The sequence below is a fragment of the Schistocerca piceifrons genome, chromosome X (assembly GCF_021461385.2).
Source record: "Schistocerca piceifrons isolate TAMUIC-IGC-003096 chromosome X, iqSchPice1.1, whole genome shotgun sequence".
Lineage (NCBI taxonomy): Eukaryota > Metazoa > Arthropoda > Insecta > Orthoptera > Acrididae > Schistocerca > Schistocerca piceifrons.
Window position 1 is genome coordinate 950,459,849 of NC_060149.1, and position 139,929 is coordinate 950,599,777.

The following is a 139,929-nucleotide window of genomic DNA, read 5'->3' on the forward strand; positions in this document are numbered from 1 at the left end:
CAAAGAAAGCCAGACAAATATTGGTGTTAGTTAAATGTTAACAAATAAAAGTCCTAAAGAAATGAAATCTAGTCGTGTTAAATAATAGTTTTGGTCATATGAATAATAGCTATAAGTTTAATATTTTTTTGTATCCTTGTTGAAACATGTGTGTGTTTTCTTTAAATAATTACTGAACTATAGTGGTAAATTCCATAAGTAACAGAAAGTGGGATTAATAGTACTTACTGCCAAATGACCCAAGTAAATGGAAATTAAGTGGTTGTCTTTCAGTTACATAGTAAGTGAAAGCAGTTATTTATTCAGTGTCGAAAATTGACTTCATCTTTTTGTGTGGACACTGGGCTGGCGGCCGTTTTATTAAGCGAAACAGTTTATTGTTATAACAGGCTTTGTCTGATAAAAGGTTTCCAAAAGTAATTATTCTCACTGCTTTTCCCACAAACTGTACGATTCAGAGAAAAATAGTTCGATAATTTACCATTAGGTTGAACACGGTTAAAATCAGTCTCCGAGAGTCGATGGTTTGGAGTGTGCCTGTCACTACTTACTACACAGTTCTGACATTCCGAATCGCGGATCTTCCATCTTTACAGTGGTAGAACTTAAACGTTCTGGTACCGTATTGACGAGAACGCGAAAGAACCGTTGCACAGTACACATGAAAAGAGAACTTTCATGGTTTCTCTTCAAAATGACATACGTATGATATCTGTACAATGTTTTGTTCTTGTGCAGGGTGTATACGCGGACAAGGAAAAAAAATTCCCGGATTTTTCACGGATAAAAATACACTTTCTCCATGTTAATTGATAGTATATTTTCCCTTATCAATCCTTTGAATGGTTATGGTTTTATACATGGGCATAGAATTTCCTGGCACAATAGAAAACGAAACTCAGGGAAAAAGACAAGATTTGGAAATATCTTTCATGTGCAGCAACATGCATGCTGCGTATTTTCGTATTGCAAAAGTATACATTGGAATTCCACCAAACACCATATGTTACTTCCCAAATCACTGAAATCAAGATTGCGATGCGCTTTTGTAAGCCAGTCATAGCTCATGTCACGTGATCTCGCCAGCCGATATTCAGAGCATAGGACACGTGATGTAGTCAGCCAGCAGCAACATCACTGTTAAGTAGCACGAACACACAAACAGGGAAAGTTAATAGTTTAAATTAATATATATGGTGTTGCTACAAGAAAAGCAAAGCTGTCACATAATATTGGTCTCTAAGGTTAATATGCTGCAAGAGAAGTTAAGCTTTCGCATATAATGTTGATCTTTTTTGTGTGTGTTGCACTTTGAGATACATCACACAAATGTGCCAGTAAAATTTACAATAATGAGATAAATGTCTGATCTTCAGGGTTCCAAATTCTTCTAAATGACTCATCATCAAAGAGTTGATTTTTAAATGAGTCAAACGCTCTTTAATTTAATAAATTCATGGCACATTCTTGCACATAGTTCAACTTATGTAGAAGGATATTTACTTTGAAAGTAATGCTTTTGAAACCACTAGTCGCAATGTTTTCCCACGACCTGTCAGAAATAGGTTTGTTTCAGCAGTTGCCAGACAGCGCAAATAACAGGCGACACAGCTATCATAACATAGGAAGCTCGTATGTGCGTACGTGTTAAACACTGAAAGATCATACATTATGTCATAAAAGAAACAAGACATTAGAAGATACTCCATGAGCATCGGAATTTCGTGAACCATATTAAAATGTGCACATTTAAAGTGCACACTCATATGTCCAGATTTCCAATGAAGTAGACCTCAACCTGATATTAAGCTTTTCAGTGTGGCTTTCGCGATGTAAATTTTCTTGGAGCACCAGTACTGTACTATATCATATTTGGTTCTTAATTATGGCATAATGCCATATGTGCTAGGGGGGGAAAAAATGCAGCGAACAGTTGAAACCAGCTAGCACTGTGGAATTAAACATCTCGTTTCAAATACATTGACTGCCACTGCAGAAAAGGTTAATAAAAGCCAAATTTCTTTAGCAAACAGACAAAAATAACTTCATTGTTCCACAAGGTGATTAATGCTTGACTGTCAGAAAGGTAGAAATAAAATAAAATCTGAAACTAATGCCATATTTTAGCCTTCCATAATTATGTGAATGTATTTTAATTCACTTGATAGCTCCCGGCCACAGAGTACATGAAGGGGAAACAGCAAAATCACTAAATGTAGACACGGATCATGTGGAGACTACCCACTACAACTCTACTCTGACTGCTCTGCGCATCAGCCCGAGATCTACGATATTTGCGTACCGGATCAATACTAAAAAAATCGAATTTTCAAAAATATGTTCATCTTGTAGCGCACATCTTTCTGAAAAGTCTGAAGCATAAAACATGTGTGTTCGAGGAAATGTAAGACATATTATTTGGTCTTAAGTATGCCAAAGTGCAGTGCCATGCCTCTTGACAAATCATTCTTCTAACGCATGTCACTGTATTTCACTCTGTGGAATTGAAACGTGTATATTTTGTAATGGATGCCATCAAACTATATTCAGGACAGTGGAAATTGAAATGTCCTGTGGGGCCTCGCCTGTTCCCAGTCAACCAGTTTGACAGCCTGCCCCTTTTCAAAAAACAAAATCTCACAATTAATAGCGGATGGGATTTTTTGTAATCAGGAGAACAAGAACTCTTCAGAAAATCTGAACTACTTATTGCCTATTGGCTAATAACTTGCTGTTTTGTGTGACATAAAATTAAATATAGGATACATAAAACCAATAAAGACAAGAGATAATCAAGAAATGACGCAATTCTTCATTCCTTAGCTCCTAGCATTTTTTCTCTCTAATCTCACTACAGCTTTACATGGTGTGCTTTCCTTTCTGGGAAAGGATCTACGGTATTACCTCATCAAAGTTCGTGAAACATTTTGCTACATGAAAAATCAAAATGTCATTATCTAATACTCAAAAAGCTGCTAACAGAAATAATACCCAAGACAGGTGTGGTTTCTCGATCTGATTACATCTATTTTGTCGCTGTCTGCTAGATAAAACAAAATAGGCCTTTCTAATATGTCAGCAGTTTTGTAACACACACCAGATAAACAAGACTGTTTTGGCACCATTGACCATTTTTATAACACTACAGAATATAATTCATGAAGTACCAATATCAAATGCCTATTAGGCCTACTACAAACAAAAAAACTTAATGTTAGGAAATAGTTTCACTTTCATTCATATGCACCAGTTTCTCAAGCATGAGACCAAAAAGTAGTATTACGAAATTTTTATATAAATTTGGGATCATCTTATTCTCCCATAATTTGTCCCCGTTTCTTCTCCTTCCTCGTTCCACAAACAATCTTGTCACCACCAATTCTGTAGCTATTCATGCCATTGTCAAAATTTGTTCGCTGATTAACTTCACTAACCCTGCCAGAATCACACACTAGGTTATCCCACAATTATTTTCCGGTTAGGCGTTTTACGTTTTTGTGCAACACGTTTTCCATGTTACTTCCAGAATAGAACTTAAGTGGCTGCTAGACGAGAACTGTGCTACTGGTCCTTACTAGTGTAGCGATATGGCCAAAAATTTTCTGTCAAAATTTCATTTCCTTTGATAGATAGAGAAGATAATACATAATCTTTCTCACCTGCTATTCCTGACAGTTGTTTATTTCCACTCTGGTAGTCTGAATCTATGGATTTCGCTAGTAATTATAGCAACACTGATCTTTCACAAACCCAATCAACCACATAATCAGACAGCAATTGGCATTCATCCGTTTGGCTTTAGTCCGCTCAGATCGTATAGCCCTGTCCCATCTACGGGAAGTTTATTTCTAGATGCGATGAGACATCACATACACTATGCATGCATTCAAAAATCTACTTATGATTCAGTCAGAAATAATCTTAAAATGTGTTCAAAAATGTTCAAAATCCAATAGGGATGCGTTTCAAAATCATATGAATAATCAATAGACAAACATGCGCTGCATGCTAGGCGCTTTGCGATACAAGTTTTTTTCCTCAAGAATATGAATTTGGCACCCCCTTTTCCCGGTAGCATCTAGCTGCTTGATGCGACTGCTTGCACAGCCAACATCCACATTCCTGTAGCCAGAATTAGGAGAATCTACTACTCAAAAGCAACTCAACTGCGCATGCGCATGAGCCCGCTCGTAACTGCTAAAACGAATCTAATGTAAACAGTTGTGACTTCACGCTCATCGGAGGCAATATGTTGTTATGAAGCATTTCATAGTCTTCCTAAAGCCTTTGACACATTTTCCATTTGGCAGACACTAGCACGAGCACTGTGTGTCGTCGTTGTATATGGCGCATTTCCTTTGCAATTTAAGTAATTTTCGTTCTTTTTCTCTCGTTTATCTTTTATTGTCGAAGTATTATTCTGCAGTAGTGGGGTACAGTAATATCCTTTGTTAGAGTATCGGTTCTTACCAGTCAAAATTACAAAAAATTAACTGAAAACAATGAAAAATACCTAGAATTCTAAAAAAAACCGGTTGTCCCGGGTCGTATACACCTTTTTTATGTACGCTCGTTACAGTGGCAGTCCCCAACAAAACCAGTTACAGAGGAAAAGCTTGCAGCATTTTTTGCAAGGATTGATGATATTTTCAATCATCTTGTCAAATGCAAATTCTTCACCATGCTCCAGCTACTATCAGATTCATGTAGCTATTAAAGATGGGGAAAAAGACAGCTTTTGTTGTACCCTGTGGGCATTATGAATATCAAAGAAAGACCTTCCCCCACCACCTCCCCCCCAAACACCTGCCTCTCCCCCTCCACAAAATTTTAACATTTTGCTGATTTACTTTTAGGAGGTTTAAAGCCAACCACGTGACTAGTATACCTGGATAACACAGTTGTCTTTTCAAATTCAGTGAGAGAACATGCAAAGTAACTAAAAAACATACTAACCCATTTTAGTGATGCTAATATAAATTTGAAATTCAAAAACTGCGATTTTGCACTATCATAATTGCACTATCCAGGCCATATAATTTTAGCAGATTGTCAAGACCAGAACCACAATTAAAAAATGCAGTGAATGATTTTCCAGCATCGAGGAACATTAAAGAATTGCAACTGATTTCTCAGGTTAATAAATTACTATCGCCGTTTTGTGGAGAACTATCCGGTCACCACAAAATGGCTTGCAAAATTACTAACGAAGGGAGTTGCTCCTGTCTGGACAATGGATAGCAGGAGGGCCATGCTAAAACTGACAGACATTCTTAACAAGTGCACCTGTTTTGGGTTATCGGCATTTTGCTCTACCTTTAATCTTGTTGTGTGATGCTAGCAATGTCTCAGCTGGTTGTATTTTGAGTCAGATACAAAATGGTGAAGAAAAACCAATTGGTTATGCTTCACGTCAACTGTAGCAGCTGTGCAAAATTACACCACCACACAAAATGAACTTCTGATTCTTGTTTTTGGCACCCATTACTGTCAGTGTTACCTATAGGCATGACAGTTCACAGTAATTGCAGATTGTGTTGCTTTACAGTGCCTTTTGAGTTTAAAGGATCCCAGCAGTGGACTTGTTAGATTGGCCTTAAAACTCTGTGAATATGACTACATAACCAGACTTAAGCCTGGAAAGTTAAATCAGAATCCAGGCGCCTTGAGTACAAAAATTAAGATCCTGCAAGTAGATGATGTGCTTACTGAGGAATTAAAGAAGGCACAAGAATCCCGAGACTACTGGCAAGTATATACTGCGACAAAGTCATGAGTGTATACAGACACATCATAATGGGGAAAGTTTCACAAATAAATTAGGATATTATGTTCAAAATTGTCTTTTTGCAGAGAGTGCAAGAACAAAAACCAAATGTACCTCTTCAAACTATATCTGAGGTAGCTGGACCTTTCAAAGTCTTAGCACTCTATATTGCAGGACCATTTGCCTTAACAGTAAAAAGTAACATACATTTTATCTGTCGCTGACCGTTTCTCTCATCATCTTATTGTGTGACCCACTGCAGACATGGCCGCTGAGATCGTTGTGAGAGCACTGGTAACTTATTTTGCACTATAATCTAGAAGTCCAGAGGCCATTATAGCAGACTGAGGTACAAACGTTATGGCCAATCTTATCATACAGTTATCTTGACTGTTTAAAATAAAGAAGTTCAGAGCTACGTCTTTTCATTCTAAGAGTAATGGATGGGTTGAACACATTCATAAAACAGTACCTAGAATCTTATCTTATAACATGATTAGCTTTCCTTCAGACTGGGATTGTCTATTACCATATGTGATTACCGTCATACAACACCAGAATACATGAAACCACAGTGTCGATTCCCTTTGAGGTTGTTTATCACCACAAAATCCATTCATGTTTCAAGACTTATAAGCTGTCACCCGAAATGAATTCCAACAAAGTGAAGTACCTGGCTAAAAGATTAACATTTATTTTGAAGAGAATTCAGCAGAACAATGCAGCTGAACATGGAGACAGCTCCATAGTTGAAAGGATGCTAGGATGCTGATATACCCATTAGGAGATCATGGGATGTTACAAACTGCCATGAAATTGGGCAGAACTAAGAAATTTACATGACCATGCACTAGACCATTACAGATTGTTCAGCAGAACAATGCAGCTGAACATGGAGACAGCTCCATAGTTGAAAGGATGCTACGATGCTGATATACCCATTAGGAGATCATGGGATGTTATGACAAACTGCCATGAAATTGGGCAGAACTAAGAAATTTACATGACTGTACTTCACATTGCCTGTCAACGTTGAATTACAAATCAGAAGATTATAGCTCAGTTTGATCGCTTGACCAAGTATAAAGATATACCTATAGCATCTACTGTAGTGGATCCAGCAAATCTCAGAAATGTTTAGAACAGATTTTGGTATAATTTACATTCTGTTACCCCATCAATTTACAGTCTAGGGATTATGCTGTACCCTGTTTACATAGAAAACATCAACCCAGTCACATATGTAGTCTGATACCCATATCACCATACTTTTGATAATAAACATTGGTGCAGTATTAAGTCGAATTGTTTTTATAAATCAGGAAAGATTCCATCTACCTTATTCCCTCAATCTTTGTCTTTGAGGATGGTATGTGGAGTAAAACAAATAAATAAATACAAAAAAGTGTAGGGGGGTGTTGTGTGATGGAGGTTTTCAGAATTCGTGCTTGTTGGTTTGGAGGAGGTCATTCTGCTTGAAATAACTGTAAATATTTGTAGAGGTGTTATACCTCAACAGCATCTGAGTGTTGGTCCATAGGTTCAAGCGATTGCCACAGTATATCTCTTTTTTATCTTTAAAACCAGTTTTAATATAATATTTGAGTTTCCTTTAATACCTGTAGTATTTTTAATTTTCTTATTTGCTACAAAGGCTACACTTGTATTTACTTCCACTCTTTTCATCTGTAATAAAACATACGGCCTGATTTTAATTCCATTTGGTCTGGATTTTTTTCAACGCTTCTATAACCTTTCTACATATTATTTGGTCTTCATTAGCTCCTCTTGCAACTCCACTAACCTAGATCGTGATCCCAGAGTTCTGCAGTTTATTGTCACTGTTTCAGAAGTTGTAGAAACATTTGTGTTTCTAAGGCCCAAGTGATCAAATGCAGAAGTAGCTGTATGTGCCCTGTGGTCTGAGGCTATTGCCCGAGTTTCCTAAGTACAATTTTACATATTCAGCATTACCCATTCTGTATAAGAGTACAACTCTTGATTCTTTAGATACTTTGGAAAGTTGAGGCGAAATTGATGTAAGATAGCACTTATACTGTGCATGCTTTTAGTGATGACACAGCATAACGCTCAAATCTTAACGACTTTTTTTCCATTTACGGACTTCTCTTTTACTTTCTGCTCTGTTGTGGTTAATATAAAATTAGTACCAGACCTAAAATTTTGACAGAGTTAAGTCTCTTCTTGGAAAGTTTTGTGTTGAAACTTCAATGCAAGCGAGAAAAAGTTTATTTTCTACCAGTTATAAATTTTCTCTAGATTATTTATTAATGTACCATAAACCTTGTTATAATGTTGTATTTTTTATCTTATCTTGTGTCCTGTCTTACATTTGTAACTTATTTTACATTTATACTCCTCTACTTCATTGTGTGCAGTAGTCTGTTACAATACCTTACTTATTGATAGTAGTAGTTCCTTTTACCCTATTACTAATTGTTTCACCTCTCCATTCATTTGTTATTTCAAAATAACTTCTTTCTTTTATAATCCCATGTTAAGGGTTTCAGAGTCTTACATGCTTACAGATTTGTTTTGTTACATTACTGATTAACAGAAAATTACTTCTGAAATGTTCACTTTCTATACAGAATGATTCATATTTTGTATACATGGTTTGAGTTACACTAAAACAAACAGAGTAGTGTCAGAAATTTGACCCCATGTTACTTCTACAGTAATTGAAAAAAGGTAGATGAAATATCTCATTTATAAAATTTACTCTGTGAGCTATTGATTGATACTGTTTTTGGAGATAGCAATATTATGTAGATCAAAATATGGAGTGACATATGTACCAGGCACATCAATGCTGCCCCTAATGCATTGTGTGCGTGCTGTGGTGCCAGTTATGAAAATGAAGTAGTGAGGCATGCCATTATTGAGAAATAGCATCTCATATGAAATGGCAGTCAATTAGATACATTGTCATGATGGTTTTTCACTCTAGTAGGCAACCTGATAAGAAAACTATGAATAATTATGCTGGAAAAATCAAAATGGTTATTATACAGGGTGTTACAAAAAGGTACGGCCAAACTTTCAGGAAATATTCCTCACACACAAAGGAAGAAAATATGTTATGTGGACATGTGTCCGGAAACGCTTAATTTCCATGTTAGAGCTCATTTTATTACTTCTCTTCAAATCACATTAATCATGGAATGGAAACACACAGCAACAGAACGTACCAGCGTGACTTCAAACACTGTGTTACAGGAATGTTCAAAATGTCCTCCATTAGCGTGAAAGCGAGGCGACACAGAACTGTCTGATATTGCAGTCAATATTTGTTGATAATGTCTGCTCTTGGCACTTATGTGAGTCTGTATTTGGGGTTACAAAATCAAGTCTCTTTAGCAAGTAAGCTTAGATTCAAATTATTACTATCAGCTAGTTGCATTGATCAGTGGTTGCCACCTAAGTTGATCATTAACAGATACTAGGTGGTCAATTCACATTTCAAAATGAATTGATATCGTTGATTGGCATAGCACATATACAATGAATTAATTAATTCCTTCGAATGACACAGGCTTCAGTTAACGCAGCATGATGTTTTGTCTGTTGAAAATTATTTCCTTTAATATTAATGTGGAATACTACTACATCATCATCATCATCTTTATTGTTATTCTTATTGTCCAGGGATAAGCCATACTTGGTTCACTTCTTGTGATGCTTGGTTCGAAATCGTAGGACACTACAGTTTTTCCTTAACTTAGTTTTTAATAACACAGTTTTTTTTTAAATATGATTCACTACTATGAATGGACACACTTGTTTTTGGGCATGATGCAGTATGAAACTGACCAACTGAGCTATATACAAAATGACAATTTCAGGGCCTACCCTCCAAATAAATTTCTTGGCCAACCACTGTCTCATCTGTCCATAGTCCTTTAACTGTTGTTGTTGAGTACTGTCTTCATGTTCTGCTGGTCACCAGGTACTTTTGACGAGTTTAAGCACAGCTTGTGGGTTTTCCTTGAGCGCTATTGATGAGTTAACTTAAGCCATCCTGCTGCCCCCTGACCACTAATGACAAGTATAAATGTGCAACTTCACAGGCAGCTGTGTACTGTTCATGAATTTAAGTGCACAATAGAGCTTTGAACCTATTTTTTAGCGGTTTCTCACAGTTCTGGCTACTAAGTTGGTAATAGTAGTGTACTGTGTCTACTACGATATTATTTCACTGCATTCAATTTTACTTCATCTTACTGTTCATCAAGATTAGAATAAAAATGTTTGGGATTACGGAAATGTCCAATTCCACCCGTATGCTTTGACCAATGACGTCACCAATATGGCGGACACGACCATTCACAATGTCTCCAATATGGCGCCTATGAGGTCATTGTGTAAACACGATTACAAAATCCATAAATATAATCAAACTCACGGGACCAGTGCGGGAAATTGGGGGTTTTTGGGTGGGGACAAACTAAACACACACACACACACACACACACACACACACACACACGACAACATAAAACCAATCAAAATTTCCCCAATTCCACAACATGCACAATATTCACAGCAATCTGTCACTTCCCTTCATCTACATAGCTCAACCACAATTACCGATACCACAAAAGAAAAATTGACATCTAGAAAAATTGCAACACTGCGACTACACATACCATCAAAAATGGGAATCGGACACTTCACTTGACCTATATAGGTCAACAGCAGCTCACAATACCAAAACACGTAGCTATAACGAGTCATTGGAATTGGACACTTCCCTTGACCTATATAACTCAAATACAACTGACAATACCAAAAAAATTGAAATAAAGTACTTCCCATAAGATACATAAATCAACTACAAGTGCTGATAACAAAACACCAACCACCAACACATGCAGTAAATAACACTGACCCAACAACACACAAATACCCCACCAATCATCATAACATGCAAACAATAGATCCAAAAAAATGGCTACTTACCACAAAAAAGTTCCAGCGCTACACACTAGGTCAGCAACCCCAATCCCCCCACCTCCACCAAACAAACAAACAAAAACACATCCAAAACAAACCAGCCCCCCCCCCCTCCCTCAACCTTAACCCAACTTAACTTAGAAGACATATCCATACCAAACAAAAGAAGCCACAAATTAAATTAAATGACTTACCATTCAACAAACAGCAAATGACACCACAATAACATAAACACAACACAAACTTAATTCTTAACTCACTGAAACCAATTTCTGTTCTTCTATAACAGTCATGACCGATAAATGCACACTTCAAGCAGTGATAACCAAATGAACCCAATACACCACATAATACACGGACCATACACACACCACTTGAGGACACCTCCAACTGCAACAAGACGACAGCTACAAACACAACACACTCATAAACTAAACTCCGCACCGTCATGATGTCACACACCACAACATGCTTACGTCACGGATCAAAGCCGACAGGTTGGATTGGATGCCTCTGTTGATCCAAATGTTTTTATCTTCAGCCCTTCTATTGAATATGTTGTTGTTGTTATTCCCTTCTATTGAGGATGAAATTATGAAGATATGAAGCATGACAGTGGGGATGAATTATTCGATGTTGATACAAGTGGTAACTTCTCCACAGATTCTGACCATGACAGTCTTGAAGTCATGTACCTCAACAAGTATAACATGTAGTCTTGTGTCAACAAGATGTAATTGATAGTCTGTCCGAGGAAGAAAGGGTGGTGACAAATTTGACTAGAAAAAAAATCATTTTAGTCCACTTAATCACGCATTTGAAGACTTGTCCTTAGGACACAGCAATCAGCCAGGGAATGATCCAAGCTCTCTGTCATTCTTCATGTTATTTTTCAGAGAAGATACTGTACTGACTAATACACAAACAGGGGGTTTGGAGTCCCTTGATGTCTCTTTTACACGTGTGAAGTGCACAGGAGTGAAAGTACCGCATACACTGCATCAGACAGACAAAAATTATAAATGATCCTCTGTTTATGGTATTGAAATATTCATAAATCAATAAAGATATTTCATACACTTGGATTTACATTTCTTTGAAGATTTTATTGCACAATTGGGCATAAAACAGATCATTTTCTTTCATTTCATGAACTGATGGTTTTAAAGTTTCCTTGAGGTGTACGAGTCTCAGCTTTATCTTTAATAATTGTAGAAGCTGAAGAAATTAATTAAAATTTCTATCACAGCCATGACTTGAACCTTTTTTCAACTTTATTCAATTGACTGTATACATACAAATAGAGCACATTAATAAGAAATGACACAGTATATTTAGTTTCAGATTTTCTTTTTAAAAATTTCTCCTTTATTACATTTTTGTTGACTATCTTTTCAGTGTTGGGAGTTCATTTTGGTTTTACATTTAGGATATTTTTCCATGTGTGTGTGTTTTTGTAATGCTTTCAGTCTTTTTATGAAGTTTTTGAGTTAGGTTTGTTGACTTCTTTCCTCATTGATGATTAATGGCAGCAAATAAACAGTTTTATGTTACTAGTGTAGGTCGGCTCTGTGACAGAGAGCTGTGACATCTCTCCCCCGCCCCCCTGCCCGCACATCTAGTACAGAAAAGGCTGCTCCAGGTACCCCATCCCCACCGCACCTCAAGGTGGCACTCTGGAGCCAGTTGACTGTGGCCAACAAAGCTTCCAGCTGCATTTGGACTGTGGCTAACTCCTCCTGCATCCGCACACAACAGACACAGTCCCTATCCATCTAGCTAATATGTGATTTACTATAAGAAACTTAAGGAAACCTACTGCCACACTAGGTTAACAACTACACTCTAGGTGGCAGAAAGGACACTCAACAATGAAAAACAATAAATATTTATGGTAGAAGCTAGATCTGGTGCTTATTTTGCTGCTAGGGCTATCAAGTGGATACTACAGGAAAAAACAGTGACCTACAGTATACTGCTAGGGGCTATATAGTGAATGTTATTTATAAATGTTAAACAGTAACCAGCGGTAAACTACACCTACTGGTTGTCCCTCGCATTTACAGTGTAAACAAACGTTTACGTACACGCTAAAATGACCTAAACTATAAAAACGGCTACATTCAATGTATCGAGTCGAAATGACACAAATAAACGTAAATACTGAGTATTGTACACTGACAGATGCAGGTACAAAACAAAACCTTTAGCTAAAAATAAGAGTTCAGAATGAAAAGCACAAATATGAGTTCTACTTTATAGGACCCCATAGGCTCACAGTACACGATCACTAATGCCCACAACAAGCTAAGGAAAATAAGCAGACGGCGAGGAGAGTATTAGATTTCTGCTAACTAAACCGTATGTAAGAATGGCTCAGAAGTTTTATTGTAACATTGATTTACTCAGACATTTTAGTGTAACACCAATTTACCACGTATTTTGCGTCTACTTAACTGTTAACGCTAGTCAAACATATGCAAGTGGCGTTAGAGTTCACCGTCAGTATCACTTTTCCTAATAAAACGTATAAAAACTGCTACCTTCAATGTAACGAGCCTAAATGACACTAATAAGCGTGAATACTAAGCATCCAACACTAACTTAAACTGATTAACCCTCGTATTTATAATGTAAACAAACGTTCACGTACACGTGAAAAATGACCTAATAAAATGTATAAAAACTGCTATGTTCAATGTATTGAGTCTAAATGACACTAATAAACGTAAATACTGAGTACTGTGCACTACTTAATTGATGATCCCGCACATTTAACAATGTAATTTAAGAATGTAAACAAACGTTTGCGTACACGCGAAGCTGTCCTTCGCTTTTCCTATTCAAACGCAAATAAAAACTGAAACCTTCAATTTATCAAGTCTATTTCACGCTAATGCACGCAAATACTATAGAAAATACAGAAAAAACTGTTAATTACATATCTCGTAACACTCACTGAAAAAGACGTAAAATTCTGCTGTTGGCCACACGAGCGACAAGATCCACGCTGGTTTTGAATGCATCTGCTGGTTCTGCGATACTGTCACCCTTCGTGTACTGTGTAGTCAGAAGCATCCTCGTGGTGTTGTGGAAATTTGTGTGTGATATTCTCCAGGTAATTTATAAGCGTTTATAAACTGCAATGTGTTTCGGAAGTAAATTAACATGGTACTTAATTTCTATCACAGTAACAGTTGAGTTTGATGAGTGTACTAGTTCACGAATATCTTGTGATGACTCTGCTGTTTGAGGCTGCTGTCTTTTTTATGTTTTAATTTTTAATGGGTACATAAGGATGAGATTTTATTCTGTATTTAATTGTGATCACATCACCTATAGTGTGCTTGGTGACGGTGTGTGAATGTTGTAATTTTTCAGGTTATGTTCGTAACAACTAAATACCTGAGTTGTTAGTGCTTGTTTTTGGCCTGACCGTTAAAATCGCTACGTGTATCTTCGTAAAAGAAACGGCTGAGTGTGTGACGTGCTGTCAGGAGCAGTTTGTCTACGAAGTAATCTCCTCATATACTTCGGGGCTAACGAGAAAAGGTGGACAGTGAAATTCAAAGGTTGTCCATGTTAGTACGGTTATTTTGACTTACTTAGCAGTAATAATGATTGTGATGATAATTTTCTGTGATGTGATGTAGACATAAAGCGGCTCCAGATCTTAGGGCTAACGTAAGCATTTTTTAAAGTGCCCACAGTTACATCATTTCATGGTTTGAGTATGTTCGCATGAAAGGAAATGCTGCAATTCTGTTGCATTTTGTTAGTTTTCACTGTTCTTTGATTATTCGTGTCGTTAGTATTCGTGTAATCATATGTAAATACCAGTTGGTTGTAGTGTGTGGGTTTTAATGGAGTTCTGTATAAGAGTACTGCAACATCATTTACGAACTGGCAAGATACAAGGTACAGATTAACTATAATCTGCCTAACGTAAAGCATTACATGTCATCAGATCTCAATAGATCATTCATCATATTTACAGTTAGTATGAAGTCGTTTCAGTAAATCAGTTTTGTTAGAAAATGCTAACCAATGTTTAATCTTGATGGTAATCAAGAATGAGAATTTCCACATTGCAATGTGCACTCTACAGTGCAGGTATTGGTTTCCTTTAATAGCAGGTAAAGATTCTAAAATGATGACGCTTCCTGTAAATTGGGCATACATCCGTGAATGAATACAGATGAAGTAAGTTTCAAGGTAATGCCTACGTTGAAAATGCATATTCACTGATAAACAATCCGTAAATCCGGATTTTCTTCATGTCCCTATCACACTGAAATTAACACAATGAACCAAGTATAGAATGAAATATTTGATGTTATTAAGTAATATCGCTGCAATCTATTGACTGCTGTGATTGTTTGTAATACTGAAGTTAATGCATGCACACAAAATTACACATCTTCCATAATTGTCACAACAGGATGGTATCCATGAGCCAGTGTTACAAAGAAGCAGTAGCAAATTTAAATGCTCTGTTTCCATTGCGTGTTATTTTATGATTGTTCTCACTCTTCATGACCTGCAAAATGTGAATAAGTTTATATCAATGAACACACTTCTCCTCAGCCACTTTGCATCTGTTTCGTGTGTAATCACCCATTTACTGCACGCAATATATGAGTGACAATACTGCCTTTGAGCTATACCTCATGGTAAAAACAGAAACTGAGTGGGCCAAAAACTTTTCTTATCTGATTGCTTTTTCTTTTCAGACTGTAGAACTGAAGCGATGGACCAGGAGCCAACTAAGTGGATAAAAAAAGATGAAACTGATGAAGTACAAACTGAGTTACACTTCATAGTAAGTGGCTTACTTGTATTTCTTAACAGGGTTTCATTAATTTCCGTGTGCAGTGTGATGCGTGAATACATACAATTGATGTCATACAGCTGGAAACATGAATAATTCGGCACAGTGCATTGAAATAAGCCTTGTATTAAACCTCACATAGAATTGAGCAAGAGTTTCAATTTAATGGTTAGTAAACATGCAAAACTTTTTTAATGCACAACCCAATTATGCTGATAAACTGGTTGCCATAAAGTGGGTATATTCTGCTCTGATACACTTCTTTTGAATGACAACCTTAATGTGCAACTTAAGAATGATTATGACCGTAGTGAACCTTAGCAGTGCCATTAAATTTGTAAATGGTATGGCTGCAGTTAATGCATTATTGCAGTGTATCGTTGTATGGAATGAGAATTGTAATTTATTTACTGATAATGTAAAATAAATTATTTATAAATAATTTTGAAGTGACACTTGCATGGTCACTAATCTGAGAAGTACATTTTGTTTACTTTGAATATGTGAACCATATGTAAGTAGAACTCTCAGCAGTAAAGTTAAATTTCAGGCAAATATCACATGGAAGCATAAATTGTTACACAGCAGAATGAATTTGTATGTTGGCAGCAAAGTTTTGATGAAGCCATGGGGTTACACATTAAATATTGACAGGTTTGTTCATAACCACTTTCTGCATTTGCTGCACATTGTTACTCATATTGTTTGTGAAACTGTCACAATGTTACAGTTACTGGTGTAAATAATCTTACATATACATGTCACTTGAAATCTGACGTAGTGCAACTGGTTGTAGGGTATTCACCTATCAGCAGCAAACAAATTCACTTGGTGCCACTAGTATTATTATCCTGCAAATGAGAATTGAGCAAACTGACACAATCACGCAAACTACTTGTGAACTATCTGTGCTGAAAAAATCTGCTTCAACATACATCTTGACTGCAACTGCAGAAGTACTGGGATAGCATTAATGCAGCATTTGCATTTGAATATATGCGAGTACTTCATTATAGATTATACAAACTATGTGAACAGCTTGCAATTCATTTGACAAGCATTATCACAACAGTAATCCTAAACAATCACTGTGAGGAAATGATAGGAAAATAAATATACTAAATTTTATTAAATACAGTAAAAGAGTGGTTAGACCCAACACAGTTCAGGCTTTGGCTTTGAACCCTGATGTAATGATGGTTTGGCATTCAGGATGATATGTATGCACAAGACACATCATGTAAATGAAAAGCAGTTTGAAGATCCATTGACTTTGGACCTAAACTGGAGAACTATTCAAAGGCTACAAGGTTAAAATGTGGTTCTAGACCCACTCCCCCCTTGTAACATTGGTTGTAGTGGGAGTCTGATTCATAGTGCATCTCAAGGCTTAGCCTATGTTCAAAAGTGGCAGTGTGGCTGTGAGCTGACAAAGTCTAGAAATGTGAAAGCCAAGTAAAGGATATGGTAACAAATTGATCAGTAGCACAGCCTAATGTTAACCAAAACATCCAAATGGTGCCCATAATGTAACTTTTTACCTACAAGAAGTCTTCTCATACTCTGTGTGCTGTGTTAGTTGATGAACTGAACTTCCCTATGAACTTAACATTGTATCAGTTGAAAGCCACTTTCTTTGCCAAATTAATTAAATGTTAATTTTTAATTGGTGTATATTTTGGGCATGAGCACATGCTGGAAAGTAATGACACAAAATTTCTATTCGGAAATTATTGAAGCATTTTAATTAAAACAAACTTAATATTTAACATATTTATTCTTCATGTTTCTATATTTATTTCTAACATAGTCACCGTGGCACTGAACACCTTTCTCCCAGTGAGACACCAGGTTGTTGGTGTCGTCACTGTAGAATGCTTGACTTCGTTGGCAGACCCACAGCCTCACCTACGCTTACACTAATTCATCACTATCAAAGTTGAGTCCCTGAAGGTGTTCTTTAAGTTTTGCAAACAGTTGAAAATTCATTGGCTCAAACCGGGTCAGTATGGAGGATGATCAATAATAATGAATCAAAGGTGTCAGACTGTTGCAGGTGCAAAAAAAAAAAGTTGTGTATGGTCTGGCATTGTCATGCTGAAGGAGAGGGTGCTCCACATGTGGATGAACTATTTGAATTGGTGCTCTGTTGTCTGAGGATTTTCTCACATGCTGACACAGTTAAATAACACACACACACACACCCTGCAGTTCAGAACTGTTCATCAGGAGGGTGCTGCATACTGTGTCAGCAAAGTGGTAACATCAACAGTGTCATATGCATGACAACTGATATTAAGAACAGAATCAAAATTTTGGAGGCATTATTTTCTGGCACACCCTTGTAATAAATTGATGCATTTTACAGTTGCCTCAAATGTTGCAGAATGGTTCCCTTGGCATTGTCCAGCATCCACTTGGAAGTCATAATACTAAATCCATATACACAGCAGCCAAAACATTATGATCACTGATCTACTGTCAGTATAAACTCATCCAGGCAATAGCATCTCACCTTGTCTTCTAGTCAGACACACACACGTTGCATGGAGTATCAGTGAGCATCTTGTCTTGTTGTAAAATAGGAAATGCGCACAATCTGAGTTTGACCAAGAGCAGATTTTGATGGCCTGAAGGCTTGGTATGAACGTTTTGGAAGCTGCACAGCTTGCCAGGTGTTGAAGTAGTACTATGCCAGTTGTCTTCAACACATGGCAAAACAAAGGTGAGACCATGGCCAGACGTTATGGGGTTGGGCAAGTACTCCTCATCACAGATGGTAGACATCATAGGCTAGGCAGACTGGTAAAACAAGACAGGCAACAAACTGTGGTGTAACTAACATCAGACATTAATGCTGGGCAGAGTACAATTGTGTCTGAATGCACAATGCTCCAAACACTCCTAATGATGAGTCTGTGCCGCTGATGACCCACGCCATGACATCGACAACAACTGAAATAGGTATGTAACTATTGGCGCTGGATGTTGGCACAATGGCCTAGCACTGTGTGGTCTGATGAATCCCAATACCTTCATCGTGCCTTTGGGAGGGTGCATTTCCGTCACCCACAAGGGGAACAGCCTCTTGACTCCTGTACTGTAGGGGCCTCCATTATACTCTGGGAAACAACCACAAGGGCACCCATGGGTCCAGTGGAGCTTGTGTGAGGCACTGTGTCACAAAAGAAGTATTGTAAACTGGTTGCAAAGCACATCCACCCCTTCTATTGTTGTTGTGCTCTTCAGTGGCAAGACTGGATTGATGCAGCTCTCCATGCCACTCTATCCTGTGCAAGCTTCTTCATCCCCGAGTAACTACTGCAACCCACATCCTCCTGAATCTGTTTAGTGTATTCATGGCTTGGTCTCCCTCTGATTTTCACCCTCCACCCTTCCCTCCAATACTAAATCGATGATCCCTTGATGGCTCAGAACCTGTCCTACCAACCAGTCCCTTCTTCTATAGGGTGGCGCAACGAAATGTGTTACCATTTTGTTTTTGAATATAAACTTTATTGTCAATACAATCTGAAAGGAACATATGCTATAATGAAGAGCCGTCCATGGAGATTTGTTCTAACTCAGTACATGCTCAATATGCCCACCATTTTGTTTCCCAACTTTCTTCAAAGGAACGCTGAAGTTAATGAGTACCCTACAGCACATGTCTTCCCTAATTTCACTGAAAGCTTAAAGAATAAGTCTTCTGAGCTCCATTAAATCACGTGGACATTTCAGGAAATTTTTTTCCTTTAGGTACCCCCAAAGAAAAGAGTCACATGGATTGAGGTCTGGACTATTGGGGGGCCAATTTTGTCCATCATTGAAGCAACCTGGAAACCTGAGTGAAATGATCCGCATGTCGAAATGCTTGTGTAAAAACTCCAACACAGTGTTTGCAGTATGTGGCCTTGCTCCATCTTGCATGAATCACTGTGTGTTGAAGGGCAAGGCAGTAGCAAGAAGCTGTGGAATGAATCTATTGCGAAGCATGCTCAAATAACGTTCGCTGTTCAGTTTCTTCAAAGAAAAAGGGTCCAGTAAGTCCGTGACTGGAAATTGCTGCCCACACTGTAATCCTCAGAGCATAATGTCATTCATGAAGCACTTTTGGGTTTTCAGTGGCCCAAAAGTGTACATTTTGTTTGTTAACCACACCATCTAAATGAAAATGCGCCTCATCTGAAAACCAAACGTTGTTGAGAGTTTCTTCCCTATCCTCCACCCACTGAGCAAACAGTAGTCTCTGCTGCTTGTGTTCTTCAGTGAGCTTCTGTGCACAGGTCATCTTGTATGGGTACATGTGGAGGCCACTTTTAAGAATGCATTGAATGGAGCGACTGGGTAATCCCAGTTGCACTGCTGCCTTTCTGCACAATTTCCTGGGACTTCTCTGTACAGCAACTCGTACTGCTTAAATATTCTCTGGCGAACAAACAGGCTTAGTCCGAGGTCGCTTCGATTCCAATACTGTTCCTTCCTGTACAAATTTATCGTACAACCCATGAATGGTCTTCTTGCAAGGGACCCATCGTGTGTTAAACTGTTGTCGAAAACGCCTCTGAGTCACAACAAGGCTTTTCGTTTCATGAAAAAGTAGCACAATTGCCGATCGTTGCTGTGTTGTCAGTCTTCCACTGTCAGTCATTGCTGGTTACTAGTCTCCTAGTGGCAGTATCATGAATTACATGTCATTTCGTAACTCATTTGTTTTTCCAAGCTCTGCTGGTACTGCTGTAGAGATCCCAGCGGAGTATCTAATGTGTGGTGTAAATTGTAAAAGAAACAATTGGTAACACATTTTGTATGCCACCCAATAGTTAAGTTGTGCCACAAATTCCTCTTCTTCCCAATTCTATTCAGTATCTCCTCATTAGTCACATAATCTACCCATCTAATCTTCAGCATTCTTCTGTAGCACCACATTTCGAAAGCTTCTGTTCTCTTCTTGTCTAAACTATTTATCGTCCATGTTTCACTTGCATACATGGTTACACTCAATGCAAATACTTTCTGAAAAGACTTCCTGACACTTAAATGTATGCTCAATGTGAACAAATTTCTCTTCTTCAGAAATGCTGTCCTTGGCACTGCCAGACTACATTTTATATTCTCTCTACTTCAACCTTCGTCAGTTATTTTGCTCCCCAAATAGCAGAACTTATCTATTACCTTAATTGTCTTATTTCATAATGTAAATCTGTCATCATCACCCAACTTAATTCGACTACATTCCATTATTCTTGTTTTGCTTTTGTTGATGTTCGTCTTATATCCCTCTTTGAATGTGCTATCCATTCTGTTCAACTGATCTTCCAGGCCCTTTACTGTCGCTGATGGAATTAAAATGTCATTGGCTAACCTCAAAGTTTTTATTTCTCCTCCCTGGATTTTAATTCCTACTCAAAATTTTTCATTTGTTCCCTTTATTGCTTGCTCAATATGCAGACTGAGTGACACCAGGGATAGGCTAAAACCCTGTCTCACTCCCTTCCCAACCACTGCTTCCCTTTTGCTCCTCCCCTTTTATAACTGCCATCTGGTTTCTGTACAAATTGTAAATAGCCTTTCACTCCCTGCATTTGACGACTGCCACCTTCAGAATTGAAAGAGAGTATGCCAGTCAACATTGTCGAAAGCTTCTTTAAGTTTACAAATACTAGAAATGTAGGTTTGCCTTTCCTTCATCTATCATCTAAGATAAATCATAGGGTCGGTATTGCCTCACGTGTTCCAACGTTTCTACGGAATCGAAACTAATCTTCCCTGAGGTCAGCACCTACCAGTTTTTCCATTCGACTGTACAGAATTCATGTTAGTATTCTACAGTCATGACTTATTAAACTGATAGATAGGTAATTTTCATGCCGTTCAACATTTGCTTTCTTTGGAATTGCAATTATTATATTCTTCTTGAAGTCTGGAGGTATTTTGCCTGTCTCACACATTTTTCTGACCAGATGGCAGAGTTTTTTCAAGGCTGGCTGTCCCAAGGCTATCAGTAGTTTTAATGGAGGTTGCCTCATCCCAGGGCCTTGTTTCAACTTATGTCCTTCAGCACTGTCAAATTCTTCACGCAATATCGTATCTCCCATTTCATCGTCATCTACGTTCTCTTCCATTTTCAAAATATTGCCCGCAAGTGCATCGCCCTTGTATAGACCCTCTATAGGTCTCTTCAGTATTCCAGTAGGCAGTGTTTGTCTTACCCCTAGTATGCCTCTACATCCTTAAATTTGTCCTGTTACCATCCCTGCTGAGCCATTTTGCACTTCCTGTCGATCTCATTTTTGAGATGTTTGTATTCCTTTCAGCCTGCTTCATTTACCGCATTTTTATATTTTCACCATTCATCTATTTAATTCAGTATCTCCGCTGTTACCCAAGGATTTCTACTAGCCTCGTCTTTTTACCTACTTGATCCTCTCCTACTTTCACTAGTAATCTCTCAAAGCTACCCTTTCTCTTCTGCTGTATCTCTTACCCATGTCCTTGTCAATGGTTCCCTAGTGCTTTCTGAAACACTCTACAATCTCTGATCCTTTCACTTTATCCAGATCCCATCTCTTACAATTCCTACCTTTTTGCAGTTCTTTCAGGTCTGGATAGATATCTGCTTATTACACATTACAACCTTCTCCAAATGTCGGCGGTATCTTTCAGTCAGCAGACAAGATTGGCCTGTATGCTTTTGTGCTGCATGTGTCCCTTCATGCTTCCACTTCACTATCTCATCAGAAACAGTGGATGTAGGAATGTTCTGGAGTGTGGAAAGCTCGCATACAGACATGTGACACCAATGACACCCTATCACCTGACCACATTCAAAGTCAATGAGCTCCGCGGAGTGCCCCATTTTGCTCTCTCACGATGTATAATGACTACTGAGGTCTCTGATATGGAGTAGGTGGCAGCACAATGCACCAAATATGAAAAAGTAAGTTTTTGGGGGTGGCCCGAAGCTGTGCAAAATTCTACCAGATGGCTTCCTCTTTCATTCCTTATCCACATTCCATATTCACCTGCTCCTTTTCCTTCTCTTCCTTTTCCTACTATTGAATTCCAATCTCCTATGTCTATTAAATTTTCGTCTTCCTTCGTTATCTGAATAATTTCTTTTATCTCATCATACATTTCTTTAATCTCTTCATCATCTGGGGACCTAGTTGGCATATGAACTTGTACTACTGTGGCAGGTGTGGGCTTTGTGTCTATCTTGGCTGCAATACTGCATTCACTATGCTGTTCATAGTAGCTTACCCGCACTCCTGTTTTTTATTCATTTTTAAACCTACTCCTCCATTACCCCTATATGAGTTTGTATTTATAATCCCCTATTCATCTGACCAGAAGTCTTTTTCCTCATGCCATCAAACTTAACCAATTCCCACCATATTTATCTTTACACTATCCATTTCCCTTTTTAAATTTTCTAACCTGCCTGCCTGATTAAAGGGTCTGACATTCCATGTTCCAATTTGTAGAACATAAGTTTTCTGTCTCCTGATAATGATGTCATCCTGGAGATCTGAATGGGGGACTATTTGACTTCCGGAATGTTTTACCCAAGAGGACACCATCATCATTTAATGGACAGTAAATTTGCATCCCCTCGTGAAAAATTACGGCTATAGTTTCCCCTTGCTTTCATCCGTTTACAGTACCAGCACAGCAAGGCTGTTTTGGTTAATGTTACAAGACCAGATCAGTCATTCATCCTGACTGTCGCCCCTGCAACTACTGAAAAGACTGCTGCCCCTCTTAAGGGACCACACGTTTGTCTGGCCCCACAACAGATACCCCTCCATTGGGGTTGCACCTATGGAACGACTATCTGTATTGCTGAGGCACGCAAGCCTCGCTACCACTGCCACGGTCCATGGTTCATGTTAGGTCCACTCCTTCGTGACGATCATGTTTCCCATTGAGTAAACGTTTAAGTGTCAGAAAGTCTTTTCTGAAAGTATTTGCATTGAGTGTGTTATTTTTCATGAAAACAATGCACCATTTCACAAGGCCATGAGTGTGATCGAGTGGTTTCAGGAACACAGTGGTGAGTTCCAATTGATGTGTTGGCCACCCAACTCGCCAGCCCTCAACCTGGTTGAACAGATCTGGGATGTGATTTAACATAACGTCAGAGATCATCTCCCCTTCCAGAATTTATGGGAATGAAGTGGCCTGATTGTATAAATATGGTTCCAACTTCCTCCAGTGATCTATGAAGGCCTCATTGCTTCTGTGCCACTATGTCTCCCTACTGTTGTCTGTGCCAGAGGTGTACATACCAGCTTTTAGATGAGTGATGATAATCTTGGGCTGATCAGCCTATGGCAGTTACCATTATTGAAAGAAGGTTGTATTATTGTAATGATTGTGATGGTATAATGATACTGCCACATAAAGTTCGGCTAACCAGTACATGCTGCCCACGAGCCCTGCATGACTCACCCTCCAGTCCAGCTTCAAGACACCGACTGCCTGTGAGATCCACTGCTGTTCCTCTACACCCATTCTTGCTCCACATTGCCCACTGGTGCCACGAGCTCTGAGCTGTGAGAAGTGACATCTGCCTGGCACATGGGGCTCGAATTCGAAGAGGGAGCCCACCATGGTTCAGCCTCCTCCACCAAACCAAAATCCCCCGCCCCCACCATTAAGGAGCCCTTTACATATGCCTCTCCTTGATATGAGTAATGTGCATGTCCATAAATTCAGAACCAGGAGGTTTGCCGAACTCACCACCCTGACAATCTAACAGGGTCCCAACAACTGAGGAGCTAGCTTGCTATCGAACCCTAACTCCCCCTTTTCAGCAATATTAGGGTTTCGGACTAACACTGTGTCCCCAGCCTTTCCAATGAACCATTTAGCCCTTGACTAACAGATGGATAACCTGTGACAGGCAATTTTGGTATTATGTCTAGCCTGGCTCCAGTTGTGCTGTGTTACTGCTAGGGTGACTTGTTCTTGAAGCAAATCATTGATTGACTACAGGTTGACAAGAGGAAAATTGACTGGATGTGCTAACATAAGGGATACTGGAGCAGTCTCCAGGGACTTGGGTTGTGCAGTGTTAAAGATAAAATTGAGCCACGTTGTCTGAGCCTTGTTGTGAAAGATAAGCACAGCCTTCAACTTGCAGTTCACCTGGTCAGCAAAGTATGCTGGTAAAAGGATTTGTGGTCACATCTTTAATTCCATTGTCAAAGCAGAACCTCACAAATAGCTGGGAAACAGAAGCTATCAAGCATCCTCGGTGGCCTGGAAACAGAAAAAATTCATAACAAATGCTGGCCAGCTGCCAGGAATGTCATTTCTCTGCTCGGAATGTGTCAAAAAAACGAGAAAAGTCATCCATGATAACTAGTAGGTGCCTAATACACACACACACTTGATGAAGTGGACCTATATAATCCATACAAATTTAATCCATCAGGCATTCCTAACAGGTAGGCTCTAAAAGCCACTTGAGGGAATTCCAGTTGGGCTCAGCTCCCTTACGGCTCTCACACTCCTCCACCAACCTCTGGACAGCCTTATTCAGGGAGGACCAGGTGACATGTTGAGTGATCTTGACCCCACCAACCTCCAGGCTTGCTTATACAGGGGGGACCAGGTGATGTGTCGTCTGATCTTGACAACAGTTTTATAAATGCCTAAGAGGGTATTATGGAAATAATGAGCCAAAACCTAACTAAGAGCTTGATTGTCAGTCTCTAAACAAAATTCCTGGTGTTCAAAATAAAATCTGAATTTCTTAAGGGCAAACATAACCGCCAAGGCTTCCCATTCATACATAGAATATTTCATCTCCGCAGGTGAAAGTTCCCAAGGTGCATTGCTATAGGGCATCTACATGCAACACGTCCCCTGCCATTCTGTTCCTGTAGGAGGACAGCTACCACTTTCTACTCCAGAAGAATTAGGTGTCTGTCTGCAAGAAGAACATGACCTCAAAATTTGGTATGTCTAATACTAGTGGGTTACTAAGCACCACCTTAATGGCTTCAGAAGATTCTGGATGACTTTCATCCCATGTGAAATTTCTTAAATCGTTAAGGCACCCCACTAATTTAATAAAATTCGGCACAGACTTTGGAAAAAATTTGTCATGCCAGGTCTTGCATCTGAGTCTATTGCATAGATATGAGGCATGTACCAAGGAGTTGGGAACTGGGGCACGCTAGAGATGGACAAGTATATTTCATATGTTGGGTGGGTGGTGGAATATCACTGTGGGAGGGATGGGGAGGATATTTGTCATTTCAGTTTTGACTGTCTCCCGACCTGTCCTAAAATATCCTCACTATTGTCTTCCCCAACCCTCCCATAATGATATCTTGTTGCCCACCAGTACTAGACAATACTCTTATCCATCACTACTCCTCTCTTGCTCCTAGCCCCTTGCCTCAAGGCTTATATTCCTGCAACAGACCCAGAAGCCATATCTACTCCAGTCCTATCACTGGCATCTCCTATTTGATCAAAGACAGAGCCACCTGTGAAAACAGCCATACGATCTACCAAATAAGCGGTAACATTTGTGACACATTCTATGTCGGCATGACCACTAACAAACTATCTGTTTGCATGAAAAAGCTACTTTGTAAAAGTGGAGAAAGGGATAATGTGACCAATTTTAGACCTATTTCTATGCCAACAGTGTTTGCTTAAGTTATTGAAAAGGCTGTGTATGTAAGGATAATTGATCATTTTATTTCACATAATTTGCTATCGAATGTCCAGATCAGTTTTAGAAGTGGTTTAACAACTGAAAATGCTATATTCTCTTTTCTCTGTGAGATACTGGATGGATTAAACAAATGGTTTCGAGCACTAGCCATCTTTTTTTAATCAACTAAGGTGTTCAGTTGTGTTGATCACAAAATATTGATACAGAAGTTAGACCATTACAGAATACAGGTAGTAGCTCACAGTTGGTTCACTTCTTCCCCAACCCCTACCCCACTATCCCTCCCACTCCTCAACCTGTGCTGCCTCCTTTTACCTGTCACTCACTTCAGCAGTTGTTGCTCATGTCAAACACAGTCACAGTCGGGCCTTAATAGCCACAGACAGTAGCCGTGTGTGTGTGTGTGTGTGTGTGTGTGTGTGTGTGTGTGTGAGAGAGAGAGAGAGAGAGAGAGAGAGAGAGAGAGAGAGAGAGAGAGTTCTACTTCTGAGGAAGGACTTTGTCGGAGATTGTGCATACTTCCAGTGTCCTATTCATTGTGCCGGCCCACAACTCGATGACTCTCTACGTTACGAGTAGAAATCTATCCTCTATATTATTGTTCTTACATCCTGGACCTTCCATTGATCAATCAATAATATTTGTAACTATACAAGCTCTCAGGTAATGTAGTTACCATTAACAAAAAGTTATATCAAATGAGTATGTGAAGCAACTACCAGACCACATTAAATGAAACAACTCTACATATACACTTGACAGCACAGAAAGTTCCCCACCCCTCAGAATTCTAAGCCTTGTCATATGCATGATTTGACAACACAGGATGCAGACACTGTAAGATGTAGACATTGTCTTTCACTTGAGTTGTTAGAGTGTTGTACCACTCGTGGTCTAGTGGTAAATGTCATGCAATGTAGATGCAAAGTTGTATGCTCCAGTCTATTCATTCCTTTATTTTTTAACTGCAGTTTGACTGCCTGCTAAAAGTATGAAGCTGATGAAACCTCAAAGGTAATCTGCTTCACTTTCTAACCACACAGTAATAACAAAAGAGCCTTTGGCTGCATCAAGATCACAACAGTTTATGCTTAAATGTTTCCTCACCCTACATAACCACTGCAACCCAGCTGCTCCCCACCAGGCATCTGACACTGGTTGTAGTCCGAACAGATGAATGTGGTGCATCTGCGTTTGTAGTAAATTTATGCTCTCACACTGATAAGCATGAAATTATTTATTAGCATAGTTGGATTTTCTGCAGTAAATAACTTTAGTAAACCAAGTGAACATGGAGCTACACAAAAGGTATGAGTGTATTTATCAACTGTCATTTTCTAATTTAAAATTCTAGTATTTGACTTGCAGTTATGAATTGGATTTTTCATAATTTGATCTTTTTAACATTGTTTATGCATTATAAACTAAGTAGCACGAGGAAGATATCTAATATATGTGACATACTGTTTGCTGTGGGTTTAACAGAGGGGTAAATGCACCTTGAAGCATTTGTGTGAAGTGTGGAACGATATTAGGAAAACCACATCAGAAATGCATTTTCTTGTTTCTTTCATTCTGGCATGAATGAATTTCCACATTCATGAAGTTTCAATAATTGACATATGTGATGAACTGTTACCATTTAACTTTCGTACAACATTTGCATTCAACTGCCAAAGTTAAGAAGTCAATAGCAGAAGTACGACATGCCACAATTAACAGCAACAAAAATCAAACTGGTGTCTATTACCGCATTTTCGTTTCAGTGTCATCAGTTCACTCATAGAGCTTCCCTATGCCATGGCTATCAACAATGAGAAGATGCTGTTATAAAAGACATGGCAAATATGGAGGCTCCTTCATCTGTCAGTTAACCCCAAAATGAAAAATATGTCTGAAGTGTTAGACCCTTGCATCTATTTCATAACACTTAAACAATATTCATAAGATTCAACTACACACAATCCAGTTCATAACTACTCATCAAATATTGGAAGTTCAAATAAGAAAATGACAACTGATAAATATATTCACAATAACCTACACATGTGTAACTGCACGGTGTCCACCCCATTTATCAAAGTTATTTCATACGGAGAATCAAACTACACAAAGAAACAATTTAAATGCGAGAGCAGCATGGTGCCAAAAATACGTCGCAATGAGCTCAACTGGTCAGATGGTGGCTGGCATCAAGAGACCAGTGGCAGACAGCTGGTTGCTGCTCTATGGAAAGAAAACTCTCGACTATAATCTATTCCGATCTTGATGCAGCCATGAGCTCTTGCACAGAAGATTAGAAAGTGAAGCAAATTATCCCTGAGTTTCTATCAGACTAATACATTAAGTACACAGCCGAAATGTGGTTAAAAAATAAAAGAATGAGAGGACTTAAACTCTCAACTATGCCTCTACATTGCGCGACATTTACTACCAGATACAACACTGTAACAGTTCGAGTGGAAGACAACATTTCCTCCAGACACATACACATACTATAGTGTTGCCAGATTGTGTAGACGGCCAGACTTAGAATTCTTAGAGGACAACTAATTTTTGTGCAGTCAAATGTAAACAATAGGTTTATCTGGGCTTGCCCAACTTATACAATACAGTATTATATTTACAGACTGCAAGAATGAAAGACGCAAGCAAGATATAGACAACATTTTAAAAACCCAATATGTCTGATAATGTTAGTAATCTTCCAAGGTGTTGAGATGCCTCAGATCACCAGTTATTTTGGCAACAGAGAATGTTGCTGTCTTCAGCTGATTTCTGTGGGATGGACTGTTACACGACTGAGTTCACTGGGTAAAAATTTAGTTGTCTATTGTGTTGAAACTAAATGAAACAGCACGCATCTGCAGGATATGTGCAACAAGGAGTGGGAACCAACTGCTGACTGAAAACTACCTCAGTATGAAAGCCATCTTGAAATACAAACTGTGGTTGGTTAAGTATCCCATAATGAAGGAAAGAAAAAAAAGTTCTTGTCCTGGCATAGAGTTGACAATGATATGAAGAAAAGTTTGTTTTAGTTATGCTCAATAAAATTTGTGTGAATAGTTCTATGTTCTAGATTTGACCAATTTCTTTTTACATGGTGAGTTAATTGTGAGCACGTTTTACCATGCATTCATACCATTGATTCACCTCAATAGGTAATTAATTCCCTACCTTCAGTGTGGATGTACACTTACATTCAACCTCCAGTGTGAATATAAAATCAAGGAGAAAGTATGACATGGACAGGGACTGCTGATAGGTGCCACTGGGGGGCTGTGGGAGTCTGCTGGGGAGCACGATGAGATAGTCTGCGTTTTTGCAATAAACACTGTGTCCAGGTGGCATTGTGGTTAATGTGACTGCCTAGTAACCAGAAGATCACGGGTTTGAGTCCCTCTACAGCACACATTTTCACTCATCGCTGCTGACTCTGTGTAAAGTCTCGATGCAGCTAATATCATTAGTCCCTTCCCTTTCTCTGCCTTCCTCTCCCTCCAACTACAATTGCTGTCATAGCTGCGGATTCAGTGTGGTGTGTGTTCTTCCAGAAATGTCCAAAACAATAGACACCATGCTCATATAATAACTGAAAGTACTTCCTCAGGCTTCACTACTTCAGAAAAACCAGAAGAAGAAGAAAATGAACGTTATATTTTTAGGTAATGCCTGCTGAAATGGTTATCAGGGGGATGACACACAATCCCCATGTGTGACATTTTCTTTATTTTACACTGACAGTACCATATTAAGTGGTGTTGGCCATTATGACATATTTTTTGTTTTAGGAGATTTCCTTCTGGCGGCACACAGTCCACCTGGTTTCACTTTGAATGATCTTCTGTTTATGTGGTTTGTTCTTCTTCAGTATTCTAGTGCGACAGTACTTAATCTTAACATCTACATTTGACAAACCATTGGCCATACTTGCATAACCAGTTGATATTATCATTCACAGGCTCAGTAGTTGTAGCTGACAAGCTATGGAAGAAATACATTTATGCAGATGCTTCAGCTGTTGATCTGCACCTCCCCCAACATGGTGTGGTTGTCCACAACAAAGTCTCCATAACTATTGTTGCCCTCCCCAACCACGCCATCTGCACAGCAGCTATGGTCTAGGTTATTTTGTGTGCACTGAGCAAGACTTCAGGAAGTATTGTAAGCTATTAGAACAAAGGTGACTGACTTGTTTATCCAATGAACCTTCAGTACCTTCAAAACCACCATAAGGGTGACTCTTCAAATTATGGACCAATTTCATACACTTTCCTGCTTAAGGAAGCACCAGGATCATTGTGAAATGTAGAAGAGACCATTCTCACCTAAGGGAAGAATGCAGTTTTCAACATGTGATTTGATCACATAGTGTAAATATTTGAACAAACTATCTGTTGAGGATATAAATCATACATAAGCTTCAGCATATACACATGTAAGAAATAAGCATTTCAATCTAGGCTCAATGCTTCAATGAGGAGTATTCAAAGGAACATTAATTGCTGTGTATCAAATGAAAAGTATACAAACAGCTTTAAGGTATTACAAACAATGTCTGAAATTTATTTAATCATCCTGTGAGATGCAGTAGTCTTCTTACACTGTCAAAATGTAAGCTTATGACAAAGCAAGCTGGGATCATCTTACTTCCTCTTGATTTGTTATCTGCCTCCTTAAATTCATTTTTTTTTTAAATTTTTGACCAATTACCATCAAAATATGTAAATGTAATTTGCAATTTCATAAAAGAGAAAGGTTGGCCCTCAGTTTTAAAGAATATAGCACCAGATCTAAATTTGTGCTCCGTTTTATGTATGTAATTGATTTTCTAATTTATTTTGACAATTTATTGTTAATATCTTTTGTTATAGGATGAAATCAGTAATTGTTTTGTGGCTTAGATTCTATTGCTGACTTACAAACATATATAAATTCTGTACTAATTATACACATTTGGAAAAAGAATCACTAGGATTCTTGAAGTATTTATTTGGCTCTATTTGAAAATATATTAACAAATCCAGCCCTTCATTAATTCCAAAGTAATTAACAGGTTTGTAAAAAGTATTGTTTCTATATCTATATCTGTTAATTTCATCATTTAAACAAATAATTCGGCTTAACCCCTTTGTAGAACAAACTGTTAAAAAGAACCAATTTTTCAATGTATTCAGTTAATTTAATGATTTATTTTTTAATTGTAACTTCTGCAACTTAAACACTGAACAATGTGTAGTTTCAGTGCCTATTACTGAGATGATGTATAAAGGCCCAATTTTTGGTCCCGAGACAATCAGTCCACGGGCGATTTTCAGACGAGAAACCTGTGCTGGTTAGGTCAACAACAATGCATCAACGTAACTGTGAAATATGTGTAATAGGTCATGTGTTAAAACAATGACAGTGTTTATTCAATATGTAGCATATTATTCTGCAATAACTGTGTGATCAGGTTTTTACTGCTCATAGGTGTTCAACAGTAAACTACGGTAGCAGTATGCTGATGTTTGCCTGAATACTATTAATGAGGTTCATCAAAAGTTAAACAATAGTGCACTGGCCATATTAACTGTGTTTATTGGTAGGTTGTGAACAGTGAAAGTAAAGAACTAGGAATGCAACTGTACACCTGTTGGCTACATTATTTACAGTAGTCAGTGTTGAAATTCCACTCCCCATTTTTCAGTCAGTAACACAATGCAATATGTTGACACCAAGGACCATGAACAAACAAATAAAGCAGGTGAACATCACGTATGGTTCCCTTCTGGGTGATGATTATCATAATTGGGCACAAAAAACTAGGACTCACGAACTATGAACACTATCTCAAGAACAGTTTACAATACAGTGATTATAACGAAGGAAGTGCAACAGCAAATCAGCGAATGGGTTTCATGGCCACAGTATGACAGCAGCCAATCAGCTAGTGGGTTCTATGGAAGCAGCCATTGAGTACAGGAGCAGCAAATCAGCACACACATAGACGCAGCTGTGCAGACGATGAATCGAGATGATGATTACTGCTGCTGCAACTCCAGCAGCAGCAGCAGCAGCAGCAGCCGCAGAAGACGAGTGAATAAGAATAAGGTAATTTCATAAAAAAGTCATTTTATATTAAATTATGAATGGCCTTAACGAACGAGACAGTGTGATGAGAGAGAAGGGACAATGGGGAACTGGTTCTGTAAATGACATGCACGTAACTTTGAATGATGGGGACAAAAGCCCTATTGTAGATGAAACGATAAAAGCGTCATGTACACTGTATGGTGATGGAAGTGAAATGGATGAAAACAGTACTGAAGTGGATGAAATCATTAAGGTAAAGGGGGAGTAGTGAAAGTCAGTGAGGGCAACAGGTTAGGGCAGACAAAAATTGGAATGAATGTTAAAAGAAATTATGAGTAGTATGTGTACGAAAGAAGACATTATTAAGGTGGAAAAGAAAACTCATAGCATTAGAACTGACATGGTTAGCTTCAAGGATGAATTGGAGAAATAAATTAAAAAGGAGATTAAGGTAGTCAGCTCTAATCTTTCAGAATTAAATAAGAGGGTTGAGGCAGTAGCTAACGGTTGTGATGAAAAGATAAAGAAAGTAGCACATAACACTAATGAGAAATTAACATTAATGAGTAGTAAATGTGTAGAAGACAGAAAGAAGCTTTGTGATGACTATAGTAGGAGGGTGCAGGCTTCCAAAAAACAGCGTAAAGATGAAATCAAAGCAGCCAGGAAATTTTGTGCTGAAAACAGGGTTAACCTTGAACCAAATCAATCAGATTAAAAATGATTTAGAAACAATTAACTTTACAGGGCTGCTGCCCTTTATGCTGTCAATGCCATGTTGGGACCGGTACAGTAGTTTCTGTTCCGTGGAGAACCAACCGTACCTGCACATAGGCTATTATTATGATGGAATCACCACTTCAAAAGGCATTCCAAAGCTGCTGCCAGCTTCCCTCTGTGGAGTAAACCATCTACCATTCCTGTCTGCACCTAGAGAATATGTTGCATGGCTAAATATGGTTTTCTGTTAGAAAGTGTTTGTGCATTGTGTATCTGAGGTGGGACAGGTAGGTAAATTCACATATCCAGGTAAATTATTGGTGTACTGGCTAATAAAACAAAGTATGCAAGCTGTGGGGGCAGTGTGAAACTTTTTTAAGCACTGTATTTGAAAAATATTATTCATTTTGTTCCACTTCTAGAATCTTAGGTTTTGTGGATTTTTGCCTGTACATTAATGGGTGTGGATGCGTTCAGTGGAGGCAAGTGTGTCGTGTATGATTTTTCTCAATACATATGTCCTACTGATGTTGCAGTATATCTCCAATGTTCTGGATGCATCAAATGAAGTTTAAAAGACAGCTAACTCCTGCTGCTGGTATGCCTCTTCATGTAAATGTCAGAGTTACTATTATTATTCAATACAGAAAGGAAGATTACCAGCTTAGCAATTTGCTGAAAATGAGTTCATTAAAGGGAATATTACAATTAACATCCTGTTAACGACAAATTAATTAGAGAAGGGAAGCAGCCCCAGATTGGAGAAGGAAATTGGACGGATAGCTGACTCCATAAAAATTAATACATTTCATACTGTGCTCGAGCACAGGCAATAAAAAACAGTGAGCAAACATGATGTGTGTACTTGTTGCCTCAGGGTCTCCTGCGAAACTGAGGTGCTTGAGTAAGCTACATCACACTGCTTTGTTGCGTGCTTGTTGTCAAGCCAGTTTATGAAGTACACATCCCTCTTCATTTTTATATAACTTTGTTTTGAATGCACTGTACAAGAATATTGAATACCTTGAAAATTATCGAGTTCAGCCATTCATTCACATGTAATATTCCAACAGCTCCATCACCGATGAGAGCCTTCAGGGGTGTAAAACGAGTAAGTGAGAAGTGCCACTGAACTACTAACAACCATTTTCATCTACTACTAATATGCTCACATTAATCATTATTCAAGGGGATCAGTTCTACATCATTTTATTTTTATAAATATACAGAGAAGCAACTACTTGAAAAAAGCCAATGCTCTGCTACTTAAACTGCTCTGCCACTATTTTGATTTAATACTTCATGCTAAATGGGCATTTAATTTTACACAGGACACTGTCATCTAAACTTATTCTGATAAATTCATATACTTCCTTCCTGTGCAGTGCCCTTTATGCTGTCAATGCCACGTTGGGACCGGTACAGTAGTTTCTGTTCCGTGGAGAACCAACCGTACCTGCACATAGGCTATTATTATGATGGAATCACCACTTCAAAAGGCATTCCAAAGCTGCTGCCAGCTTCCCTCTGTGGAGTAAACCATCTACCATTCCTGTCTGCTCCTAGAGAATATGTTGCATGGCTAAATATGGTTTTCTGTTAGAAAGTGTTTGTGCGTTGTGTATCTGAGGTGGGACAGGTAGGTAAATTCACATATCCAGGTAAATTATTGGTGTACTGGCTAATAAAACATTTTTTACTTTAATTTTGAATATTTGGGGATTTCCAGATTGCTCCTAATGTCGGCTGGCAGATGTTAAAAGGGTGTTGCACCTGAATATAAAACAGTTTCCTTAACCCTAAGCTTCAATGCATATTCTCTATGTAAATTATTTATATTGTGATTGTTATGGTTGCAAACTTTGCAATTAATGCTAAATTCTCTCTTGTCCATTTGAGCAGCTCAGAGGTCAGCATATCTTGCTGCTATGTGGAAGACCCAGGTCCAATTCGTGGTAATGCCTTTTTTTTTAAAGGGCGAAGCTACTCCACACCCACACTGACATGGTGACCATCACCAAAGTTCTACCATCACCTCCGTTTGCTTCGTTACAATTGAGAAGTGCACAGGATGTGGGGTCATGATGTTGTCCGTAGGATTACCCACTAATACAGGCACTTTGAGGCGATAGAAGTGGTCGAGAAGTGAGCAGAAGATAGCAGTTTTAAGGGCAGAGGGAGAAAAGTGCCAAGGCAAGCACCAAAGGAAAAGAACTTCTGCAATAGTCTGGACAGATAGTAAGAGCAGTAGCAGTTTCTTTCTGTCTGCAAGGGTGAGGTTGTCGTTAGTTTTGGGTATCGTGCGATGCTCGATACCATTGTCACAGCTTAAAACATTCTTTACGAGTGTCAGTCCTATTGAGGAGGGGTACTCTTGGGCTGTGCACCTGAGTGTCTCCTGGGCCACCTGCAGCATCTGTACTTGTAACATGCCAAGGTCGTTATACGAGTGGTCAATTGGCCATAAAGAGGTTTGGTTGGATATGTTTATGTTTAGTGTGCAATACTGCTTTCCCGTATTGCCAGTTGGTCAGCTAGATATTTGCAGCTGGCAATGCCATTTAGTTTTGCTGTAATGCAGGAATTCACCAGTGTTTATTTTGTCTGTGAGCTTGTGCTGTGCTGTCCACAGGTGATTAATTGTCCCTAGATTGAAGTGTTTTTCAGCAGTTGTGTTTTCACCCGTGGTTGTGGTCGTAGTTTCCCAGGTTAAGAATGAAGTGAATGTCAGAGTGTCTCAAGTTCCTGTACAGTCGTGTGGTGAGTTTTTTGAATATCTGTGTGTGAGTCTCAAGGCAGTATTCTCTGTGAAGGTCGACAGTGTGTGTGGACTGTGGTGCACTTCGTTCTGTATCACCTGTAGGCGGCACAGGCGGTCAGAGCCACGTAACCCCAGACTGCAGCTGCATGTATCATCATGGGTCTAATCAGTATCATGTACACGGACCTCGATACCCTCCTATTCAGTGTGCTTTACCTGTTGAGCTTAGAGTAACACTGTTTGAGCCTTGCATTTGCTCAGTTGGCCTGGCACTGAAGTATTTGACTTTCACACTGAAACGTATTGGGCGTGTGTGTAGTGTTATTTGTCTGCAGTCTTAATGTGGGGTCCTGCCCACTCATCTCGTATAGGGTGCCTAAAGGATGCTGCATTCTCAAAATGCTATACAACAATTCAAGCAAACAACATTAATAGTTTTTATTACAAATAAGAAGCTTGACAATGCTTAACCTGGAATTTACAATGGTGTCGCAAGCAATAGGCGACATGCAGTATAAATCCGAGTCCTTTGATATATACAATGTTCGTGCAAGTTTGACACACAGTTTGTGGATCACTAATAACTGTTATTGTAGCATTCTGCGCTAGGCCTGTCCGTATACTTTCCTAATCCTGTCCAAATACTGAGAAGCCGAGGCTGGCAGGAGCGGCACTTATATTCTCTTTGTCTAGGGGCCTGCTCCCGTCGTGGTGTGGTCCTTGCCAGTGGGCTATTGGCTGACGGTGCGTTCACTGCCTTCTTTGCCCTTGCGATCTTAATTTTCATTCCAGAGCTAGTGGGTATGCCAGAACACTTAATGTTTGTGCAGTTGTTATGGTTTGTCAGTGAACAGAACTGCTTCACACTTGTCAGCATTTGCTTTAACACACTGTCGTTCCAGCTAGGCAGTTTTGTTTGCAGTTGCGAACTATGCCTGATGGTTTCCAGTCTTGCACTAGGATGGTAGTGTCATCTGCGTAGATGGTTGCCATTGTGTTTTGTTCAGTTGGAAAGTCATTGACGTAGAGATTAAACAAGAGGGGCCCTTGGATGCTGCCTTGGGGTACTCCCACTTGTATACTGTGTTGTATTGACTGTTTGTCCTGAACGTCGGTGTTGAAGCTTCTGTGGGTGAGATATGAGTGTGTAAGATGTATGAGCTCGTCGGAGAGACTAGCAGTGCAGAGTTTGCGAATGAGACGATTGTGCCGTAGATGACTGAAGACCAGGAACAGCGCTCCTGTAGCTTTGTTGGTGTTGGGGGTGTGTGTAATATGTTCTACTACACAGAGGAGTTGTTGTGTTGTGGAGTGGTGATTGCTGAATCCAAATTGCTCCAGTCTCAGCGAGTCATTGGTGTTGCAGTGCATAGTAAGATGTTTGAGAATCATCTTCTCAACAATCTTATTCAGGGAGCTCAGCAGGCTGATGGCTCCGTAATTTTGTGGTAGGGAGTGGTATTTCCCTGGCTTCCTGAACATCAGGACAGGGAAGTGTTGATGTTGTAGAATGGTATTCGTCATATGTGTGAGATGCTCTATAGCTTTATTCGTGAACTCCTGGGTGACACGGTTTTGAAAGTGATTGGGACCAGGAGCTTTTCTAGCTGTTTTGTGCTTAATAACCTGTGTAATTTCATGTGTAGCAGTATGTATTGTTACATTGCACTTGGGCTGGGTTACAAGCCATGTAACCTCCTGGTCCATTTCAAGTAGCAGTGCTGGATTGGAAGGAGCCAGATTCAGTGTGAATGATGTTGCTAGTGTTCTGGTCATCAGCTCATGCTTCTCCTCCATGGAGTATGCTGGTCTGTAAGGTATTTGTAAACTTGGTGTGTAGTATTTCTTCTTGGTGGAGTGGACAGCTATTTGCCACACTCCAGGTCATGTGGTGTGCAGCCCTGTGAGTGTATTGTCCCAGTTTGTGGTTTTAAAAGTTTTAATTTAGCCTGTATGATCCCCTGGAGCCTGCTAATATGCTGTTTGTACAGCCAGTATCTCCCGAGATGATCTCTCATTGACATCGGCCCCTGTATTTCTGGGAGCAGGGCCATTGAGCATTCTTGTGGTATAAGTACTGTAATGGTACCTGCTATTGCATCCTCAACTGCGGTGGTAAGGGCTTTGACAGCGTCAACAAGTTTCCTGCTTTGTGTAATTTTGGGAATATGTGGGATACGACTTTTCAAGCATTTCCTTGAACAATGCCCAATTCACACGCTTGTAGCTCAGTATCCTGTGAGATTCATCATACTGCTGTGTTTCTTCCGAGTAAAGTATTACAGGTGTTTGGTGAGGCCAAATCATGTAACTAAAGGATGTTCTGAAATTCCCGTTTTTTTCCATGCAGTTGCTTCTTGTGATAATCAGAGGCTGATTTTGACTAGTTAGAAATACTGCCACCTCCCCAATGAAATGTTGGTTGTGGTCAGATTTATATGTAGCGTAGCTAGAGGTATGGGTTGCTCCAGAGTGGTTAATTTTGTTTTACCTTGTACGGAAGCAACAAAGAGCGTCCAGTGGAGTTAAATACCCTTGGCAGCAGAAATAAGTTTCACATGAAGTACACACAGCTTATCCTGTCTCAAACGCTTGACAGCTACACAGCGAATATTATTCAAATGTAGATGGCAGCTGTACCTTGAAAGTAAGCGTACCTCGTGAGTATATCAGCAGTACATCTTCTGACATGCTTGATGTGAATGTGAACATAGAATAATAGTTAAAAACAACTATAGAATTGGCCGGCAGAATCACCATTTGAGGTTCCGTAAACGTCCCCATTGGTTGTTTTCATGTCAGGTCTCCAGGTGGAACACATTGTCATCTGGTTACAATACTACGGCTGTGAGCCGTCGCACTATCTGCCGGAACACAAATATCCATCGACCGTGGGTCCACCGCGCGTGCGCGAACACAACTGCCCTCTAGCGACAGGCACAACAGCGCACAGGTGGTGAAAGCTCGTGGGAACAATAGATATAAAAAACTGACAGTTTCTGATGACCGAAACAGGGACCATTGTGTTTCTTAACATCAAACAGAACAAGGTTCTAATTGTTAGTTAAAGGGTACCTCTTATCTCAATTCAGAGTATTGTTAGATAGCCGCATTCCAATGGCTTCTTCCACTACACAGTCCCAATACAGCGACGCAAGGTCAACCACTTGTCTCATCGTACAACATTTCATCTTTTTCAGTAAGACAATGTTCAGACACTCAGATTTTTCTGGCTGAATTAAATGTGCATGCCGATCGTGCTTCACGCAACGATACTGGAGCGTACGAATAGTTCGCCCAATATAGGCTTTCCCGCAATTGCAGGGAATTGTGTAGATCCCGGGCTTTCTCGAACCAAAGTTATCCTTCACTAAGCCCAGTTGAGCTGTGGTCTCAGGCGGTGGACGGAAAATACTTTTAATATCAAACTTCTTTAAAATTTTTCCTGTTTCTGAAGATATGCTCCCCGAAAAATGTAGGAATTCCGCAGATTTGCTTGTATCTTCTGTTAGTTCCCGCGAATGTCCAGTCTCCAGTTCTTGCGTCAAACTGTCTGCATCTCAGATAGTGTAAACCCTTTTCACCAATGTACGTAGGACCCCGTTGCGTTGGTAGGATTGATGACTGCCTGATGGATAAAGATATCTGTTCGTATGCGTGTGCTTCAGATAAACTGTCCTAATGTCCCATCACCCCTCCTGTGGACCAAGACACCTAAAAACGGATGTTCGCCGTCCTCTTCGACTTCCCTCATGAACTCAATATTGGGATGCACACAATTAAAATGATACAGAAAACGATCCAGAACATCCCTCCCAAATGGTCATCCCATAAACGTATGGTCGACGTATCTCCAGGAACAAGTTGGTTTAAAGAACCACGTTGCAATGTCCTCAATCTTCCACAAATTGGCGACCACGGGGGACAATGGACTCCCAATAGCCACTCAGTTTGTTTAAAACTTTTGACATTAAGTAAAAAAATACATCAACGTCAACACATGGCGACAAAGCTTGTTGTTTCTTTGTCCAATTTTTCACAAATTAACTGCAAAGAATCCTCAAGAGGAACTTTGGGAAACAAGAGACGCAACATCAAAACTAAAGAGCCAATTCTTGGGATTGAGACTCAGAAGTCATATGTTGAATAAAAACCAGAGAATTGGAAATAAGATTATAGCAATTTCCGACAGGGGGACTGAGAATGGACGCTAGATACTTAGCCAACTTATAAGTAGGAGTGCCCAAATTTCTAACAAAAAGCCGAAGAGAAAGTCCTTCCTGTCTACCTTAGGCAAACCGTATAATCTCGGCTGGACTGCAGAACCAGGTCGACGTTTTTCCCAGAACTTCATCACATAATGAAGTCTCTTTTAATGACTGGAAGAGTCTTGAGAGTCTTGGGTTTTATACGGTGAGTTGGATAGTTCTGCAATCTTTGGTTTGCCGAGTGTGCAAGAGAGAGATCAATTTTAAGCACATAACTGTCCCGCGAAAGAAGAACCGTTGAACTGGCCTTGTCTGCTGGAGGAATTACTAAATCTTCTCTGAAGGACCGGATTGCGGCTCTTTAAAGTGAGATGTTACGTCGCGAAGGTGGCACCTGACGCAGCTGAGACACCTCTTACCTAACCTCATCAGCTAGATGGTCGGGAAACCTGGACACGACTTGTTCAACGGCGGAAATGTATTCCGTAATTGGAACTTCACTGGGTGTATGGGTAAAATTGAATTCCTGTTCCAATACCGCAGGCTAGCATCGTTCACTCTTTCGTTGTGAGACTGATCACATGTCGACGGGTGTTATCACTGTAGACTGCGAAGAAAACTGTTGAATTTTCGAAGATTTCCTACTGACGGCGTTTGCATACACCCAGTCTGATATTGCCCAGGACGAACTGTCGACCCAATTCCAGTATGCAGCTGAAGCAGCGCTGAAACTGCCAAATGCAGATAAAATAAATCTTTGGATATGAAATCCAGTTGTGCGCATATAAAACTATTGTGCTCCCTTAGTAAGGCAAAACCAGCACGCTTCTAAATGGTGTTGGCCATTCTTGTCTCAATGTAATCAACAATTCTGGCAAATTTAAGTATTAAAACTTCATTCCAGCATCTCAGCCGAAAAGCGAGGTCGCTCAGTAATTTCCCCTTCTTACGAAGTTCATGAAATACCCTTGAAAGTTGAAACGTCCCCTCACCGTAGAGGATCTTCATGTGATTCCGTAATCTCTGCCGGCGTAATAATTGGTTGTATTCATGTCGGGGCTCCAGATTCAAAACATCATCTGATCTGACTGGAGAGCCGACATGAATACCCATAATCACGTATCAATGGCCAATGATGCAAACAAAATGGTCTTCGTCTCTTCGGTTTGGAGTGATCATGTGTACATGCGTGAACTCGAGTACACAAGCATGTGACTAGAAGTGAGACGGGGTCATACAGCGTATAAATTCTCAACCATGTAGTTGAGAAAGATCCAAACACCATTTCAACCTCAATATTCACAATTTTCCATCGCGTTTAGCCTAGGATTATTGTTTGCCCTCAGATGAACCAAAAGTAAAGAAACACATAGTATAGGATGTTATGTTGTCCATACCGCAAATGAAATAAATCTTTGGATATGAAATCCAGTTGTCTGCTGTTAAAGTCTCAGCAAGCCTTAACAGGTAAGTTCAGACATATTGTTACGGTCACGATGTCCAGAAACGAAAGGGCTGTTCTTAAAATTTCAGACAGTTGTCAGACAGGTATACACGGTGCTAAGTCGGAACTGTCCATTATCGCAACTAATTTCCAGCTGTATGAGGGGGCGAAAGAAGCAACACAAGGTACTTTGTTTCAGCAGTGTTCCGAAACGACAGGCAAATGATGTATTTATTATAACGAATGAAACATTGCACAAATAACTGACAGGACACTCAATATTTAGTCTATCACGAATTACATGCAGGACACATCCAGAAATTAGTGAGAATTCTTACATGGATGAAGTTTATCGCAGACGCTCATGGTGGGGAGGGAGGGGGGGGGGGGGTTAGTGGCAAGTGCAACTCCTTGCTGTCCGTCCCCTGACGTCCCCCTCCTCCCTCCCCCCCCCCCCCCCCCCACTTCTGTAACCTATGACTAAGTATAAATCTATGAAGTGCGACACTATGAATTAAATTTCAAAATAGGATATAAAAAAGTTTGCTCTCGAGCTCACATGCGATTGCACAGATTAGAAATGGAATTCCTGAAAAACCACCCATGCTTTCTGAAAACCGGGGAAAGTGTTTTAACGATATAGCTATGCTACTATCTGGGGAAAATCGAACGCATTTCTCGCAGTTACAGTGGAAAATTTACTCACAGAACATCCAGTAATATGCAGGCAGCACTGTGTGGTGGAAAAATTTCATAATTCACACAGTACTTACATGAAACTAAGTTTATTACTGTCTGCCAGCACTGAATCAGAAAAAAAGATGGTTCAGCACTAATCTTGATAACCGCAGAGAATACATGCAACTATCTAAATACGTTCCTGAGCTGTCCAGAATGCTGTGTTCCAATAACAGGTACATGGCTGTCCGGACCTCACTGCTGCTCCGTCCCGACACACGACGACCCGGAAATACTAGCGGTCGCTCTAAAGATAGTACGACAGTCCTCTTATCGATAAGCGCCGCTGGTGCCACTCACGGGCAGGCAAGCCAGCAACTTAGTGACGCCAGTAAATCTAATAAGAAACGGGACGGCAGTACCGCAAAGACAAGATGTTAAGCAATAAACGGCACTAACACGAGCCGCGCACGGCTCAATCAGGGTATGGTATAATGCAGGACAATATAATTACATGGTTTTCAGTGTATGTAGTATTGCGATCTTCGATTTGTTTCCTTAATTTATACCACTTTATAACGTAATAACGTAGTCCCAAAACATGTTCTGGTTATTATATCACACATTTAACAACTGACGCGTAACATTGTCAGTACTGATTCATGAACGAGTTGTACGTTGCTTGACAATACATATACAAGCTTAGAATTTAGGACCTTAGCCACAGTCTTCCCACGTGGTATTGCTTCAGTTTATCCTGGTGTACAGCTGTGTATCCAAAGTACTGTCTGTTTTTTTAATTCGTCTGTCTTTCGACTGGTTTGGAGTCCTACATCGCTTCCTATCTTCTGCACTACTTTTCATCTCTACAGGGTGTCCCCGAAATGTTGCGACAAAATTCGAGGAGTTGTAGAGGGTGTCTTGAGGAATAAATGGAGGATAGGAATACGTGTCCAGAAATTTCATCCAACGAAGCTACAGAACGTCGAAGTCATAGAAGCCTATGTCTGCCACTAGGGCACCCCTTTGGCAGCAAAATCACGTTGTACACTGACGAAATGTAAGAGGAACGCCTCGCAATGTTATTTCTTATTCAGTGATCGCAACTGATTGCCATGATCGCCATTGGAGAGGATGGAGCTAGCTGCTGCGTAGACAGGCCTTGTCTCCAATGAATGCGATGTTCTGTTGCCTTGGTGGATGACTGTTTCGGACACGGGTTTCCATCTGTAGTTTATTTTTCTCCTGTATTTTAGAGGGTTCCAGGAGAAAAATAAACTGCGGGTGGATACTCGTGTCGGAAACCGCCACCAACCGAAGCACCAGAGCATCATATTCATAGGAAACAAAGCCGTTCTAAGCAGCAGCTAGCTCCACCTTCTCCACTGAAGGTCGTGGTAATCAGTCGATCAGTGAATAAACAAACAACATTGAGAGACTTTCTGCCTACCGTCCTTCAGCGTGCAAAGTCACGTTTGCTGCCGGCGCCTATAACATCGGCGCGCTCTAGCGTTGTTGAACGACGTTTCCCAACACGGGTTTCTACCTGCAACGTATTCCTCAAGATACCATCTACAACCCCTCGAAGTCTGTTTCAACGTATCTAGAACACCAAGTTTATAATTTCTTTGTACTAGGACGCATGTTCTAGTATCTGTCTACACCCACATTACTTTTTTTCCATTTCTAATTCCTTCCAGCGCAAAATTAATTTTAGCGGCCTGCGTGGCAAATGTTCCATTAACGTGACCATTCTACTGGTAAGGCTTTCCCATAGATTTAATATAGGGCCTATTTATTTTTTCAAAATGGTTCAAATGGCTCTGAGCACTATGCGACTTAACATCTGAGGTCATCAGTCCCCTAGAACTTAGAACTACTTAAACCTAACTAACCTAAGGACATCACACACATCCATGCCCGAGGCAGGATTCGAACCTGCGACCGTAGCGGTCGCGCGGTTCCCAACTGTAGCGCCTAGAACTGCTCGGCCACTGTGGCCGGCTGTTTTTTCAGTACCTCCTTGTTTCGTATCCCGTCTCTCTACTTTACTACCTTCTTCGATAGTACCTCATCTGATAGGATCAAAATCTCCCCAATTTCTGATCGTTTGAAGTGGCGTAGTGATGAAGGTAAGGGTCTCGTACTGGGGAGGACGGTGGATTCAAATACTCGCCCCACACTGAGATCAGATTTTCGTGGCTTCCCTGAACCACTTCAGGTCACTGCATGGATAGATCCTTTGAAAAGTATACGCCGATTTCCCTTCACATCCTTCACACATCTCAGTTTATGCACAGTCTCTAGTTACGATGACGCTGAAAGGAAGCCAAATCTTCCATCCTTCTAATTTATACTTCTCAAATTTTCGCTTTGTATATATTTCAGTTCCACACAATGATATGCTCCAGAACTTTCTTCAGGTATGCCACATCCACTTGATGAATCCACCCCTGCAAGAGCTGTCATCTGCAGAGAGGAGTGAGAGTGTTTGTCATACCAGGAACATAAGAATACAACCCTGTGAAAATGGCTGTTGTCATCTTGGAAGACGGGAGGGTCCAAAGCATATCCATATCAAAGTGTAGAGGGGTAATGCTTAATTACAGATAATGTAGAGATGAACATCGTGGTTTATTTTCATGGCAATGAATGGTCGCAAGTCACGGTGCAAAAACTGCCCCAAAACATCACAGAACCACCTCCGGCCTGATCCACAACTTCCACTCTTCAGTGTGGCATCATTGCACTCCAGTCAACTACTGCCCAGGTACTGTGTTGTTTGTCCAATTAAAGACGTCCAACTCTACATGCCGCTGAGAGCAATGACCTTTTGCGAAGTACCTCGTTCCGAAAGTCCATGGCATGCAGTTCCAATCGCAACATTGGTTCGCTGGAAACTTGTTGCATTCTTTCAGTCCTGGATCCTTGCGGTGGGAGAGGGGAGAAAGTAAGAAACTGAGAGCCCCCCCCCCCCCCCCCCCAATTAGAATCCTACTGTGGATCCGTGTCTGCATTGAATGACTGCAGCAATTTCTGTCGGTTTGGAAAAATATTGTCATTGGCAAGGTGTGACATCCGTCACTAGTCACTGTCGGTTAGGGTGTTTTAACAACGGCTGCTCTTAACATGTGTTACATGACTGTGAGTGGTCCACCATTCCTTGTAGACAATCCACAATGATACACCAATCAACCTCTTCATCTCAGAAGAACAATGTCCTCAATTATTTGGTGCATATATTCCAATCTCTGTTTTCACCTACAGTTTTTACCTTCTACAGCTCCCTCTAGTACCATCCAAGTTACTGCCTAATGTCTTAACACATGTACATGTCCTATTACCTCGTCAACCTATCTTAAAGCGCAAATTTCGTATAATTGAGTGGCACATACACAGACTTTCATTGTAAAGAGGCACTGTCCTGAGTTAGGTCAGCAGTGGAGTGTCACACAACCGTCTGGTATCAGTTCTACGCGACTTAGAGCGATCCAAAGCATTCGCTGTGAGCAGCAATTCCTTGTCATGTTTGAAACTGATTGTATCTGGTAATGTATGACAATTGTCTCTGGTCCATGTCAGCTAAAGTCTTCTTACTAGCGTTGCTCCTACGCCGTATTACATGGCTGCGAGAGATCTACCATTACTGTCTTGATACATCAACAAATCGGTGGACTGCACTCACGATCTGATCACAGGAGAGTCCAAACACGATAACTACTAACTGCAATCCTGTCACTTCTCCATGTAGAGCCTTCTTACTGCGGTGTTCCTTATAACCGACTGGCACATAAACTATCTCATCAAAAGTATCTGGACACCGCTATGTGATGCGGAATTGGCGACTATATGTCACGAGAGGTAGACTCGACAGGGTAACTGGAGGTGGGAGCCATTGTCTTATTAGCAGAGAAACAGTAACAGTAAAATGGGTTGTTCACGAGGGCTCGGTGATCTCGAACATAGTGACTGGATGTCACCGGAGTAACAAATCCATCAGGGTCATTTCAGACGTTCTAAAGCTGCCCAAGTCGACTGCTAGCGATGTGAGTGTGCAGTGGAAGAGGGGAGGAAACACCACAGCTAAACCTAGATGAAGCAGACATCATGCACTGATGGACAGGACCTCCAACCCTAGCAGACGGTGGTTGTAAGAAACCGCACGAAATGAGTGGAAGGGATCACTCGTGTGTTCCAAAGTACTACCAGTAGTCCAGCTAGCACAATGAATGAGAGTTAAATGGAATGGAGTACGACGGTCGTGCAGCTTCTGTCAAGCCACAAATTTCTGTAATTAGTGCTAAGCAAAACATGGGGTGCTGTAAAGAATGATGCCATTGGGCAGTGTATCACTGGAAAGGGGTGATTTGAAGTGAGGAATCACGCTACATACTTTGGAAATCCAATGAAAGGGTTTGTAGAATGCCTGCCATCATGCGTAATTCCAACACAGAAGTACAGAAGAGATGATGTTACAATATGGGGCTGTTTATCGTGCTTAGGGTGTCGTTCCCTCATTGCACTTAGGAAAACGCTATATGCAGAAGTATATGAAGACATTTTGTGGAACTTTAGGCTGCATTCAGCACAGGAAGTTTTCGGAGACTATAATTGTTTCAGCATGACAGTAAACCCTGTTGCGCAGCAGTATCTGTGAGGTAATGGTTTGTGAATAACATTATTCCTGAAATGGACTATGCTGCCCAGTGTCCCGACCTGAACCCAATGGAACTCATTTGGGAAGTGTTAAAAGATCGACTTCGCTCCGGAATCCAACATCACTACCACATCTGGTTTCAGCACTTGAAGAAGAACAGACTGTCATTCCCTCACTGACATTCATGCACCTCACTGGAAATGTCCCCAGCAGAATTCCAGCTATCATAAATTAAAGGGTGGTCATATCCCATGAGTAATAAAGGGACACACACACACACACACACACACAGCCAACAGCCGACCCACCGCCCTTCGCATGATCTCCGTCACAATTTCACCCAACCCCTCCCTCCCCCAATCACTCCACCCAAAAAATTATGTTATGTGTAGCGCTGCCCTGCCAGCCGACCGAGAGAAGTTCATCTTTTGTTCCTGTAGTTGCTCAGTAAAGTAGGTCGTAAAGTGTGTAGGCTGCACAGGAAATTGGTCGGTCGGTTGGTGTGTGTGCGCAGTGCCCTTTATGTCCATTACTAGATGCTGGACACTTTTGATCAGAAGGTGTACCCACCACTTGGCCGGCATGACATACTTCAGAGCGGTGGAGGGTAATGTGACAGCCTGGCAGAAGTCCTGCACAGGTTGTTGTTGTTGTTGTCTCCAGTCCTGAGACTGGTTTGATGCAGCTCTCCATGTTACTCTATCCTGTACAAGCTTCTTCATCTCCCAATACCTACTGCAACCTACATCCTTCTGAATCTGCTTAGTGTATTCATCTCTTGGTCTCCCTCTATGATTTTTACCCTCCACGCTGCCCTCCAATGCTAGATTGGTGATCCCTCGATGCCTCAGAACATGTCCAACCGATCCCTTCTTCTAGTCAAGTTGTGCCACAAACTCCTCTTCTCCCCAATTCTATTCAATACCTCCTCATTAGTTATGTGATCTACCCATCTAATCTTCAGCATTTTTCTGTAGCACCACATTTCGAAAGCTTCTATTCTCTTCTTGTCTAAACTATTTATCGTCCACGTTTCCCTTCCACACATGGCTACACTCCATACAAATACTTTCAGAAACGACTTCCTGACATTTAAATCTATACTCGATGTTAACAAATTTCTCTTCTTGAGAAATGCTTTCCTTACCATTGCCAGTCTACATTTTATATCCTCTGTACTTCGACCATCATCAGTTATTTTGCTCCCCAAATAGCAAAACTCCTTTACTACTTTAAGTGTCTCATTTCCTAATCCAATTCCCTCAGCATCACCCGACTTAATTCGACTACATTCCATTATCCTCGTTTTGCTTTTGTTGATGTTCATCTTATACCCTCCTTTCAAGACACTGCCCATTCCGTTCAACTGCTCTTCCAGGTCCTTTGCTGTCTCTGACAGAATTACAACGTTATCGGCGAACCTCAAAGTTTTTATTTCTTCTCCATGGATTTTAATACCTACTCCAAACTTTTGTTTCCTTTATTGCTTGCTCTATATACAGAGTGAATAACATCGGGGATAGGCTACAACCCTGTTTCACTCACTTCCCAACCACTGCTTCTCTTTCATACCCCTCGACTCTTATAACTGCCATCTGGTTTCTGTACAAATTGTAAATAGCCTTTCGCTCCCTGTATTTTACCCCTTCCCCCTTCAGAGCTCCAAAGCGACGAGTTGAGTTTTTTTGAGGGGGTGGCTGATATTTTGTCCTGTGAGATTGTCTGTACTGACGGGTGCCGGCGATGTGCCCGCAGGGCCCGACGTGGGAGTGGAGCGGCGAGCTGCCGCAGGTGGCGCAGACGATCCTGCACCAACACGCGATCCAGGGCGATGTGACGGAGCTGCAGCTGGCCGCCGTGCGCTGGACGTCCTACTGCCGGCAGGCGCTGTCTTCGCCACTGGACACTCGCATCCTGCTGCGCCTGCTGCAGGACCTGGACGCGCGCTGGCCACACGAGACGCTGTCCCGCGAGGAGGTAAGCGCTAAGCGGCCCGCGTGCGCCCGCATAGCTCGCCGGATACCGGAGGCCCATTTTCACTATCATATTCACACGTTGTCTCATTCGGCTCTGCTATTCCGATCAACTATCGGTTTTCCGAGCGTCAGTTGTTATACACCATGGTCGGCCAGGTCGTGCAAAATTTCACTTTTGCACAATGTGCTGCTTCCAAGCGCTCCAAGGTTCGGCCTGTCTCGTCACTGTTTGGTACGTCTCGGCTTTGCTCGGTCCCTCTCGGTATAGCGCCACATTTCGTACAGTAGAGCGATGTGACACTTCCTTCCAGCATTTGATGAGGCTTCTTTTGATCAACACGGCTTTCTTCAGCTCGCCAGGGTCTTGGTGTAAGCACTGTTTATCCTTCGCTATTTGTTCGTGGTATAAAGGAAGTTGGTCCAGTGGTTATTCGCACAAAAACAGGCAGTCTAGTGATTTATCGTCACAAGATGTGGATGGGAACGAGAACAGAAGGTTGAAATTCTCCATATCCATTATGCAGTCGCAGTAATATATGAGTAGCAGAAATTTCCTATGGAACATTACACACCACGCAGATAGAATTTAAAGATTTAGTTGACAGGCTGGCCGGGGTGGTCGAGCGGTTCTAGGCACTACAGTCTGGAACCGCGCGACCGCTATGGTCACAGGTTCGAATCCTGCCTCGGGCATGGATGTGTGTGATGTCCTTAGGTTAGTTAGGTTTAAGTAGTTCTAAGTTCTAGGGGACTGATGGCCTCAGAAGTTAAGTCCCATAGTGCTCACAGCCATTTGAACCATTTTTTTAGTTGACGAGGAAAGAACCAGAAATTACAAAGATTAGCAGACGAGATTCTGTGTTCTGTACATCAAAAAGCACTTTGTTTTAAATTAGCAGACGTAGCTGACGTGATGACATTGATGGTTCAAGTAGCAAATTTTCGGAAGTAGCATACATTACTACGCCGTCAGGTATAACTGTTTCAGTGAAACTGTACGAAGAGTATGGAGACCAATCCATTTCGCAGAAAAAGTTCCAGGACAGGCTTTTTTTATTTCTGAGCTTGCAATACCAAAAGGGAACAAATGTTGCTTTCATGTTAACGTGTGTGTCCTCGAAATGACCTTGCACGTGTTTCCGTGAAACTCACTATGTGGCAAGGCTGTGCTTAGCAACACCCTGTCTGGATTCTTGGCGCATTAGTTTTGGTGACACAGTCGATGCTGATTGTGAGCAAAGAGTGAACATTAAGTTCTGTGTCAAGCTGGGAAAACCCTAGTGAAATGTGGACGATGATTAAGCAACTGCAGCGAGGCCCTTTCAAGAATGCAACTGAAAGAAAAGCTCCATCAAGATATCACATACATACGACGGTCTGTGACAAATGAGCTTACAAGCATAGAAGTTGAAAATTTCCCTGCTTTCTTTCAAGACCTCCAGAAACGTTGGTAACTGTGTAAAAATGCCCAAGAGGGCTACTCCGATGGGAGCTAGGATCATTACTTGGTAAGTACAATTTTCTATATTTTTTTTTATCTGTCCTGTAACATTTCTGACAAAGGGAGTGCATCCAGGATGAGTCATGCACGACGTAATACCCTTTTTATTTCGTGAATGATTTTAGATACCGAAGCTAGGTTTTGGGCCAATGATAGCACGCTAAGGGACACGTAATTTGGTGTGTAATACAGAATCTTCGCTTTTGTATCGATCGTGATAATGAAGCAAGTATAATTTTTTAAAGAGAATGATATACTTTCTTAACGGCATCCGAAAGCGCATGAGAAGACGACTGCAGTGATACAATGCTTGTTAATTTTGTAGTAGAAACTCTTTGCAAAAGAATGAGAGAAATATTCTAAAACTGAGTCGTCCGGAATCAGATATTACGTTGTAAACATGGTCATGCCAGTCTACGTCATTGTATTAAGCTTTTCGACTGTTTACTTCTCTGTGCCCCAGAACTAACAAAACCGTGTTGTCTGTTGACAGATCATTTATGCTTCATAATTTCTTGCATGCTGACATGCACACCAATGTGGAAAAGTTAGACATGCTATTATGAGACGAATGTCAAGAAAATTCTGTGAAAATGGTAATGAAAAACTGCTCGAAGAAACTGTAGTTGTTCCAACAAAAACCTGGAAAAGTACGTACAATTGAAACAGCTTTCCTTAGTCCCAACTGATACGCCAGAAACTAGCATATGCCATAGTCCCACAAAAAAAATCGTAGGTGTTTCTAGGTCGTATACAAAATGAGGTTTTATTTTAGTAGCGAAGGCGTGCCTTGCTGCATCGGCATATAACGGCTGAGTCTGGTCTGAGAGCTTGGTGTTATTTCACAGCAATGGCCTACTCTCGCCGCATTGCTTTCCAGTTTTAGTGCATTTCTGGGATTCTCTTTCGAAAGGCTTCAGTGTCAGTAATAAAAGCGCTATATCATCGTAATTGCCTTTCCAAGACCTACTGAATCTAGTTATGAAAAGTATACGTTTCCATTTAAAAAAATCATACTTGTATCAACATCTCGGTTGATGCCTGATATCAGGGCATTATCCATACAAAACAATGCCCCTCAGCGTACTATCAATTGCACGAAACCTCGTTTCGATATCTGTAACCGTTCAGGAAATAAAAGGGGTGTCAGGTCTTTTGTAACTGAACTATATTATTTCAAAGTACGTTGGTTAAGTCAAGGGGCACGCCCGAAACGATTTTTCAAATTGAAACACGCTATTGTTAAATTTATGAAAGAAAAATGAAAGGAGGAAAGAAAACTGGAACACCCAGGATGGGCTAAAGACTTTGCATTTTACGTGGATTTGACTGCACACTGCCCACAGTAAGATATTGCAAGGTGAGAAATAATCTATTTATGATATGACGGGGATATGTTTAAAAAAATAGCATTGTGCAGGTGATAAATTATGAAAAAAACACCGTCCATTTCCCTAAACTCACTGGTGTTAAAGAAAACGTGAATTTGAACAAACTTCTGTCTCGTTAAAAGAATTACAGAAATAGTTTTCCAAACATTTGAGCGCACTGCCAGTTCTATATTTCCTTGTGATCTCTTTTAGAGACCGTTTTGCATTTCATTTTAAAGCGCCCCTGGGCAACTGCAGATGGAGCTTATCGATCTGCAACATATTTCCCGTTTATAAGCCAAATCCTTCTGTGTTGAAACTGTCCCGAAGCTCGACATTCCACGTCCATATAATGAGATTGCAAACGTGATAACAATGTTTCGATCAACATAAATGCATGAAAGACTGCTTTCAATTATGAAACTAAATAAGTCACGATTACGTGGCAGCCTGTGATGTAATGTAGAGCTGAATATAACACTAAATACGCAACGAACATTTTATGAAGGTTTGAAACCCGCAATTCAATGGTGTGTTCCTGTGAAAACCGTGTGCCAGTGCTGAAGAGTATCAAACATTAGTATCATCAGTGGACTTGAGTATCGACAAAGCATTCTACCACAGACGTGGTATGGAAACGAATAAGAGCATTGGAGACTTACGTTGAATCCATTCAATTGCCTCAGAATGCTGACAGCGTGAGCTTGGTTCAACCACTGAAACATGTGAATTATGAGAGGAACAAATGCCTGGGCCATAAATGATGAACCTCCTCACCACAGTATCAATGGTTCCACTATGCACAAGCCTCAGCACACCATGTTCCAGCAAAAGGATGAACACTTTTATTGACTTTGGTAAACAAGTGAAACTGTAGCACATTCATGGACAGTTCAACTTAACAGCAGCATTAACAAACTCAAGTGCGCCTGCACCATATTTCATGTGAGGTGAGCGCTCTGGACGATGCCGCAATAGCAGCAGTTAAATTCCAATAATCAAACTACAGACTCTGAATTCAAATGCGCCTGTTGATGCAACCTTTATTTATTCATTTATTATTTTGTAAATAGCGGTAGTAATAATGTGTAAAGTGTATATTAAACAAAATTAGATACATACATTATGTAATGGCATGTTCTGAGAGTACATGAGGTAAACTTGGGCACAAATGAAGGTCTCAGTACAATGGCAGGCCAAGAGTTTTAAAGTACAGAAAAGTTAAATAGTGTTAATGCACCACCACTGCATACTGACATCCAGCGACCAGTGATATGGATCACTCCAGTATACAATAAATGGGGAGGGGTAAGGGGTGGCAAGGGAGGGGGGGGTGGGGGGTTGCAATTGTGTAGGTTCTTTAAATGACCTACACATATCAATAAATAGTCGCACCATCCCCGCGTGGCAGAGATATCATAGGGAGGTATGACTACATCTACGTTGACAGAAAATTAAAAACCAAAACTATCGATTTTTATGTACCTCTTTATATATATATGTCTGCTTGTGTCTGTATATGTGCGGATGGATATGTGTGTGTGCGAGTGTATACCTGTCTCTTTTTCCCCCTAAGGTAAGTCTTTCCGCTCCCGGGATTGGAATGACTCCTTACCCTCTCCCTTAAAACCGACATCCTTTTGTCTTTCCCTCTCCTTCCCTCTTTCCTGATGAAGCAACTGTGGGTTGCAAAAGCTTGAATTTTGTGTGTGTGTTTGTTAGTGTGTCTATCAACATACCAACACTTTTGTTTGGTAAGTTACATCATCTTTGTTTATATATATATATATATCTCGGTGTCTTGTTGGTCTTTTGAGCTGGTGCAATAAAGACGTATGTAATTGCACTCTCCCAGTATTCTTTTAATTAAAAGTTACAATATGCAGAAGACACAAGTTTTCATTCTCGTACCTAGCTACACCTTATTTTCTACTTCCCAATGTGACAAGGGCTTGCATTTTTAAATGGACCTTTTTGGAGATGAAGCCAACCTGAAGAGAGAATAGCCGCCGCAGCCATGTTGTTGTACATCGTTGGGGAGAAAAGGTAAATACCACGCCGTGCACCCAAACTAACAGGAATTAACATTTATTCAATGCCACAATGTTCTTAACATGTACGCATCTATACCTGTGCGCATTTATGGACAAGTTTTGCTGCGGCTAAATGATAATTACTTCAGATCTGGACAATTCACATCATCTCTCCCCCCAACCACTATAATTATCAAGAATTGTGATAAGTAATTCTTTTTTACACACAGTGATTTACATTCAACTACAGTAAAACACACACACACACACACACAACACACACACACACAAAATATAAATTTACATTTTTTTTTTTTTTTAATTCTATGTAGTAGAAGCAGTTGTCAATCAAGTATAGCAATTTTGGTTTCTGCTTGAAGTTAATCTGGTTGTTACTACATTTTTTACTAATAATATTGTTCAGTTTTTACTAAAATGATAAACACTGTAACCAATTTTGATGATCGTATCGTTAGACGATCATTTTTTTGAGAAAAATTGTACTTAAAAAGTTTTCACAAAGCCGTATCAGCTGTTTTCACCTTCTGCCATCACACAGGTTATAGCTGTGGAGCAACATACACAACATCGTCAGCTCATGTCTCGTGTAGACAACTAATGGAAAGAAATTACTAGCCAAAAAAATATGTACTCGCATCTCAAAGAAGAGTGAAGAAAAAAGTATAAGTGACAAACAAACGGAGATTAAGAAGTGCTTTAGACAAGTTACAAGCTGTGCCATCTGCCAAACAGTGTGGTTTAAACCGATTAGGTGAGAAACAAACAATCAAGTCATTAGCCAAACGAAAATTACGAAATGGTTTAAACCGAAGAGGTCAGATGTGGATGAAGCAAAACTTATACAAGCTCCAGAAGTTAACTCACCTACTGATTGCCACCAGAAAACAGAAGCCATACACAAAAAAGGTACTGAAAATTTTTAGGGTAAGTGCTGTATTAGAAATGCCATTAGATAAAGAATCAGAAACCATTTCCACTAAAGTTACTAAATACCCAGAGTTTGCTATACTACACCATAATGTTCAGTCACTCACAAATAAAATTTCCATGTTGGAAGCACTACTCCAGTATGCACTAAATGTAGATACAATTTGCATTACTGAACACTGGCTATGAAATGCCGAAGTAAAATTAACCTCAATCTCAGGATATAGATTAGCAGGTCATTTTAGCCGAGAGTTTTCCAAAAATGGTGGCTCTGCTATCTTTGTGAAAAAACAAATAAAGTTCTGTGATGTCAGTACAAGTTATATTGACCCGATTGAAAAAGACTTTGAACTTTCCATTACTAAACTGACAGCGCTTAATTTCATAGTTATTAACATATATAGAGAGTGCCAAGTGTAAACCTGCCAGTCTTCATGAATAAACTAGAGGTTCTGCTGAACAGGATCAATACACTAAATATGAAGATAGTGCTTTGTGGGGATTTCAATATTGATTTTTGAAAAGACAGCAGCACCAGAGATGCTTTGGTAAATATGACCAACACATTCAATATGATTCCCACAATACACTGCCCAACAAAATTAACAGAATGCACAAATTCCATTATTGACCAAATATTCATATCAGACACAATTTACAGTTTCACAAGCAGAGTACTGAGCATGGGTTATAGTGATCATGAGGCACAGCTGCTGTGTATAGAAATGCCAACAAGTAGTAGTAGTTCCAAAAAAGTAGTTAAAAAGAGAACGTTTCCTGAAGCTAACATTAAATCTTTCAATCTTTTACTGGCGAAGAAAAACTGGGAAAGCATCGCCACTCAGAACAATGTTGATAGCATGTACATGAGTTTTCAGAGCATCTTTCTTCACTAGCATTTCCAAAAGTAGTAAAAACAGTAAAACCTAACAATAATAAGCAATGGGTAATTAAAGGCATAAAAATTTCCAGTGAGAGAAACAGATTTCTGCAGTACTGTTGTAAAAAGTATAGAGTAACCCAAGAATTCGCATATTATTCAAAAGCCTACAAAAGAATCTATGGTAGAGTAGTCAAAGAGGCAAAAATTATGTGGAATGACAATTTGATAAGAAACTCATCTAACAAAATGAGATCCACGTGGAGAGTTATAAAGAAAGAAACTTGTAGTTCAGCTCCAAAGAAAAAGAATGTATCATTAACACTAGAAGACTCAAAAGTCACAGACCCAAATTTGATAGTGGAAAAATTCAGTGAATACTTCACTTCACTAGCTGAAGACCTCATTCAAGTACACTGTCAAGGACCAGTCCCAAGTTTCTCCAGCAAGTCAGTGATCTTGACTGCTTCTATGTATGTTTATGAAACAAACCCCAATGAAATTATAAGTAAAAGTAAATCATTAAGCAATAAAATGTCAAGTGGTCTTGATGAAGTACCTGATTTCATATTAAAAACATGTGCTCACCACATAGAAAACCCCTTGGCAAAAATTTTCAACCTCTCTTTAAAAACTGGTGTATTTCCAGATATTTTTAAAATAGCAAAAGTTACACCAATGCTAAAAAAAGGTTCTTCTGAAAAAAATATCAAACTACCGACTCGTGTCACAGTGAAGTTTCTACTTAAAAATTCTAGAAAAACTCTTCTATGACAGGTTTCTAAGTTTCATAAATAAATATGCACCACCTACAGTACAACAACACGGTTTTAGAAAGTCTAAATCTACACAGACACCAATTTTCGAATTCTTAGACTGCATTTTAAAATCCCTTGATCAACATAAATTAGCTGCAGGTATTTTTCGAGATCTATCAAAAGCCTTTGATATCCTGGACCATAACATTCTGCTCGAAAAATTAGAAAGACGAGGAGTAAGAGGTGTAGCCCCCCCATGAACCATGGACCTTGCCGTTGGTGGGGAGGCTTGCGTGCCTCAGCGATACAGATAGCCGTACCGTAGGTGCAACCACAACGGAGGGGTATCTGTTGAGAGGCCAGACAAACGTGTGGTTCCTGAAGAGGGGCAGCAGCCTTTTCAGTAGTTGCAAGGGCAACAGTCTGGATGATTGACTGATCTGGTCTTGTAACAATAACCAAAACGGCCTTGCTGTGCTGGTACTGCGAACGGCTGAAAGCAAGGGGAAACTACAGCCGTAATTTTTCCCGAGGGCATGCAGCTTTACTGTATGATTACATGGTGATGGCGTCCTCTTGGGTAAAATATTCCGGAGGTAAAATAGTCCCCCATTCGGATCTCCAGGCGGGGACTACTCAAGAGGATGTCGTTATCAGGAGAAAGAAAACTGGCGTTCTACGAATCGGAGCGTGGAATGTCAGATCCCTTAATCGGGCAGGTAGGTTAGAAAATTTAAAAAGGGGAATGGATAGGTTGAAGTTAGATATAGTGGGAATTAGTGAAGTTCGGTGGCAGGAGGAACAAGATTTCTGGTCAGGTGACTACAGGGTTATAAACACAAAATCAAATAGGGGTAATGCAGGAGTAGGTTTAATAATGAATAGGAAAATAGGAATGCGGGTAAGCTACTACAAACAGCATAGTGAACACATTATTGTGGCCAAGATAGAAACGAAGCCCACACCTACTACAGTAGTACAAGTTTATATGCCAACTAGCTCTGTAGATGACGAAGAAATTGAAGAAATGTATGATGAAATAAAAGAAATTATTCAGATTGTGAAGGGAGACGAAAATTTAATAGTCATGGGTGACTGGAATTCGAGTGTAGGAAAAGGGAGAGAAGGAAACGTAGTAGGTGAATATGGATTGGGGGACAGAAATGAAAGAGGAAGCCGCCTGGTCGAATTTTGCACAGAGCACAACATAATCATAACTAACACTTGGTTTAAGAATCATGAAAGAAGGTTGTATACATGGAAGAACCCTGGAGATACTAAAAGGTATCAGATAGATTATATAATGGTAAGACAGAGATTTAGGAACCAGGTTTTAAATTGTAAGACGTTTCCAGGGGCAGGTGTAGACTCTGACCACAATCTATTGGTAATGACCTGTAGATTAAAACTGAAGAAACTGCAAAAAGGTGGGAATTTAAGGAGATGGGACCTGGATAAACTAAAAGAACCAGAGGTTGTACAGAGATTCAGGGAGAGCATAAGGGAGCAATTGACAGGCATGGGGGAAATAAATACAGTACAAGAAGAATGGGTAGCTTTGAGGGATGAAGTAGTGAAGGCAGCAGAGGATCAAGTAGGTAAAAAGACGAGGGCTAGTAGAAATCCTTGGGTAACAGAAGAAATATTGAATTTAATTGATGAAAGGAGAAAATATAAAAATGCAGTAAGTGAAACAGGCAAAAAGGAATACAAAGTCTCAAAAATGAGATCGACAGGAAGTGCAAAATGGCTAAGCAGGGATGGCTAGAGGACAAATGTAAGGATGTAGAGGCCTATCTCACTAGGGGTAAGATAGATACCGCCTACAGGAAAATTAAAGAGACCTTTGGAGATAAGAGAACGACTTGTATGAATATCAAGAGCTCAGATGGAAACCCAGTTCTAAGCAAAGAAGGGAAAGCAGAAAGGTGGAAGGAGTATATACAGGGTCTATACAAGGGCGATGTACTTGAGGACAATATTATGGAAATGGAAGAGGATGTAGATGAAGATGAAATGGGAGATATGATACTGCGTGAAGAGTTTGACAGAGCACTGAAAGACCTGAGTCGAAACAAGGCCCCCGGAGTAGACAATATTCCATTGGAACTACTGACGGCCGTGGGAGAGCCAGTCCTGACAAAACTCTACCATCTGGTGAGCAAGATGTATGAAACAGGCGAAATACACTCAGACTTCAAGAAGAATATAATAATTCCAATCCCAAAGAAAGCAGGTGTTGACAGATGTGAAAATTACCGAACTATCAGCTTAATAAGTCACAGCTGCAAAATACTAACACGAATTCTTTACAGACGAATGGAAAAACTAGTAGAAGCCAACCTCGGGGAAGATCAGTTTGGATTCCGTAGAAACACTGGAACACGTGAGGCAATACTGACCTTATGACTTATCTTAGAAGAAAGATTAAGGAAAGGCAAACCTACGTTTCTAGCATTTGTAGACTTAGAGAAAGCTTTTGACAATGTTGACTGGAATGCTCTCTTTCAAATTCTGAAGGTGGCAGGGGTAAAATACAGGGAGCGAAAGGCTATTTACAATTTGTACAGAAACCAGATGGCAGTTGTAAGAGTCGAGGGACATGAAAGGGAAGCAGTGGTCGGGAAGGGAGTAAGACAGGGTTGTAGCCTCTCCCCGATGTTGTTCAATCTGTATATTGAGCAAGCAGTAAAGGAAACAAAAGAAAAATTCGGAGTAGGTATTAAAATTCATGGAGAAGAAATAAAAACTTTGAGGTTCGCTGATGACATTGTAATTCTGTCAGATACAGCAAAGGACTTGGAAGAGCAGTTGAATGGAATGGACAGTGTCTTGAAAGGGGGGTATAAGATGAACATCAACAAAAGCAAAACAAGGATAATGGAATGTAGTCTAATTAAGTCGGGTGATGCTGAGGGAATTAGATTAGGAAATGAGGCACTTAAAGTAGTAAAGGAGTTTTGCTATTTGGGGAGCAAAATAACTGATGATGGTCGAAGTAGAGAGGAAACCAAGAGATGAATACACTAAGCAGATTCAGAAGGATGTAGGTTGCAGTAGGTACGGGGAGATGAAAAAGCTTGCACAGGATAGAGTAGCATGGAGAGCTGCATCAAACCAGTCTCAGGACTGAAGACCACAACAACCACAAGAGGTGTAGCACATAGCTGGTTTTTTCATACCTAAAAAACTGCAGGCAGAAAGTATCACTTCAGTATGAATTCAACAAAATTAATAAAATAAGAAACAACTCCTTTCTTTCTAGCGAATTAACAATAAAACTTTGTGTACTGCAGGGCTCAATCTTAGGTCCACTACTCTTCTTGATTTATGTGGATGGCTTAGTTGAATATACGAGTCCCACAAAAACCATCCTGTTTGCCGATGACACCAGCATATTGCTCACTGGATCCAACCCAGAAACTTTGCAGTCCACAGCAGAAAGTTCTATGGAAAGACTTTCTGAGTGGTTCACAAAAAAACAAACTCATTATAAATACTGAAAAAACTGTGTGTCGATTTTCATGTAATTGCTCCAACTAATCAAATGTCTATTCAAGCACAATTAAAAAATGATCCCCTAGAAAATGTAAGTGTCACAAAATTTTTGGGTCTATTGGTTCAGCAGGACTTAAAGTGGGGCACACATATAAATAACTTGTCTAGAAAACTATAATCTGTGTGCTATGGCCTAAGAATTTTAAAGGCTACAACAAGCAAAACAACAGTACTGTAGGCATACTATGCACAGTTCCACTCACTAGTCCGATATGGGATCGTTTTCTGGGGATACTCAATTCATAGTGTAAAGGTTTTTAGAATGCAACAAGGGCTCTAAGAATAATTTGTGGCCTTAAAAAGATGGACTCCTGTAAATACGATTTTACTGAGCTTAGTGTTCTAAATGTTCCAAGTTTATTCATTTATGAAACTGTCTTGTTCACTAGGGACTACCTCCTGAAAACAAGCAAACTGCTACAGAACAAAAATGTACACAACTATGGTACCAGAGGGAAATCAAATATACATCAAAAATATCACAGAATAACCACCTATTAGAGGAGCATAATTAACATTGGTGTAATACTACATAATAAGATAACAGAGGAAATAAAAAATGCTACTCATCCAATATTTAAAGCTAAACTAAAGGCATTTCTAATAAAGCACTGTTTCTATTCTGCCAGAGAATTTCTGAATACGTAACAAAATTAATTGTAATGGGTACCTCTTTTTAATTTGCCTACTATTTTGCTTATACTATGTATTATTGTAACTTATATTTGACCTGTCCAATATCAATTGTACAATTTGTGCTGTATGATAAAACTGGACCAATAAAAAATCAAATCAAATCAAATCAGATTTTAAAATTTGTTGTTCCCCTCACAGATTTGAACACATCATCAGTTTTACTTGCTATCTGAGGCAATGTAGGAAGGGTCTCACCCAGATGTAGTTGAATGTAGGTTGAAGCAGAATATTAGCTTAAAGGAAAAAACAGGTTGGGATTAAATTAGAATAGGAAAAGAAGAATTCTGCTTCTAGGTAGCAGTCATGGGAGGGGTGCAGGCCAGCGGCTTCAGGACGAATTAGGCGCAGGGTAACAGGTCACAAGTTTTGTGAAACCATGTGCTAACCTTAGCCAGGTGACAGCAAACTTAGGTCAGTTATGCAGGAAGTCTGAGAAAGAACATCAGGTTATTATAATTGGAGGAGCAGGAGACAGCCTGGCTATGAATCCAAGATAAATCATTAGGAGTGACCTGGATAAAACAGGAGCAGAAAATGGGCACACAAATGTGGGGTTTGTGGAGCTCTTTCAATGCCATGATCGGCTCTGGATAAACACTGCTATAAGGCACGACTGGACAGGATGCCCCAGACACCGGCAAAATCTCATGTAAGTGTTGTTCCAGTTGATGCTATTGGTAAGTGGGAATACACCTGCACCTAAATATGAAGGGGAAAGACAAGGTCGCTTCTCTATTAGTAGATACTGTAAGGAGGGCCACAGTTACACATGGGACGATCGCTGTGGTTAATGGGACCAGGCAAACAGGTTCTTTAGATTAAAGCCAAAGTCCAGACAGACAACAATCAAGAAAAATAGTACAAATGAAGCCATATGTACAGCAAATAGAGATAAAGCTATGGGTACTATCAACTTACTTCTCCAAAATATCAGGGAAACAAAAAATAAAGTAGATGAGCTATTAGTGTGTTTAGATGATCTCAAAAATAAGAATGTGATTGATATACTTTGTCTGTCTGAACACCATGTAACTGTGGGGATGGAAAGTGTCAGTACAAATGGGTATAATTCAGCATCTTACACTTGCAGATCTAGCATGGATAAAGGAGGAATTGCCATTTACACAAAACAAGGGTACAAATACAAAACTGTAGAAGTAAGCAAATTTTGTGTTGGTCAGCACTTTGAAGTTTGTGCATGTGAACTACAGCTAGCTAGTGTATGTTGATATTAGCAACAGCGCACAGGTCCCCATTAGGAGAATGGGAGCTATTCATAAAAAACGTTTGACTTCCTATTATGCTGTCCGTCATACAGAAAGAAGAAGTTATTAATCTGTGGTGATTTCAATATAAACTTTCTAAGCAATTCTGATGGGAAAAGTGAACTAGAAGTGTTATTAATGACATGTAACTTTGAATCAATGATCAATTTCCCTACACATATAGCTCAAGACAGTAGCACTCTAATAGATAATGTATTTGTAAAGCAAGAGGATGCAGAACTAACACATGCTTTCCCTGTGACAAATGGATTATCAGACCATGATGCACAATTGATTAACTTACAAAACCTAGCAGGGTGTACAGTCCAGAAACCATTAAGTAACAGTGTAAGGTTGCTCAGCCCAGTACCTATAGAGCACTTCAAAGAAAGTTTAAGAAATGTTAATTGGGGAGATGTACCTATATAATGAGCCAAATGCTAATGATAAATGCAACATATATCTTGATAAGTTTATATCCCCTTCTGAACATTGTTGCCCAAAACAATTACTAAATGTAACACCATTTTTCAAAGAAACCTTGGATTGCTAAAAGTATTAAAATGTCTTCAGAAAGAAAAAGAAAACTGTATGGGATAGCAAGAATTAGTAAAGACCCAGGAGTAATTTTACACTATAAAGTTATTGTAACATACTGAAAGAAGTTGTCATAAAATAAAGAGATACATATGTTAGAGATGAAATTAACAACTCGGGCAATAAAATCAAATCAATATGGAATGTTGTTAGAAGGGAGACAGGAAAAGTAACCACGGGGGTATGTAGTATTACTATTAAGGGGAATGAGACTATTTTAACCAACAGTACACAAGCAGTTAATGTATTTAACAACTACACAAGCAGCTAATGTATTTAACAACCATTTCTTAAGTGTAGGTAAAAAACTTGGTGAGAACAGTTCAAGAGAAAAAAACAAGCAGCGCGTGGAAGAGTCAGTTTGGAGAAATCTTAAATTAATTTTCACCTAACAACCTCTTGTGAAATAAGGAAAATCATTAAATCTTTGAAAAATAAATGTTCAGTTGGAGTAGATGACATCTCTAACAAGATATTAAAACAATGTGGAGAATTTACAACTGATGTTCTGAGTCACATATGTAATGCATCACTAACTCAAGGTATTTTCCCAGACAGTTTAAAATATGCCATTGTCATAGCCTCTCTAGGAAAAATGGGACACCACATATGTCAATAATTACCGGTCAGTATCCTTGCTTACGCATTTTCAAAAATCACCAAGAATGTAATGTACTCAAGAGTGGTTAGCCATCTCAACAGTAATGGGATACTTAGTAAATCACAGTTCGGATTTCAAAAACGCTGTTCTACTGAGACAGCTATATACAGTTTCACTGCCCATGTAATAGAGTCTTTAAATAGTAAAATATCGCCAATAGGAATTTTCTGTGACTTATCCTAAGCATCTGATTGTGTGAACCATGACATTATATTACAGAACTTGCAATTCTACAGTATAAATGGAACAGCATATGAATGGTTTAAGCCATATCTACAAAAGAGGAAACAAAAAAGTTTCTTTCTATGGTTTAGATGATTTAAGGAAGTTTGCCACTTCATCTAACTGGAGTGAAATTACATTAAGTGTTCCACAGGGTTTGATCCCGGGTCCCCTTCTGTTCTTGATATAAATGGACAACCTTCCTAACTTCTCTGAAACAAGAAGCTAACCCGACACTATTTGCTGATTATGCAAGCATCATTATTTATCCAGTAAAAGAAACTCCAATGGAAAATGATACAAATAATGAATTTGCAAAAGTTGTTCATTGCTTTTCTGCGAATGGGCTTGCTCTGAACTTAAAAAAAAAAAAACACAGTACATCCAATTTTCTGCCACAAGGAGTACAGTTCCTTCAATAAAAATAGCACATCAACAGAAGTCAGTAGACAGGGTAGAGCATACTAAGTTTGTAGGTGGACGTATAGATGAGATTCTTAATTGGAAAAATTCATATTTTGGATCTCCTAAAGCGACTAGGTTCAGGAACTTTGCAATCAGAATAATTGCCAATTTTGAGGATATAGAAATTAGTAAGCTAACATACTTAGCACAATTTCACACTCTGATGTCATACGGAATTATATTTTGGGGTAACTCAACACTTAGGCAAATGTATTCACTGTTCAGAAGAAAGAGGTTAGAATAATTTGTGGGACTCATAGTCGCACATCTAGGCATCTGTTTAAAAGGTTAGGAATTCTTACAACAGCCTCATAGAACATTTACTGACTAATGAAATTTGTTCTCAATGACATGGACCATTTTAAAAACAACAGTGACATTCATGATTATGATACTAGAAGGAAGAAAGACTTACACCCTCCTCTTCTTTACCTATATTTGGCACAGAAAGGGGTAAAATATGCTGCTGTAAAACTTTTTGATAAATTACCAGATGAAATAAAATGTTTGACAGACCATACATGAATTCTTGAATAGGAATAAATAAATTTATAGGTATAATATATGAGTTTTGTGCCATTTAATGATATGGGGTACATGATAAAAATTTTAAGCATAAAAAAATTGATTCATGTATGCATTTATTATGTACTTGACACATTCCACATCATAATGGTTACTGTGAGAATGATCAATGGAACACATAACCAACAAATGAAACTGATTGTTGCCCACAGCAACAAGGCCTTGCAATGCAGACTTTGTCTGCCCACTCTCTACTGCCTTTCTTATGTAAATCTTGTCCCCTCCACACTTCTCTACTGCTCCACTTCTCTGTGTGATAACACCTTCCTACATGGGCTATAGTTTTTGCAAAAATACTTAACAGCTATTTTAGAAGCATAAAAAAATCGAAAAATTGTGTAATTTAAGACAGAAATATAGTGAATACACATCTTTTAGGAGTTTTTACTGTTTTTAAAAATTTAAGTGAAGCTACTCTATTTTGCAGAAACATACAGACAGAATAAAAACATTCTTGTATTCAGATTTGGGTCTGTTCACTACTTAATAAATTTATGAATTTCATTTACAGTTTGGCACTGGAATAGACATTCCGGACATTTCTTTTGAAATCTGCCATTAATGTTAAGGGCTTTTGAATCACAGAAATTATTCAATACTAGAGATGAGAGTGAACTCAAGCACAGTTTTATAAAAATTATCAATAATCCACTCACTCTGCTATGGTCTGCTATAGGAGGAGATCAGTACAAGGAAGCAGCTTCAGTTATATATTTGGCAGGATCTAATATATCTTAAGGCATTCATGGCAGTTAAAGTTGAAAAAGTCAATTTGTTTTCACATTGAAACAATAAGAGGAATTTATAACCCACTGCCTGTACATATTGCCATATAACAACAATGGAAATTTCTGAATGAACTAAAACATAAAATAAGGACTGTAGAGGACTGATGTATCACACATGTAAACACGCAACAGAAAACATTATTCACACTAGTTTTTGAGCTCTTTACCTTCCTCCAGCAAAAATGCACATACTCACACACACAACCACACAAACTCCCAAGCACACTCTCCCACAACTATAGAAAGGTTGACTAATGATTATTGATTATTGAGAGCAGTTGCCTGCACAGCTGCAGGTGCTGAGGATGTAGAGAAGGACACACAAGGCAAGGAGGGACAGTGGGATTAATGTGGGGAAGATCTTTCGACAGATGACTCAGTGGCTGCACACCAAGACAAAAGTAGTTCAGAAGATAGTGGGAAAGGAAAGGGGGGACAGGGGTGAGAGAGAGGTGTGATGGGGGAAGATGGGGAGGGGTGAGAGAGGGGAAAATATAGGAGGGGGAGGGAGTGAGAGAAGAGGGATAGGGGCAAGAGAGGGAGGGGGTGGGAGGGGAAGGGGGAGAGAGGAGTGGGGAGGGGAAGGGGAGTGAGGAGGGAAGTGGAGAGGGTGCGTGTAAGAGGAGGGGAGTGGAGGAAAAGGTGGCAGATGGGGGGAGGTAGACTGGGAGGAGATGGGGAGGGAGAGAGGAGGGGGGAGGGAGAGGGGGCGGTGGGAGTGAGAGAAGGGGAGGGGAAGAGAGGGGGAGGGGAGAGAAGAGGGGGGAGAGGGGAGGGGGGAGAAGAGGGGGAGGGGAGATAAGAGGGAGAGAGGGGGAGATGGGAATGGAGAGGGAGAGGGAGGGAGGGGAGAGGGAAAAAGAGAGGGGGGTGGGAGGGAGAGAGGGGAATGGAGAGGGAGAGGGGGAGGGAGGGAGGGGAGAGGGAAAAAGAGAGGGGGGAGGGAGGGGGAGAAAGAGAGAGCCCACTTGACACGACACGAGGCGGGAGGAGGGGGAGGGGGGCAGCAGGACATCATCTGGACAGGAAAGGAATGCTGTAGACAGATGAGAGAAGGGAAAAGGTCAGGTGAGGCAGTGGTAGACAGTTAAATGGAGGTTTAGGCCAAGGGGATTGTACAAGTGCAGGATATGGTGGAGAGACAATTCCCACCTGTGTAGTTACAAGAAACTAGTGCTGCCAGGGAGTATCCAAATGGCTCCCTTAGTGAAATAGTTGTGGGAGTCACCTGTGTTGTGGTGCACAAAATGTTCGGCAACTGGTTGGTCATATTTGCAGTTTGCCATAGTTTGGAGGTAACTATTCATGTGAGTAGATGGTTGATTACTTGTCATGCCCACATAGAACACTGGGTAGTAACTGCAGCATAGCTGACACAAAACATGGTTGCTTTTAAATGTGGCCCTGCCTTTTATTGGCTAGGAAATGCCAGTGAGTGGACTGTGATAGGAGATGGTTAGGTGTGTGGGACATATTTTGCACTGGAGTTAACCACAAGGGAATGACCCATGGGGTGCATTCGGAGTAGGTTTGGAATAGGGATGGATAAGGATATTCTGTAAACTGCGTGGGCAGTAGAACACTGCACGATGTGTCTGTCAATAAGGTTTTATCGAGCTAGTCCACAGACAGATCTGCTGTGTCATCTCCTGAAACACCAGTAAACCTGTTAACCAGCCACCGACCAGCACTCCTCTGATCTGCTAGTATCACCTTGGCCTTGAAAAGATCAACAAAAAGCTCAACCACACCCTTCACCAGGCTTTCAACTACCTCTCATTACACCCTGAGATGAGGGACATTGTACCTCAAATCATACCCACATCAACCAAAGTAGTGGTTTGCCAAGCACCAGACCAATAGAATATCCTTGCCATACAGCTCCCAATCCTGCACCCCATGGGTCATTTCCTTCTGGTCAACACAGGAGCAAGACACTTCCATACACCAACCCACCATCCACCAGCTCGTACTGCAGTCAAGTCATATGCATTGTAATGTTCTGATATAGGCTAGATGAAGTGTATGAGAACTTTAGGGGAGTTTCAGGTGAGACATAGTTTTCGAACAGTCAGGAGCAAATGCCGAAAGACAAACATCCAGTGATAGCAGGTAGCTGCTTGGGTCAGCACCAAACACTGTCACAGGGAGCACCTGCAAGTGGCATGGATTTTGGGACTCTTGGAGGATACTTGTAGGAGACTCAAACAATCGAAAATTCAGGATGGAATGATGACAATATTATGAAAAGGATAATTGCTACTCACCATATAGCAATGATGCTGGGTCAAAGATGTGGACAACAAAACAACTTTGCGACAGTCTTTTTGTTGTGCCTATCTGACTCGGCATCTCCAATATATGGTGAGTAGCAACTATCCTTTCACAATATTATAGGAGACTCAAGGAATTCTAGAGTTTCATAACAATCAATTACTTTATTCCAACTTAACTACTACACTGAAGACCGTTTATAAACATAGATGAGAGAGAACAGAAGAAGAATCACCCAGTGCTTCATTAAGTACAAACATTTGAGAGCAACATTAAAAGTGAGAAAACAGACTTAAATTGGACATTACCCAAGGTTGGTGTTGAGCGACACGTAATCCCGACACTCTGACTGAGAAATACTTGGAATACGAAAACCTGAGGCTTTAGAAAGTATTCTGACAGCACAATGTTTCTGCAGCCACCTCACTAACACTACTGGAATGTCACAGTCATTTGCCAGTCTAACATGGGACTTTTCTCCTTCATGGTGCCTCCAACCAACTCCATTTTGCATCCTTCCCCTTCTTCTTCTCTGCTGGATGACTGCTTCTAGCATTCAGACTAACAAGCTGTACATTTGGTAGCAACAGCATCCAGCTGAAAGCTAAACATCACTGCCCTTCTTAGTACGGTAAGGAACAACAGTGTTTTACATCGCCATGCTCCACCCTGCAGACGCAGGCTTCTATCTCATGAGCAGAGGCCTCTACTTCAGCAGTTTTCTTCATTTTCCCTCTCAATCTAACTTCTGTGAAACTACTGATGCGGCTATTCTTAGGTGTAATGGTCATTCTTGCTGCATGTGCTAAGAAATGCCTGTTTATGATTATCGCCTACTTACAACAACATGTAGATGGTTGTGGAGATACTAATTAGTTCTCTTTATCATGACTTATACCCTGGGACAGCTGTCCAAGCATTTGCAGTTCGTAAGTTTCTTCCATTACTATTTCCCTAGAGTAACCTAAAAGCTACGATTTACGCCTGTACCTACAGTGCGTCTCTGGTTTCTTGCCTCGGAGCACTCTTGCTGACTCCCAACAGTCTCAAGCTTAACAGTGAATGATTCAATAAGTTGTTAATATATGACAGCATTTCCTTTCCAATGGCCAATGGCCTTGCCACACTGATAATACTGGTTCCCATCAGATGACTGAAGTTAAGTGCTGTCAGGCTTGGCTAGCACTTGGGATGTTGGTAAGCGGGATGCACTTAGCCGTTGAGACAACCATGTAAGGAGCTACTTCATTGAGAAGTAGTAGTTACAGTCACGAAAACTGACAATGGCCAGGACAGCAGTGGGCTGACCACATGCCCCTCCACAACCACATCCCGTGACACCTAAAACCTGCTGTGGCAATCACTCGATACCATTTGGGCCCCCCAGGGCCCGTCCAGACAGAGAATTTCCTACCCAATAAAAGGCAAGGTCATGTGTAAAATCCGAAATGTTATACATCAGCTATGCTGCAATTACTCTGCAGCATGCTATGTGGGCATGACAAGTAACCAATTGTCTACTTGCATGAGTGGCCATCGTCAAACTGTGGCAGTCTGCAAACTTGATCATCCAGTTCCAGAACATGCTGTGTACCACAGCACAAATGACTTCAACAGCTGCTTCAGTAACTGAGAAAATGGATTCCCCTACCAGAATAGTTTCTCTGAACTACATAGGTGGGACTTCCCTCTCCAACACATCCTGCACTCACGCAATTCCTCTGATCTAAACCTCCGTTAATCAGTTCCTCATTACCTTTTCCCTTCTCTCTTCTGTCCTCACCACTCCTTTCCACTCCAGATCATGTACTGTCTTCTCCCAGCACTCTCCCCCCACCCCCAGAGGTGGCATGCATTCTCTCTCTCTCTCTCTCTCTCTCTCTCTCTCTCTCTCTCTCTCTCTCTCCCCCCCCCCTCCCTTCTACCCTTTTCCACCCTTCCTCCTTCCTTCCTGTCTCCCTCTTCATCTCTACCTTCCTCTCCCTTCCTCCCATCCCTTTCAACCCCACTTCCTTTCTCTATCTCTTACAAACTCTACCCTCTGAATTTCTTTTGTCTTGTTGTGCAGACACTGAGTCATCTGTCGAAAGACCTCCTTCACACTATCCTACTAACCCCTCAGTTCTAGTGCATTCTTCTCTCCTCCCTCCCCACCACCATCTGCGCAGGCAACTGCTCTCAATAAGCGATAATCAACAGCCAGTCTCACGGCAGGAATGTGGTTGGGTGTCTGTGTGCCTAAATATGTGTACTTTTTCTAGAGAAAGAGTAAGAGCTCGAAAGCTAATATGAATACTGTTTTCTACTGCATGTTTCTATATGCCACACCTCACTCCACTGGTTTCTCTTATATTATACTGTTGTTTAGATCTAGCAAGTACACATTAAAAAGGGTTTGAGCCTATTCCTCGAGCCAATATGACATTTAAAGTTACATGCAGCAGTTTAAATAATAAAATGTGTATTAAATAAAACACTCATACTCAAATGTTTACAAGGAAGTAATAAGTTTATTTTAACTTCGAGTCTCTACATTACATAACTTACCCCACCATCTATTATGTATAATCCTTTGTCTTTCTTCACAATATTGCAGTGAGACCTTGACACATACATTGATAGACAATTGATTTCATTATATCGTGCCCTTCCAACACTGTACTGTAAACAGAATTTCAAACTGTTATCATATCTGTGATACATGATATGGAGTATGTGAACTTACACTACATCTTACTTGTTGAACATGTTATACACTCCTGGAAATTGAAATAAGAACACCGTGAATTCATTGTCCCAGGAAGGGGAAACTTTATTGACACATTCCTGGGGTCAGATACATCACATGATCACACTGACAGAACCACAGGCACATAGACACAGGCAACAGAGCGTGCACAATGTCGGCACTAGTACAGTGTATATCCACCTTTCGCAGCAATGCAGGCTGCTATTCTCCCATGGAGACGATCGTAGAGATGCTGGATGTAGTCCTGTGGAACGGCTTGCCATGCCATTTCCACCTGGCGCCTCAGTTGGACCAGCGTTCGTGCTGGACGTGCAGACCGCGTGAGACGACGCTTCATCCAGTCCCAAACATGCTCAATGGGGGACAGATCCGGAGATCTTGCTGGCCAGGGTAGTTGACTTACACCTTCTAGAGCACGTTGGGTGGCACGGGATACATGCGGACGTGCATTGTCCTGTTGGAACAGCAAATTCCCTTGCCGGTCTAGGAATGGTAGAACGATGGGTTCGATGACGGTTTGGATGTACCGTGCACTATTCAGTGTCCCCTCGACGATCACCAGTGGTGTACGGCCAGTGTAGGAGAACGCTCCCCACACCATGATGCCGGGTGTTGGCACTGTGTGCCTCGGTCGTATGCAGTCCTGATTGTGGCGCTCACCTGCACTGCGCCAAACACGCATACGACCATCATTGGCACCAAGGCAGAAGCGATTCTCATCGCTGAAGACGACACGTCTCCATTCGTCCCTCCATTCACGCCTGTCGCGACACCACTGGAGGCGGGCTGCACGATGTTGGGGCGTGAGCTGAAGACGGCCTAACGGTGTGCGGGACCGTAGCCCAGCTTCATGGAGACGGTTGCGAATGGTCCTCGCCGATACCCCAGGAGCAACAGTGTCCCTAATTTGCTGGGAAGTGGCGGTGCGGTCCCCTACGGCACTGCGTAGGATCCTACGGTCTTGGCGTGCATCCGTGCGTCGTTGCGGTCCGGTCCCAGGTCGACGGGCACGTGCACCTTCCGCCGACCACTGGCGACAACATCGATGTACTGTTGAGACCTCACGCCCCACGTGTTGGGCAATTCGGCGGTACGTCCACCCGGCCTCCCGCATGGCCACTATACGCCCTCGCTCAAAGTCCGTCAACTGCCCATACGGTTCACGTCCACGCTGTCGCGGCATGCTACCAGTGTTAAAGACCGCGATGGAGCTCCGTATGCCACGGCAAACTGGCTGACACTGACGGCGGCAGTGCAAAAATGCTGCGCAGCTAGCGCCATTCGACGGCCAACACCGCGGTTCCTGGTGTGTCCGCTGTGCCGTGCGTGTGATCATTGCTTGTACAGCCCTCTCGCAGTGTCCGGAGCAAGTATGGTGGTCTGACACACTGGTGTCAATGTGTTCTTTTTTCCATTTCCAGGAGTGTACTTGTTGGATAATAGATGAGAAGCAAATATGCCTAAAATGATTGGAGTTATAAATAAAGATGTTTTTGGTTAAAATGAAAGCATGTACTGGAGATGTTATGGTAATAAAACAGTGAGACCACATGACCTAGAGAGAGACGTAAACAAATAAGAATTGTTTCTTCTCTGTAACATCTGAGATTCATAACGAGGTGCACATTTATAAGGAACTATTATAACATCTATTATTTTTGCTTATATAAGGTTCCAACTGTTTGAAGAATAAATTATGACTTCTCAATTAGATATTTTAGCTGTTGTTCTTGTTGTTGTTGTTATCTTCATTCTGAAATATGTCACAATTTTGTACAATAATAGAGAAGCAGATGTGCCTAAACAGATTGGAGCTTTAAATGAGGATGCATTTGCTGAAAATAAAACCATATTTACAGAACTTGCTAATAGTGATAAAAGGGCAGGATCATGTGACACACAGAGCTATGTAAACAAATACGAAATGTTTCTTCTCTGTAACATTGGGGATTTATATTGTTACAGCTATTATTTTTGCTCATGTATAAGGCTCCCCACTGTTTCAAGAAAATTCCAACTTGACAATTAGGAGCAGCTGCAAAAGTTACAAAGTGTAACATAAAACAAACAAGGTATCTGGCCTTGTAAGTAAGATATGGACATAATGTTGAAGGAAACCACGAGTTTACACAGCACACAACATTGTCTTCACTGATAATGATAAAATATTTTGATAAGCTAGATGTTAAAATAATTAAAATAAACAAATACACCAGGATGTAAAGATCACGATAAAAAGAAAAAGCTTAGCATTGCGTGAAACTCTCTCTCTCTCTCTCTCTCTCTCTCTCTCTCTCTCTCTCTCTCTCTCTCTGTCTTGTAAATTCTTGATTGCCTTCATCATGGTGTCCATATTCTACCTACTAGCTCCAATGGCCTATTTGTTTTTTCTTATACTTCATAACTTTTGTTGCTGCTGATTGTGAAGTTAGGATTATTTTTTAAAACAACTGGAGCCTTAAGTGAGCAAAAATAATGAGTGCAATAATGGGTCCCTATAAACATCCACCATGTTATAAGTCTCCGATGTCAATGAGAAGAAACAGTTCTTATTTCTTTACAAATCTCTCGGAGTCACAAGGTCTCACTCTTTTATCCCTACAGCATGTCCTGCAAATACATTTTCATTTTAAGCAAAAACACCCTAATTTAGAATTCCAACCTGTATACATTTGTATGTGTGGCAATGAACATCAGACAAAACAGAGATGAGCTAAGCACACTGAAAAACATTAAAGCATCAGCTTTGAAAGACTGAGAAATCAATCAGGCAACATACAATTTTAAAAAGAGATCCACAGCAGCTGCATCAACCATAAAAAAAGAAAAAATAAAGAAAGAAATAAAGAAAACTAAAGAAAGAAAGAAAGAAAAAAATAAAGAAAGAAAGAAAGGAAAGAAAGAAAAGATGTGATCTCTGTTTATCACTATTCCCTTGTCTGTTGTCTGAAAACAGAATGCACCCAGTAAAATGTAATGCACTAACTGTAGAGGGAGAACAAGGCTTGTATACAGTAAGCAGATTAACGTGGATATAGGTTGCAGTGGTAATGCAAAGATGAAGAGGCTTGCACAAGGTGGTCCATGTGGAGAGCTACATCAAACCAGTCTGAAGATACCATCATCTTCATCAAATCATCATCATTGTCAACAACAATTAAAACATAAAGAGACAGACCAAGGCTACTGTATTTTCTCTGCCTGAGTGTGCAGATGATATTACATCATGGCAGCAGTATATCTACATGCACACCATAAGCTGGGTGTTCCCAAGTTAGATGACAACCAGTATCCATGTGAAAGTGGAAGTGTCTTTTTCATGACAAGTTATGCAGATTATCATCATCTTGCCTTTCGCTGCTGTGGGTGTGTATACATGCCCTGCTACATTGCTGTTCAGGTGCTGTGGACATGTATACATGTGCCGCTTTGATTTTTCTACACTGTTATAGACATCTGAATGCGTCCTGAGCCGCTAACCTCTCAATGCTGAGGACGAGTTACTTCCATACTCGGTGAATAAAAAAGTTTCATGTATTTATCAATAACATATGTGCCTCACTGTGTACTGTCATTTGCAGAACACCTCGTTTCGATATCTTGAATCATTTATGAGACATAACGATTGTTATGAGCACTCGAGTTGTGATGTGTGAGGATGTGAATGGGTGAGTCACACATTACCATCCTTCAAATATAAAACCCAAAATGAGATATCCTTTTGGTATCAACTTTAAATAAAATTTAGGTATCTTGGCTACATTTCATTCCCTGCAATATATAAGCTAACAATCAACCATATGTTAAGTTCACGCAATGCCTTTTTACCTTAGTGAACTCTTTAAAATTCCGTCTGATATTTTACTTAATTTGATGTACGACAGTAAATATGACAGACAATGAAATGAAATTCAGTTCTTTGAGTGCAGCTATCATACTGTAAGCGTGCAGAAATCAAATGTTTCCACCTAATATTTTCCGAAAAATTGGTTCAGTATTTCCTATCGATCGGAACACTGTCTCTCAGACAGGCACCAGCATTTGACAAGCAGTACAGCCATAATAAAAGCAGCCACAACAAGAAATGCAAAGACCTTGTCTGTAGAAGCAAAAGGGTTAACTATCAAGCTTATTTTAAAATGGGTCAGTTGATATTTAGACTCTATATGTAACGGACATCATTTGAACCTTGATTGAGAATACATAAAATATTTTCCCACATACTCATACTCAGGGAATAGGAGTTATACGTAATAGCATACTACAGTGTTCTCATTTATTTGCACCGTATGTATCTGTGTGAAATGTGGATGCATTGTGTAGTATCAAGATATCAATGAATTGTCCGCCTCTGGTAGCTGAGTGGTCAGTGCGACAGAATGTGAATCCTAAGGACCTGGGTTTGATTCCCGCCTGGGTCGGAAATTTTCTCCGATCAGGGGCAATTATGAACAGACACTGATTAAAAGGAAACAATGATTCAAGATAAAGATTATCAAGGTTCATAATACACAGTAACAAATAGGAGTAAAACTGATGCCAGATACTGCATTTCTACTGCAAAGATCACATAGGACAGTTCAGTATCTGCACTCCTACAAAGTTTTGAGTATTGAGGAATGTTATTGTTTCTGACTTGCACAGAGGGCAGTACATTTCCTTGTTTGTACGTCACCCTATCCATACAGGAAGATGTAAACAATGAAATGCATTGCCCTCTACTCAAGTCAAAAACAACAGGTACTCAATACTCAAATCTTTACAGGATTAAATATTACAAGCTGGAAAATAATAACACTATTGAGTTGTTATTGTTAGCTGTTAAGTGAGGTCAGATCAATCAGTTTCAAATGTATATGGTCCTGTAAAATTGATACACCATATTTAAACAAAGTTGAGAAACATTGTTGCAAGTACCTACAAGAAGAAAAATATTACACACCAGAATTTTGTTGGTTTTACTATTCGGAATACCTATGATCCAATCTGCAAGTCAATATATTATTAAAATACATTAAACTTCTAAACAAAAACTATTTAAAATGCGGTTAATACCCAAACAACAACAGAGAGAGTATAGAGACATTTGCAGCAGTTGAGAAAGATCTTCCCTCTAATCTCACTCAATGGATTTAGGATATTCATTGGGAGGCAGACGCACAAGCTACAACTAATGGATAAGACAGATCAGTCAATAGAGCCTGTTGCTCTAAATCATCTATACATACTACATAATAACTGTAGTATTTATCTAATACATTAAGTAGTAAAGAACAAAATCTAAGCTACAAATACATTCTTTGTCTTAATTTTATCAAATTTGAAATTATCCTGGGCTTCCCAAAAATATGAGGTGATTTTCCTCAAGACTGTATAAATAATTAATGTTACCACAATACTACATGGTAATTTCTTGTACAAATTCGAAACAATCTCATTACTCCCAAATGAGTCTTAAAATGTCATTTCACAAATGGACAAGTAACTGCAAGCTGTATTGATATCTGCTGATCGGAATGCTTTTCCAAGTTCTAAGATCTCCTCTAATCAATCTGATTGTCTAATGGAGAATTGCATCTAGAATTTTTAGTGACACACACTAAAACTCCGTCCGAACAGGCCTTGGAAGGCCCAACGGCACCGACCAGTCGCCATGTCATCCTCAGCCCAAAAGGCATCACTGGATGTGGATATGGAGGTGCATGTTGTCAGCACACCGGTCTCCCAGCCGTATGTCAGTTTGCAAGACCAGAGCCACTACTTCTCAATCAAGTAGTTCCTCAGTTTGCCTCACAAGGGCTGAGTGCACCCCACTTGCCAACAGCGCTCGGCAGACCGGATGGTCACCCATCCAAGTGCTAGCCCACCCCAACAGCACTTAACTTCGGTGATCTGACGGGAACCGGTGTTACCACTGCGACAAAGCCACTGGCTAGTGACACACACTAGCGTGATGAATTAAAAGCCATACTACAAAGTAAAGGTACAGCAGTCGCATACTCCATTTTCTGCATACATGTAGAGCTGTACTCTGTGTTTTACAGTCATATATGTTTAACACTTAGGCGCCGACGTCCTTAAAAATATAGGCGTGCGCGACCTGCCCGAAAGTCCAATGCCTGTACTTTTACGGACGCATGTTCTCGTTCTTCCCCTTCCTTCCTTTGTGTTGTTACAGCTCCCGCTCGTCTGGGAGGTGCTGCATGGACTGTAGTTCGAGTATTGGTCACTAGATGGTGCGGGCATGCCGTGGAAGGGTGTGCTTCCCCTTTTATTTGTTGGGTTTATTGAGCGGTGATTTTTTTCCCACACGGTCTCAGTAGCGTCGACATGGCGAAGCGTGGTTTGACAGATGAAGAAATTGCTCACGAGTTACTTCGTGATTTAGAAGAAAGTGACATTGATCTGTCAGAGGAAGATATTGTAGATGACTCTGATGATGATGTGGACTATGTTCAAGAAGTAGGTTCTGGCAGTTCAGTTAAAGAATTCTGACAACAAAACATGTATAATTTTTGTTCAGATTTTCACTGAAAAAGCTCTCAGTACATAATTATGATTTTCTTTGCAAATACTACTCTTCTGATAGATTCAGAAGAGGAGAGCAGGTGTCCAAGCACTTCAACAGCAAATAATCCCGCCTGAAGAACGAGTGAGACTGACGGCGAGGGGGAAGCCGAGACCTGCGCACCGCACCAATTCTGAGGAAGGTTGGACGGCTACTGATCGTGCATCAGGGGATATTGATCTATTCTCAGGACAATCTGGAATATGCAATGTTGTCAGTTTGGACCAGATCAGTGCACCTCTAGAATTTTTTCATATTTCCTGACAGACAGTATGATGAAACATATAAAGGAACAAACTAATATGTATGCTCAACAATGCATCAGGAAATTATGAAGCACAAATTCCGTTTCACCCACCTGCTCATTATCAAAGTGGAAAGAAGTTACACTTATGGAAATAAGGAAGTCCATATGTGTGTAAGTGTGAGGCCACGTATACGAGAGCATTGGTCCAAGAACCCTGCTGTGTCGTGTAATTTCTGTCCAAACATCTTGAGCCGTGACAGATTTCTTTCTATTTTGAGAAACTTCCACATTAGTGATAATTCCTTAGCTAAGAGGAAAGAAGAAACTGGCTATGACCCACTGCACAAGGTGAGATCCCTCCTAGATAATGAGTGTGCTAATTTCCAGCATGCGTATACAACATCTCGAAAAATTACAATAGATGAAGGCGTGTGTAAATTTTGAGGTCGTGTGTATTTCAAACAGTGCATGCCACAAAAACCAAATAAATACGGTATGAAACTGTACATGTTATCTGAATCTGACTCAGGTTACTTCTGGAATTTCTCCGTTTATGCGGGTGAAAGGTCTGACACAGTGAATCTGGTAAAGACATTGTTTGCAAATCTGTCAGGAAAAGGCTACACTTTGTTTACGGACAGATTCTACACACGTCCAATACTTGCTTCAGAACTGGAAACTGCAAAAACTGCTCTTGTGGGAACAACAAGAAAATCTCGGCAGGGATTGCCTCGTGCTATAAAAGATCTGAACCTTCAGCGAGGTGAACTTATTTTCAGGCGTAAAGGAAATATGTCAACACTGTGTTGAAAGGACAAAAGAAATGTGCATATGATAAGTACAAGGCACACTGCTGAGATGGTCACTTTCACTGATGAGAGAGGAAGAGAGAAGTCGAAGCCAGCCTGTGTAGTGGACTACAAGTTTGGTGTTGACTTATCAGATCAGCGATTGTCATACGGCGCATTTGAACATCGAACTGTGAAGTGGTGGAGAAAGTTGGCATTTCATGTTATACTAATGGCGATTGTAAATTCCTGCATATTATACAATAACATTACTGGAAAATGTCTCACAACATCTAACTTCATGACAGTTATCTGTGCAGATATTGCACAAAGCAAAGATCTTGAACCCCGACCTGGTCCATCTGGACTCTCAATACTATTAACTGGAAATAATTTCCTGGAAAAGATTGAGACAGAAGTAGGTAAGAAACAGAAACAAAAACAGTGTGTAGTGTGTTCTCTGACAGAAAAAAAACTGACTGGAAAAGTGTGGCGAAAAGACACAAGCTACCAGTGTAGTGAATGTAAAGTAGCATTGTGCAAAATGCCGTGCTTCAAAATTTACCACAAAAAGAACAAAATTGCATCCTAAAATAGTTACAGGAAGTTACTGTAGATAAGGCATACTGTATCCATCATAATTACAATTTTTGTGTAAAATAAAAAAGATTTCCTTCTAGAAAATACAGTGAACATACCTTTGACCAATTTTTCCTTTTTTCAAAAACAATGTTATAATAATAACGCTTGTCAAAAGTATGTATTAATTCAAGAGAAAGGTATTATATATGGTTTTAAACAAGAAAGTCTAGGTTTTTCAATAAGAGTAATTTTATTGCTATAACTGAAACCTTTAATGAGTTGTAGTAGTTTAAAGTACGTTAAAATCAGCCAGTCTTTATGGTAGACACCCGTGCGCAATGACTCAGTACCCGAAGTGTTAAGATCGAAAAACTTCAAAAAATGCTAATTTTAGAATGGTGTCTTCACACTGTGTTTAGAAACAAGACACTAATAACTGTCAGGAGACACCAATTTCTTGGCCTATAGATTAAAATAAGTTTTTCCAGTTCACTTCACCCATCTGTCAAATGTAATGTAAAAGCCAACTAAGGACCGTAACAAAGTCAAGGGAGCCTGCTGTTTCAACTTAATTTGTGGAGTAATTAATCCAATCATTTATCATCAATTCCATGCCATTAATTGCTATTGCAAATACTGTCAAATACACCTATACTTTCATTTCTGCACATCTGCATTTATATACAACAAAAATGTATTATGGTGTGAATATGGTAACACTATGAAAAACATTGAAACCAGCCACAATTTGATCAAATGAAAGATTTATGTTTTATTTACTAGGGGTACATGTAACCTGAACTTCAGAAAATATAATCTAATCAGATAGATAAAAAGTCTACTCACCAAGCTGTGGCAGGAGATACCACATATAAAGGTATTGGAATTTGCAGACTTTCGGAGCCACTGGCTTCTTCTTCTGGCAGAAGGGTTGAAGAGGGAGGAAGAAGGATGAATAAAAAGACTTATCAGATGGGATGAGAAGGAAAGACTGACTCAAACTGGATGGAGAAAATTTGGGAAAAGTCGCTCACAAGTGAATTGACTGAATCAGTCATTCCTTCTCATCCCATCCACTGTCTCCCCTGACCTGGGATTTTGGGTGACTTTTCCATACTCTCCCCATTTCCTAAAACTCACCACTCCTTTTCCTTCTTCACTCTTTCTTTCCCTTCACCTCTTCTGCCACAAGGAGCGACTGGCTCCAAAAGCTTGCTAATTTTGATACCTTTATATACGTTTTCTCCTGCTGCTGCTTGCCGAGTAGATTTTTTTATCCATACAATTACATTATATTTTCAAAAACTGATTTTTTTTCATTGAAATATCAGCTCAACTTCAGATTGTTGCACACATTTCTTGTGGATTTTTCATATTTCTTGAAACACAAAAAAATCCATGAAAAAATACCATCTATTCTGCCATCTAAGTATCTGATTAATTCCCATGACAGTTGCTGATAAATAAATAATTCATTCAATGCAGTTGCAGCACACCACTATGACTGCCACTGACCCTTGACCACTAAAATTACTGACTAGAGGGTGAACACGTGTGAAATTGGTATGCTAATTGTCAACAGGTCTTATTTTCCAACTGTAATTCAGTTTGCTTCATCATGCTGGTTGCATATATGTTTGTCCCACTGTGAGACAGTCAACCAATAGTATTGTGCATCACCACTGCATACTGATGTGGGATGCTATTCAGAATGATTCAGAAGCTTCCGCAAGACAAGTATATGGATCTCTACTGCCCAGGAAAAGACATAGGATTTTATGATAGAAGGCGTATCCTAATACAAAACTTCAATAATTTAAAATCTAGAACTGCCCTACTTACTTGCAGAAATAATAGGAAGTGACAAATCGGACAGCAACACAAAGCTACAAAAGAACTGAAGAGAAAAAAGTAAGAAACAAAAGAGCAAAAAGTTGAAAGAGATGATGACACAGAAGGGAGAACCAGGAATAAATAAGTATTTTAATATTACTTTGACATTGAAACTTTGATGAGGCATTATCTTTTGTTAATTGACATTAATATGATTCACCAGTATAACCATTACTAATAGTAATCTGAAATAAATGGGCTGTTGTAAATATGAAAAGAACAACTATACAATAACCAGAAGGAATGTTAACTATGTATCATTTTCCTACAGAAAAAAAGAGAAAATTCCAGAGAACTGAGTAACCTCAAATGAAATTATTCAGCTTTTCTGATGTGAATGGCCACATCATAGTGGCTGCAAAAGTTCATAATATTTCCACTACAGATTGCAGTGGTAGTAGCAGCAGCACACCCCTGCTATGAAGATACAGATGTTCGCTCAAGCACTTGTTGCCAATCACAAATATGATTATAAAGTTTTTTTTTTAAAAAAAAACAATTTATAGGACTTCCTACAGCTGCTTAATTTATTCATTTCATCAGACTATTGCTGGTTAAAAATAATTTCATAATTTGGCTTTCTTTATAACTGTTCTTGGCTAAGGTAAATTAATCTATGTAAAGTTTTCTCACCAATGATGGCGAAAAATTAGGTAGCCACTAAACAAGAACACTATTCAAAAACTCAAGTACACAAAATAACAAAGAAACATCAAGAAAACACTTACACAATCTAGAGATTCATTTAGCACGATCCTTTTGTGTCTTTCTCCTTCATAGTTTACGTCATCAGAGAAGATTCTCTCAAGAGACCACACAGTGCACATACTGACTCCTGCAAAAGAAAACATCTTCTAATGATACAAAATTTGTGACCATCTGAAATAGTTTGAATTAACATTCAACAATAACACCAGATAAGGAGAGAAATGAAACAAAATTTGTAAACATACATGAGAACTAAGTGTATATGAGCAATAGATTAAATGTATGCTGAAGAATGTAAGATAAATTTTGCAAGCAAGCAATTTGTTCTGTACGTGCAACAAAGCACTAAATATGTATCAAGTGCTAATAAACACAAGTATGCTGATGATACAAGTATAGTAATAACATCCAAAAACCAAGAACTAAGTGATGTAATTGTAAATGATGTTTTTCATAAAATTATTAAGTGGTTCTCAGCAAACGGACTCTCTTTAAATTTTGATAAAATACAGTATATACAGTTCCGTACAGTAAGTGGCACAACTCCAGTAATAAATATAGACTTTGAACAGAAGTCTGTAGCTAAGGTAGAATTTTCAAAATTTTTAGGTGCGTCCATTGATGAGAGGTTAAACTGGAAGCAACACACTGATGGTCTGCTGAAACGTCTGAGTTCAGCTACGTATGCTATTAGGGTTATTGCAAATTTTAGTGATAAGAATCTCAGTAAATTAGCTTACTATGCCTACTTTCATTCACTGCTTTCGTATGGCATCATATTCTGAGGTAATTTATCGTTGAGTAGAAAAGTAATCATTGCTCAAAAACGTGTAATCAGAATAATTGCTGGTGCCCACCCACAGTCATCCTGCAGATATCTATTTAAGGATCTAGGGATTCTCACAGTAACCTCATAGCATATATATTCACTTATGAAATTTGTTGTTAATAATCTAACCCAGTTCAAAAGTAATAGCAGTGTGCATAGCTATAACACCAGGAGAAAGGATGATCTTCACTATGCAGGGTTAAATCTGACTTTGGCACAGAAAGGGGTAAATTATGCTGCCACAAAAGTCTTTGGTCACCTACCAAACAGCATCAAAAGCCTGACAGATAGCCAACCAACATTTAAAAATAAATTTAAAGAATTTCTAGATGACAACTCCTTCTACTCATTGGCTGAATTTTTAGATATAAATTAAGGTAGGGGAAAAAAACCAACTTAAACATTAGTGTCATGCAATATTTTGTGTAATGTAATATCTTGTACAGACATCTTTTATTAACCTGACACATTCTACATCATTACAAAGTGTCGGATTCATGATCTATGGAACAAGTATTAATCTAATCTAATCTAATCTATACTTTAGAAAAGGGTCAAGGTACATTTAATTTGTGTGTCATTATCTTCATGACAATGCAAGGTTTACCTGAACCTTCAAACCTAAACTATGTGCCTATTAAGTATCCCACGTACATGAAATATTACTGCACTTAATGATTTGTCAATAAGCCCTCAAACTGTTTTAATACTTGGTTCTTTATGGTATTATTGTGTTGTAGTTTGTACAGGAACCATTGGACTAACTTCCATAATCTCCCTCATCATTACTGATTGTAACTACAACCATTGGCTAGGTATTTACACTAGCTTGTGGAGTCTCCCCATGACAATTTGTCAACAATATCTTCACTTATACTTGAGCTCCCAGTGTACTGTAATGCAATTATTATGTTTATACTATATATGGATAGACATCGCAAGAGGAAAGTTATGCCAAAACTGGCTTCTCAATGTGCTTAACACTATATAAAAAAAACTATTTTCCTGCATACATCAATTACTATCAGTCACTAAGATTATCATGTTCTCCAACAATACCACAGCACTCCATTTTCTGATAGATGACTTGAGCAATTTAATGTCAACATCAAAAATCTGAAGTTCTCTCTTTGACATATTAATACATTCATGTACTTATGTTTAGTGTTAGTGAAAATATGGCACTATGAAACTGTTCAATTAATAGTAATTCACAGTGTACTATTTTAGTGACTATCATCCAGCAGTGCACCCAAAAATTAATGACCAAAAGAGAACTGCACTGAAACAAGAAATAAATAATGAAAATAATAACAAAACATGAACCCTGAAATTTAACAACAAATTTATGCCTGGAAGCTTATGGAATATACATCATGCTGCATTAAGTGCTGTTCCTTTGGCACCCAACCCCCCTCCCCACCTAGTGGTACTTTCCCATGTTTGCATTTATTGGACTGTACAAAACAAATTAATTGGCTTCAGGCTGTTCCAGCTGGTGCACTCCCTGTTATGCTGCAGAGCACCCTTACTCCACATAGCACTATCTGTGAACAACTGTACTGCATTGGGTTGGCACTGTGAGCCTTTCAATTTGTTGCTTGTGCTTTACATCATTGCCGACATCATTTTGTTATTCATGGATACAGGAAATAAAGGAAATAAATAAGAAATAACTATTTTAAAAGAAATAAAGAAATTAGGTACGTTTATTACACTTCTGAAATCTGATAGTCTCTCTTCAGAACACAAGCAGAAATATCAGGTGTTAAGGCGTTCACAGCATTAACGTGGAGGATGCTCTTAATTGTCACATTCTGAAGAAACAGTCGTTCTTCTATTTTTATTCTTTTCATTGCTGAAAAAAGCTACTCACAAAAGTATGTAGTGCCGAATACACACATGATCTATGTGGTATTTTTGTGCTGCTTGGGAAATGTTTTTTGCTGTAATGAATAGTACCACAATGACAAATTAAACATATTGTAGCACTTATTTCATCAAAGTTGAATTTGGCAAGTCTAATACTTCTAACTGCAGTGACATTAGCAAACCATTGGAAGAAACTGAAAATAAGTGCTGAACATTTCATTTCCAATTCTAAGTTGGTGAGCTCTTTGAATCTGGTTTCAAGAGATATGGTGAGCTTCTTTACCTTGGCTCTGTAACTGTGAAACTGGTACCTTCAGGCAGTTTTAAAGGCAAATGACTCTGCCTCTCAAACAAAGATAACTTTTCTATGAATGATTTGATTTGATCGTTCATGTGAACTATCAGCTGCTCTTTGGCCTGCAATGATGAATTTAAGTTGTTGAGATGTATATTTATTTTAGCCAAAGGCATCAAATCTTTTAGGCAATGAATTACTTCCCCTTTCATTTTGAGACGCAGGGATATTTTCTTATGAATGGCACAGAAAATATCATCAAAATCCTTTCCCCAGGTAGGCCGATGAAGTGTGCTGTGATGAGTATGTCCCCATACCCTACTTCCATACCAATCAGGAATCCTTTGAATTGGTGGCAATTTGCACCATGATAAACAAAATGTGAAATCTTGGTGATGGCCAATCATTTTTAAGGCATCACTGTCGGCGGCTACAGAAATGAGTCTGACCCACGACAAATTCATATTGCCTACTGATAAACAAATAGCTTCAATAATAGCAAGTCCTATTGCGATGTAGTCAAGCATCACCACATCCAAAATGTGCAATGTGCTTCCAATAAATCAGATGAAATTTTAATGTATTATTAGCTACTGATATGCCAATCGTTTTTAATTATGGCAGAGCATGGAATAAGGAAAATGAAATAATGGTGTATAATGTAAACCATGGACCTTGCTGTCGGTGGGGAGGCTTGCGTGCCTCATTGATACAGATAGCCGTACCGTAGGTGCAACCACAAAGGAGGGTTGTCTGCCGGGACAATAGTCTGGATGATTGACTGATCTGGCCTGATAACATCAACCAAAATGGCCTTGCTGTGCTCATGCTGCGAACGGCTGAAAGCAAGGGTAAACTACAGATGTAATTTTTCCTAAGGGCGTGCAGTTTTACTGAATGGTTAAATAACCATTTGGTTCTCCGGGTGGCGACTACTCGATAGGACATCATTATCTGGAGAAAAGAAAGAAAACTGGCATTCTAAGGATCAGAGCATGGAATGTCAGATACCTTAGTCACGCAAGTAGGGAAAATGGATAGGTTAAAGTTAGATGTAGTGGGACTTAGTGAAGTTTGGTGGAAGCAGAATCAAGACTTCTTGTCAGGTGAATACAAGGTTATCAATACAAAATCACATATGGGTCATGCAGCAGTAGGTTTAATAATGAATAAAAAATAGGAACATGGATAAGCTACTACGAACAGCATAATGAATACATTATTGTAGCCACGATAGACACAAAGACCGTGCCTACCACAGTAGTGTAAGTTTATATACAACTAGATTCACAGATGATGAAGAGATTGAAAAAATGTATGATGCGATAAAAGAAATTATTAAGATAGTTAAGGGAGACAAAACTTTAATAGTATACGGGACTGGAATTCAATAGTAGGAAAAGGAAGAGAAGAAAAAGTAGTAGCTGAATATGGACTGGGGGTAAGGAATGAAAGAGGAAGCCGACTGGTAGGATTTTGCACAGAGCACAACTTAATCATAGCTAGCATTTGGTTTAAGAATAATGAAAGAAGGCTGTACATGTGGAAGAGGCCTGCAGACACTGAAAGGTTTCAGACAGATTATTTAATGGTGAAACAGAGATTTAGGTACCATATTTTAAATTGTAAGACTTTACCAGGGACAGATGTGGACTCGGGCCTCAATTTATTGGTTATCAACTGAAGAAACTGCAAAAAGGTAGGAATTTAAGGAGATGGGACCTGGATAGACTGAAAGAACTAGGGGTTGTAGAGAGTTTCAGAGAGAGCATTAGGGAATGATTGACAAGAACAGGGGAAAGAAATACAATAAAAGAAGAATGGGTAGCTTTGAGAGATGAAATAGTGAAGGCAGCAGATGATCAAGTAGGTAAAAAGACGAAGGCTGGTAGAAATCCTAAGGGGGCAGAAGAGATTTTGAATTTAATTGATGAAAACCTAAATATCTTGGAAATTTTACTAAAAACATAAAACTGGGAGGAGATTTGCGAAAAAAACTTAGGTCAGGAAATCTTCTGTGAATTTTATACAAATGTTAAATGTCCAAAAGTATCTACGAAAGTAAAAAAAGCTCAGTAGAAACTGGATCACACCAAAAATTATTCAGAGTAGGGAAGAAGTAAAAGAAGCACATAAAGATTATCAGGAGGATAAATGCTTAGTGAAGAGTGAGGTCTATAAAGAAGTGTAGAAAGCTCATAGCAGGTTGATAAGGAAGACAAAAGCCAGCTATTACAAACATACAACTGAAACTTCCTCAAATGTCTCCAAAACTTTGGCAGAAAATAGACAGAAATGCCAGCTTATGTTAATATCACACTGACAAACGAAGGAACACAATTAAATGGTCCATAAGAAGTATGTGGAATTTTATATCTGTACTACATACAGGTAGATGTAATGGTTGTGTTCGTCAAAAATTAGAATGGTCAAATAGTAAATAACATAAAAAGCTTCAAAAAAGTAACAGATTGTATATTCCTATCACCTACAGATGAGACAGAAGTCACAAGTATAATTAAAAAAAAAAAAAAAAAAAAAAAAAGGGGGAGAGAGAGAGAGAGAGAGAGAGAGAGAGAGAGAGAGAGAGATTGCATGGCATGTCTCCTAGAATAATTAACCGTATTTCTAAACACCTAACAAAGCCTATCACATTTCTTACAAATCACATATCATACGAAGGGGTCATGGAAAAATGTCACCAAGGCAGTGCTGCAGAAATAAATTCAGATACTTACAAATATTTACAGTGCCTGCACTGTATATACACTGAAGCACCAAAGAAACTGGTATAGGCAAGCATATTCAAATACAGAGATATGTAAACAGGCAGAATATGGCACTGTCGTCGGCAACACCTATATAAGACAACAAGTGTCTGGCACAGTTGTTAGATCGGTTGCTCTTGCTACAATGGCAGGTTATCAAGATTTAAGTGAGTCTGAACATGGTGTTGTAGTCTGCGCATGAGTGATGGGACACAGCATCTCCAAGGTAGCAATGAAGTGGAAATTTTCCCATATGACCATTTCACGAGTGTGCTGTGAATATCAAGAATCCGCTAAAACATCTAATCTCCGACATCACTGGGGCTGGAAAAAGACTGCAAAAGAAGGACCAACAAAGAATGAAGAGAATTGTCCAACATGATAGATGTGCAACCCTTCCTCAAATTACTGCTGATTTCAATGCTGGTCCATTAACAAGTGTCAAGTGTGCAAACCATTCAACAAAATATCATCAATAAGTGGTTTCAGAGCCTCCAGATTTGTGTGACTTATCACGTAATCGAAATTTAGCTGATTTCTTTTAGTACCCATGTGAATAACTTCACACTTTTCTTTATTCAGGGTCAATTGCCACTTTCCCCACCTTACAGATATCCTATCTAAATCATTTTGCAAGTTGTTTTGATCATCTGATGACTTTAAAAGATGGCAAATGACAGCATCATCTGCAAACAATCTAAGATGGCTACTCAGATTGTCTCCTATGTCATTAATAAAGATCAGGAACAATAGAGGGCCTATAACCCTTCCTTGGGGAACGCTGGATATTACTTCTGTTTTACTCAATGACTTTCCATCTATTACTACGAACTGTGACCTTTCTGACAGGACATCATGAATCCAGTCCTGCAACTGAGGCGATACTCCATAGGCATGCAGTTTGGTTAGAAGACGCTTGTGAGGAACGGCGTCGAAAGCATTCTGGAAATCTAAAAATATGGAATCAATTTGACATTCCCTGTCGATAGCACTTATTACTTCATGAGTATAAAGAGCTAGTTGTGTTTCACAAGAATGATATTTTCTGAATCCGTGCTGACTATGTGTCAATCAATCATCTTCTTCTAGGTACTTCATAATTTTAAAATACAGTATATGTTCCAAAACCCTACTGCAAATCGACATTAGTGATACAGGCCAGTAATTTAGCGGAACTCCTACTTCCCTCTTTGGGTATTGGTGTGACTTGAGCAATTTTCCAGTCTTCAGGTACGGATCTTCCTGTGAGCAACTGGTTGTAAATAATTGCTAAATATGGAGCCATTTTATCAGCATACTCTGAGAGGAACCTGACTGGTATACAATCTGGACCAGGGGCCTTGCCTTTGTTAAGTGATTTAAGCTGCTTTGTTACACCGAGGATATCTACTTCTATGTTTCTCATCTTGGCAGTTGTTCTTGATTGGAATTCAGGAATATTTACTTCATCTTCTTTGGTGAAGGAGTTTCGGAAAACCATGTTTAATAACTCTGATTTAGTGGCACTGTCATCAGTGACTTCACCGTTGTTTTCACGCAGTGAAGGTATTGATTGTGTCTTGCCACGGGTGTCCTTCATGTATGACCAGAATCTCTTTGGGTTTTCTGCCAGATTTCGAGACAGAATTTCCTTGTGGAAATTATTAAAAGCATCTCACATTGCAGTACGCGCTATATTTCAAACTTCTGTCAAATTTGCCAATCATTGAAATTTTGCATTTTTTTAAATTTGACATGCTTTTTTCGTTGTTTTTGTAACAACGATCTGACACGTTTTGTATACCATGGGGGATCAGTACCATCACTTATTAATTTATGTGCTATATATCTCTCAATTGCTGTCGATACTATCTCTGAAAACATTCAACAACTTTTCTATACTTACATGATCAGATCGGAAGGAGTGAAGACTGTCTCTTAAAAAGGCGATAAGAGCATTTTTATCAGCTTTTTTAAATAGATATACTTTGTGTTTCTTTTTGATGGTTGTAGGTGTTATGGTATTCAGCCTAGCAACAACTGCCTTGTGGTCGCCCTAATCCCTGTATTCATCACAATACTCACTATTTGTCCAGGATTATTTGTTGCTTTCACAACCATTTACACTTCGAGTGGGCTCATGAACTAATTGTTCAAAATAATTTTCTGAGAGACCATTCAGTACAATTTTGGATGATGTTTTATGCCTGCCACTGGCTTTAAACGTATAATTTTTCCAGCATATTGAGGGTAGATTAAAGTCACCACCGACTATAATTGTATGAGTTGGGCACTTATTTGAAATGAGACTCAAGTTTTCTTTGAAATGTTCAACAACTATATCTTCTGAGTCTGGGGGTCGGTAAAACAATCCAATTAATAGTTTAGTCCAACTGTCAGGTATAACCTCTTCCCATACTATTTCACACGAACTATCTACTTCAATTTCGCTACAAGGCAAGATACCTCTGATAGCAATAAATACTCCACCACCAACTGTATTTAATCTATCCTTTCTGAACACTGTTAGATCGTCTGAGAAAATTCCGGCTGAACTTATTTCTGGCTTTGGCCAGTTCTCTGTACCTATAACTATTTGAGCTTCAGTGTTTTCTATTAGGACTTGGAGGTCTGGTTCTTTCCTAGCATAGCTACGACAATTTACAACTACAATACCAATCGTTTCTACAACTACCTTACTGTGTTTTACCTGTCCACTTCTATGGTTCCCAGAGACCTTCTAACCTTAAAAACCACCCAGTCCCTTCCACACAGCCCCTGCTACCCATGTAGCCACCTCCTGTATGTAGTGGACTCCTGACCTGTTAAGTGGAACCCAGAAACCCACCACCTGATGGTGCAAGTCAAGGAATCTGCAGCCTACACAGTCACAGAACAGCCTGAGCCTCTGATTCAGACCCTCCACTCGGCTCTGCACCGAAGGACCACAGCCGGTTCTATTGATGATGGTGCAGATGGTGAGCTCCGCTTTAATCTCGGAAGCAAGACTGGCAGTCTTTACCATTTCCACTAGCCACCCGAAACCAGATAGAATCTGCTCTGATCCAAAGCGACACATGTCATTGGTACTGACATGAGCCACCAACTGCAGTTGGCTGCACCCTGTACATAATAAAACTAAAGATAGGCTTGATAAAAGTCACAAAACTTCAGGCTTTAAAAGGATCTTCTTGGAACATAAACTACATTTTTTTTCTAGGGCACTGGCAAATCAAACATATGATGAAGTATGACAATGTTGATCTAAGTTCCCTGAATTCTGTAAATTGTTTAAATTAGTTTTTGAGGAGATGTTCCTAAAAGTAAGCACTTCAACAGCAGCAGGTAAGGAAAATAGATCGATAATTGCAGGTATCTGAAATTCCTCCCAAAAACTAAAATTTCTCCATTCTTTACAAAAGTTCTATATACTTATCCACAGTTCCTAGATTACTGTCACAGATATCAAAAATATACAGAGGAGTATTGTTTTCTGGGAAAAAACATTCAATGACAAAATAATATACTTGTATAACGCAGAAAATAAAAACAGAGTAATATGGGATGTCACAGAATAAGAGACTGGAAAAGACAGACAGAAGTACAATTACACATGAATACAGATGGGAGCAGAATAACCGAAAATCCTTTGGAATTGGCAAATTTTGTAAATGATTATTTATTCGGTATTGTAAAGAAGTTTCTATCAAATCTTCTTAGAATGCATGTACACCTCCAATGACTTACACAGCAAACAAAATGATGTTTCTCACAACAGAGCTTAAAGTCATGAAAACAAGACAGAAATTAAAAAATAAGGAGCCAGGAGGCACAGGTGAGGTCCAGTCTCTATTCTGAAGGTGTGCATAGACAGCATATAAGCTCCATAACAAACGTAATAAATTAGTCCTTTACTTCAAGTACAAGAAACACACATGAAATGTGCCCTTAGTTAAAGAAAGGTGTGGAGAGCACTAAAAACAACAAGTTATTTCCACTACTGTCTGCATTCTCAAAATTAAATGAATGTCTCATGAAAGCTAGACTAATGCATTACATTAATAATTACAACTTTTTTAATGACGCACAATTCGGCTTCCAAAGTGGGAAAAGAACAGTATTGACCATTAAAGAATTCACAAAAGTGATACTTGAAGATCTTTACAAGGATGATTGTGTCACAGACATATTCATAGACTTGTCCAAGGCTTTTGACACTGTTCATAAAATACTACTTTACAAGCTAGAAGTACAAAGCGTAAGAGAAACAGCAAACTTATGTGCAAAACAGGGTGCTTAGGGTTAGGGTAGAGATAGTTCAGATTGTCTACTCACGATAGATTTTTAGTACAACAATTATTAGAAAAGATACATATAAACAAATATGTCTCTAAGGGCAGTGTATTGGATCCTGTTCTGTTCTTAGTATATAAGGTGTCCATAACTAAAGTTCGAGTTTAAAAACATTGTAGAAAGAGAACCACTGCTCAGAATGACATCAAATTTGAACAGCATATTATAAGATTTGAACAGCACAATACTGACACAGAGCGAAATGTCATGCACCAAAAACAAAATTTGAAAAAAATTTTATGACTAGATTGTATTGTAAGCACCCGAATATGCAAACCGACTGATGCACGTCACATGACTGTTGCTCAGTTTGCATCCGAGACACCCAACATGGCTGTCTCCATGAAGCGTCGCACACTGCTGATAAGGCTCTTTACAAGAATGGTGACTGTATGCCAGAAGCACTGCAGAAGTTCCAGACACTCGAGATTATGAAAAAAGGCATTTGTCCAATGTCTGCTAAGGGTCAGGAGAAAATCGTTACAAAATGCGAAAAGACAGTTTGTTTTGAAGTGCAGTGTGAGTGTGGCGGAGGGAGGAAAGCAGCTGAACTGACATCCATCAAAGTAGTGGCCACAGAATGTCTGCTAAGGGTCAGGAGAAAATCGTTACAAAATGCGAAAAGACAGGTTGTTTTGAAGTGCAGTGTGAGTGTGGCGGAGGGAGGAAAGCAGCTGAACTGACGTCCATCAAAGTAGTGGCCACAGAATTGCAGGAGGGGTCGAGCAGTGGCATGCAAACATGCTGTGCATAGGGAACTGCCAGAGCACTGGCCATGCCTACAAGCATGGCGCATAAAATCCTACAAAATATCCTGCATTACTGTTCACACAAAATCACCCATGTTCAGAAGTTGCTTCCTGCTGACCTACCAGCAAGATGAATACTTGATCTGGAACTCCTTGCTCACATGGAATTGGACAATGAATGGCAATGGAACATTCTGTGGATCAGACGAAACCCATTTCCATCTCCAACATGCAGAATTGCAGAAAATTGGCAATGGAAAATCCACATGCACATCAACCAGTACCAGTAGAATCGAAGCATTTGAGATGTGGTGCTATAGACGAATGTTGAAAATTAGGTGGACTGATAAGGTAAGGAATGAGGAGGTTCTATGCAGAATCGGAGAGGAAAGGAATATGTGGAAAACACTGATAAGGAGAAGGGACAGGATGATAGGACATCTGCTAAGACATGAGGGAATGACTTCCATGGTACTAGAGGGAGCTGTAGAGGGCAAAAACAGTAGATGAAGACAGAGATTGGAATACGTCAAGCAAATAATTGAGGACACAGGTTGCAAGTGCTACTCTGAGATGAAGAGGTTAGCATAGGAAAGGAATTCGTGGCGGGCCGCATCAAACCAGTCAGTAGACTGATGACCAAAAAAAAACCACTTTATTCTGCAAAGGTGACTGTGTGGTGTGGGGTGATGGCATCGTTTACTGCAGGGTTGTATTTTTTTGAGGACATGAGTTCTGCGGGACCTGTTACCTGTACCATCTTTGATGCGCACCAATATTATTACATTTCTCCAACAGTGTGGATGTGTGGCCGGGTTTTTTTTTATACAACCCTGTTCTCCTCCACACATCACACACCCAGTGCAAAGGCATTTAGGAAATTCTACTATTATCAACCATAATTTCCTTAGAATGTGGTCATCCACGTCACTTGATTTTAATCCGTGTGACTTCTGGCTGTGGGGTTATCCGAAGGATGTTGTGATCAGTGCTCCAATTAAAAACAGCTGAATTCAAGGCACTCATTGTACAACACTTTCTGAACATGACCCCAAGACACTCTGAGCTGTTGTGGAACATGCTGTTTCTTGATTTCAACTTGAGAAGTAGAAAATGGTCGATGCATATAAACATGTCTTGCAGCAGTTTCACAACAATAGAAACCATTATCATTTTGCTTTTTATGTGATTTTTGGTCACAGGATATTGTTATTGTAGTGGTCTTCAGTACGAAGACTGGCTTGATGCAGCTCTCCATGCTACTCTATCCCATGTGAGCCTTTTTATTTCTGAATAAGTACTTTCTGAATCTGCTTACTGTATCCATCTCTTGGTCTTCCTCTATGATTTTTACCCCCCACACTGCCCTCCAACACTAAACTGGTGATCCCTTGACGTCTCAGAATGTGCCCCATAAACCGATCAGCTTACATTTTATATCATCTCTACTTTGGACATTGTCAATTATCTTGCATCCAAAATATCAAACTCATCTACAACTTTAAGTGTCTCATTTCCTAATCTAATTCCCTTAGCATCACCTGATTTCATTCAGCTGCAGCCTATTACCTTTGCTGGAATTTTGTTGATGTTCATCTTATATCCTCCTTTCAAGACACTGTCCATTCTGTTCAACAACTCTTCCAAGTTCTTTGCTGTCTCTTGATAACTTGCAATCACCAAAGTTTTTATTTCTTCTACCTCAACTTTAATTTCTACTCCAAATTACTCCATCGTTTCCTTTACTCCTTGTTCAAAGCACAGACTGAATAACATCAGGGATAAGCTATAATCCTGTTATACTCTCTTTTCAATTACTGCTACTCATTCACATCCTTCGATTCTCATAACTCCAGTTTGATTTCCATAGAAGACACATATAACTTTTTGTGCTCTGCATTTTACCCAGGCTACTTTCGTAATTTCAAAGATAGTATTCCAGCCAACACTGTCAAAAGTTTTCTTAAGCCTACAAATGCTATAAATGTAGGTTTGTCTTTCCTTAATCTTCTAAGATAAGTCGCAAGGTTAGTATTGCCTCACATGTTCCTACATTTCTCCAGTATCCAAAATTATCTTCCCCAAAGTTGACTTCTGCCAGTTTTTACCATTTCATTTCATTTTATTATCTTCCTGTATATCATTTACATGATGTGGGAATTGTCACAACAAAGTTATCATACTAGTACAAGTACTACAGACATAATAATGGAATATCACTTTCAAGACATTTTTTAAAAGTACAAGTTTAGACATACAAATTAAAATTTTTGGCAATAAATTTACACACAATCAAAGTACTCATCTACGTCATAGAAAGTTTTGCTTAAAAGGTAATTTTTAAGTTCAGTCTTAAAATTTTACTTCATCTATTATTGCCTTCATGTACACTGGCAGAGCATTGTAGAGTTTTATTCCAAAATAACTTACATGCTTTTGGGTTTGTGTTGTCCTTACCCTTTCTACATACAAATTCTTATGAGTTCTAGTATTATAATTATGGCAGTCCTCATTTGTACGTAGATTTTTCATATGTGCTCTTGTACACAGAATGCTTTTAAAAATATACAGTGATGGTATTGTGAGTATTTGCAGTTCTTTGAAAAGGGGCCTACAATGAGTTCTTGGAGAGTTATGTGTTATGATTCGTACAGCTCTTTTCTGAAATTTGAAGATATCTGTTAAGCTTGATTTAGTTTTACCCCAGAACACTATGCCATAAGACACGATGGACTGAAAGTAAGCACAATACACTAGTCTAGTACAGTCTGTGCTGCATACTCTAGATAATATCCTCAATGCAAAACATGCCGAATTGAGCCTGTGGGATAAGTACTTGAGATGGTCTTTCCAGCTTAAGTTTTGATCAATGTGCATGCCCAAAAACTTTGTGGATTGTACACTCTCTATCTTCTTATCCATTAGATTTAACTGGAGGTCCATATCTTGAGTTGCTTTGCCATACTGTATATAATTTGTTTTACTTAGATTAAGTGTTAACTCATTAGCATTAAACCAATGTTGAATATATTTCAGGACTATATCAGTTGTGGTGGTTAATGATTTTTTATCATCACTTATAATTATGCTAGTGTCATCTGCGAACAACATTATTTTGGTAGAAATATTAGGATTTTTTATGTCATTTATATAAAGCAAGAATAATAAAGGACCGAGAACACTGCCCTGTGGGACATCTATTTCCAATTTCTTTGCATCTGAGACCCACTTGATTTTCTGATTTTTATGCTCTGCGATGATTTCTACCACCTGAGTTCTATCTTGAAGGTAAGATTCAAACCACTGCTTCACAACTCCCCTTACACCTATTGCCTCCATCTTGTTTAACAGAATTTTGTGATTTACTGTATCAAAAGCTTTAGATAAATCTAAGTTAATTCCCACTACACATTTTTTAGTGTCGAGACTCCTGACAATCTCTTTGGTATAGGCATGGATAGCTGATTCTGTGCTGTGGCCTGAGTGAAAGCCATATTGATTGCAGTTTAGAAGTTTGTGAGCATCTAAGTAATTTATGAGTCTGGTTTTCATTAATTTCTCTAGAATTTTTGAAAATGATTGGAGAAGGGATATTGGTCTATAATTTTCTACCTTGTATGGATCTCCTTTTTTAAACAGAGGTCTAACCTTAGAGATTTTCAACCTCTCAGGAAACACACCTTCGCTGAGAGACAAATTGGCAATATGTACCAGGGGCTTTATAATTTGTTGGGCAACTTTTTTCATTATTGACACAGGCACTTCATCCACACCTGCAGACATTTTTGATTTTAGACTCTTTATCACCTTTAATATTTCATTATCATTTGTGGGAATTAACAACGTACTACTGTCTACTTTTAGGGCTGTTAATTTCTCATGTTTAGTAAAGTTTTTACTTAATGACACTGGTACACTTAAAAAGTAATTATTAATGTAATTTGCCAGAGTTTCATCTTTTAATTCAATATTTTCACTATTTTTGAGTACTATTTCCTGATCCTTGAGGCCCTTACCTGTTTCCCTTTTCACAATTCCCCAAATAGTTTTTGATTTATTGCCTGATTTTCTTATTAATTTATCATTACTTAGTAATTTTGCTTTTGTAATTACTTTTCTATATTTTTTTGTAATTTGTTATATATTCTTTAAACTTGGGGTCAGTCCAACTTTTCAGTCTATAGTTAAGCATTTGCATGGTCCTGGAGGAATTTCTAATACCTGTTGTGATCCAGGAGTTAGCATGTGTATGCCCATATGTGTTTGTTTTGACAAGTTTCCCAGGAAAACACATTTCAAAATTCAACATAAACAGGGAAGAAAAAACATTATATGCGGTGTTTGTGCTAGTTTGTAACAGTACTTCTGCCCATGATTGGTTAGTCAGTGCATTTATGAAGTGACTGCAACTATTTGTGGAGAAGGTTCTTTTGTACATTTGGTATGAACTATTTTTGGTCACAGGGGCTATGGGAAATTTAAGGATAAGTGCATTGTGATCAGATATTCCTAGGTCAACATTTATTACATCTATATCTATGGCATCTATATTTGTGAAGATATTATCTATGAAACTTTTTGAAGAGTTTGTTATTCTTGTAGGGTTAGTTATATGTGGATACAAATTGAAGCTGTGTAAAACATTCAGGAACTCATCTTTGGATGCACCTTCAGTCAATAAGTTGACATTAAAATCTCCGCTTATAATTATTGTTGATTTTTTATGATGTAATACTTTGAGCAATGCCTCTAACTTATTTCTAAAAATTTCCGGATCACCACATGGTGATCTGTACACTGACATTATTAATTTACTCTTTTGCATATTCAACTGTATTGCTGCAGCCTCAAAATGTTTTTCTTCATTCATGGATTCAGTTACAGTCATATTTTTAACCTTTACTCCAGGTTTTACATAAATGCAAACACCGCCCATGTCTTGTTTCCTTCCTGCAAAAATGGCTTACTAATTTGTATGGGGAAATGCAAATATTTTCTAGTTCATAACTCATGCACCAATGTTCTTGAATGCAAATAAAATCTATACTAGCTTCACTGGCTGCAATCTCAAGTTCTAATATTTTATTTTTAATGCATTGTATGTTAAGGCTCATTATTTTGAAATTATTGAAATTAGATTGAGAGGAGTTTGTACTCATGTTTCCCAATGTTACCGGCTGTTCCTTGCCGAGGCTGGGTACCAAAAATCCTTAAGAATTACACGTTTCCTGCTCCTTGTATTTCTTACCCCTGGACGTGCCACCATACTTCTTGTATCTGTAGTTGTAGCTGCTGTTTCAGTGGATGCTGGAGGTTTTTCTGAAGCTGATGATTCAGTGGATGTTGGAGATGCTGCCAGTTTTGATGCTGAGTCTGGTTTTGTAAGTGATGTTCCAACTGATACTGGAAGTGATGTTCCAATTGATACTGGAACTTTTGCTGAAACGGTATTTTCGTTTAAATCTTGAACTACAGTTGGCACTGACGTTACTGTGGACGTTGAAGCTGCGTATGAAGCTGATAAATGAAGCTCCGATGGTGTTGATTTTTCTTCTGTTGATGATATCTGAGTGGCATTTTGTACCACTGTTCTTGCCTCTGTTCTTCTGATTGATGGACTAGTCACGGATTCTGGACTTGATTTTGAACCTGCTGGGGAGTGTGGTACATCTGCTGCTGATGATAATGGTTCAGCTGTTTTTGATGATTTCGACACTACTGACAATTTGGCTGACGTGGCTGCTGTACTGGACGACACTTCAGATTTTTTTACTTCTTCTAACGTCAAAGAATCTTCTGTTGCTACCAATGATTGTGGGACATCAGCTCTTCCTATTTCCACTAATGTTGATACTTTAATAAGGCCGTTTTCAGACAGGGTAATAGTGTTTCGTTCTACTTTAGAGTCTTCAATGGCATTCGATATTTCAGCACTCATGGCTTCTTTCCCTTTCATGTTTCTGTGAAGTCCATGCTCTGTAAAATGCTCTCTGCAATCACTATTTATCCCAACATATGGAGCATTAGGATAACCTCGACATATCTTAGCGAAAAGTCTGTAGGCGGTAATAATCTCAGTATTCACGCAAGAGTTTTCCAAGAGATCATACCTATGAGGGATACTGACAACAAAAAATTTCACTTCAGGCATTTTACAAATTACTTGCTTTAAAACTGTTGTAGCACATCTAGTTTCATTGTGGTATACATCGTTGGCACCTCCAATTATCACACATGTGCTGCCATTCGTCATAGATTGATTACAGCTATGTAAAACTTCACATAGTGGCGCTCCTGGTTTGATTACGCGTTACCTTGAATCCTGTTTTCTTAGAAATCATAATTTCGGCTACACCTCTTCCATGGCTGTCTGCTAGAATAAGGATTTCATGTCTATTTTCCAACGTGGGTTTTTTGTTTTGTTTACAAATAGCAGGCCGATTTGTTTTGCTTTGTGAGCGCAATTTAGCGTTGATCACTGAACTACTCGTGTGGATGATGGTACAATTTGATTGTTCTTTCTCCTCTGTGCTATTTTCAAGCACACTAAACCTATTACTTAGTTTTAAAGTAAGTTCTGCTGTTTTTGTTTTTGGTCGCGTGCTGCTTATTTGACTAGTATTTGAGAACTCTTGTAGGCTAGATTTTGAGGAATTTCTCACACTTATTACCAAGTTTTCAAGCGTTTTTGCGTATTTTATAATATAATCGAGTTCTTTCCTAAGTTCGTTCTCTACATTCACTTGCAAACCTGCCCTGTGCATTTCACTGCCTTTGTCCCGCCCGTTGCATTCTATACCGCAGTCGCACTTATTTAGAACTTCCGATCGTGAGAAACAATGGGTATGGCACCACTTATGATTGAACGCGCAAATTCTTAATCCATTTAACACAATTTTGTGGCATATGGTACACTTCATTGACGAAATACGATCACAAATTACCGAGCGATTTGAAACTACGTGTATACTCGCCGCCATCTTGGACTTAAACTCGTTGGGTTGGGGTTGGGTTGGGTTGGGTTTGGGTTGGGTTGGGTTGGGTTGGGGTTGGGGTTGGGGTTGGGGTTGGGGTTGGGTTGGGGTTGGGTTGGGTTGGGTTGGGTTGGGTTTGGGTTTGGGTTTGGGTTGGGTTTGAGTTTGGGTTTGGGTTGGGTTGGGTTGGGTTGGGGTTGGGGTTGGGTTGGGTTGGGTTAGATTCCTCTATAAAGAATTTGCGTTAGTATTTTGCAAGCATGACTTCTTAAACTGATAGCTCAGCAATTATCACACTTTCTTTTGAATTGGAATTAATAGATTCTTCTTGCAATCTAGGAGTATTTTACCTTTCACATACATCCTTGCACACCAGATGGAAGAGTTTTGTCATGGCTGGCTCTCCAAAGGCTATGGGAATATTGTCTATCCCATGGCCTTCTTTTGACTTAGATCTTGCAGAGCTCTGTTAAATTCTTCTCGCAGTATTATATCTCCCCTCTCTTCTTCATCTACGTCCACTTCTCTTTCTATAAAATTGCTTTCAAGTTCATCTCCCCTGCACAGATCCTCCATACACTCTTTCCACCTTTCAGCTTTCCCTTCTTTGCTTAGGACTGGTTTTACATCTCAGCTTTTAATACACATACCGTTGCTTCTCTTTTACCCAAAGGCCTCTTTAATTTTTCTGTATGGGGTATCTTTTTCCCCCCTAGTGAAATATGCTTCAAAAAATTCCTGCCCCGAGATACAGGGCTACAGAGATGACACTGTGAACACTATTTCGAAGATGCGAATTTTGGAACAAATCTAGATATTTTGTTGAGATTTTTTTATTTGAAAGATAATTGCTTTATGATTACAAAGAAATAATCCGTTCGGACTTATCGTCAAAGCTCTTTTACCACAGTGTTCTGAACTTTTGTTATAATTTATGGAAAACAATTTTTTTTCAAAAATGCCAATCAATAAAATTTTTATTTTTTTCCTGGTGATTAGTACCACGTAGTTCTACATTCGGATTGAAAAGGAGAGCTTCCACTTTTAAGTTGGACAGGGTTTATTTTTAAAAATCTATTTTTTTAACTTTCAAGGTTAATGTATGTCTTTATTGAAGTTGTTTCTTACTAATTTCTTTGTTATAATGTTTATTAGTATTGTCTTTGTTGCAGTTATTTCTTTTCACTTTCATTGTTACAGATATTTCTTACACTTTGTTGTAGTTTCTTGTCAGTTTCTTTGTCGTGGTTGTTCACTTGCAGGTTTCCGTATTGTAGTCTTTCAATGCTAATTTGTTTACTGAAGAGGCTTCCAAGATACCTGAGACCCTCTAGTGAGTTCTGTGTTTTTGTGAGGAAGTAGCAAGTAGCCAGTTGACGCAGTTGCAGTGTGTTATGTGAAAAGGATTGTTTGCAATGTCTTCTGACTGGGGCCACAGGAGAGTGAAGTGTGCTGACTATTTGCAAATCCATAAAAGAGTGACATATAAGACAAACAAAAAAACGGGCTTTGTTCAGGTTGGGAATAAGAGGTCTCATCTGAAGACTCAGCTTCAAAGTGACAACTTTTTATGTTCTACATGTTTTGACAGAATAACAACAATGATAGTATCTGAACAAGGTGAAGCCTCCCATGGTGCAGGTGATGCAGATTTTACATCAACGGAGGAAGAAATAAATACCCTGAATCAGTCAATTACAGAGGTAGGTGTTAGTCCTGTTAAGAAACCATGGTCAGTGAAGTAAAGTCAGAAGCTCTATGCATCAAGAAAGCGCAGAGAATTACTGAAGCTATGATGAATACACTACAGCAAAACTAACCACACTCTTCAAAGTAAAATTCCATCTTCAGAAGAAAATGAGCCAAAGCACTCTTGCATCTCTTGCCAGGATTTTTTCACGAATATCAATTCAGCTGTTGAATATTGTGCATCCTACGGTGAAAAGGTGCAAGTTTTAACTATTATTCCAGAGACATTTTCAAAGAAAACAATTGTGAACCACATTCCATCAGTATCAAAGTACATGGTAGACAAATCAAGAAATGCGAGGTCTGTAAAAGGAGTCTTATCACGAGCAGATCCCTATTATCATCACCCTGTAGAAGCAGCTCAAGTTCAAATAGTGCAGTCATTTTATCTGGAAGATAAATGGGATTTCCAAAGTGCCAACAAGAAAGACACTATAACTGTAACAGTTGAAGGTCCAAAAAGTTGTGAAAATGAAGAGGTATATGACTTGCAGTATTAAAGAAACTTTTGCAGTTTATAAGAGCAACTATACAACTTCACATATTGGAAGATCAAAATTTTATGCACTACGACCTAAGTGGGTAGTTTCACACCCACCTAGAGATGTCTGTTTATGTGTGTACTGCATGAATTTTGAACTTTGTGCGGTAACTTTGAAGAACTTACTGGAGCACGTGACATATGACACCCTGATTGGGCGTGTGGACTGTGATGTAAAGTGAGAGACTTGTTTGTTTCAAGAATGTGGTGACTGCCCTGGAAAGGGAGGACTGTCTTTACAGACACTTGGCCTGGTAGATGTAGCAGATAACTCTGTAGAAATTACACATGCAGCATGGGGGAAAATAAACTAATTGAGACAACTGTTGACTTTGACAGTTTCGTTGATGAACTTGGTAAACAGTCAGTGTAAGCAGTAACACACTAGCATCTGAAGAAATTGCAACAACACATTTCAGAAGTGAAAGGGTGTGTACACGCTGAAGAACTATGTTTAGTTCTTCACTGTGATTTTGCTGAGAACTGGTCTGTAATTCTCCCACAAGAAGTACAAGGTTATATCATTGGAGTAATGACCAGGTTACACTGTTTACAGGAGTGACATATTTTCAAAACAAAACCACAAGTGTTATAGCTATAAGTGATGACAGGCAACATGACTCAGCAGATGCTTTGCTAGCAATGTGCAAAATTCTTCAACTGCACACAGGGGCAGAAAAGATCATCATTATTTGTGATGGTGCTCCTAGTCATTTTAAAACTCATTACTGGTTGTTTGAATTGAGTAAGCTGCTTGTGCCAACTGACTGGGTATACAGTGCTACTGGTCACGGGAAGGGGTCTTGTGTTGTAGGAGGCCTGCTGTAGCACCATGCTACAAAACAATTTTTCCAGACCACATACAGCTGCGATTCAGAATGCTGAGGATTTTACAAGAGTCGTGAAATCTAACACATCCACAGCCCTCATTGTTTTGTCCAAAGATGAAATCGAAGAATTCTGTGAGCAGGAAAAAGAAGAATGGTCCAACCAAACTACTCCTGTGAAAGGAACAAAGAAGACAAATTATTGGACTCAAAGTGATGGGCACTTTAAAGAGAAAGAAAGAAGAAATCTTGTTTGTTCGGCCAACACCTCAGAAGCAGCAGGATAATATTGAGATTCACAACCTGAGAAGGTGGATGTTCATGGCATTTGTGTATGACTGTGACTGGTGGATTGCAGAGACTATAGACACCAGTTCATGAGTTAAACGAAATTGTAGTGAACTTTATGTTATCACATGGACCAGCTGCTGGTTATAGGTTATCAGCTTAAGGACAGCAATAACACCATCAGTGATGACTTCCTGTTCACAATGTTTTGAAGACTGTAAGTGCTCCAGTTCCTATTGGTTCAACAGGAAGGCATCACTCTATATCAAAGGAAGATACTAAAGCAGTGGAACACATTTTTAGTTCACTGACTGACTAATTTCAGTACAAAACAGAGTACACAGAAGTTGCATAAATTGAAACCTTTAAGTCTTTGGACCTTTCACATACATTTTGGAACCATTTAAAATGCTCGAAAAACGTCTCTCTTACTCATCTTTAAAAACTAAAATTATGTTAAATAAGGCTAGGTTTCGATTTTTATGAGCCGATTATGTGATAATGTGGCAATAAAATAGGTTATATGTATGCCAAAAATTTCAATTGTTTATAAAACCTGTTCAACCTAAAAGTGGAAGCTCTCCTTTTCAAGGAAAGTAAACTATATGGTACTAATCAACAGAAAAAAATAAAACATTTATGGATTAGCATTTTTTTAAAAAAATCCATAAATTATAAAAAGAGTTCAGAACACTATAGTAAAAGAACTTTGACACATATCTACAAATGGAGGGTTTCTTTGTAATCATAAAGCAACTATCTTTCAAATATTAAAAAAAAAAAAAAACAATATACCTGGTACTGTTTCAGGTATACAGCATTTTAAATTTTTTCCAAAATTTGCATCTTCCACATGGTTTGCACAGTGTCATCTTTGGAGGGCTGTATCTCAGAGCACAATTTTTTTTTTTTGAGATAACAAAAAAATATGTGTTTCTTACTTAGTCCTTCATTTTAACATATGCTAAATTCAATAACATCCGAGACTGTAAAGGTAAGATTTTTTTTCCTAGCCTTCCTGAACTGATATGGACTACGCCTATAGCAATCACTTTCTATGCAATACAAGACATGGAGAGAAAGTTCTCTTTGCTTATGACAGCAACAGCATATTCACGCACAGAACACAAGAACCCCTTTTAGAAAAGCCAAATGAAACCCTGAAGGATGTTTCATTTAATTTTTTTCCCCCAATCTAATGCTCACCTCACAATGACGTAGCAATTGTATGTAAATTGAAGGGGATCACTCATTCTTATAAAAGATATAGCAATTGTCACGGGTAGCTCGATATATAACTGCACAGGATACAGGTGGTTAGCCACACCCTTGTCGAAGGAACCATCCTGACGTTTTCCTGCAACGATTTAGGAAAACCACGGAAAATCCAAACCAGAATGGCCGGGCAAAGTGAATTCCATCCTCCCAAATATGAGATCAGTGTCTTAACAGCTGCACCACCTCATTCAGCTGGTCACTCAGTAGGCGCCTACTATACAAAGCACTCTGATAAAGCTTATAATACAAAATAGTTTTTCTCTTCATTGCCATACACACTAAGCATTTCCACTGATGACTTCTGGCCCTAAGGATGCAGATATGCCATTTGCACTAGCTCCAGTCTGTTCTGAAAACTGACTTCACCTGAAAAATTAAGTCAGCATCCTTCCATGATAAGTGAGATGCTGAACACAGGAGAATGACATGCAATTTAGATATTGATAAATGATGTTCTTGCAAAAGCAGTGAACCATGATAATGTATTGAAATGGGACAGGGTGATGTACTTGTCCCCCCCTTTCATTATTAATCGCCACTCTGAGCCCTCGAAGTAGTACATATCACTTATTTATTCCAATAGAAAATGCTGTTTTGGGTTTTTATTTGTTTCTCCTTGGTAAATGTAAGTCCAAAATGGCTCTTTTTTAATAGCTATGTATAGAACTATTAGCAATTTATTTAGTAATGTTTTCCTCGATATAGACTTCAGATCGTTTAGAGGCACTCACTCAGTATGGCTCTTTACAATAAACCCGACTACTTCTAGTTACTACTCCTATGGCCCTTTTCAGCAGTTCGAAAATCGTGTCCACGTTTCGTGCCTTCGGCCCCAGAAAAGTATGCCACAGTTACGAATCGGGTTTATGTCGGAAGAATATGTCACCACGAGGCATCGGTTGTTACATACTGATGATAAAAACTCTTAAAAACATAACCGGGGTTGCCACAAGTTTTCCCAAGTGAAATTCCCTGATATTTCACTGATTTCCAGAGAAGTTTTAGCATTTTTCCTTAACAAATTTTGAGATCTCAATGGTCAGTAAAGACATAAGTTGACAAAAAAATTTAAGGACTTCTGTATTTCTCCCCTGTGTGAGCAAAAATCTTCAGCAGTAACATCAACATCTTCTGTAATGAAATGTTTTTAGATGGAGAAAGCAAGCCCAACGGTATATGTGTTCTATGAAGGCCACTGTTGTTATTTTATTTCAATAAAACATAACACATTTGGTGACAAAAATACACATTTCCTTGGAGTCACAAAACAGATTTAAAATACCTTCACTGATTCCAGAAATAACCTCATAAAAAAGTAGGCACCTTGGGAAGAAGTGTATAAGGCACAGAAGGCTTATGTAACCAACAGTATATGTGACTGCCAATAAAATGTTAGTCCTATTATATTCGTTATTGTCAGTTATTACCCATTGTGTTATGTCTATTATTTTACAGGTGTCGTGTAATTTTTCTTTAGAGAAATATATGAATACATAACGTACAAACTACCAGGGACTGCCACAATTTTTTTCTTCTTATTATCCATACTCTGTAATATAAAAATTACTTTCAGAGTGCCAAAATGTGCTAGAATAAATAAAATGTCCATAAAACACCACACTGTACAATGTACTTGTGGTGAGACAGTCACAATTCCTGAAATCCATTGCCTGTGGCCTCTGGCCTGCCGAGAAGCACTGCTGTCCCGGGTCCTCAGATAAATTACGAAAATCTGCCACATTATGCCGTATAAAAACAGGCCCAGCCTGTGGGCAGATTAGTGAGACCAGATCTGACAAGCACAGCTTTCATATTAGTGGGAAATTATGGGCTTCAGATCGGCAGGCCAGATCCGTTAGCGATACCTGCAGAAATGGCCTGCGGTTTTGGTCCGTCACGGAAGTCCACTCGTGTGGTCAGCTGTTCGTGTATCGGACACCGTGTTGATGAAATGAGACTGCAGTGATCGATCCTTGCAACAGACAGCATGCACAAATACTCCGAGAATCAGTACTAATGGTGACAGGTAGCAACTCACCATAAAGAGTATCACTGAGCCACAGACAGGCACACAGAAAAGACAATCACACTCTCACAATTAAATTTTCAGCCACTGTCAGAAAACGAAATGACACACACGCATTCACACAATCACTCAGACACAACTCGTGCACGTGTGACCACCGTCTACGGCCCGTGTCGACAATCTCTGAGAATCGGACCCAAACAAACTACACCTCGTGCGTCCCTGCCTGTTGTCGGCAGCTGCTAGACTAGTGGCAAGAAGTGGTGGCGGCACTGACTGCGAGCTAAGGGGAGTGGTAGGAAGGGGAGAAGCAGTAAAAATGAGAAAGTTGGGAAGTGGCACACGTACTGAGTGAGCTCTGCCCAGCCAGTAACAATGCATGACATCTCAGTAAACAATCCACTTCATATACTGAGCCAAAAAAATTTTTCCACTGGTATTTTTTTCCAGATTTACCTGATAAGTTTGAAATTCCCTGATTTCCAGAACTTATGGCAAGCTTGGTAGCATGCTGATGGATGCCAGTATCTCCAAGTGTTCATTCCCTGTTAACTGACAATCCCTGAAAAGTTTATTATGAAGTCTATCGATTTATCATCTATGCATAATGTGACCAAATTGTTTCTACTCCTTATGCTGAAGTGCATACTTCGTGTGCGATGCTAATTTATTATGTACTGCCCAATTATAAACATCCTTGAGGATTTCATTTGCTTTAGCAAATAGAAGCTGTGGTGTTTTATCAGCAATTATGATGTCGCTGTTATAATCGACGAGAACTTTTTCTTCGTGTCTTGTACTATCTGGAAGAACACTGATACGTACTAAACACGGAACTGGATCTGGTACACTATCTTAAGGGATACCTATGTTTATATGTTTCCTGTCTAAAAATTGTTTTACAAAAAATTTATGTGTAAACTATCTCTAGCGCTTGCATCCTTTTTTCGAGGTAAGAGTGATACAACCATTTGCTTTTCCTTTTACACCTACTGCTTCTAGCTTTTTATAGTATTTTGTAGCCAACATTGTCAAAAACCATGGACAAGTCTGCTTATTTGCCTATAAACCGCTATTAGATAAAAACTGTAATTATTCATGTAAATCATTAAACTATCTTTCATGATAGATTCAATAACTTATGAGGGTGCAGATAGCAGTAGAACTGACCTGTAGTTTTCAATACTTTACACCTTATCTTTCTTTAGTGCACAACTTTGTGCATGCTTTAGGTATTCTGGAAAAATACCTGAATTGAAGGACTCATTTATTCCATTTGTTAATGGGGCATGTGTGCTGTACATGCACCCCTTCAGAACAGAGACTGGGACAATATCCATATCTGCTGGCTTCTAATCTTTTACAACTGGGCAGTACAGGCATGTATGGTGTCTAAGCAACATAGACATAGACCACATAGACTGGAACATGTATCTATACCTACTCACTTCTTATCTTTTACAATTACGCGATATGTAATAAATTAACACTGACCATAAAGAAAACAGTGTGCACACCTGCATAAAAAGGGAAAACAAGCATTTTGCATTAAGCTGATGATACATCTAAGGATTCTGTAACCAACACAAATTTTTTTGGAATGAATATTGATTGTCAATTAACGTGGAATGAATACACAAATATACTGACAAAGGAATGTCATCGGCATGTTATGTTCTTAGGGTTCTACTATCAGTGTGTAACAGCCAATGTCCTGTGGTGACATACTATTCCTACATACACTCAGTTCTTACCTATGATATTCTGAACACCATTTCTAAATTTCAGAAAAGGGCCGTAAGAATAATACCTAAGAGGAAGTTAAGGCTCAATGTAAAGAATTATTATAAAAACTGGCTATACTTACCGTACCGAGTGAGTATGCCTACATCCAATAATCTGTTGCGCAAATTGGGCAGAACATCTGGTCTACTAAGTATCCACTAACCCTTACTAATATTATAAAAACAAAAGTATGTGTTGCCTGTTAGCTTTTCACAACCAAACCGCTGTAGCTATTTTACATCAGTGAACATATATCATGTTAAAAAAATATTAAATCTGTACCAAAATGTAAGCTATACACCATATAATGTGTTGCTACTTCAATAGTACAATGCATAGATGTGTGCTCCTGCCCATGGCCCTCCACACACACTGCTTGGCAGCAATGCAGCCATCTCGTGCATTGCAGAAGTTGGGAGGAGGGGCAGTGTATATTACAAGCTATGGTTACTCAAACAGGCAGACAGGTGAGGGTTGCTAATGTTACTGCATGTAAAATAGCCTACTTACTCATCACCCGTCATGACAGGACAACTGATCTGCCAGAGCATCTGCAGGTAACAGCTAGTAGTTCCATACATAATCATGAAACAAGAGCCAATTCAGACTTACATTTACAAATGGAAAAACAAACATAAACCTCAAAACAGCATTTTCTATCAGAAAATAAAACTGTATAATACATCCTATCCAAGAAAATGAGAGAGATTACTAAAATATATCTGTTTAAAAAGACAGCTATAACATTCTTCATAAGTAATGTACACAGTTATGGATCATTTACATGAGTCTGAACAGTGGTTAATAATGGAAAGGGATAACTATAGCACCCTGTCACATCACAATATGTGGTCATAATGAAATTCTTTTAAAAGAAAAAGATCTACAGTGTGTGCCTTGTAATTTTCCTGAGCTCAACATCACACTAGGGTGGGGGGTGGGGGCAAGCTCACACAGTTTTTATGACAATGGCAGACATGCATGTGACTTGTAAAGGTCCAGAGTCAGTTTTCTAAACAGACTGGAGTTAGTGACAATGTTTTATAAGTATCTGGAGCAAACTGCACAATAGGGGTCAACTGAATGAGGCAGTGTGCTTATTCAGTTACTAACTTCAAACTCAGTAGGATGGAGTTTGTTCTATCTGGCCATCCTAATTAACGTTTTTCATGATTTTCCTAAATCATTTCAGGCTAATGCCAAGAAGGATAATGTCGTGGTTGACGACTGATAAAAGTAATCTTACATATTCTATATATCTGTATATCTGGAGCTATTTATTTTTATCGTATTGTGAGGGCAAATCCTATATCATTGTGGGATGACCCCTGTAAACAAAGAAAAACAGCCGAACGAAATGACATGTCATTAAGGCACTGATGGGACCCACATAAAAGGATACGCAAGTATGTCGGATAAATAAATAATGATCGCTGTCCAGTATTTAATAGATACCGTATGATATTTACTGCTAGATAATTAGATGCAATTCTCAGTGAAATAATTATTGCTAGAAAGCTGGTAAACGAATAATCACTGTTTTTTTTCAGTATTCTGGATTGATTGCTTCACACCGAAGTATGCGATCACTAATCTACTTCTTTAAATAGGCTTTTTTAGGTTTGTTATGTATTCACAGACTGATAGCAAAACTAACAATTGTAAATGTATTTCACTATTATTTGTAAGCGTTTCATACCTGAACTTCAAGATTTACTAGTAATTAAACTCAAACATAATCAAGGACTCTACTTGCAGTTACGATATTAAAACAATCAGCTTTCACTGTTTACGAGCAACCACGGAATTGCTACAAATACTTTCATATATACTGAACTCAGTCGTTGAGTTTTACTGTCAGCTTCTGAACTAAAATTATCTTTTTCATATGTCGCCGTCACTGTGAATGATAAACAATGTTGTTCTAAAGGGTATATCCAATTACGAGGGCAGTTCTACAACATACGATGTACAGGAATCTATACGACAAATAACACAATCATAAAACATTGAGCACTTAATATTTCATCTCAACAAACCAAAAGCATTAATGACAAACACAAAATAACAATGTTTCGGAAACAGCAAATCATTATTTTAGAACGAACAACTTTTCGGCATCGTATCAATGCTACATAGTAGCTAAACACGAATATTAAAATTTATACATTTTTATACCTTGTGAGATTTATTTACTACTAAATATCCACATAGAAAAATGTGTGACAAGCTACAATATATGCTCAATATCAATTCCAATTTGGCGCTCATTTGAAAAGTAGTCGCAGGGTTGCCAACTATCATACAATGAAAATACTAAAACATTCTCACAAAACGGCCAAAAATGGCTAAAATATAATTTATATGTTTCTTCTTCTTCTTTCGTTTCACCCTCTTTGGGGTACGCTGGATCAATGATTTCTTTGCGCGTTGTTCTTTCTTAGGGTCCAGTATTTCTTCATTCTATCTGATCTTCTTTTCCTCTCTTCTTCCGAGATGAAGGCTTTCGACTTTTGTGTAGATTTGTTTTGGAACCTTATGTTTTCATCTTTAGAAATTAATTTGGCTGTTCGATCGATAAGTGAATTTTCTGAAATCTTTAATTCTACTAGGTCTTTCTCAGTTTCTTTAAACCAGTTGGGTTTCGTTTTGCGGTTACGGAAAAAGTCAAAGATTTGTTTGGTTAATCTCTTGGAATTCATTCTGAGAGAATGACCATAAAAATTTATCCTCCTTTCTCGCATAGTATTTGAAAGTTTTTCAGTTTTCTTGTAGAGAGTTTCATTTTTGATGACTATAATGTAACTGTCTTGAAATTTTGGTCCTATAATTTTTGTTAAAATTTTTCTCTCCTTTAGCTCAAGTTTCTCCATTTGGCCTTTGAAATTCATGTTTAGTGTTTCGGAAAAGATATTAAATTCAGATGAATTCACAAAAGCAACAGAAACCATTCAGACACCAAAGCTGGGAGGATATCAAGGAAAACCTCATTACTACAGCTGAACGGATAGCACCTAACACAAAAAGTAAAAAAACATGCCTGGTGGTCGTTGGAATGTGATACCCTCGTTGAAACAAGAAACAGGCATGGCAAAACTGGCAATCACAGAAAGTAGACTGAATTTCATTAGAGTTAGAAAACTGGTAGATAAAAATATTAAAAGGATTAAGAAGACACATGAAAACAAAACTCTCCTCCAAACTGATGAAGAATTTACTAAAAACAACACAAGAAGCTTTTACAGAACTTTCAAACAAAGGTAATCACGATACAAAGCACCCACCCTCCAATTTCGAGATGTAAATGGGACCATCGCTCACAATAACGCAGAAAATTGCAGATTACTAGCAAGCTACTTTGAGAAACTCTTGAATTGTGAACCCATCCTTGAAAAATTTGAATCCATCCCAAATAACCGTGAGAAGCCAGATTCAGAACCACCGACTACTGAAGAACTACAGAAGGTCATTTCAGAACTTAAAAACAACAAAGCATCCAGAGAAAGCCTAATAATAGCCAAACTATAGAAAAAAACTGACAAAAATGCAATTACATCCCTTCAGTGTGTTTTCGAAGAAATCTGGAAAGAAGAAGAGATCCAGACAGAATGGAGAGCAGCTCTCATCCACCCTATCCACAAGAAAGGTTTGAAGACAGACCCCAACAATTACAGAGGAATATCACTGCTGGATATAACATACAAGATTCTTTCTAAGGTCCTTTTGAACAGGGCAGAGCCGCAAATGGGCCCGCAAATCAGGGAATACCAGGGAGGTTTTAGAAAGGCTAGATCATGTTCAGAACAAATACTAAACCTCAGAAACATCATGGCATACCAAAAATCAAGGGCAAAAACATACATAATATCCTTCATTGATTTCAAAAAAGCATATTATTCGATTGATAGAGTGACCCTTACAAATACATTTTCGTACGTTAAATTTATGGGCGAACTATCGGAATCCCTTGAAATAAAAACGTAAGTGCGACAGAGGGATGGATTCTCAGCATTGCTGTTCAATTGTGGGCTTGAGAAAGAAGTCAGAGAATGGAACACAAATATTAAGAGTGGTATAAGACTGGGTAAATATCTCAGAGAATGGACTAGTTGGGAGGCGGGGAAAGTAAAGCAATGGGATCCATAAAAAAATGTACTTGAATTTGACTTCCAACTAACAAAAAATACATACAACAAAAAGTCCCTCCTTTCGTGTGGGTCCAAAATTACACATTACAAGACAGTGATTAAGCTACAAGCAATGTGTTTAATACATAAAAAAATAAAAATACGAAAAAACACTCATCCAGCAAAAATAAGTATCACTCTCCTCAAGTTCATTTCTTTTCTTGGTGCTGTAGATTTCACTGGTCACTCTCGCATATGCGGCATTTGTACCAACAAGCTTCCTATTTCTGCTGGGACTTCAGATGAAGAACAGTTAATGGTAACATTTCAACCCATATCTTACAGTCATAATAACAGAGAGTAAATTCTTTTTAACTCTGTTTCTGAGGTTTTTTTCTCACCAAGTTTACCTGGCTAAAAATTCTCTTGGCTCCTGCACTGGAGCATGTTAGAGTTAACACTGAAAATGAGAGTGAGACTAATTCTGTAAAATGATTTTCACCTCTGGCATCACTGTACTTACTTCTTGGCAGAATTCAGAAGTGGATGTCTGAGTTATCCATTTCATATAGCTAATGTTTCCCCTCTGGTTTTCAATATTGTCGTCATTTTGCTTAAAACTCATACCATTAACTAATACCAAACCAGTAATAGAATGTTTCACTGTTCTCAAGGTGTCTCTAATATTTAGCAATTTCATTTGGTGGATTACTTCAAAGTTATCTGCATGGGTATTTTGAAACTCCTCAACCAGCTTTTTTTGTAAAATTCATCTGTGCCATAAAGTTTTCTTTTCGTCATCGGACAGACTGGAGAGTTTTAGTTCACTTTCGACCGAGTAACAGAGATATGGGGATGGATCAATATGATTAGCAATATTGCTTTGAATGGGATCAATTTTAGCTGTGGGATTTATTATGCTGCCTCTTATGGACCGAACTAAATTGGCCAAACTATCTAATAACTTATTGGGATCCGCAGTCTCGGATTGAAAGTTTATTGATTTTTTTAGATCGATCACATACTTTTACTTGGCTCCTGCACGGAGGATGCTGGAGGTGGAAGCTTGCATTCGGTACGTACCACACTCACTGCTAATACACACCCTGCCTCCTTCTTCCAAGAGCAGCCAGCTTACAGCTCATGGAAAATAAGAATGTGTAATAGGTTAATGAGCTGCAGAAGTGACACAAAAGTTGGTGGCGAGTCACTAGAAGGATCAGGTCAAGGTATAGCCTCTTCGCCCATTTTGGTAAATAATATAAACAATCACTAAGCACAACATTGCACTACTGATTATCACTACTACATAACAGCTAACTATTGTTACGGAGCACAACACTGTTATGTAGCTAACGTTGGCAGCACCCATGAACATTCAACAGCTACCAGAATGCAGCCAGTTTCCATCGATCACAGAATGCATCTTAATGGATGTATCCTTGTGGTACTGTATAAGAAGCAAGTATTGCGAATTTATTCACAATAAATGTGCATGTGCCTAAACTTTTTTTAAAGTTGCACTGAGAAGAACATGACAATTATTCATGAGTTTCATGCATAAGTACATAATAGTTTCTGGGCAGAGTTTCCTCTGTAGCATGAAAAAGTTCAAACTGTTGTTAATGACAGAAGCAAAGCAGAAGAACAAAACAATTGTTTTCAAATTATTTTTTCATCTGAACATATACCTCACTGTTAACACCATGCAACATGCTGGTGTTGTCTATTTTGAGCCCCTGAATATTTTTTGGATCAAGTTGTTTTATTCCTAAAAATGCATAATTACATTTTAGTAGCTCAACAATACCCAAAAATTTCGTTCATCTGTGTGCTGTAATATTGCCCAGCAACTGCTAATAATTTGGATACTGAGATGTCAGTCAATTCATCTATAGTAAGATTGAATTTCAGTTTGGCTGTATCTCACACTAACAGAAAGTGAAATGCGAGTTGAGTAAATTCGCAGTTATGCCCATACATTACATCACATGCAGATGAGGATCACTGTTTTACTGTCACTCAAAGGAAATACCTTATTGTATAATTGTGGCAGATAATCAGTACTCATTATTTCAGAATCTGTTGCAATGTACAATGCTGATCTAACTTCGGCCTTTTTCGCACCTGTGATTTCATCAACTCTTTTAAACATGAATTTATTCTCACATTACTACTAAATGAAATAGATGCTGGAAAGTATTGCTTAGAACTTTAAAATGATGTTTTCAATGGTAATTTCCAAGAAATTTGCCCAACCAAGCTGCGGGCTCCAAATGATGGATATCGAACATGTGATTCTAAATCGATATATCCGAGTTACTAGGAAAAACCAAACGATTCATATCAGTAGTGAGTGGGATGTCTGGTATTGTAGATGTTTCTTTGGCCGACTGCCTCACGTGATAGAATCTAATTCCATGCTTATGCAATGTAGAAAATTGTTTGAATTTTTTGTCAGAAATGTGACACTCTACCCATATTTTTGCTTGACATTGGCAGAATCTACTCAGGTTGCGACAAAAATGGAATGCTTCCCATAGCATACACATCAAATGGACTTTCTGTCACGACGACAACGTCGACGACGAGTGAGGTAAGTCGTTTCCTTTGTAATTACAACTATTTCAGTAACGCTCTGCTTTTGTCGTTGCTGCAATGACCACTATAAACGTGCTCATAATCACAGTCGCGTGATCAGTTTAGAATGGCACGTTCGATGTCTATCGTTTGGAGCCTGCGACTTCGATAGGTAAACATTCTTGGAAATTACCTTTTAAATAGTATAATTTTGCCCTTATTATGCTTTGTAAAATGCTGTAGTTGTCTCTGATACAACTGGTGGCATCCATTCTTAATATCCAACATATCCTACCACTCCTTTCTGTAAGATTGTATATACTGTGATTTTGGCATGATGTGATAATTAACTAATACAATTAGAAAGTTCAGTATATTCTTTCAGTACTCACTGCTCACTCACGTCATAAACGAGAAACTTTGCACAGCACTGTTGTATAATATCTTGTACCACATTTACAAGAAAGTGCCACTGTGTTACTGTAAGCTCTTAACTCTTTAGCTCTTTTTTGTGGTGTCCAGATTTCTACAGACAGGGGAACCACCAAGTTATATGTCACTGAAATAGGAGATAAGATGATATATATTATGATGTCATTTCATGGGTATGTGAGTGAAGAGATGTCCAATGTTTAACACACGACCCATGTGTGGTATCTATCATACCATGGCATGGAGGAAACGAACATTAAGAAATACGAATACATTCATAATTAAATGAAAAGCTGTATAAAATTATTTAAAAACAGTCTTCATCATAGCCAATGTAGACTTCTGACCAGATTTGGTCTTTTAATTATGGGCCCTCATCAGAGTTTGCACCATCTGGATGACGGCGTTGGCATCACTGAGTAGTTGAAAGACCAAAGTGAACAGATGTATCCAGTGAAACTTAATACAACAAAACTTCTAGAGAGAAGTAAAATTAGTTATTCCACCATAAGTTTTTGTGTTCCTCAAAACATCATTCTATAGTAGCTCTGCTCCTTCCACAATACCACATTTGTGAGATAGGCTTAACAGTTGCATAGTATGGAGAGTTGCTGAGATGGCATGGGAGGGGGGAGAGATGAGGGAGTGGCATGGCCTCAGGCGGCACAAACTTGGAGGTGGCAAGCAGCAGCCAGGTCGGATAATCCTGTCGACATGGTCATTTCATCAGTTGATACATTGTCATGTGAACTGCATAGGTATTTACGGAGGATTTGAAGGCAATTGGACAAATGGAAGTGGTTCAAAATTGAGTTGTAAGATTTAAGGCTTTAGACTGTGTTAACCACAAAATATTACTGCAGAAATTGGACCATTATGGAGTAAGGGGAGTAGCTTACAATTGGTTCACTCTTACTTCAAAAACAGAAAGCAGAAGGTAATTCTCCACAATATTGAGAGTGGTAGTGATGTTCAGTCCCAATGGGGCACTGTTAAGTGGGGCGTTCCCCAAGGGTCGTTGCTGAGGCCACTGCTGTTTCTTATTTATATAAATGATATGCCTTCTAGTATTACAGGTTATTCAAAAATATTTCTGTTTGCTGATGACACCAGCTTGGTAGCGAAGGTTCTTGTGTGTAATATTGAAACATTATCAAATAATGTAGTTCATGAAATAAGTTCATGGCTTGTGGAAAATAATTTGATGCTAAATCAGTTTTTACAGTTTCTAGCTCACAATTCAACAAGAACCGATATTTTGATCAGATAGAATGGGCATATTATAAGTGAGACGGAACAGTTCAAGTTCCTAGGCGTTTGGATAGATAGTAAGCTGTTGTGGAAAGCCCATGTTCAGGATCTTGTTCATAAACTAAATGTCGCTTTATTTACCATTAGAACAGTATCTGAAATAAGTGACAGTTGAACACAAAAAGTAGTCTACTTCCCATATTTTCATACGCTTATGTCATATGGTATTATTTTTTGGGGTAATTCTTCTGATTCAAAAAGGGTATTTTTGGGTCAAAAATGGGCTGTTCGAGCTATATGTGGTGTAAGTTCGAGAACCTCTTGTTGACTCCTATTCAATAGTCTGGGAATTCTGACATTGCCCTCACAGTATATATTTTATTTAATGTCGTTTGTTGTTAGCAATATTAGCTTATTCCCAAGAGTTAGCAGCTTTCACTCAGTTAATACTAGGCAGAAATCAAATCTGCATGTGGAATGCACTCCCTTAACTCCTGTGCAGAAAGGAGTGCACTATTCTGCTGCATCCATTTTCAATAAGCTACCACAAGAACTCAAAAATCTTAGCAGTAGCCCAAACACTTTTAAGTGTAAACTGAAGAGTTTACTCATGGCTCACTCCTTCTATTCTGTCGAGAAGCTCCTGGAAGAGCTGAAAAATTAAGCAAATGCCAGTGTTACATGTTGATTTTCTTTATTTAAACTTACGAATTGTCGCCTAATACATATCCTATATTTCATTTTAACTGTTTCTACTATCGTGTTATAATTTCATGTATTGACTCGTTCCATGACCATGGAGACTTCTCCTTAATTTGGTCCCACAGAACAATAAATAAATAAATAAAAATTAATCTAAACAATTATACCATAAACTAAGATTACTTGAGCCCTCAGTGTTACTGTCATTCCAAAGAGGAAAATAGCTTCAGTCTGTTGTCAGAGGCAACAGTTACTGATAGGGGTGTTAGTACCATGATTTTCCTATAAACAGCAGCAGTGTCTTTAGTATAGACAGATTTGTTAGTTCATTTACTAACCACCAGAGGCTTCGTTATGTCTCGTTTGTCATAGTAAAAAATTATTGTTTCATTTACTCCTCAACACTTACACTTCCAATTATGGATTACAGCAATATTATCATACAAGGCCTTTTTCAGGAAATCTCATGGTGCCTGTAACTGGTTGTGAACCCCTCTGATCGTTATATCCATGATGTTCGACTCTTTGACCATATTTCACCATCGTTTGCACAGCTATTCTGGCTGCAAGAGACAAGTGCAGAGATTACCATATTCTCTGTCTTATCTACTGTCATATCAACAAACACTGACCCTCATGTTTCTATTCGATCTCAACGCTCTTATCTGAAAACATGACAGAAACACCGATTCCCATCATAACAAAATTCTTTCTGTGCCACTCTAACCATTTTCATGAAGTCTTTCTCACGGCAGGAACCCAGCCATAGAATAACTTCCCACATTACATTAGAGAACTGAATAACATCTCCAGTTCAAAAGGCAGTTAATGACATACTCTGCTAAAACAACAGTAAGGACTATGGTTGTCCCTGTATGCACTAGTTGCCCTTATATAGTCATCTTTAGAATCAGATCGTCCTCTTTTTTCCAGTATTTTTAGCTAGCTAAATCAGAAATGATCTATCTTGTATCTAAAAATAAATTCAAGATTTGGGCACCAAAACAAGCGCCATGTGAAGTCTGTATGTAGCAGCGAGCTAAACATCAATCTGGGAATGGACAGTAAACTGTGTGAAGGCTTATTTATGGCAAGGCTCATCGTTTGCCATTTGGCTCCAGGAAGAGAACTTCAGAACACAGGCTTGTTTCAGAATTCAATAACGGGATATCGGTATTTTGTACTTTTTAATGAAGATTATACGAAGTTTAGTAGACTAAATTTCATCAAAGAAAAATCTGAAGTTGCAAATAAGTTATGTCAGTTCATAGCTGAAGCAAAAACTGCTGGATATATCTTCAAGGAACTTCTCAGTGACAATGGAACAGAATTTCGCAATGTCGTGGAAACTGGCAGAGCCATAATGCATACACATGGAAATATTCCACAAAAGCTTTGGGCGAAGATGGTGAATACTGCAACCTACATCTTGATCTGAACAGACCTTCCAATAGTCCAGGGATATCCTCATATGAACTATGGTATAGCAAGAAACCAAGACTGAAACGTTTGCAGAAGACAGGCTCCACCTGCTATGCTTATATTCCGAAACATCAGAGAAGGAAGACGGATTGGAAAGCAGTGAAAGGAATTCTTATTGGATACGATATTACAGAATTTATTGGAAAGAGGAGGGTAAACTCATTAGATCACAAGATGTAATCTTTGAAGAGGCATTTGAAATCTGAGAAACATTAATTTCCCCAGTGACTACTTTTAAATCAGCAGGATTCAACACATCAGACTGATGACCAGTCCATTATTGATGAGGATAACAGATGTGTGAATATACATGAAGTCACTCAGGAGGAAGATCAAGAAGACATAAATGAAGGAGCCTCACTTCCTCTGCGTGATTAGTCAACTCTCAGTGCTCCACAAAAGTTTAGAGATTGTGTGATGCATCTCCCAGCATGGTTCCAAGAACCAGAAACATTCAGTGAAGCCATGAAGTCTGGCTGGAAGGAAGCCATGGATTGTGAAATAAAAACTCTCCAGGAAAATAAAACACAGGACCTTGTTGAACTACCACCAGGAAAGAGGGTCATTCCGAACAGTTGGATATACGAAGTGAAAACAAATGCTGATGGATCAGTCAATAAATTCAATTCAAGATTGGTGGTGGAGGACTACTCTCAGAGGAGTGGAGTTGGCTAAGATAAAACCTTTAGTCTTGTAACTCGAGTGTCTACTAATGAAGCACTACTCTGTGTTGCAGCAATTGACGTTCCAACAGCTTTTCTTTTTAATGATTTGAAAGAAACCACATACATGCAGTAACCTGAAGGATGTGATGATGGGTCTGGGAGAGAATGTAGCTTAAAGAAAGGTCTGCATGGACTGAAGCAGGCTGCTTGTTGCTGGAATGAAAAGTTCAGTAATCATATCTCTAAACTTGGCTTCCAGAGGACCGAAGCTGATTCTTGTATTGTCATGAGATAGAAAGGCTCTAATAAAATATTCGCCAGCCTCTGTGGCCTTGCGGTTCTAGGCGCTTCTGTCCAGAACCACGTTGCTGCAAAGGAAGCGGGTTCGAATCCTGCCTCGGGCATGGATGTGTGTAATGTCCTTAGGTTAGTTAGGTTTAAGTAGTTCTAAGTAAGGAGACTGATGACCTCAGATGTTCAGTCCCATAGTGCTTAGAGCCATTTTTTAAATAAAATACTGCTTGTGCTTTATGTTGATGATGGTTTGATTGCAGCTCACAGTGAATAGTAACTACAATAATTTATCATTGATTTAACAGAAGATTTCAAAATTACTTCATCACCTGCATCGTTTCTCTTAGGACTGGAAACTGATTAACAAGAAGACGGATCTGTTCACGTCAGTCTCATTTTGCAGAGAAGATATTAAAGCACTTCAACATGAATAAGTGCAAGGCTATAGCTACCTCGGTTGCGAGTGACAGTGATGCAGAAGAAAGTCATCATTACTCTGAATTTCGGTTCAGACTAGCTGTCGGAACACTAATGTTTCTTATGTGTGGGACAGTTCCTGATACTGCGTATGCTGTCAGTGTGGTATCTACAAATCTGGACAAACCACAGGTCGTGATTTAAGAGGATTCTACAATACCTGAGAGGTTCAACAAATTGTGGGCTTGTTTATAAAAAAGCTCAAAAAGGGGGATTTTTGAATGCTATGGTGATTCTGATCCGAGTAGAGATGTTGGCACAGGGCGCTCAAAATCAGGTGTTCTTTGTCCTTATTCGGAGGCACCTATCTCCTGGATTAGTCAAAGGCAATCTTCTGTTTCCATATTCACAACTGAAGCTGAGATTGTAGCCACTAGCGAAGCTGCTTGAGGGATAGTCCGGATGAAGAAGCTTTTCACACAATTGGATCAGTTGAAATCGACACCAATTTTACATATTGATAGCAAAGCTGCTATCCAGCGAGCCTAGAATCCTAAATTTCATCGACAAACGTAGCATATTCGTATAAGACACATCTTTGTTCACGTTTGTTAGTGCTAGTGAAATTACAGACTTAAAAGTGGACACTGAAGGACAACTTACTGACATATCAACGAAACCATTGTTTTCAGTTAGATTTCAATGGTTGTGTAATAATACTGGATTCTGTAAGCTAGTAAATAAGGGAGAGTGGTGCTGTATTTTTTTTTCATCTTTGCAAATTTAATAACTGAACTCTGTACCTTTGTTTTCAGCAGTTGGCAGTACAAGTGTGTAATCTTTTACCTTTTGGTCATGTGCCTTTGTTTGGTTTGGTTTTGAATAAAGCTTGCGTTATTCAACTGTGTATATGTTCGTTTTTCTTCTTGTGTTTTTCAAGTGTCTAAATATTCATTTGTGATACAGTAACTCTCAGCAATATGTAAAATAACAAGATAATTAAGTCGATTGATCTTAAATAAGATTCGATGGATGTAAAAACGAAAACCTTTGTTCATTAGGAAAGGATGATAAATGTAATAGGCAAACGAAGGAAGTGCACAAATCTAGGATTTAGTCCCATTGCCCATTCAAATATTTTTAAGAACTGAGAACCTCCTCTCAAGTTCTTTTCGTGCTCATTTTATCTATTCAAAACTTACAAAAACATGTCTCTATCACTTATCAATCTCTCTCCATCAAAATCTTTTTTGTAAAAATTTTACAATTTAATCGACACCTGTAGGATGCCCAAGAGTAAATTTTTCCCATGATTTGAAAAATTTTGCAGATTGGTTCCCAAATTTACTCATGAGTGATGCAATCAACTGGTTGAAAACTTCAGACTCTGATTGCTGGCAAATTCAGGAAGCGTTTTGAATTTACCTTGATCGAGACATTTTGGATTTTTGTGCTGACACAGAAGTTTAGATTTGCCAACAACAAGGTCAGCAACATCTTGATAACTTTCACAGCGAATTTCCTGAAATTTAAATTAATAGGTAACCATTCACCCACAAAAATAGAAGCTAAAAAAAATGATATGATTGTATCTGTATGTATGTTTCCATTGGTAACTTGCTTACACTGTCTATATTGCCTTCTGAAGAAGACGTTTTTATAGAAGTTGAAACTCTGGTAAAGGGGTTTTAATAAACCAGCCAATTTGCAGCTGATTGGCTGTGTTCTATCTCTAGAAAGAAAGTATGTTTAACCATATCACAATCCCTGTCAAACTCTTCACGCAGTATCATATCTCCCATTTAATCTTCATCTACATCCTCTTCCATTTCCACAATATTGTCCTCAAGTGCATCGCCCTTGTATAAACCCTCTATATACTCCTTCCACCTTTCTGCCTTCCCTTCTTTGCTTAGAACTGTGTTGCCATCTCAGCTCTTGATATTCATACAAGTGGTTCTCTTCTCTCCAAAGGTCTCTTGAATTTTCCTGTAGGCAGTATCTATCTTACCCCTAGTGAGACAAGCCTCTACATCCTTACATTTGTCCTCTAGCCATCCCTGCTTAGCCATTTTGCACTTCCTGTCGATCTAATTTTTGAGACGTTTGAATTCCTTTTTGCCTGCTTCATTTGCTGCATTTTTATATTTTCTCCTTTCATCAATTAAATTCAATATTTCTTCTGTTACCCAAGGATTTCTACTAGCCCTCTTCTTTTTACCTCCTTGATCCTCTGCTGCCTTCACTATTTCATCCCTCAGAACTACCCATTCTTCTTGTACTGTATTTATTTCCCCCATTCCTGTCAATTGTTCCCCTATGCTCTCCCTGAAACTCTGTATAACCTCTGGTTTAGTCAGTTTATACAGGTCCCATCTCCTTAAATTCCCACCTTTTTGCAGTTTCTTCAGTTTTAATTTACAGTTCATATCCAATAGATCGTGATCAGAGTCCACATCTCCTCCTGGAAATGTCTTACAATTTAAAACCTGGTTCCTAAATCTCTGTCTCACCATTATATAATCTATCTGATATCTTCTAATATCTCCAGAATTCTTCCACGTATACAACCTTCTATTATGATTCTTGAACCAAGTGTTAGCTATGATTAAGTTACGCTCTGTGCAAAATTCTATCAGAGGGCTTCCTTTTTCATTTCTTACCCCTTTTCCATATTCACCTACTACATTTCCTTCTCTTCCTTTCACTACTATCGAATTTCAGTCACCCATGACTATTAAATTTTCGTCTCCCTTCACTATCTCAATAATTTCTTTTATCTCATCATACATTTCATCAATCTCTTCGTCATCTGCGGAGGTAGTGATCATATAAACTTGTTCTCCTGTGGTAGGCATGGGCTTCATATCTATCTTGGCCACAATAATGCGTTCACTATGCTGTTTGTAGTAGTTTACCCACACTCCTATTTTTTATTCATTATTAAACCTACTCCTGCATTACCCCTATTTGATTTTGTATTTATAACACTGTATTCACCTGACCAAAAGTCTTGTTCCTCCTGCCACCGAACTTCACTAATTCCCACTATATCTACCTTTAACCTATCCATTTCCCATTTTAAATTTTCTAACCTACCTGCCCAATTAAGGGATCTGACATTCCACGCTCTGATCCGTAGAACGCCAGTTTTCTTTCTCCTGATAACGACATCCTCTTGAGTAGTTCCCCGCCCGGATATCCGAATGGGGGACTATTTTACCTCCGGAATATTTTACCCAAGAGGACGCCATCATCATTTAACCATACAGTTAAGCTGCATGCCCTCTGGAAAAATTACAGCTGTAGTTGCCCCTTGCTTTCAGTCGTTCGCAGTACCAGCACAGCAATGCCGTTTTGGTTAGTGTTACAAGGGCAGATCAGTCAATCATTCGGACTGTGCCCCTGCAACTACTGAAAAGGCTGCTGCCCCTCTTCAGGAACCACACGTTTGTCTGGCCTCTCAACAGATACCCCTCCATTGTGGTTGCACCTACGGTACGGCCATCTGTATCGTTGAGGCATGCAAGCCTCCCCACCAACGGCAAGATCCATGGTTCGTGGGTTGGGGGGGGGGGGGTTATATAAATAAGGAACAGCAGAAGCTCTATAACACTACGTTAGGGAAAGCCTGAAATCTCTTCTGTTTTACGCGATGACTTTCCGTCAATTACTACGAACTGTGACCTCTCTGACAGGGCCGGCTGGGGTGGCTGACCGGTTCTAGGCGCTATATTCTGGAACCGCGCGACCGCTACGGTCGCAGGTTCGAATCCTCCTTCGGGCATTGATGTTTGTGATGTCCTTAGGTTAGTTAGGTTTAAGTAGTTCTAAGTTCTAGGGGACTGATGACCTCAGAAGTTGTCCCATAGTGCTCAGGGCCATTTGAACCATTTTTTCTCTGACAGGAAATTGCAAATCCAGTCACATAACTGAGACAATATTCCATAAGCACGCAATTTCACTACGAGCCTCTTGTGTGGTACAGTGTCAAAAGGCTTCTGGAAATACAGGAAAACGGAATCGGTCTGAAATCTCTTGTCAATAGCACTCAGCACTTCATGTGAATACAGAGCTAGTTGTGTTTCACAGGAACGATGTTTTCTGAACCCATGTTGACTGTGTGTCAATAGGCATAGTGTTGCGGAAAACGGTGGACAGCATACTGCACATGTTTTGCGCCAGTCACATGGAAATTAATAATACGATTTGATTTTTATTGATGCTTTTTACGCGCTTTTTTGCTTCTGGACAATTAAAAACCGATGTGATTGATCCTTTTTATGCGGTTTTTTGCTTCAGGACAATTAAAAACCGATGTGACTGATACTTTTTAAGTGGTTTTATGCCTCAGAACAATTAAAAACCCATGTGAGTGATGCTTTTTATGCGGTTTTGACCTCAGGACATTAAAAATCGATTTTTCCCATCTTATGTGATATGACCTTGCCATGGTGGATGGGCTTACTTAACTAACAGTATCACAACTGTACACCCATGCACACTGAGTAGTACATTTTTTTTTAAGTCAAACATACACCTTAGGTATCGTTGTATGATTCATTCTTCATTTTTAGTCGACCACTATTAAATCATGATGCTTACAGGGCCCTCTTTTGCTACATTTTGTAACTATTTGTTTTTCTTCTGCCATACGTTTTCCCCCTTCTCCGATAATATTACATATCAATTTGAAGTTATTCTGACCAGTGGTGTTATTTCTACAGTGCTTTGAAAGTTTAACTTTAATTATAATGTTTCTGTATTTTTAATTATTTCTAGTTCATATTCCACATCATGGTCTCTATCCAATCTCCTTGGATTATCATTAACATAAAATTAGGTAGAAGCAGAAAGTGTGAAAAAGCTATCTATGATGTTAATGTTACTTAACACAAATTTAATCTTTCATTTTGTTGTCACAATGTTACAAAGGCCAGTTCCCCTGCTCTTGGTAATCAGAAGTCCATACCTGGCTCTAAAACTGGGTTTCTACTGGCATGAATTTCTTACAAGTAGATCCCCTGCTACCACTCCCATAATTCAACATACGTGTGGAAACATACAATTTGCATGTTGTTATACCAACTTACACCTAACTTTTGAAAGTTAAGTGGCATTCTACCTCCTCCACCATCATCTACAAGTTTCAGCAACTATGATTAGTGGATCTGCTCTCATGCTACTCTGATTCATTCAACAGCACAGATCTAGAATCGTTTGTTTATTTACGTGAAAAGTTAGCGTCATACCAAAATAATGTGCTTGCTCTTCAACTAAGTAAATGAATACCTTCTAAAGTGACAAAATTTTCTTAAACTATGTGACAGGGACATCTTTTTAACATTCAACAACTCTTTATAATCATTTATTTGTATCAGAGTAACATATCATCTTTTAAAGCGATGAAATCATTAAACAGTATCGTTACTGGCAGAATGGACTTGTTGAAGCTCATATTACAGCAGAACACTCAATACTGTAAAGGTATTTTTTATTTCAGTATAGTGATAATAAGGTCTTGCTTTAGTCATTGAGTGTAAGTATTATGGCGAAATAGAAGTTTATTTTTAACTTTAAAGAATTAAAACTACTCTTGTCCATCATTAAAATACTATGCAAATATGACATTGTTCATATTGGTGCTGTTACTGAGTGATTACTTTTCTCCACAACTTTGTAAATTTTGATTACAAAATAAGTGCTGCACCAGTGAAACAAACATATACAAATATTGCAGTGACTTCAGTTTGCCAGATGTTTCAGTGTTACTTCTAATTTAATGTGAGGTGGCATGACAGCTTGCATACATGTACTAGATCTTGCTACAGAGCCACAAATATAGCTCAAAAAAGATTTCAAAATTGATGTTACTCATTCAAAAATGATTTTAAAATGAATGCTGTCTCAAGCAGATAACTTCCTTATTAGCATACTGGATGTTCCCAAGTGATTGCTACAAGATGTCCGCTCCCATATCCAACTTTAATAAAAAAAATATGACCTTTTAAGTTGAAAAAACTTTTTGAGTATCCCATTCATCAAAAAACAAAGTTCATTGTATATTTTATTTTTAGTTTCAGAAATGTTGATGTACGAAATCATATGATTGTTTTTATACACACTGTTCATAATTCACTAGGTCTCAGTGTGGTTTCAGGCCCCAATGGTTCATATTCAAAGATGTGAAAATGTTATTTCTTTCGTGCAAGCTTCTTTTGAACCAAAACCATCTACTGAAGGCACTCTAGCTGATCTGAGTAATGTATTTGATTTAGTAAACTGGAGATACCAAGGCATTATGGCATCCACGACTTGGAACCTTTGCCTAAGGATCAATTCTTCAGGCACTGTCATTTGCAATGTTTGTTAATGATCTTCAGAGTAATTTGTCATGTATATCTGTACATGATGCAGATGACACAATGACTGCAAATTCTGGAAAAGAGGTGAACAAACTGAAACTACAAAACGGTGAGTCCTTCAAGTTATCAAATACTTGGTTTAATGCCAGTGAATATCTGGTAAACTATTTGGCATGTATATGGATGCAGATTTTATCTGTTGAGTAAACTACATAAATGTCTTTCTGAAAAACTGTACCTTTGTTCATATTGTGCATTCTTTCACTTTCATATAAGATTTGGTTTTGTTGGGTGGGGTGATTCTCCTGGAGAAAAAAAATGTAGCAGAAGTAGAGCATTAGCTGTTTCCATAACTGAAACATCTTGTGGGCCTTATTCCAAACAGTAAATTGTATTAATAGTTACATGTCTCTTCATACACAGTTGTCCCTTGCTTTAAAAGAAAACCACCGCCAGTATAGCCTAAGGCAGCCTGTGCACAAACATAATACTTATCAAATATTAAAAACAGATACACAAACAACTAGAGAAAACGCAGTGTAGTTACAAGTGTCTAGTTACAAGACGTTTTAGTATATTACCTTCATAGGTACCTCAGGTCTCACTAAAGTGGCTGAAAGAGAAGGTCTATCTTAAACTTGAAGAATATGAGAATTGTGTAGAGGTTGATCTTAATTAATAATTAATTAACAAAGTTTACAGCTTCCACCACCTGAGGAGGTGCAGTGGGGAATTAGTCCACATTAAAGAAGAATTACATGATTGTCAGAACACTCAATAAAGAAGTAGATCATAAATTGAAATAATGGCCGTAATCTAAACATACTGTCTCACAAAAGGGAAAACACTTCATCCTGACAACTCATTGAAGAGCCCAGACTACTTCTGTGCTGTAAATCTGATAAGAAAAATAAACAGAAACCCAGGAAAAAATAACGATTTTGAAGGAGGTTTCATCGAGAAATATTGTTGTTGTTCTTAACTATGTGACCAATAGTTGAGATTACAGTAGCACACGAGCCATTACCAGCAATTCAATAAAGAAACTTTAGAATACCTGCTTGGTTGATGAGTAATTATTAAAGCCATCAACTCTGCTGTTGAAGAATGAGTGGGAAGATCGTCAATCACAATTTCTAAGGACTAAAACTGTTTCATTGGTTCCACAACTATGTCATAGAATTGAGAAGTGAATGTGTCAGCCACCCATTAACTTTCAGCAATGGAGTCCACCTGGCACAGTGATCCAGCTCGTCATCAGTGTCCGCTACACACCATACTGCACAGCAACTGTGGTGAGCTGTACTTAATTCATACTACTTTTTTGTGACAGTAGTACCTACTGTGAAATAATTTAAAAGTGTCTACATCCAAAAACAGAGACGTTGAACGAAATATATATGCGCCAGCTTGACAGTTCATGGGGTCGCGGGTAAATATTCAAATGGTCATTTCTTTTGTTATGTAGTTATGAATAAGCACTTAAATTTTGTGTGCATGCTTTACACCTTCCTTTGATAATTACAAGAGCCTGGAAACTAATTTTGCAATCTGGCAGAAAGTAGTGGAGAACATACTGAGCATAATTTCCAGTCTGCAAGTCCAGATTCCTCTTTATGCTCACTGAAAGAAAATGTGCCTCTTTGCTGCTTACTCAGCAGGATCAGGAACTACGACTATTAGTAAAACTTTTGAGTTTTAACTGATTGCTACATTCTGTAAAAGTTCACATGTACAAAATATAATAATATCCCTGATAATAATAATAATAATCGTTTCAGAAACAGCACTATTAACAGTGCAGAGATGACCACTGTGGGAACTTCCAAGTAAAATGGTATATCATCCTGATTTCTAATCACCAAAAGTTACTTCATTGCCAATATAGCGGAAAAATAATTTCCTCACTTGCCACGTGGTTTTGTCAGCATTGTGGGCGACACACAGTTACTTCTGTGAAATTTAAGGGAACCAGGATAGTGGAATATCTTCACAGGTTCACTTCCAGCTTTTATGGAAAATCGCATTCAACTGTGCCAAGCTCTGACGTCGTCCAAGACACCAGGCAAGCAGGCATTTGACTGACATGAACATATTGATATCCAGGTTCAAAGTGTCTCTCCTAACTGCCTCTCTGGCCATTTTTATATATGGCCACAGTGGACCACCAAAGGGAACATCTGCTATCAGTCGTCCTAGGGACAGGGTCAGAATCTAAAAGGCCCATTTCTCGGACACGTATTAATTAATAATAATTGTTTAACAATTTGTAATCTTCTCAATTTGTATATAAATAGAATTAAGTTTGGTTTAGTTATTAAAATGTTTTAGCTGGCTACAATTTTTTAAAGCGGAATCGACAGTAGAACATGACCTCTGAACTGCCTTTTTAAGATTCCTTGTTCTCACAGTTATTTATGAACTGTCTCGAAACTTGCTATAGCTGTATTACTGCATTATTGCAATTGCGTACTATAAGTACAACTTTCTATTACAAATACAAATGATAATCAATTATGAGTAAGGACTTCATTTCAAATTTGGTTTTTAGTAAATAATTTGAAAACCAATAGAGGTAACTTATTGGTGCTACATATAGAAGATGTTTACATCTTACTGAGGATGTTTCTAAGTCTAGTATTTAGAACCTTTAATTTTTCATAAAAACCCAAATAACTTTTGATTGTGATGTACATGATGTGCATTTGTATATTATGACCAGTTTTTAGCTCTCTAGTTCTATTATTTAGTGCCACTATTTTTTCTTAAGGTCGTATATTTTGCCTGACATATGAAGGGCTTATTTCAATAGTATAATTGAATATTTCTGGTATCTCAACTGCAGATTTTTCAGCTCTCATTTAATTTTAGGACTCTATATCTCAGAATGAACAAAAATGGACTTGTACAATTATTGATATAAGCCCTTCATATTCATTTGATCATTCTGAGACCTTAAAATGTTAAAAATAATACACTTAAGCATACACTGATGAAGTTTGGAGCATTTATTTTAGATTTAATGTCACAATTATATTATGGTGTAATCCTTTGTATGTTAAGCACAGATGTTATGATGATGTGACATTGGTAGTAGTGAACTGGAGTAAACCCCTGCACACTAGCTTTCCCCTGTGCTTCTTATAACGATACAGCACTTGTTTAGCTTCAAGTTAGCAGCAGTAGAATATTAGGTACAAACTCGTTATGGTTTTACCATATGCCAATATGAGATGGAAGAGCTATTCAAGGTTTTTGTAGAATTAAAATCTGACTTTAATAATAAATTGGATACTACTTATGCAAATATTGAAACTGGAGGTATTAAGTTAAACCCAGAGGCAGATGTACATTCTACATGTTTTTAAAGATATTTTATAAGTCCCTGCTTAAGTGTTGTGATGAATCCAAAAAACTGTTTTTCCCTGAGTTATTTGGAAGAGGATGGTGCTAAATGAGGAACTGGTCATTCGAAGAATTCCCTTCTTGGAATGATTTTCAGGAAATGTTTAAGAAGTACTGGTTGCCCAGCACACAGGAAAAGTTAATGCTAGAGTTATTTGGCCCAAAATATTATAGTAATAGTTGGCATCCTGGTAGTTATAAGAAATACAGAATGTCCCAAAATAATGTATACATTCTTTGAAACTGAACATCTCTTTAATGAAAGGGGTTAGAAATACAATTTTAGTGGTACTAGGTGCCTCATGGCCCGACTTAAGATGGTAAATGTTCAAAGTGGTGTCTGTCCATCGCAATACACTGTCGACAAAGACTTACAACTGAGCGACATGCCAATGTTATTGTTTCCAACGGAATAGCAGCACAGACTTGTTTAATTTGCTCTCTAAGGTCATCCAGTGTGTGTGGTCTCACAGTGTAAACTGTATTCTTGAGAGTACCCCAAAGAAAGAAGTCTAGAGGAGTTAAATCTGGAGATTGAGCAGGATACTCCACACTCCATCTTCGTCCTATCCATCTGGTACGGAATGTATGATTGAGAAATGCCTTCACATCCAGGTGAAAGTGAGGTGGCGTCCCATCCTGTTGAAAGTAATAATCTTCATTTCCAGACACAACGCTAAGATCAGGAGTTATCATTTACAACATCTCCAAGTACGAGTCACCCGTGACAGTGTTATTGAAGAAGTACAGCCTGATTAACCCTCTAGAAGACAGACCACAACAGACTGTTACTCCTAGTAGATTAATATGCCTTTGCTCAGTTACGTATGGATTCTCCCTGGCCCAGTACACGCAATTATGGTTGTTAATTGCTCCATCAAGTTCAAACGTCGCTTCATCTGACCAAATAATTCGATCTTGGAAACATTGCTCTTCTTCACATCTGTTAATGTGCCACTCACAAAATTCGCTTCGCCTATCAGGATCATCCTCGTTAAGAGCATGGAGAAGTCTTGGAATGTAAGGCTTAAAGTTCTGAGACGGCAAAATTGTATGAACACTGCTTCTGCAGATCCCAGCCCCATGAGAGCATTGCCTCACATATTTCTTCGGGGATCGTGTGTATGCCTGGATTACTGCATCAAAACCCTCGTTGTCTGTTGAACTTCTCTTTCGTCCGCTATGTCTCTTCTTCTCATTGTGCACTGTTTCTTCGATTTCAAACTTATCTCTGATTATTAGAATTGTTACTCTTGTTGGTGGTGGTATTCCAAATTCAGCTCTCCAATGTCTCCAATTTTTCCCGAGGACATGCAGCTTTACTGTATGATTAAATGATGATGGCGTCCTCTTGGGTAAAATATTCCGGAGGTAAAATAGTCCTCCATTCGGATCTCTGGGCGGGGACTACCCAAGAGGACGTCGTTACCAGGAGAAAGAAAACAGGCGTTCTACGGATCGGAGCGTGGAATGTCAGATCCCTTAATCGGGCAGGTAGGTTAGAAAAATTAAAAAGGGAAATGGATAGGTTAAAGTTAGATATAGTGGGAATTAGTGAAGTTCGGTGGCAGGAGGAACGAGACTTTTGGTCAGGTGATTACAGGGTTATAAATGCAAAATCAAATAGGGGTAATGCAGGAGTAGGTTTAATAATGAATAAAAAAATAGGAGTGCGGGTTAGCTACTACAAACAGCATAGTGAACGCATTATTGTCGCCAAGATAGACACAAAGCCCATGCCTACTACAGTAGTATAAGTTTATATGCCAACTACCTCTGCAGATGATGAAGAAATAGATGAAATGTATGACGAGATAAAAGAAATTATTCAGGTAGTGAAGGGAGACGAAAATTTAATAGTCATGGGTGACTGGAATTCGTCAGTAGGAAAAGGGAGAGAAGGAAACATAGTAGGTGAATATGGATTGGGGGGAAGAAACGAAAGAGGAAGCCGCCTTGTAGACTTTTGCACAGAGCATGACTTAATCATAGCTAACACTTGGTTCAAGAATTATAAAAGAAGGTTGTATACCTGGAAGAATCCCGGAGATACTAAAAGGTATCAGATAGATTATATAATGGTGAGACAGAGATTTAGGAACCAGGTTTTAAATTGTAAGACATTTCCAGGGGCAGATGTGCGTTCTGACCACAATCTATTGGTTATAAACTGCAGATTGAAACTGAAGAAACTGCAAAAAGGTGGGAATTTAAGGAGATGGGACCTGGATAAACTGAAAGAACCAGAGGTTGTAGAGAGTTTCAGAGCATAAGGGAACAATTGACAGGAATGGGGGAAAGAAATACAGTAGAAGAAGAATGGGTAGCTCTGAGGGATGAAGTAGTGAAGGCAGCAGACGATCAAGTAGGTAAAAAGACGAGGGCTAATAGAAATCCTTGGGTAACAGAAGAAATATTGAATTTAATTGATGAAAGGAGAAAATATAAAAATGCAGTAAATGAAGCAGGCAAAAAGGAATACAAACGTCTCAAAAATGAGATCGACAGGAAGTGCAAAATGGCTAAGCAGGGGTGGCTAGAGGACAAATGGAAGGATGTAGAGGCTTGTCTCACTAGGGGTAAGATAGATACTGCCTACAGGAAAATTCAAGAGACCTTTGGAGAGAAGAGATCCACTTGTATGAATATCAAGAGCTCAGATGGCAACCCAGTTCTAAGCAAAGAAGGGAAGGCAGAAAGGTGGAAGGAGTATATAGAGGGTTTATACAAAGGCGATGTACTTGAGGACAATAGTATGGAAATGGAAGAGGATGTAGATGAAGATGAAATGGGAGATAAGATACTGCGTGTAGAGTTTGACAGAGCACTGAAAGACCTGAGTCGAAACAAGGCCCCCGGAGTAGACAACATTCCATTAGAACTACTGACAACCTTGGGAGAGCCAGTCCTGACAAAACTCTACCATCTGGTGAGCAAGATGTATGAGTCAGGCGAAATACCCACAGACTTCAAGAAGAATATAATAATTCCAATCCCAAAGAAAGCAGGTGTTGACAGATGTGAAAATTACCGAACTATCAGTTTAATAAGTCACAGCTGCAAAATACTAACGCGAATTATTTACAGACGAATGGAAAAACTGGTAGAAGGGGACCTCAGGGAAGATCAGTTTGTATTCCGTAGAAATGTTGGAACACGGGAGGCAATACTAACCTTACGACTTATCTTAGAAGAAAGTTTAAGAAAAGGCAAACCTACGTTTCTAGCATTTGTAGACTTAGAGAAGGCTTTTGACAATGTTAACTGGAATACTCTCTTTCAAATTCTGAAGGTGGCAGGCGTAAAATACAGGGAGCGAAGGGCTATTTACAATTTGTACAGAAACCAGATGGCAGTTGTAAGAGTCGAGGGGCATGAAAGGGAAGCAGTAGATGGGAAAGGAGTGAGACAGGGTTGTGGCCTCTCCCCGATGTTATTCAATCTGTATATTGAGCAAGCAGTAAAGGAAACAAAAGAAAAATTCGGAGTAGGTATTAAAATCCATGGAGAAGAAATAAAAACTTTGAGGTTCGCCGATGACATTGTAATTCTGTCAGAGACAGCAAAGGACTTGGAAGAGCAGTTGAACGGAATGGATGGTGTCTTGAAGGGAGGATATAAGATGAACATCAACAATGGCAAAACGAGGATAATGGAATGTAGTCAAATTAAGTCGGGTGATGTTGAGGGTATTAGATTAGGAAATGAAACACTTAAAGTAGTAAAGGAGTTTTGCTATTTGGGGAGCAAAATAACTGATGATGGTCGAAGTAGAGAGGATATAAAATGTAGACTGGCAATGGCAAGGAAAGCGTTTCTGAAGAAGAGAAATTTGTTAACATCGAGTATAGATTTAAGTGTCAGGAAGTCATTTTTGAAAATATTTGTATGGAGTGTAGCCATGTATGGAAGTGAAACATGGACGGTAAATAGTTTGGACAAGAAGAGAATAGAAGCTTTCGAAATGTGGTGCTACAGAAGAATGCTGAAGATTAGATGGGTAGATCACATAACTAATGAGGAGGTGCTGAATAGGATTGGGGAGAAGAGGAGTTTGTGGCACAACTTGACCAGAAGAAGGGATCGGTTGGTAGGACATGTTCTGAGGCATCAAGGGATCACCAATTTAGTATTGGAGGGCAGCTTGGAGGGTAAAAATCGTAGGGGGAGACCAAGAGAGGAATACACTAAGCAGATTCAGAAGGATGTAGATTGCAGTAGGTACTGGGAGATGAAGAAGCTTGCGCAGGATAGAATAGCATGGAGAGCTGCATCAAACCAGTCTCAGGACTGAAGACCACAACAACAACAACAGCATGTTTTAATAAACCAGATGTTTCAGTTATTACTGAGCACTGGTATACCAAAAAAGAATCTTATTATGCACCCATTAACAAAGAATTTCTGCTCATCTTTCAGTAGGGATATCAAACCTTATGGTGATGTTGCAAAAAGTGGCAATAATTGGTGCTCAAAGATGTAATTCGTTACGTGTTGAAGGTGTTACTGAACTTTCTGTGATAAGCTATAGATGGGAAAGGAAACATAATTTTAGATATAGAAAGACCTCCATCTGAAAGTACAGATTTTTTTTTAGCTAATCTCTATCAGTTGCTTGTAGAGAGAGATAGTAAACACTCTGGGAAAACAGCTGGGTAATTATGCTGATAATTGTTCAAAGTTTAATAAAACCTTATCTAACACAAATCAGTTTTCACTCTTAAGGATGGTGAGTGACACACACAGATCTGACATTGCCGATATGTAATACAGGGTACCCAGGACTTTGTACTGGGATACTTTTGTTGATTTATGTAAATGACAAAATACTGCTCCCCAAATTCAAGGATAGTTCTGTATGCCGATGCTACATCCATTGCACACAAGTGTAAAGATCATGAGCAACTACAAAAACTATGAAACTGTATTACAAATGAAATAATTCGGTATTTCTATGAAAATCATCTCATTGTCAGCACAAGATTGCAGCAGTAATGGATTTTCACCCCACAAGACAGATTTTGAAATTCAGTTGTGCACTGGAACTGATATTGTCATCAAAGAAAACTACTGCTTGGTTACAGTTAAACTTTCTATATTTAACATGTTATAATGTGGAAACTAATTACCATACAAGAACATAACTTGGTAGCATTAATGTCAAGGACATGGGGAAGAGAAATAATGCAGATTCAATTCAATTGAAACACTTAATGTGCTGCTACAGTACACCATACCATTCAGTACCATTACTGATGATGGTGATGGAGGCTGTTATGAAAAGCTTGCAGTTTTATTCAAATCTGACGTGGCAAGTCAACAGAACTTTTTATCCATGTGAGTAAAAGTATTGTGTAAAATCGATAGCGCAGCTTCTTACAGAAGTCTCTTCAGGGCCCTTCGGAGTCTTTCACTTACATGTCAACATATTTACTCCCTAATAGTATTTGTTGTCCATAATAGGGGTAATTTTACTCCGTTCAGTTAAATGAACTTGCAAAATACTGGAAGTAAAAACAATGTCCATGAAGACTATACATCCATGCCTACGATTCAGAATGGAATTTCACATTTGGATCGAAAGTCTTCAGTAGGTTGCTGCTAGCCATCAGGCAGAAAACTGAATATCCTAAGATATTAAAAAAAATACAAAATAAAAAAATTATTTTATTAGTCTCTCCTTCTATAATTATAATTAAATGTAATGTTTCGACTCAAGGATGCATATGCTAGTTAACACTACAGTTCAAATTAACAGGATTTTAATTTTATCATTTTATGCAGGGCTGACAGTACTCATTGCTTTGTACGAAGTATGAGAGAAAAACAGAACTTGAATAAAAAAAAAAAAAAACATTTCTAGCTGTCACGGTCATTACTTCCTTCCTCTGTGAAGATGAATATCTTTTGTGACTGAAAATGAGGAGAAGATCACTTACACCACCCGTATAGAACACTTATGTGACACATTCATGAGTATTGCTCCAATGTTTGAGATCCAGGTCAGATTTAAGCAACACACTGAATCAACTCTGAGGTTGGACGCTAGATAGGTTACCAGTAGTTTCAAACTATGTGCGAGTATTATGAAGATGCTTGGCAAACTCATGTGAGGATTGCTGGAGGAGAAACAATGTTCTTTTTTTATAACACTATTGAGAAAATTTAGAGGGCATGAGAAAACAGGGCTCAGATAGTAGATAGCCTTTCTTCCCTCTCTCTATTTGCGAATGGAACAGGAAAGAGTGATTTGTAGTGGTACAAGGTACCCTCCACCAGGTACCATTTGGTTGCTTGTGTAGTATGTATATACATCAAAATACGGAAGTTAATTGTGACTACTTACTACATTAAGAAGTAATAGTTGAACTAACCTAAAGCTTCGTGATTTACTTCAAATGTTTTCTCCCACTGATACACTCTGACAGTCAGTGACTTGCATCTATAGCAGTCTTACAATTTGGAGATGTCAGTATTGCTTAAATCTATTAATATTCCCTCAGTGAGCTCTTTTTATCTTGAGATCACATAAACTGGATTTTTGAGAAACTACACACAGGAAGATGGCATATAGCTGTTTACAGAAAAACGATAAAAATTTAAGCATATCGGTAACAGACACTGGGCAAGAGCACATATCTGGGCTAGAGCACTATACTGGATTCCGCCCGCTTCCCCCCGCCCCTCCCCCCATTTTCCCTAGAAACCTTGGCTGGAGTTATAAATTTATTTGTAGCATAGTCTAAGGTATAGATTAGGGTGAAAAAGAGATCATTTCGTTGACAGTTGTGGAACACAGCGAATGAGAAATAAAGGTTGTGGTAACAGACAGACGTGTGGCTTTGCCTAATATTTGTTTGCGGCATATTTAAATGTATTTTTCCCACATTTAACGCATTTCTCATAATTAAAAAAATAATAAAACTTCTAGGTCATCCACAAAAACATATATTAGAAAATGAATAAGCATCCGACGTGTTTTGATGCATATTACGTCCAGATATCGTACACAAACTGGAAAAATGCAATGGGCGTTCCACTACGTATCCTTTACCATATTTGATTCGTTTTTCCGCATTTGCTACTGCTGGTATGGGTTCAAAGACAAATTCGTGCTGCAAACGTCTCAGTGGTAGTTAGTCTACATTAGTAAGCTGCAGTTAATGTGTTAAAAACATTTAGACACATTGTCCTCAATGCGTAATATGTGTTATGCTATAAATCACTCTGCCTTTCGACCAATAATTTGTAATCAGTTGGCTTCAATCAATCACGTAAGACTCTAATATGTAACTTTGACTACGCTGCGGATTATTATGTCACTATAATCGAGATTATTCGCATTCAAATCTTCTTTCTACATTTAATTCTGTTAACGCAAGATTCATTCAAACAATCCGGATTGATTTGACGTTCCAAAACAACAGCTGAAGGCAGGTCTGTATAAACGCTGTTTTGACGTCACTTACGTCAACAGAGTTGTTAACAGGGCTAGTCACCAGGCAGCGCTGTCACGCTTTCAGCCTTTCTGATGACGTCATGAAGCGATTCCTCGGGGCCCGCGAGACGCACGTGCGCCGACAGTGGCGCAGGTGGAACTCGCGCAAGTGGAGAGTCTCTATGGCACTGGCACCAGCTCGCATCTTTGCACCTGCGTCTTGTTCGGACGACACAGCGCGTTGATGTATGTCAAGTTTAGAGACAACGTATCTGTAAAGAACTCTTTCGCAGTTCTGATAGCACTTTATTAATCACTATCAGGCTCAGAAAAGATCGTCTTGTTTTGGTGTAATAGGTACAGTAATACTCAACAACATTAACCCAAGAACCTCATTGTGTAAGTACAAGCTGAGGGGGAAATGGAGGGAAGCTCCTGTTCTATAATTTTTGTACTCTTAGTGGAGCTTTCACATAGATTTTCTTGCTAGAGGAGATCGGTTGGCTCACATCAGTGCAATTTAATTTCACCTCTTCTGCAGCTCTGTACAATGCGTGTGCAAGGCAAGTGATGTGTGCCACACTGGGATAGAGACTCTGAAGTCTGTAGGCTGCTACAGCCATGTATGAAGCACCATTTATTGGTCTCTATTCACACCAACTAGCGACAGTAGCTTCATTGAGTTGTCAAACGCAAAGGCGGTTGTCGAGCTGTTTATTCTGCTGAGAGCTTCACACCCTTAGGAGAAACATTTCTCCAGGTCCGTCAACTTTAAGAACACCAACAAAAGTATTTACAATTTAACCCCTATCCAAATTGGTGATTTCCGATAGACGCCCTAATCTCTTGGTCAACAACTTTAGTTCGTATTTTGTCGAGCACTTCCTCGTAGCACACAGATAAATAGTGGTTTCTCAGCGTAGCTTCATCTGGAACTGGATTTATTTTGTACTTCAAGAACTGTCTGAAGCGGGGATTCTTCAGTTTCTCCAATAGGACATTGCAAGACACCACCATCTTAAACAAGTTCTTGCACCTCTGAAGATGGACATGTCTACTCAAATAACAGCGTTCGTCTGCTGTCCTTTTCAGCACTTATCTTCGTGCAGCTACTGTGTTTGGAGGTGTTGCAGTGTTTTTACACTATAAAGCCGTTTCCCCCATTAACCTTAACTTCATATAGTTTATAAAATAATATTTCCTTGTCATTGCTGAAGAATTTCTCCCCTGGTTTCGTCGAATAGGACTAAGTTTGTATTCAAACTGAATGGGGCGACTACTTGTGCTACGTTTATTACGCCAGAAGCCACCCTTGTTGGCTTCGAGAATGTTTTGTAGACTCTGTGCAACAATCTTTACATCAGTGAATGGACTACATAATGTGTTACACTGCTTGTCTAATATAAACCCGATAAATAAATCTTTGTAGTAATTGTGTTTAATTGTGACAACATTACCTCAAACATTGTCATGTCAGCAAAATTTTCGTGTTTATATTCTTGTGTACCTAAAAATACGACAAACATTTGGATTTCTGGAAAAAAATTTGGTCGAAATATGATTCATTATGGAAAAAGTTGTCCGAAATTTGACCTATTACTAAAAAAGATATAAACATAATTTTTGCTACATTAAAGCTTTGTGGATGAATTGCTGTAAAATTCACCCTAAAGTTCAGGAAAGAGATTTGACACTAAGATCCATGCCAAACTAATAATAGAATAGTAGGTCCTCATTCAGAGAAGACAGTAATCCTCACATGGCTGAGACCTATTCTTGAATAGTTGTTTAAAGAAGGAAAAGTAACAGCTAAGGAAGAACATTGTAAACCAATAGTAGTGAGTGACATTTTTGGAAAGAAAGTTGATGTTCACCTATATTCTGTGCATAAAATATCATTAATCTTACACCATGGCTAGCGCTAATGAGGAAGAAATATTGTTGCCTCCTAGTACCAGTAATGGGAGTGTGTGTTACTTGAACCACCTGTAATAAAGGGAAGCAAATTAAAAATGAAACATGACTACCAGTTACGATTAAAAAGTGGAACTTCCATCAAACATTGTTGCTGGTGCCATAGATATCCTGTTAGGATAAGATTGGTTACTTGATAATTATTATCGATTGGATTTCAACCAGAAAATATTTGTGTGGAAAATAGGTAAAAAGGTAGCTAGCATAGCTTTCCAAAGTAATCCATTGAAATCTAAGCAAGGCCCATCATCAGAGGAGCATATTCGTTTAGTTGTGTTTACTGATATTATTGCAACAGATGAAAATAAACAAGAAAAAGAAGGGAGGTATTAAATCAAGAGGAGTTGGCATTTAATCGATAGCAAGAGAATCACCTGTAGTGCCAGAAGAACAGAAATTTTAATTAGAAGGTATTCTGTTAAAACATAAAGATGTGGTCACAGATATCTTGAGACTAATGAAGGAATACTTCTGTAACTTTAAAGTAAAAGATGACACAGTTTTTTTCCTTTTGCAAGTCATATCCACTACCAATAAACCTTCGAATTGCAGTGAGAGATGAAATACGAAAGGAGATAGACAGCAACATAACTCAATGTATTTTTAGGGTCTGTTGTGGGTACTTAAGAGACTTGTGGTAGGTGTTCATTTAGTTTTAGATTCATGATCACTCCATAAACACAAAGAGACAGAAAGGGTTAGAACCCTGAGTACAGAAGAGATGTTATCTAACTTTGATGAAGCAGAATTTCATATTTCCATAGATTTCATGGAAGGATACTGGCAGGTAGCATTACATGAACACTCAAGGCCATACACAGCCTTCTTATTTGAAAGCAAATCTTTACAGTTTGAAGTAAATGCCATGGAAGTATTACAATTCGCCTTGGGTTGTGAGCTGTACCAAGGAGAATGGAATCCAGGAGAGGGTGATCACAGAACAATAGCTTTCATTAGTTGAAGTCTTGGCAAGCATGATTGAATTACTCCATTACCGAATTGGACATTCCTGTGTCAGTTTTCATTCCTGCTCAATATTTATTAGGGAGGGAATTAGTGCAAGAATTAATAATGTATGTCAATGATTTATTAATAGTCTACAAGACTTGGGAAGACTGTTGACAATTATTGATATATATTTTGAGGTGACTGGAAGAAAAAGGGTTACTAATAAAAGTTTCTAAAACATACTTTTGGTGACAAGAGTTGACTTTTTGGGACACAGTGTGGGAATAATGGGAATACAGCCATGTCCAGAAAGAATGCAAGTTATAAAAGACTGTCCAGAGACTAGAAATATTAAGCATCTATGATCACTTTTAGATTTGGCTGGATTCTATAGGAGCTTTGTAAGAGGCTAGGCTGTGAAAGATGCTCATTACCGGACTTATTGAAATAGAAAACTATCTGGAACTGTGATGAAAGTACAAAAGAAGACTTTAGCAATATTAACCAAGCTACAGCAAAAGCATCATCCTAAAGTGAATCAGGTGTTCAAACTAGCCATTGATGTATAATAATTCAACTTGGGTTGTGAGCTGTACCAAGGAGA

At 39.0% G+C, this 139,929-nt stretch overlaps 1 protein-coding gene across 2 annotated transcripts; it reads left to right on the forward strand.

Moving 5' to 3' along the window:
* Window positions 1–14,153: 14,153 nt before the first annotated feature.
* Window positions 14,154–54,336, forward strand: LOC124723032. 2 transcript variants are annotated; one of them, XM_047248207.1, is made up of 4 exons: window positions 14,154–14,325; window positions 15,478–15,566; window positions 48,576–48,797; window positions 54,260–54,336. In XM_047248207.1, the coding sequence occupies exons 2-4, from the start codon at window positions 15,495–15,497 to the stop codon at window positions 54,317–54,319; spliced, it is 354 nt and encodes a 117-aa protein (XP_047104163.1). In that variant the 5' UTR covers window positions 14,154–14,325; window positions 15,478–15,494; the 3' UTR covers window positions 54,320–54,336. The 2 variants fall into 2 exon arrangements, with proteins under 2 accessions (XP_047104163.1, XP_047104164.1); XM_047248208.1 differs by having other exon boundaries at window positions 14,154–14,316.
* The last annotated feature ends 85,593 nt before the right edge of the window (window positions 54,337–139,929 follow it).

What these genes read in the sequence shown, in the direction of transcription:
- LOC124723032 (XM_047248207.1), top strand. Translation starts at nt 15,495, where the DNA reads ATGGACCAGGAGCCAACTAAGTGGATAAAAAAAGATGAAACTGATGAA. An exon ending in AAACTGAGTTACACTTCATA is followed by an intron (nt 15,567 to 48,575) that starts GTAAGTGGCTTA and finishes ATGTGCCCGCAG; the next exon opens with GGCCCGACGTGGGAGTGGAG. An exon ending in AGACGCTGTCCCGCGAGGAG is followed by an intron (nt 48,798 to 54,259) that starts GTAAGCGCTAAG and finishes GCCATCACACAG; the next exon opens with GTTATAGCTGTGGAGCAACA.